General features: G+C 36.2%; 4 protein-coding genes across 8 annotated transcripts; 2 read left to right on the plus strand and 2 right to left on the minus strand.

Moving 5' to 3' along the window:
• Positions 1-3326: 3326 nt before the first annotated feature.
• LOC137396375 (coiled-coil domain-containing protein 9-like) lies at positions 3327-53297 on the plus strand. 5 transcript variants are annotated; one of them, XM_068082627.1, is made up of 17 exons: positions 3327-3449; positions 13215-13314; positions 15125-15245; positions 23144-23318; positions 23878-24176; positions 27867-28055; positions 28794-28969; positions 31576-31631; positions 33579-33647; positions 38689-38816; positions 39217-39292; positions 40594-40992; positions 42951-43051; positions 44668-44776; positions 47869-48202; positions 50321-50419; positions 52739-53297. In XM_068082627.1, exons 2-17 carry the CDS (start codon positions 13232-13234, stop codon positions 52782-52784), a joined length of 2460 nt encoding a protein of 819 aa, XP_067938728.1. In that variant the 5' UTR covers positions 3327-3449; positions 13215-13231; the 3' UTR covers positions 52785-53297. The 5 variants fall into 5 exon arrangements, with proteins under 5 accessions (XP_067938728.1, XP_067938729.1, XP_067938731.1 ...); XM_068082628.1 differs by having other exon boundaries at positions 27867-28031; XM_068082630.1 differs by lacking the exon at positions 50321-50419.
• Positions 53298-56655: 3358 nt separating this feature from the next.
• Positions 56656-67676, plus strand: LOC137397324 (phosphomannomutase 2-like). The gene is made up of 7 exons (XM_068083615.1): positions 56656-56739; positions 57805-57916; positions 61068-61144; positions 63653-63744; positions 65292-65391; positions 65715-65906; positions 67569-67676. The coding sequence occupies exons 1-7, from the start codon at positions 56656-56658 to the stop codon at positions 67674-67676; spliced, it is 765 nt and encodes a 254-aa protein (XP_067939716.1).
• Positions 67677-98933: 31257 nt separating this feature from the next.
• LOC137396493 (uncharacterized) lies at positions 98934-109745 on the minus strand. The gene is made up of 5 exons (XM_068082790.1): positions 109589-109745; positions 108372-108715; positions 102778-103002; positions 101645-101743; positions 98934-99746 (listed from the first exon to the last, which is right to left on the minus strand). Exons 2-5 carry the CDS (start codon positions 108690-108692, stop codon positions 99645-99647), a joined length of 747 nt encoding a protein of 248 aa, XP_067938891.1. The 5' UTR covers positions 108693-108715; positions 109589-109745; the 3' UTR covers positions 98934-99644.
• A 3365-nt stretch (positions 109746-113110) lies between these two features.
• Positions 113111-122203, minus strand: LOC137396251 (phosphoserine aminotransferase-like). The gene is made up of 9 exons (XM_068082437.1): positions 122080-122203; positions 120993-121053; positions 119177-119246; positions 118465-118670; positions 117575-117750; positions 116817-116986; positions 115984-116112; positions 115244-115381; positions 113111-113634 (listed from the first exon to the last, which is right to left on the minus strand). Exons 1-9 carry the CDS (start codon positions 122197-122199, stop codon positions 113520-113522), a joined length of 1185 nt encoding a protein of 394 aa, XP_067938538.1. The 5' UTR covers positions 122200-122203; the 3' UTR covers positions 113111-113519.
• Between the last annotated feature and the right edge of the window lie 6866 nt (positions 122204-129069).

Below are 129069 nucleotides of genomic sequence, written 5' to 3' on the forward strand. Positions count from 1 at the left end.
TTTGCAGAAGATTAAGTTTTATCAAACACCCGCTTGGCCATGTCCCATCGAAAGCGTAAAAGCCTCCGAATGAACTTAAAATAAAATCCGCAAAATTGATCTTTGTTAAAACACTCAAAAGAAAAAGATGTCTTTTTTCTGAGCGTTTTAACTGCGGTCATGTTTTGCCTATTTTAATTTAAAAACGTCTTGTCAGTCACATCACTTAAAACAAAACAAATCTCAAAAAATTACAAGTTATTGAAGAGGTGTCAGTGGTGGATCTAAACCTTTCCAGAGCCATGCTGCTTGTGTAGTACTGCGAGTGTCAGTGTGTCTTATTTTCTTTCAACACCCGGTGCTCACTGCATTGATTGATGTCCCCAGCAAACGATAATGCTACTAATGCGTGTGCATTGACATCAAATTCCTATCATTATAAATCATTCTTAATGGGAAAATAATCATAATTAATTGCAGAATAATAACGTAATAAATTTTGTCTGTCAAATTATTTTGTTGGTTTATATTTTAACGATGCTATAGTGGTCGTTAAAAACCTTAAAATAAATGTCGTTATAAAATTCCATTATACAGTATCAATGAACAAAGCTATTTAGTTTCGCTTTTTCGCTCGTTTGTTATGATAGTTTAGTTTCGCACATGAAACTTTGGCGAGAGGATGACACCGCGAAAACGCGAAAGTTAGATACCGCGAATACATAAGTGTCCTAGGGTATATATAAGCTTTCTGAAGCTACAAACTTGATGAAATCAGACCTATGACTGTTTGAAACAGCTCAGTAGTGATTAACTAACAGCTAAGTACTCTTTATATTATCTATTATGTTATATGTATATATATATATATATAAAATATCAGCTGAATTCCCGGCGTTGCACAGATAATAAAACAATTACCGAATGAATTTGAGCAATTTGCAACCTGGTAAGCCAATGGCTACATTTAGTGTAACAGTATCAGAACAAAAGTTGCCCGATTAATAACAACCATGGTTTTAAGAAAACAATTTTTCTGGTAGTTTTAATAGAAAAAATTATTAATATATTAGAGTAGCCTAAACTGCGAAAGCTATTATAGTTAGTGAAGCTACTTTTTTGATTGAAAGTATAGGAATAAAAATAATTTTAACGCTTCCAACAGCATACTCATTGCTCCAATGGCCCGTGATTATGTTTGGTCTAGATTACGACTGGGTGTAGACAGTCAAAAAATGAAGGAGAAAACAGATGTGCATAACTTTACAATGCTGCTGAAATATGCTGTGGCAAATAAAAATAGTGTGATGGATTTGAAAAGCCCAGCTGTCCTGTGAAAAGCCAACTTGCATGGAAAGCCCATGGATTATTACACAAAAATTGCTATAGAAGCGACAGTGCTAAAAGGCGTGGCAGGTGGGGAGGGGACAAAGAGCAAGAAGCTGAACTACAAAGCCAAGAACAACAAGGCGAAGGATTACGTTCCAAATCACCGTTTGAAACAATATGGTAACATTAATTAATCTCTGTGCAGCTTTGGACATATATACATCTTTGACATTCTTTTATTTACAAGTGTAACTGTTTGGGTACTTATTGTAAACTCATTTCAGCATTACAGTTGATTGTATTGAATTGTACTTGAATGTTTTCTGCCTTTTCATGCTTATCGAGCTTGAACAATAAAAGCCATACTGATCAATCAAATGCATTGCTCGCAACAATTACAGATTTGCACGGGATTAGCCCATCTTTTCTCATAGGTTAATGACTGGCAAATGAGTTTCGATTATAGTAAATGCCAATCTATGCGGATCTCCAATGAATCTACATTAGCTTGCAAATACTATATAAATCAAATTTGTCTTGAATCTGTTTGGAGTTTTACACACTTGGGCGTTGTGATCAGTTCAAACCTTACACCAGACCTTCACATTAACCATATTTGTGCTAAAGCCATAAACAAAATCTGTTGTCTATTTTACTATTTGTCGTCTCATTGTTGAATATAGCTCAGTAGTGTGGTCGCCATCCATTCAAAAGCATATAAAACAACTTGAAACGATAAACCATAAAGCACAGTGCTGGGCATTCCGCAAAAGAAAGTATGATAAAATCACTGATCAAATGGATATGGATGACTGGCCTTCTCTTGAATGGCGTCGCAGAGTTACTGACGTAACAGTAAGGGGAAAAATTCTAAGTAAATCTGTTTCAGTGGATACTGAATTTTCTGTGCAGCATTGCGAGGCATACCCGTCTACTCGTGTAGGTGGAATTCAATCCCACATAAATACAGAGACTAAGAGAAACTTCTTCTTTCATCGAACTGCACGCTTATAACATTTTGTCTTGTTTTACAGTCTTTAACCATTTGTATACTAGTCATCAACACCATCTGGCAATCTAAAGTTTTGAAAAAAACTATTGACCCCAATCTCTAGTTCTATAGGATATCACAATAAGGCTTCTGCACAGGAGCTGATGTGATTAGTGAGAAGAAGAGAGCTATTTTTTATTCAGTATATTACATCTTGCACGCAGAACCCACTTGGACGTGCAGAACCCACTTAAAAGTGGCTTGTCAGCGCTGACTTCCAAACAGTAGAATAACGTATTGCAGGAGTGATCCACATTTCTACACGGAGATTTATAAGCAAACGTGGAAAGCAAATAGTAAAACAACAAAACTACTGTTTGCATAACGCGTCAATCTGTTGGTAATCGCCCTTATGAGGCGCGACTACATGAATGTTTTAATAATTTATATATATGAACAATCTTTATTATGGTAATCAATAGTGATATTTTACAATATGTTTTCCACAAGGTACTACAGCAAGCAAACTAACTAAAAAGCAGTGTACAACAAAAAAATTAAAAAAACCGCAAAGAAACTATAGTCTAAACTAAAGAACAAGTGAATAGTCTAGCTAATATAATAATGTTGGAACTGAATGCATAAAATATGCAAAACGCAGTCTTAATTGTTCTTCTACAAGTCAACGATTATATCCATTATCTGTGGACTTTTCAAGTTTGAATCAATGTTACGCAGACCAAATACTTCCATGGAGTTATCATAATAACTTGAGAGTACAAATACGCGTTGATCTTTGGGCAATAATAACAATAGGGTAACAGCAAACGATATTCGCTAAACTGGGCAAAGGCTCAACGAAGCTATTTGCGCCCAATCATAATTAATGAATGTACTTGCAATAAAATTATCCAATCCATCGAGTGCGTCAACTACCGAAGGACAAACCGAGGTCATACAAAAAAGTTTGAGCTGTGGAGCGAAGACCCGATCGGCTTGCAAAATTACTACATAGTGACATCTTCATCGTTTCAAGACCGAGCTATACACTTATTTATGTCGCGGTCTGTTTTTTAAATGTTTTCCCTCTTACAAAGTAATAGAAAAAGCCTTGTCAAAGAGCTACTTGCGGCTATCACGAAACAGTAATGTATGCCAAATTACAGTATATTTTTGAATAGAACTTATAGGAAAATAAAGTCATGCACCGAGCAGCAGACTAGGTGGTAAATAATCGGAAAACTTGTTTTTCACTAGTGATGGTTCTTCATTATTTAGCTCACGTTCAGTGCAATATATTTCTGTATTGCGCTAGAATTGTATTGCAATAGTATTGTAGAACTAGTATTTCTATTCTGAGCTTCTCCGCCGAGAGACTTCTTGACTTTGTAGTAACACAAAAATTACTTTTTTGTTACGGATGTAGTGTTAAACTTTGAAGTCGCATAAGCTTGTCTATAGATTGTAATACGGTAGTTGCTGAAGAGTCGCTATTTATGTTGCTACAGTCATTTTTCTTCAGCATTAATTAATATTGCTCTAGTCAAAATACATCGACAGAGTTGTTTACTTCTTATTCAGCGTATAAAGACCAACTAAAATTTTTGTTCCAGAACTATTGAACAAATGTGATTTTGCTTGCCACAAAATGTACAACAATTATTAGAGTATGAAAAATATGTTTTTCTAAAATGGATGTGTGAAATTGCATTCTCAAAGTGAAGTAATGAGCGCTCAAGATTGGGAGACAGTTAACTAGGATACTGATCTCTACTAACATAATGCACAGAGGATGATGTGAAATCCCTAATGTTCTGATCTATTATTTTTGGAAATCAGTCAGGCATAGATGGGCTTCAATTTTTCTCATGCTAAATTAAATGTATATATAATTCTAATAAAGGTATAATCACAACCCCTTATAAGTTCTATCAGAGTTGGTTCTGCCTGAACAGGGGTCTACTAAATTAGACTGAAGACTGGCTAAATTGGATCATAAGTTGGCCCGATAGAGTTGGACCGAAGACTGACTTGGCTGAATCGGACCAAAAGTTGGCCTGTTGAAGTTGGACCGACAGCTGGCCCATCAGTTTCGGTAGAGTGTGACGGAAGGTTGCCCTAGCTGAATTTTTTCTGTAGTGGTGATGTTCACTCTAGTACACCGATAGCTCGTCCATACAATACTCAGGCTAATTCAGACATATGAACGTATCCCCTGATTAGTCTAGATTCAGACAAACTTTGTTTTAAATGAATTCTAAAGTTGAATAGCAATAAAGTCACAGCAAAAAGAGACTGCCCAAAATGTGCAATAAAAGAACTTTATATACAGACACATTCAATAAAACAAAAAATGATTAGGTAAATGTAATATAGGTTAAATCTATTGGCTATGATTAGCCCATGCACAGAATGATTCACAAATCACATTTTGGGATGTTACAGTAATTAGAAGGATCAGCAACAGTTATATTGAATTTTACGCCTGCTTCACAAGGGATACCTCTAATACAATTGCCTATTCCCTCTAAATCCAATGCATCTTGCGGAAACTTTTCATTTGGCAACCGTGGTGCTGTACTGCATCGAGTGCTGTTACAAAATATGTAGCCTTTTGGAATCAAAGAGGCAGTGTTCAGTTCCCATCACATGAGACCTTGAAGGACCGCATGCCATGGGAGCATTCCAAGACTACAGCCTGCCAAACCGAGGCCTCTTTTTGTCACAGTAGGTTTCTGTAAAAGTTTCACCAAAGGTCTCCAAGCAATCTCACCAGAGACATCCCCCTGCCATTTCCATCCCCCTTGCTGGGCTCAGGAGCACCATCACAGATGCTTGCCATCTTCGCGGCGACCTCGGTGGCAGCTTACAAAGAGGCAGACCTAGGAATGAGTCAGCTGTAGCTTCTGATGCTGTGCAGCCAAAGGTTCCATGAGAGATCTTAGACCAGTCTGTATAACCAAGTCGGCATTCTCTCCATTGGCCCTTTTCAGGACCAACAGTTTGTTCAAGTATCTGGTTTTGGCTATTGTTGTTTACTTCATCGCAACAACAGAGTTTTAAATAAATACTATATTTGATAAACTCATTAGCTTCTGATGAAATGCCATGCTTGAGTTCGAAGTTGCAATATCGAAGTTTAAATTGCTTTTCAAGTTTAAGCTGTATCCGAATAGCTGTATATCAACGTCAGTATTAGTCAATTTTGTTTACCACCTGTTTTGATTTCATAGGTTTTGTTTTGATTTCTACATCACAGAACTGCTAACATTAATGTGATCTGCTTATTCAATGGACTCACCTTTAGGTTAACAACTATAGCTATCACAGCCACAAAAGTATAAATCATGTTCAGTTGGTTGACATATTAAAAACTTTGTAGAGCCTGAAACCATCCCTACCTTATATACAGGTATTTGTTCCTCAAAATGCAAATAAGTTTTAGTCAAATATGTTAATGTCTTAATTGTTTATTAAGCTTCTTTTACATACATATTTTATTTAATAGCGGGTGTCTATTATTATCATATTCACTATATTGTGATCCGCAGCTGAAGCCGTGACCATCACCTGGACGTTTTAGTATCTTTTAAAAGCAACATACTGTTGGTTTAAAACCAGTTTTCTTATTTTTCAGTTTTGTTATTTATTTTTGTTACTTTGCAATTGGAACATCAACTAGCGAATTGAACTATTTTGTTAGAAATAAGCGGAATTATTTTATTACTTTTAAAAATTTTAAGAGCAATAGTGAAAGGATTTAAATAATGGGACCAAACTCTCCTTTTTATATTGCCGTTTCAAGTGCTTTTATTTTAAACCATATCAATTAATATTGTTTTGCTCATTACACATCAGCCTGCAAGAAATATCAGATTTCTTGCAAGCTGCCTGTTATCTCTTACCAATAAATAGACTAAATACACTTTCACATTTCAGTGTGTTTTTCTCTTACATTTCCTCGCTTATGCTGATACTGCTATCAGTCAAAAGGGGGATACAGCGAAAATTCACCCATGATCTATATGGACTTAAGCAATAGACGGCTGCTGTCTGTAAAAGTTATAATATTCCATGTTGAAATTGAGGACTTAACTCACTTAATTTATGGCGCTGCTGCTCACCATTATACACCGGCATATTCTTGAACACTAGCGCAATCACAAACACTATCCGCATGTATTATATAAAAATAAGTCAGGTTGGCCAAGTATGTACAAAGGCCATTCAATAAATAAGGTCAATTTATTTATATAAAAAGAGTTCAATTTTAAGAGGAAGCCTAATTTTGTTGACAGGTTTATATAGTCCCTACTGATGACTTGCAACACATTTTCATTGAGATGCGGTCATATCCTCAGTTTTTTTGAGGTTTTCAAAAATAGTCCAACAAAACACATGCTCCAGAATTGTACAGAAATCAGTGTCAGTTATCTAGATATCAGTTAACTAGTACCTCAGTAGTAAAGGTGTGTGTGTGTGTGTCATCGTAAAAAAACAAGAAAATTGTAAGCTTTAACTTGTAATAGAACTCCTTTTACAAACTAATTTGCTTTATGTATTGAGTGACCCTCTTAGTATTTCTGTTTTTATTCTTTTACTTCAGTTGAAAGTTTCACAACTTCATTTGACAGTTTTGTGCAAGCGGTGACCAAAAAGCCAATATACTAATGTGATGACACAATAGTTTTTCAAGCTCAAAGTCGGAGCAGCAATGATCAATATTTCAACTCTGCTGTATGCTATTAAAAGTTTATTATCAGTCTCGATTTTGTATGTTCTGGTACACTTTGAATACTTTTTTTTAGTAAATCTGACCCAATCACATTGAATAGTGCTATTTCGTTGGGGTATTGAACAATATAAATACTTACTATCATTCTAGCCAATTACAAAGACAAACAATGAAAAAACTCTAATTACTATAAGTATAGGCTCTCAATTTCAACAAATCGTAGAAAGGCACAAACAACGACTGTTAAATACTACCTTTTTCAAGGTCACATCGTTTTCTTTGCTACAAAAAACCTTAATTTATTAATTTGTAATAATTGGTTTTATCAAGTTTTTTAATGTTACACCACCAATAAAACACAACAAAAAGGTCCTTGACATTTGAAGAGGTATTTAAAAGGAACCCCTGTCAAAGCTCTACAAGCGTGTTGACTCATCAAGTACCATGCCACCATCTTATTAGTTCTACCTGCAAGAAATTTTTTACAAGTACATAAATTATAAGTGTTAGTGTTGACTGCTCTTGTTGTAAAGAAAGGATGTTGTGTAAAAGTATTAGAAGCATCAAGTTGAAATTTAACATTAAGGGTAACAAAACTGTCAGTCTTCATATATATAAGACATTCTTTAATAACTCATGTTCAGACTACCAGTAGTTCTAATTAACACATGGTATTTCCAACTATAGTAGATCCTTCTACAACTTAAATAATCCTTTCCGAGAGCGCTTACGTTATAGGGATTCTATGTCATATGAGCAGTAAAATACATGTAAACGGCGTGATGTTCCAAGACCTTAACAAACTCACCATTTTGGCCCTTCAAAAATAAAAACTAAACTTGGCTTTTTAATTTATTGACTACAGTAACTGTGATATATTGGTCTGTATCGACCTTTGTCTTTTATTATTACTTTCATTTTGTTTAGGGTCTATAGTTGCAGTAATTTTACGTTAAATTGAGGAGACCGTCAATGTCACACCTTCAATGTCAATTTAAATCGATTTTTTTCTACACATAATTTATGCTGCGAAAAATTGTATATGCTTGACATAACATAAAACAAAAAAGTGTCGTTACCATAAAAAGATCGGTGTCCGTGCGTCAGACCATCAGGCCGAGACCATTGCTAGAGTTTAGAATAATACATTGCTGTTGTCAAGACTTCACCTCAAGGTCATATAGCTTGGATACCGACACTCTAACACCCGCACCAATCAACCACCTTTAAGCATTTCTACATAATTGTGCTGTTAATTATTCTCATTTGCTTTATCAGCACTCCTGGCGATCTCTCTTTATGGATTAGACTGCCAGGGTACTAGTACATATAATAGAGATGTACACCATTACATCATTTTTTTAGCTAGTGTGGCTAGAGAGAAAATGATATTTTTAAGGCTAACTGATATTCTCAATACCCAAATCGAATTTGAGGCCTTAGACTGACTTGACGCTTTACATTATATGACATTTTTTTACGTTATATGGTTCAAAAACTTTACATAAATTCTATACGTTGGAAGTTTACATTGAAATCTACGTTAAAATTTATGTAAAAGAATGTTTACATTATAGGAGCATTTACTGCACGTTGGTATTTTCCTTTTGAAATTTATATGACTTTGAAGTGAGTCATTCTTAAACTTAGACAGAAGGCTATCTTCAAATGGCTTGTGATCATTAACCTTTTCAGCCGCCATTCTCAATCATCCTTGAAACGACCTTTTATTCGCAATTAACAATAACAGGTTGCCACATTTAATTCAAGCAGGTAAACTAATCAATTCTTCCAAAGGAAAGTAAATTGAAATCCTAAAAGTTCATGATAATTTCTTGCAGGATTTATCCTTTATGCCCATCTTAAACACCATCCAGTTTTTAACCTTTACATAACTTGAAAATTGCACTATTGCATAGACATCTTTTATTCAATAAACCAACCCTCGTTGGTCTAGGTTATTGCTATCATATACTGTTAGCAGTATACTAGGGCAAACAACCGTGTGCTATCACCCAGAATGCAACACCGAAATGCCACAATGTTTTCTGCAAGGCAAATGTGTTTGGATAAACTTAACAATACAATTTATTAAAGTAGTGACACCTAGAGTTCTTGAAACTTGAAGCAGAACTGACTTCATGTTTTGACAAAATGATTCTTGTGTCAGTCTGTCTGATGGTGTGGCTGACTATAAATCAAATTAAAATTGATTATGCCCTTTTGTTGCTGCCTTTACAATTACTTTATCTACTTATCTACACGTATACAACAACTATTTGGCTGAATTTATTATTTAGTGTAAATAGCAGAACTTAACCTTAAATTTCACATTATTTAAGCAGGTTTGATAGAAGCAAAAAATTTAAATGTTGCTAGCGAGTTCAGTGGTTTGCGAAATAAGTTGGACCCCCTTCGTTGAAAAACTACAATTTTCATTTACAACATTGTTATGCATTGTGAATTTAGTCAATAGCTTACATGAAGTCATATACACGAATAGGCCCTATGACAAAAATAAGCAAATAAAAATGTATGTGGTGTGATCATATCTTTACAAATTGTTTTCTTCAACCATTAAAAATGAAATGTTCAGAATTTAGCCTACACAATCATTTGAAAGCATAATTTAAAAACTGTTCGGTTTACATATTTGAAATCAGAACAAAGTGAGGATTAATTAATTATATAATTTATTGCTATTGAATAATTTCACAATGAGTAACAAGTAAATGAGAATTTTATTTTTCAACTTTAGTGGTCCAGATTATTTTGCATTGCTGTACTGGCTTTAAAATTATGTTTTAGCTAGCAAATAGTCAGCGGTACGAGATGCCATGCTTTCAGTCACATTTATCTGAGTTGTTACCAGCTCTACTGTAACGTTGACAAAATAATTTTTATAAGCCATTACCAAGAAAGATAATCATATGTTTATAATTAACATTCAACTGAAGATCTCTTTCGATCGAGCCTATTTACTTCATCAGACGTAAAATATGATCCAAGACCATTAGAACATCAAATGGTTAAAAAAAATTTCCTACTTACGGTGGATAACTATTGCAATTGCAATATTTTCGTTGAAATGTCTCAATAAAAATTGAAAACGTTCTTCACATTGTGACTCATCTAATCCGATATTTCTTTGTCAAAACATTTTCACAACTTTTCAAGGTAGTCCCACTGTCAAACTCGGCAAGAAATGCTGATTCTTTTGCATAGTTTGAGCCAAGTTTAGATGAACGGTAAGCCAGAAACTTCGAAAATACATTCAAAAAAAACAAAAAAGTCTCTTTCTTTGTTCTCAACAAACATCCATAAAAAGATTTTTTACAACCTAGCGAACCAATCTAAGAAAAAGGCTGTCTACATTGGTCTCTATAGTATTTTGAAGCTTGCAAGCACAAACATGTCATTGGTTTGGTGAAGAAGTCATTTTGCCGGTAATAAATTTATAAAAGTTGTAAATTCTTTAACAATTTGCAGGTCAATAAATTAAGTTCAATAAGAATGTATCCATAATGCATATTGCCTGTGTTTATAGTAACATATTCTTGAACAGAACTCTACAAGGTCTACGACTATAAAGCACTGTGTTGTGATAATAGTGGTTTGCTCATAGCATAATATTTAGCTGGCAGTCAATTATAATGATCGACCCTTGTCTTTGACCTGCCCTACTGCTCATACACAACCGTCTCGAAATATATTAATTATCTATTACTCTAAAAGTGTAATTGTATGTCTCACTTAAAAATACATAAACTTATTGCTGTCACACACCCTTTAAAATCCTAATTTATACTGCTGAGTTTATGCTGAGATAAAGCTTTGGGGATTTGATAATTTTTCATCAGATATACACTGTTGTTTTATTTGTTTCATGGAATGAATGGTCCATTGATAAATTTCAATCAGCATCTAGTGATATTTTACATGAAATTATCTTTGTTTAGCTTAACAAACGTCATTTCTGTAGGTATTTTCACAGTTCAAGGGTGTGACAACCAAGTAGATGTGTTTTAGGTAATTAGGTCATTGAGTTAACTTATTTCATCGCGGCCTTTGTATCACCTCAGTGGCTACCCACACAGGAAACTAGTTACTTGATAAAATAAGCGAGCCGCATCTTTGAAATGAATATGTTCGAATATATGGAGATACCAACTGCATCCTTAAGCAAACCATGTATAGTCAACATTATCTAGTCATTATTAGTATCCATTTGTAGAAGAAAATTTACAGGTCACATTTGTCTAGTTGATTCAAGTACAAAACAAATGGTTTTTTGAGTTGACCAAAATAGTGAATGTAAAAGAACGTCGATTTCTTTGAAATCAATTAACCCACTGATCCTGGCAAAGGGTTAATAAAGCCATTCTTGCATCTGGTTGGCGGTTTGTGGCGTGGACTCACCTGTTTTCACTTAGAAGCGCGGAGCATAAAATTTTTTGAGTAGTTCGTAATATTTGGTCTATTGGAATTGAGTCGAGCTATGCAAAAGTACCTATCAATAAAGCTCTGATTACACTTCATAAATCCATCTATCAGACAAGATTTCAGCACAGGTGGCAATGAGACTATGATGTATTCAAAATGTTCTTTAAATCATGTTTTGCATTACCTTCAACAATATTATTTTATTTTATAATTTTTACATCTCAGCAAAAGGTTTTTATTAAAAGCATCCATTCATGTCGCGGCCACTCACATAGTTTCAGCTCATAAAATAGAACCAATTAGTCTACTGCAGTAAAATCAAACAAAGCTATCATAGTTTGTACAGCACACATTCATGGCTCTCTTTCCTGTGTATGGCAGTTTCCACACTGACACAACCACACTGACTCAACTGCCACTTAAACATCTTGTTATCAATAAAACAAATGTAATAAATATATGTTATTCATAGATATGTTGTTCTAACGTGTATCTACTGAAAGCTGTCAATTGAGAGATAGATTGAAAGTATAAAATTAGCATATTAGTGGCTTAGCACAAGTACGCTAAGCCAACAGTTCGAAGCTTTGTTTTTGGCAAATAAAGATTGATCAATCAATTTTCCTCACTTTTTGCAAGTGAGAAGTGAACAGAAATTGTAGTCGTAAATCTTATTCACTAGCTAAAACTGCCAAAGAAAATTTGAAGCCAATTTTATAGCTAGGTAAAACGATAAAAAAGTTATGAAACGATGATTGGTGAAAGCAAAAAGTTATAACTTTATTAATTACCTAGTAAATGTATTCATGAGTACTGAAATTATTACCTTTAGTACATATATACGTACAGGAGACACAAAGTTAACGATAGATTTACTTCCATTCTCCTATCTTCCTCTGCAGCATAACGCTGTTGACGCTTGTCAGCTCTAACCATACGCTGTCTGCCCCAAACTTTAACCATTTGATGCTCAGAAAACTCTGAGCCATTTTCGATAAAACTGGAAGCATTGTTAAAATTCTGTTGGTCGTCAATAAAACAAGTCGACACACTAAGTGGGATTTAGTAATTAAGTAAATTTCCTAATGACGAGAATCTTTGATATCACGGACAATGCATTTTACTAGCCATAAGATTTATTATGACCTATATAAAAGTTTCATGCTTTGTTGATTCACTTTCATCAAAGCATGAAACTAATGATCCTCGTTAGTCAATCATCATGCATGTTTCATATGCATGATGATTGACTAACGAGAATATAGTATCTTTATTGTTCATAAACTATTATATACGCTCACTATACATGTCATGAATAAAGCACCGAATCTGAGCATTTCAAAAAATGATGTCATTCAAACGCTTATCTTATATCTCTAGAGAGGGTTAGTTTACAAAAACAAAAATGACATCAAATTGTAGCTGATGTTTTAGCCTTATGTCGGTCTTAATTTCATTTGAATGACTTCGATGGTGCAATCATATCTTTAAATTATGCGTTCTTATTTTTAACATTGAAATATTTTATGCTTTGTGCATGCATGCATATCGTCTCATCTAAGTGCCTATAAGTGTGGTGGTGCTGAACACCCACATCATCCACTAAATTTATTGCGCGGAATTGATGAATCTTGATTGTAATTCCTACTGTAAATGTCACCAATACAGATTGCCCGGCAAAACTCACTGCTGCACATTAAAACTTCATTCAGACTAACGCTCTTTTTTTTTTTCTAGTGAAAACAAAATAAACTATGGCAGCGCTCACCAAGGAAGAAAAAGACAAACTTGTTGACCAGCGCATGGAAATCATGAAAGAGAAGAATGAGAAACGAAGGTTGGTATTGTTTGTTGATGAGTTGCAATATGGCTCTAGGATATCTTTTCAAGTTTCTTTTGTTTTCAAATGTTTTTGAAATAATGGCTCTTGGGGTCTTGTCATTATTCTGACAATTCATCGATGGCGTTGAGAGGTCTTGTGATGGTTGCGAGGTCTGGCGATGGTTGAGACCTCTCAACCATTGAGGTGACCTCTCAATGGTTGAGAGGTCTTGTGATGGTTGCGAGGTCTGGCGATGGTTGAGACCTCTCAACCATTGAGGTGACCTCTCAATGGTTGAGAGGTCTTGTGATGGTGCGAGGTCTTGCGATGGTTTTGCGAGTTTCTTGGTGGCTTATCAAATTGTGGCAAAAATTTCATGTATTACCACTTTGAATATCTCTTTAGAGATTCTTTATTTACCTGTAGTTGTTAATTTTGAACTGGGTGAACAAGATAAGGTAACTCTTTGTATTCAAGTCAGAACAGATTTACACTATAGACAATGTACTACTTATAGCTAAGCATTCCTATATGTAATATCTTTGCTTGTGTTTCTTCAGCTTTGCACTTTTGTGACTAGCTTTTAGAGTGTTTAAAAAACTCACAATTTGTAAAGCATCAAAACTAAATTACGCAAATATTTAGTAGTCTTTGTTTTTGAAATTCAAATTACTTTTATTACAATATTATGAGCTAAATACTTACTGTTTTATTTACGTAGTAGTTTTATATGAGTCATTTTTTGCTTCCATATTTGGTACTGCTGACAGCCCATGATGTAAATTATTTTTGCATGAAATGATAATTTTATATCACACTAAATACTAGAGAAAATGTAAACAATTTCCTATACAAGTTTGATTGCTTATTGTGAAATTGTTAACACGAGATGAAACACAGAATGAAACTATAGTGTACTATGCAACAATTATATAGGCAGCAGCTATCAGGTGAGGGAGCTTCTAAAATTATGCATGGGAAAGCAACCCTTAGAGTACCAGCGAAAGCACTGCATGTGCTCTTCGAACCCATTCAAAGCATGATAACACAGTGATAATAATGTGAACTTAGGAAATATATTATGTAGGCTTAAAGGGGCTAATTGCTCGGGTAAGGAAAATGGTCGTTCATTACTCTCTCATTTTCAGCTTTTTTTTAATAATGTGTGTGTTTTATTTCATCAATTCATAGAAATATAACATTAAGCAAAAATTAAGATATAATTACAATAATGACTAAATGAAAAAAATAAATGAAAGCCTAATTCCTACATATTAAGGTATGATGAGGGCCACATGCCCAGTGGCACTCTAGCTGGTTGAGGTGCTGGGCCCACAGAACTTGGCATATGAATAGAAATATTTGGCATATTTCATCGTAATTTGTAGGCTGGTCTTGATTAATCTAGGCTTTGAAGGTGGCTCCTGACAGTTCTTTTAAATTTTGAGATTCTTCGTAAGTCTATTAGAGGGTTGTTTCATTCCAACGGAACTCTGTATTCAACTGTTTTTGAAGCAGTATAAAATATTGGTAATGGTGGGTTAGGTTTTCAAACATCTAGTATTATGGCGAGAATCTTTTTTTACTTTATGGTCATTTGAATAAAATTTTGAATGCGCCATCAAGAAAATTCGCTTCTGGTAAAGTTTATCAATTGGCAACACAACAAGCTGAACAGACAACAGCGACTGAGATGAAGTCAGCGGTGTACTATCAAATATTGTGCGCATGTTACCATATGATGTACCAGCTGCATGTACCTGCATGTTATGACGTACCAACTGCGTGTACTTGAATTCTTAGAAATGATCGCTGATGATTATAGACAAAGACAAAAGGAGATAGAGGATGAGCAGAGGGCAATGGGAGATGCTGCCGCTCCCCCCACTTATATTTATGAACCTTCAGGCTGGAGGGAGCCTGAGCCACAGCAGGCTGAGGATGTGGTAAGTGGTCGGTTTATTGCGCTTACAATTATCTTCTTTATTTTACAGAGATTGTTTGTCCCCAAATGCTGTAATCCGTAACATAAACCTACGTAACTATTGTTTTTTTGGCTTAGCTTAATATTGTCCAATTGTAAGTGATTGTATGGAGGGAGGAGTTACCCGAAAACCTCTATGTGAACGCCATGGCGCTCTATTTTTCAAGCCTTCTTCTATGGTGACGGTCAATTGTAGGTGGCGTTCAGATAGAGACTGGCGATGTATTTTTCAAATAGCTCATCAGAATTTTGGTAAAATAAATTTAGCCCATTTACGGGTGAAGCGAATGTCGCCTATATTTTGCACTCTCCTTCAGGTAGAGCGACATTAACCCTTTTCGATGCAATAAATTTGCTAACTTACTTTAACTTTTCGTAGATGTTTAAATAGATATGCATTGAGAATCTGAGGAATATCTCTACTAGTTGGTATCTATTGCTTGCAATTAACCTGCGATGATATTATAACCTTTGTCCTGCTGTGCAATCTGTTCGAGCTTTCAATTTTTGTATTGCATTCTAAATTTGAAGGCATATTTTTATTTTATAACTTTATTTAACAATTTTGCATAAAAGCTCATTGTATTCATTGATATGTTTGCTATAGTTTGCAGCAAAAACTGGATTTTTGTGTGAAATAGAAGAGGATTTATGAGTGTCGATCCATTGTAAGCCGAGTTGAGTAACTGTAAGGATGCTATCAAATAATATGCTATAAATCTGCAAATTTATAAGTTATCCCACGACCAAACACGAGCGAAGCGATTGTTTGGCTTTATGATAAATGCATATGTGCACACAACTCACGAAAATTATTCATGAACGGCCGTCCCAAATCCTTGTGCCCAAATCTCATCAACAAATTTAACCATTTTTTTATGGAGTCGTTTAAGTATAATAATGATACAAAACACATACCTATAAACCTATTTAAATATGTTGTCAAGTCTTTGAAATTTGTAGACAATATCCTAAAGCTAACCCATCTGACCGGATTATACATAAATAGACAGATTAATTTGGCCCAAAATCGCCATTAAAACATGACAAGCCTTATCTAATCAAAATTAAAGCAGGCCAATAAAAAGCTGATAAGGTCATGCAACAGAAAGTAGAACCATTAAGTTGTGCACATTTCACGGGAAAAACGTGCACATTTCACCAGTCTATGGCATTGTTCAATTGCCAAAGGTTTCTGTAATTAACGTAGAAGTACTGAAAAATAATCGTTTCTTTTTTGCCGATTTCAATGTAACTGACATTTGGACTCTTATAATTAGTACTTTGGTATTCTAACTGATGTCCAAAGCAGTGAAAGTAAAGGAATTGACGATGATATTTTTCTAACGATTCTTATATGATTATTACAATATTTAATTATAAAAATAATTATTTGATTTTATGAGATTATTATAAGATTTAATTATAAGAATAATCATTCGAATTTATAAGATGGAAGTATATAGTGACCGGTGGTGTGCAATATGTGACTGTTATTATTTTTCTAAAGATTTTGTTGATGATACTACGGCTGTGCCCAATATCGCGGTACTGCCAAGCCGTTTTTAATATCTGAAAAATTAAGTTATAGGCCTGCACTTTCTTATAGATATACAGCTATTTCTATGACAACCAACTAAAGTATGTTTAGATTTTTAACTTCAGCATAATTTTTTGCATTTAAATACAAAAATCTAGATAAATATCACAACTTCTTGATATTAGTTGCTATGATGTGTTGAAATGTAAACAAATTGTGCTTTGGTTTTCGTTTCTCAAACTTTAACACCAGTTTTCTCAGAACTATGTTTTCACACTAATAGTAAACAAGCATTCAGTTTATTAACAATAAAATCTGCTGTAATTAAGCTGGAATCAATTTTTTTGCAGAATAACTGAGAATGTTTTCCTTCTGCTAGTGTAGATAACTCTAAATCTCACACACCCGGTTTCTGTGATCATGACCCATTTCTTCACTTTGGTTACAGATCGCTGTCAAAACCATTCTGCATTCAACACAACCAACTTTCAAACTGTGTATATTACACAGCAGCTTACCATTTTACTTCTAATATTGCATTTCTCCTATTGCAGAGGAGAGATATAAACATAATCTTTTCCTTTCATTATTGCTGTTTGTTGTACATAATAACACCCAGTACATTGCAGCTACCATTGCAGTTATCCTATTGCACTGCGGTGCCATTTGACTGCTAATATTGCATTTCTCAACCAGCAGTACCCTTTCATTTTTCCAATATCACTTTGGTCGTGTATGACAGGAGAATTTCTCGTATAATAATAATCTATCAAATGCTACAAATATATATATATATATAATATAAGACAGATAGCGCAGTTGGTAAGGTATCGGGACCGTGATCATTAGGTCCTAGGTTCAAACCCCAACAACTGCACTTTTCTGGTGGTCCTTGGACAAGACCCTTGCTTGTATAACATCTACAACCTCTATGATGAGTGCAATAACCAAAGCCATGCCGGCTCGGACGTCGCCCGGTCAAACAAGGTCCATGCTGCCTGTAGCTGAACCAGGACCTGTAGCTGAAGGCAGTGAAAAATGGGCTACTGGTTCAAAACGGATGAAATGGACTCGGGCTGATAACACGGACCTCATGCAGTGCTACTTTATGAGTGAACCTCAAAAGTGGGGCTAAATGGGAAGGATGCGTCAACTGTGGATAAACGTGCGCCCTGAATTGCCGCTAAGCAACTTGTAGCTCAGAGGAATAACATAATCAAGCGGCATCTCATATCGGAACTTGAGGTAGATGAAATTAGGAAACAGTTCACCCAAGTAACCTCAACCAACGAGGAGTGTATATCAACACACACTGTCACGCATACACGATCATGTGTTGACTCACGGGTTGAAGAAGACATGCACTTGGACCTTGACCCAAGGGTGAGAGAGCTTGCGGAAAATATCATCAACAAGATGTCAGCTGCTAATGATTATGGAAGCAGGGTACCACTACGAAGAGTTAGCAAGGCCATACCTAAGAAGCTGTTAGAAGACATTAACTTGGCACTGGAGTCAATCTCAACTGAATCAATCAGTGAGACTAATGCCTTAATCTACAGTACAGCAGCCATCATCTTGGAGGAGATGGATATTAAGCCTCTGCCAACAAGGCTTCAAGCCATTCCATCTTGGCAGCTGAGGCTACAAAATAAGATCAAGGACTTGCGCAAGAAAGTTAGTAGGCTCAGTGAGAGATCTAACTACAGTTTGGAGCGTTCAAAAAGGGAAGCCACAATAGAAGCTCTAGAATCTGCCAAACAGCAGCTAGTAGCACTCTCGGCACAACTGAAGCGGTACACCAAAGAGCGGGACAACAAGAGAATGAACAAACTGTTCATCAATAATCCATCTAGAGTGTATTCCCAGTTCAAAGGTGAACTGCAGAGGCCAATGTCTGAGCCTCCCCGATCTAGCACTTCAAAGTTCTGGAAGGATATCTGGGAGAAAGAGACTACTCATAACACCACTGCAAATTGGCTGAAGAGGCTTAAAGAGAGCCATCAACACACTGTGGCTCAGCAAGGACTCACCATCAGCAAAGAGGACATCAAGTGCAGAGTGCAGCGTATGAAGAACTGGGCAGCACCTGGCCATGACATGATTCAAGCATTCTGGTTAAAGAAATTGACATCACTTCACACTAGAATGGCTAAGCAGATGGAATGCCTAATAGAACAAGGTGACCATCCAGAATGGCTGACCAAAGGACGAACTGTACTTCTGATAAAAGATCCAAAGCAGGGGCCGATTCCCAAAAACTATCGACCAATAACGTGCTTGCCTACCACTTGGAAACTGCTCTCAGGAATAGTTGCAGACAAACTGGAAGAACACATGAGGCACTAAATGACCAGTGCTCAGAAAGGAAGTGGGCGCAACACCCGAGGAGCTAAACATCAGTTACTGGCGGATCGGACGGTCTGTCAAGACAGCAGGAGAAAGCAAACCAATCTTGCCATGGCTTGGATTGACTACAAAAAGGCCTATGACTCAATTCCCCATAGTTGGATACTTGAGTGTTTCAGTATGTACAACGTTCACCCTGCTCTTGTGGCATTCATCAAGATGTCAATGACCAAATGGAAGACGGAACTGGAGGCTAATGGCAAAAAGCTGGCGAGTGTACAAATTAAGCGCGGCATCTATCAAGGTGACTCCTTATCACCGCTGCTCTTCTGCATATGCCTAAACCCTCTAAGCAATATGCTGGAGGAGACTCAATATGGGTACCAGTTTAAGAGTGGCACCAAGATAAACCACCTCTTCTACATGGATGACATCAAGCTGTACGCTAACAAAAAAAGGGACATTGATTCGCTAATACACCTCACTCAGGTATACAGCAAGGACATCGGAATGACCTTCGGTATTGAGAAATGTGGAAGGCTAATTCTTAAGAAAGGTCATTCTATGCTCACAGATGGCCTGAGAATGCCAAATGGTACCATCAAAGATATAGAAGAAGGGTACAAGTACTTGGGGATTATGCAAAGCAACATCAACCACGAAGCCGAGGTACGTCACAAAGCCATTACCGAATATAAGAAACGCCTTCGGCAGGTCCTACGGAGCCAGCTCAATGCCAAAAACCAAGTCATGGCAATAAATACCTACGCACTGCCAGTAATAAGATATTCAGCAGGCATAATAAAGTGGACTGAGGAAGCCATCAAAGAAACAGATATAGCAACTCGTAAACTGCTGACCATGCATGGAGCACTCCACCCAAAATCTGTGGTAGGGGACTCAAAAGTGTACAGCAGACAGTGAAAGAGGAGGAGCAAAGCATCAAAGCATATGCAGCCTCCATGGCCATCTCAGATAAGTTGCTAGCTGAATTTCAATCGGCTGCTCTTACAACGGACCTACGCCCTGATGATGAGGAAATTGACTGGCACACGAAACCTCTTCATGGTGCTTACCACCAACAAATATCTAAGGTTGGCGATCTTCACCAGACATATATGTGGCTGAACAAAGGAAACCTAACGGCCAATACAGAGTCGCTAATCATGGCAGCCCAGGAGCAAGTGCTCCCAACAAGGCAACTCCAAACGAAAATCTATCACACTAGAGACGATCCTAGATGCAGACTGTGCAAAGATGCACCTGAGACCATCCAACACATCATCAGTGGATGCAAGCAGCTAGCAGGGAAGGCATACACTGAGCGACATAATCATGTCGCAGGTGTTGTGTATAGAAGTCTATGTGATGAGTATGGCCTTAATAAACCACAACACTGGTGGGAAGCTTCTGGTAAGGTCAATGAAAATGACCGCGCTAAGATCCTCTGGGACTTCTACATCCAAACTGACAAGCATGTCCTAGCAAACCAACCAGATATAGTGGTGGTAGACAAGGAGAACAAGAGGACTACTACAATAGATATAGCAGTACCCAATGACTACAATATAGCCAGCAAAGAAAAAGAAAAGGTAGAGAAATATCTCCCTCTTGGAGAAGAGATTGAAAAATGCTGGAATGTAAGAACAACTGTAATCCCAGTAGTCATTGGGGCACTGGGTGCAATAACACCGGCGCATAAAATGTGGCTTGCCCAAATACCAACAACAATCAACTCAGGTGAGTTGCAGAAAAGTGCGCTATTGGGAACAGCTAAGATCTTGAGGCGAGTACTCAAACTCCCAGGTCTCTGGTAGGAGACCCGAGTTAAAGCAGAATTTACCACCCATACGGGGTATCCGGGGTGAGGAAACAATTTTTTTTATTTTATATATTCGATAACAAGTGACATAAATGAACCATACTTATATAATACATGCAAAAACAAAAATTAGCATTTTTGAAACAAAAATATTTGCAACGTTTGCTCGGCAAGTTGTTCTGATTGTTGCTTTTGATGAAACAAATATTTTCTTTCGGTTTTCCAATACCTTCTACAATATCTTTTGGCCTCAACTCCTCTCCGCATAGCTGAACTAGTTGATATTAGCATCCAAACAACTTTTTAGCAGAGCAAAACTTTTTCGCGTTGCATTTTACGTGTACCAAAAGTTTGGCTCGCTAAGCACAACTTAAAACGTAAAACTAATCGTTCATCATATACCATCATAAATGTAAACCGTTTTTCACATACATGTACATCAAAGTATTAAGACCACTTTAAGCAAACGAGGAACTATTCTTAGCCTGATACATAGACTAGTTATTTTTATGGTGCTTTCAAAGTTTTAACAAAAAAACCAAAAAGCTTTGGAGTTGGAAAACGGACTTCAATACAAACAGAAACAATGAAATAATTAATTGTTATTGACGTAAAGGAGTAATTACTAAAATGATTTCGAAGACAATTAATTGTTGATTTAATCGAGTCATTATTAGCACGATTTTTTGGACACTTTTCGACTGATCACCTTTTATTATGGGTTCGTAAAGTTCAAAGAATGTCAAAGAGGCGGTCAAGTGGATGTTGTGTTCAATTAGAGGATTTATGGCAACTATAGTTACACTTCTGTCACGACCATCTCAGCATATGAATTTTTCAACATAATGGACAGAGTTAGATTTTGGAAAATGTTTGGATTTGCAACCAAATTAATTTTCAATATACAACATGCTAAGTTTCTCGCAAAATCAGTCTTATGAAGGAAATGCTGATGAAACAAAAGTAAATTTAATGTTATACTTTGATGTTTTATTGTAATTTATGAGGAACCATGATAAATTAAGTTGTTCATCATAATTACAAATTATTAATAGCATGATGACCTCAACAAGACCATGCTGTAACGTAAAAATGATCAAAGAGCATCGCCTTTCTTTTCAACATGGCGCTAGTCAACCTAACTTCACTGAGGGCGTTCAACCTAAAGTTGAACGCTAGGCTTTAGTCAACCTACAGCATTATTTGCCTTTTCATATGGCTCACTCAGTGGTGTGAACCAATCTGGTGTACACTCCGACGTACACGCTGACGTACACTTCGACGTACACTTCGTCGTACACTCCGGCGTACACTCTGCTTCAGCAGAAAGTATTTAACTGTAGTAATAAATTGTCTTGGGAGTCAGCCTCCAGTTGGTCTAGTGCGCTTTCATTGTGTTTCTTTGCTTCCAATGTGTTCGGAGTTGCTTTCACCTTGAATCCTTGAAACGATAAAATCTGAAAGCATCTGATGCCATTTTGCTTCGCTAAAATAGCGCGAGAGCATTCACCGTGAATGTATTTCAACATCGCAGAAATGTTCACCGCTGATGGCTCTAAATTGATAATACTTAGCTCAACTCTCCCCAATGGAGGTAAAAAAATCTGCACACTTCAACCCGGAACTACCCGGGTCTCTGCTGCAAAAACTGCTACTGGTCTACTGCTACTCACTACTGTTTCGGCTTAACTTTTTGTCATTACATTAATATTTACTTGCCAAGGATGGGTTGCTCATACGAGGATGATGAAATAATTAATTTTCAGTGCAACTAGTTGACTGCGCGTGAATTGAAAAGTGACCAAGACCTGAAAGTGAATCTGCATCAAGAAGTTTTGTTTTGAGAGATATATCTATGAATCTTGGAAAGATTCATAGAGCAGCTTTTAGGGACGCTATGAATCTTGGAAAGATTCATAGATTCAAAGATTCATAGAGAATCTTGAGTCTTTCACCAGGCCTCTATGAATCTTGGAAAAATTCATAGAGATCCTAAGTTGCTGGAAAGTTGCTTTCATAGAGCAACTTCGAATCATTGAGATGATAGGGTGCGAATTCATTGAAGTTTAAATGCTTCAAATAGGATCAGGCAACTCCGGTCCTATTCGAAGCATGGAAACACAGTGTTTATGTTGCCATATTGTTGTAGCCACACTCTGGGAATACACGATCAGCCCAATGGCCTGGTGAAAAACCTCAAGGGAAAGAGCATGACAGGAGCAACAGTAGAGGCCACATGAGAGGTGGTAGAGGTGGAAGGGGTGGGCGACGTGATGCCCATAATCAGTTTAGTCCACCAGCTAATTCACACCCAATAAACCCTCGTGAGTAAGCAACGAATTGTGTAATTTATTTTATTTTCTGTTTTTGCTTCTATTTTGTTTATACTAGCATTTATATTTAGCATCATATAGTGTCCTAACCCATAACCAGATGGCACTGTAACTAGCACTAACCAGATGTCACTGTAACTAGCACTAACCAGATGGCACTGTAACTAGCACTAACCAGATGTCACTGTAACTAGCAATAATCAGATGGCACTGCAACTAGCAATAATCAGATGGCACTGCAACTAGCAATAACCAGATGGCACTATAACTAGAAATAACCAGATGGCACTATAACTAGCAATAACCAGATGGCACTATGGCTTGCAATAACCAGATGACAATATAACTAACATTAACCAGATGGCACTATAACTAGAAATAACCAGACGTCACTATAACTAGCAATAACCAGATGGCACTGTAACTAGCAATAGCCCGATGACAGTATAACTAGTAATAACCAGATGACAATATAAATAACAATAACCAGATGTCACTATAACTATATACGCATATGGTCAATGTTATCATATATTTAATGCTCTTATAGCTGTCAGCCCAACAAGTGAAAACTGGGATACAGAAGCTAGATCTCCACCTTCTAATATTGAGCAGGGAAAAGCAGAGAGTAAGGAGGCACAGACCACACTGTCTCCTATTACTAGGGGACGAGGTAGAGGAACCCGTATCGGTAGCGGTAGGCTCGGTGGACGAGGCGGCCATGGAGATCATGGAGAGGCAGTAAACAGGAAAGAGATGGCTGGAAGGGGAAGCCAAGGGAGAGGTGCTGATGTGAGCTATGAGTCAACTCGCAAACAGAACTATGCTGCTTACGAAGATGAATTACAGGTAACCATAGACGTAGACAGCCGCTTTGTTCAATAGATGCTTTAAGGTTAAGTCTTTGGATCCTATTTCTTATCTACTGATGTAGTGTGACAGGTTGCAGTTAAGGTAGGAGATCAATTAGTATGTGGTCCCATGATATTTCTCTATAACTACTAAAATCTACTACTTAAACATTGTAAGGTCGCGGATAGAAGCACAAGCTACATAAAGAGGAAAGGTAACAGAACTGATTTTCTCTTGTAAACAGATTGACACATGTTATTAGTTATATAGGTGCTACGGACAACCTACAGGTGCTACAGGCAACCTACAGGTGCTACAGGCAACCTACAGGTGCTACAGGCAACCTACAGGTGCTACAGGCAACCTACAGGTGCTACAGGCAACCTACAGGTGCTACAGGCAACCTACAGGTGCCTTTAATAATAAAAAGGCGTAGTAGTATGATTGACCATATTTAAATGTTTCACTTTTGCTACATTCCACACAAGCATAACACTTGCACAGTTAAGTCTGGTCATATAAAACTAATCTTCTGGTAAGAGACCACTTGTGGAGAGCTGAAGCTCTTGCGAATTGCTTGGAACTTCTTTTCAACTTCGTGTTTATTTTTGTCTGGATTTTATTTAATTGTGGCTGGAACATTTTGAATTTCGTATCCACTCTTGGGGTAACGATAGATAATCGTGTTATTCTCTTTGGGTGAAGGTGTAAGACCGTCCTTTTCATCACGAAAAAAATCAACAAGCGACTTTTTGATAACCAATGATACTATTTTGAAAACTCTACTCCCTTTGCACAGTTGGCTATAGACTTCATGGCCTTCCATCCATCTCTTGTATTCCTCAGTTGGCTATAGACTTTATGGCCTTCCATCCATCTCTTGTATTTCACAGCTGGCTATAGACTTTATGGCCTTCTATCCATCTCTTGTATTCCTCAGTTGGCTATAGACTTTATGGCCTTCTATCCATCTCTTGTATTCCTCTGTTGGCTATAGACTTTATGGCCTTCCATCCATCTCTTGTATTCCTCGGTTGGCTATAGACTTTATGGCCTTCCATCCCTCTCTTGTATTCCTCGGTTGGCTATAGACTTTATGGTCTTCCATCCATCTCTTGTATTCCTCGGTTGGCTATAGACTTTATGGCCTTCCATCCCTCTCTTGTATTCCTTGGTTGTCTATAGGCTTTATGGCCTTCCATTCATCTCTTGTATTCCTTGGTTGTCTATAGGCTTTATGGCCTTCCATTCATCTCTTGTATTCCTCAGTTGGCTATAGACTTTATGGCCTTCCATCCATCTCTTGTATTTCACAGCTGGCTATAGACTTTATGGCCTTCTATCCATCTCTTGTATTCCTCAGTTGGCTATAGACTTTATGGCCTTCCATCCATCTCTTGTATTCCTCAGTTGGCTATAGACTTTATGGCCTTCCATCCATCTCTTATATTCCTCGGTTGGCTATAGACTTTATGGCCTTCTATCCATCTCTTGTATTCCTCGATTGGCTATAGACTTTATGGCCTTCCATCCCTCTCTTGTATTCCTTGGTTGTCTATAGACTTTATGGCCTTCCATTCATCTCTTGTATTCCTCGGTTGGCTATAGACTTTATGGCCTTCCATCCATCTCTTGTATTCCTCGGTTGGCTATAGACTTTATGGCCTTCCATTCATCTCTTGTATTCCTCAGTTGGCTATAGACTTTATGGCCTTCTATCTATCTCTTGTATTCCTCGGTTGGCTATAGACTTTATGGCCTTTCATCCATCTCTTATATTCCTCGGTTGGCTATAGACTTCATGGCCTTCTATCCATCTCTTGTATTCCTCGGTTGGCTATAGACTTTATGGCCTTCCATCCCTCTCTTGTATTCCTCGGTTGGCTATAGACTTTATGGCCTTCCATTCATCTCTTGTATTCCTCAGTTGGCTATAGACTTTATGGCCTTCCATCCATCTCTTGTATTCCTCGGTTGGCTATAGACTTTATGGCCTTCCATCTCTCTCTTGTATTCCTCGGTTGGCTATAGACTTTATGGCCTTCTATCCATCTCTTGTATTCCTCAGTTGGCTATAGACTTTATGGCCTTCCATCCATCTCTTGTATTCCTCAGTTGGCTATAGACTTTATGGCCTTCCATCCCTCTCTTGTAGTCCTCGGTTGGCTATAGACTTTATGGCCTTCCATCCATCTCTTCTATTTCACAGTTGGCTATAGACTTTATGGCCTTCCATCTCTCTTTTGTATTTCACAGTTGGCTATAGACTTTATGGCCTTCTATCCATCTCTTGTATTCCTCGGTTATCTGTCTCAAATTTATACATTGTCATGTGTCTAGCCAAAGAACATGTGCGTGAGATTTGGAGTTTTTATTTGTAAAAGGTCATTAGTGGGCAACAGCTGAAATGGTCTTTTACTAATGTATCAGTATTTTAAGGCCATAGCAATATCCTGGCCATCAGCGAGCTGTTTTTATGAGCTAAAGTCGGCCAACACAAGGCTGATGAATAACAATGCAGTTATTGCTAAAAAATTTTGCTAGATATGATTCATTGCTTATCTATTCTTGGTGATAAGTCCTTCATAGCATGGCGGTATCTCTTACTGTTTGATCTTTTAAGAATGACTCATTTTCGTGTATGGAAATAACTTATGTTTGCAGGTAGTAATCTGTTATTTTGTTTACGGCACCGTAATAATTCCTACTGTTTCTATTCATATGAGTTTGCTATAAGAAAATTATTTAAGATGGCTTTAATGTAACTCTTTCGCTACGGAAAACCTTAATAGCTGATCACATATATCATTCATTCTGCTGGAAGGCCTTAGTAACGGCTCACCTTAGTACCTATACAAAACATTGATTACGGATCACAGAGTTAACAGACTCTTCCAAAGATTTGCCGATACTTTTTATATACTTTTATATATATATGTATATATATATATATATACATATATATATATATATACATATATATGTATATATATATATATATATACATATATATATATATATATATATGTATATATATATATATATATATTTATATATATATGTATATATATATATATATACATATATATATATATATACATATATATGTATATATATATATATATACATATATATATATATATATATATATATGTATATATATATATATATACTTTTGTTTTGCCGCTACTAGATATTTTTGATACGGTAAATTAATTTTTATATTAGAGAATGAGGGTCTGTATTTTAGTCAAACTGAAAACGATAGCATTTTTCTTTTGCATGTGGTTTCACTAGATAAAAATGTATTAAACATGGCACAATTAAACATTAACAATTTCTCAAATGCATGGATTTCGCCAAATTGGCTTTTGCACAGTTCGCACAAAAGGGGTATGACTAAGCTTTTAGATATAAGTATCCTAGAAGGGAGTCACTGACATAGTACATCATTAGGGGTCATAGGTCACAGCCATAGGTCCTTGCACTCAGTCGACCCGTTTGACTTGTAGCTTCATGCACTCAGGTTTAGTAAAGCAGTCATATCATATCCACAAAAATTTTTTGACAAGCTGAAATGATGTAATCTAATCACGAAGCGATGGTATGTGGTGCCCTTGTGTAATGACCCTGACCTTTCGATTATTGTCGCTTGGCAACTAAGCTAAAGCTCTCACATTATTATAGAGCCATGGAGGGGGCAGGGCGAACACTTTCCTCAATGACGGGTTTAGGGATGATCCTAAAGCTGGAGAAAAGACTAATGCTGAAATAAGAGGGGAAGGTGAAAATCGTATAAACAGACACCCTAGAAATTACGGTGGAGGAGGTCAGGTGGATCTGAAAGACAAGGTGCGCGAGCAAAGACAACAAAGTGTACGTTTGTTGAACAGGTCTTCGTCGAGTCTCTCTGCCTTTTGGTTTTCACTAACAGACAACCATCATGTACACAATTGCATCATTCTTACAGCTTTTTGGTTTGGAAATGCAAAGATCTGAAAGCAAAACCATACCTTTACTTCATCTCAACATATGAATTTTCTGACATGTGGCATACAATTTTAACAATCATTTCACTCCGCATACATTGTCATTTTCGTCAAATGACATTTGAATATTTGCAAAATACTGCAGTTTAGTAAATAAAAGGGTAGAGGCCGGTGGAAATTAAACGAGAAATGTAAAAAATACAAAGATTACAGCATGTATCTCCATTACCACCTTCATCGCTGAACCTGTGTACCACCGAGCATACCCACCCACTTGCCTGGCTCAAAGATAAAATAACAATTAGGGTTTAGTTCTGTATTATTACTTAATAAATTACTGTATTTACAACTTTTAGCATTGAATATATTTTATTTTCTGTAGTTATTTTTAGATATTGTGCTATATAGAATGCATCTGTTTTGATGTAACATGTGTATGTTATTACCCGCAGTGTCTCTTAGAGTTTCTGTAGGCTTTTAGAATTTAAGATAAGCTCAACTGATGTTGGTGTATTTTTGTATTTTTGCATGCAACGGTTTTAGTATGCAAATCATCTCTCGAAACTAGTTTGTATGTGGTGGATTTGCCGTTGTTTACTCTGATCGTAGCGAGGCTGATTTTTAGACACGATTGAGACGTGATTTCAATCCCGAGGTGAACATGACAGGCAAAGAGAGACATGAACATCACAAATGGAAAGAGGAACGGGCGATTTGTGACCAAAAGAGACTGGAGCGTGCGCAGAAAGGCGGGGGCCAGTGGGCACGCCCGTGGGATGACGGGAAAGGCACTTCCAACGAGTGAGTTTAGTTTCTTATTCACTTTTATCACATTTTTGTGACAGAGGGGCAGCACAGATAGGCTGACTTGTAAGAGCTTTGATGTTAGGGCGAAGGAGTCATGCCTTGACATGATGTTCCAAGAAGGATTTCACCAGTGGTATGTTAGGCATTGAGGTTTGTTTTTGATATAAATTTGAAGGATAATTTTTCTTAGGCGTCGAAGAAATATTGCAACGCTGTTTGGTTTCTGGTAACTTTTCAAAAAATTAAAAGTAAGCTTGGCTCTAACAAATTTGACTAGACACGGGCGATGCGAAAGGCTTCCTAGCCAATGCTAAAGTGATGGATCTCATGCTAAATTCATCAGAACATATTATTGTTGGCATCGTTTATGTGCAGCGGGCCCTCAATGGGTTAGGAGCTGTACATATCTAGTAGCCACCGGTTTTTCTGGTTGGGCTATGTGAGTTACTTATGCTAAGCTCACTAGTGAGAATAGCTGTTATTTAAATGTCTGTCCAATCTGTGAGATGCTAGTAGTGGATATGCCATAACATAAACTGTGAGTCTTCAATCATAAGCCACGATCACTGTACAAATACAACTCAGTTTATTTTCAATACAGCTTGTTGATATCATTTTGAGCTATCACTAGAATGAAGCTATCATATCTATTTCTCAATGTTTATTATCTTTCTGCCATTATCATCTGTTTGGATATCTCTCTGTTGGCTCGGTCCGGCTATAGTTGTTAAAATCTCACATCCTGCAGGATATGAACTCACACCGATTGCAACCACCAGTTTGTAATCCAGTTGTGTATCCAAGAGTCCACGAAGGATCTTACGATTCATAGCTCTTACTATATACTCCATACACCCTTTTCCCAATTTCACACCCTAAATGGTGTAATAATTGATACTCTATGAATTATATTAACTCTATGAAACACGATGCTTTTCCTTCCTCGTCGTACTAGGGCTAATTTGTTTTTTGCTAAACGATATCGACAATAATTCCTCTCGAAATTGAAATTTGACCGTTATATCACAGTTAAGCGTCATCCGTTATGGTAAATACTGGTTTGCAAACAGATAAGTGATAAAATTTTAGTTAAAGGTTTACTAAAATGTATGTTAAAACTTCCTTCAAGTATGTGTTTAGTAAGCTAAATTCATATGTTAGATTCAGCATTTATGTTACGTCTGTCTTGAGGGTAAGAACTCCACACATAGTACATTGTAATGTTACATTTTTTTTGGATCATGCCTACAAAATGCACCACAGCTATTGTAGGTACCTATAGTTACCTGTAGTTACCTGTAGTTACCTTTAGCTAAGGTTAACAGATTTTTATCTTACTATTTTTTAATGATGATGATGTTTAACAGGCGGTGATTGCATTAGATAATTAATATGGGTTTCTATACCACCCTATAAACTATATGCCTATACGATATTTTCGCCTCATGATGCCAACACTGAAACTAACTAAAATCATATAATTGTATACCAAATAGTTTTTCATTGTAACCGTAGCAAAACAGGCTATATTTAGCCATTACTTGCTAATGATTTCATATTTACATTTAAACACCTTCACAGTTTTATTTTTCCTCCTAAGTTATTTCAACAAAACACTTTTTCCATGATATGAAGTTTAAAAGTTAGAATGGTAAATGGGGTATATGTTAAGTGAAAATAAAAAATTTTGTATAAAGACTTTTTTATTACTCGGGCAACGCCGGGCATTCAACTAGTATATATATATATTTAAAAATTTGTGTGTCTTGCGGTGTGTCCAGCTATAGCTATTAAAATATTGGAGTGAAGAATCCGTATTGCAGAAGATTTCATCTCGGAACCTCCCATTTACCAGGCAATTAACTTACTCGAGATTGATGGATTCATTTGGCGATATATGTCGCTATGTGGGTGAAAGTGTGCTACCGCTCTCTGTTACGGCACGATGTAGTTTTATGCTTGCTCTCACGACTCTTATTAGTAAGCTTACTCAAATTAGCCATTGGCAATGTGCCAGGCAAGTGGCAGGCAACTACATTACTTTTCACTGTTTATAAGCTGATTTTTACTACCCATGCAATGCTGGACATTCCGCTAGTATATATATATATTTATATGTTTATATATATATAAACATACAATATAGATATATTGTGGAGCATATCAGTATATTGAAGATCTCCCGCTTTATATGCTATCATATCAGTGTGCTATAATAAAATTTAGTTTGGTTTTATATTTTATATTGATTTAGAATAAAACATGTAGAAAAAGAAAACTGCAAAACCTTTAAATGTAGATAATTTAAAAAACAGTTGCTAACTTTGCAAATCATTTGCAATGAACAGCCAGAGCAGGTTAACAAATAAATATAATGGGCTCATCTGCTTCTTAGGCTGAAAACCTACTTTGGTTTCATTAAGTCAATCAGCTAGATGTGATGGATTTGGCTATAGTTATTTGGTCCTATTTGACTGTATGGGATTGTTTTTGGAAGAATAATGACTGCTAGTAATAATAGTAATAATAATGACTACTGCATAGGGTTTCTTCAAACTGCAGGAGTTGTAATTTTATTTTCGGCCATTTTGTACTTTCAGGGCAGAGTTACCAGCTGAGTATGGGATATACAAGGATAGTGAAAGCAAAAGACTCGGTAAGTCCTAATGGAGGACCCATTTTATTTAGTAGAGTTAAGTCACTTCTTGTATTGCGTATCGCTGTCAGTACGCTGTGTTAATGCGAAGTATAGGCAATGTATTGCATGTATATGGAATGGATGTGAAACTCGGGGGGGGGGGGGGGGGGGGTAATCAATAAGGCAAAGCAATGATTGTTGAAGCACTCTCTTGTCATATACTGTTCAATAGCAAATGATATGAATCTTGATGGAAATGAATCCACTGGCTCCTTGCCATATCAATGCTACGGAGTAATTCGCTGTGAAAACCTAAAAGGATATATATTTGTATAAATATTGAGTACAACATAAACATAATACAGGAAGACGCAACTGCTTCGGCTCTTGCGAGCCTGCCTCTGTATATAGGCTCTAGACTCTCCCTTCAGGCGGCGTCGGGTTATTTGTAGTCCGATGCGTGTCTGGGCCAGCTTGGCTTCCGGCCGTTTTGCCTGAGCTAACCCGGCAAGCGGCCAGCTGACTTCCACCGAAATAGTGTTTTTCCTCTTTTCTGTGTTTGAGTGGTCGGCCTTTGCATGGCCTTGGGATTCACATAGTGTACCCTAATGTGTGACTCGTAGAAAGGTTACAGTTGTTTGTGCAATGGTCAGGGTGCAGAGCAGTCGGGTCATGCGCTTCTTCATGCTGCATACACAATTATAGTTTCAAACCTTTGTAAACAGTAAATAGGTATATTCAGTGAATGTTAGAAATATTTTTTGTTGAATTCGTCTGTCGGTCACCCTCCGATTAATAAAGTTTCATATCGAGCACATATAATTGACTGCAGCCTGTAGAAGATGAACCGGTGAATGTGGATGGGGAATATTTTTTTACACATCTAGTCAACAATCGATTTCTTCACGCATACTCCAAAAACCCAAACGCAGCCAGTCTTTTCTTCACTCTGGTGTAAGTGCATCCAGCTAGGCAGTCAGCAATAATACATGTAGATACGCAGTAGATACGCATAGATATAAATAGTAGACCCTCCTGCAACATAAATAATTGGTTCTGATAATGTTTATGTTATAGGTGTTTTACATTATAAGAATAGTAAAATGATGCATGTAAATTGTCTAATCTTTTGTAAGGTTTTCACAAACTCACTCTCTTGGCCCTTCAATTAAGGAAAAACTAGAATTAAATATTTAATTTAATGACTCTACAATAACTGTATTTTTATTAGTTTTTATTGACGTTTTTCACATTTCATCACCTTCACTCGGTTTAGGGTCCATGTTTACAGTAAAATTACAAAAGATTAAGGAGTGCGCACACCTTCGATGTCAATTTACATCAAGTTTTCCCATTTTTCTTCTAGACAGCAATGCCGATCTTTCGAAGAAAAAGTAATACAAACATTTTTTATGTCTAAAATAAAGCAAAATAAAAAGATCTCTTTGCTATAAGAAGTGTAGTGTCCATCTGTCTGTCTATCCCTCCGACAGGTTTCGAGGTTAGGATTAAATATATCTTTGGACGATACTACAACTCATGGCATTCAGCAGTGTATATCGACACTCTTGCACCTGCACCAGTCGATCATCCTCAAGTACATCTAAATAGTTGTGCTGCTAATTATTCTCTAAGCTTTGTCACACCTGATGATCTCATCCCACGCTAGACTAAGAGGATCCTGGTACATGTATATATTGAGTTTGAGATCTTGCACCGACTCGACACTTTATGTTATATGGAATTTTTATGGAGTACAAAGCAAAGATTTTACAGAAATTCTTTTTACGTTTTGTGAAATATATAGGATAGGATATATTATAGGAGGCATACATTATAGGAGTGTCTACTGTAGATACAAATAAGCTATTACCTATATGAAATTAACGTATGCAGGGGTATCTCTGCTTGTCTCTTTTGTGAGCTGTTGGATTAATTCATACAGTGCTGTGCCACCTTTCACAGTTAAAAGGGTCGGCAGCGGCAGATTTGCCGTTGACCCTGGGTCAAGAAGACAAGCTAAATTTCGTTCAGGTATATCCTATGATTCCACGCATTTGTCATGTCGAATGTAATTGATGTGTTCAATGAGTGTTTGTGGATTGGGTGTGTTCCTGAATAAACATTGAGTTAAGGTACGGCCACACGTAACGATTTTTTCCTAGATCTGACTGAAATCATGGACTGAATGAAAAACACAGAATTATTTGGCCGAAATTTACAGAATTGTCAGAGCTATGCATACACATTGAAATTTTTACGAAACGCTTTTAATTGGCTAAACAAATTATTAGCGAGCACGATTCTAGCAGCTTTTACAATTTATATAGTCCAAGACTTGTATTATGACACACAATAAAAGTACAATCACAAATCGACAAATTGTTGATTCTTTATCATTCAGACACTATGGCTACAAATCGTTTCACTTTTAATAATAACAATTTCTTTTTTAGCAGCAAAATTTTCATTGTTGAAAAAGTTGCCTTCTTTAGCGCAATCAAGTCAGTTGCATCGTATTTACTATGACAAATCGCGTTAGTATTTTCTTGCGTGTCGCGTTATGTGCCTTTGGACTATATAAATTGCAAAAGCTGCTAGAATTGTGCTCACTAATAGTTTGTTCAACCAATTAAAAGCGTTTCATCGACGATTTCGGTGTGCATGCATGGCTCAGACAATTCTGTGATGTTAGCCGAATCATTCTGTGTTTTTCATTCATATCGTGGTTTCGGTCAGAATCAACAAAAAAATTGCTACGTGTGGCCGTACCTTTAGTTGGCATCTTTAAACATGTGTAGAGTGCTTTCATTATGTAACGCACAAACTTTGCATGGTTTTCCTTGTTAGCAATATGTTTAAATGCACAAGGTGTTAGTGTGTGTATGTTTGTGTGTATCATGGCAGAATCTGTTTGGGGACATCAATTTACTGGCAGAACTGCGCTCAAATTTGAATGACTAATTTGATTGACATTTAATTGTCAACTTGGTTATGATGACTTCATTTTAGTTTAGAAAGAGTTAAATTCGTAGTAATTTGTGAATAACAGAGGTTACAGGGGTCAAAGGTTATTAGGAAGGGTTGGAGGATCCGTAAATGGAAAGTTGCTGTTAGTTCTACATCTAATTATTCAATCATTGTTTTCTACACATCAAAATTTACATTCAATGCCTTAATACTCTCAAATTAGATACTAGGACAGTCGCCTCATGGTGATTGTGTAAGATGAATGCCAAAAAAGATCAACCATGTTAAAACTATTCTGATTGATAGTTGATCGTGTGACTGACAACTGATAGTTGATCGTGTGACTGACAACTGATGGTTGATCATGTGACTGACAACTGGTGGTTGATCATATGACTGACAACTGATGGTTGATCATGTGACTGACAACTGATGGTTGATCATGTGACTGACAATTGATGATTGATCATGCGACTGACAACTGATGGTTGATCGTGTGACTGACAACTGATGGTTGATCGTATGACTGACAACTGATGGTTGATCATGTGACTGACAACTGATGGTTGATCATGTGACTGACAACTGAGGGTTTCTCATGTGACTGACAACTGATAGCTGATCATGCAACTGATGGCTGATCATGTGACTGACAACTGATGGTTTCTCATGTGACTGACTACTGATGGTTGGTCATGTGACTGGCTACTGATGGTTGGTCATGTGACTGACTACTGATGGTTGGTCATGTGACTGGCTACTGATGGTTGGTCATGTGACTGACTACCGATGGTTGGTCATGTGACTGACTACTGATGGTTGGTCATGTGACTGACTACTGATGGTTGGTCATGTGACTGACTACTGATGGTTGGTCATGTGACTGACTACTGATGGTTGGTCATATGACTGACTACTGATGGTTGGTCATGTGACTGCCAACCGATGGTTGGTCATGTGACTGAATCAAAAGAGCTGGTCATGTGACTGACTCATATATGTCGGTCACCATCATTTCCTAAGCATGTTTTTGTTCATGTAGATATAAAAACGTATTAGTTTTACCTTTTGTATTTACCGTTACCAGCTCTCATATTTTTATGCAACATTCCTATAAATTTACTAGCAAATGAGGTCACTCATCACTCGATTAACCATTAACTATCAATAACCATAATTGGTTATTGATAGTTAATTGAACCTACATATCAAAACCATATCAATATCATAATTTTTCATGCTTGTTCTATTGATAAATGGAGAAAAGTTCCTGAGTATTGATGGGAATGAAGGAGTGCCAATAATTGCTGGTAGAGATCAACTAATCTAGCAACATCTACTGTATGTACATGACTAAATATCAAGCCACCAAGTATAAACATTACAATCTCATAATCATTGGTAACAGGCTTATTGTTGTCTCATATCACTCTTCCTATTATAGGAAGAGTTTATAATAGTTATTATAATAATAGACCTGTGTGTTTTATTGTTTCTTAATACATAGAATGAATTCTCAACCTACCATGGATGTTACTGATTATGAGATTAAAGGTTTATAGTCTCTCTGTTAGTTTAAAACAAAAGTTATTTCACAGCATATTCTCTGAAATATATGTGTATTTCACAGCATATTCTCTGAAATAGATGTGTATTTCACAGCATATCCTCTGAAATAGATGTGTATTTCACAGCATATTCTCTGAAATAGATGTGTATTTCACAGCATATCCTCTGAAATAGATGTGTATTTCACAGCATATTCTCTGAAATAGATGTGTATTTCACAGCATATCCTCTGAAATAGATGTGTATTTCACAGCATATCCATCGGTGTAGTATTTGTCAGTTTCTAATTATCTGTGTTTTAAACTTTTATACTGCATCATGTTTCACTTTGATTATTTTAGAAGCTGTGTGAGAACGTTTGTTATAGCGTTTTCATCCTTTTAAAATGTTTGTCATAAGAGTTGTTCTTCCTTCAAAGAATTATTTTTTAGTGGAATTTCCCATGGAGATGATCATACGCAGTCAATTTCTGGCTAACTTTAGTGTGACCAAAGCAGGTTCCTGCAGTAATGAGTTTTATCTTGTAGTTAATCTATTCCTGTTGTTTGACGTTATTGACTTACAATGTCAATGATACTTTTAGTTGTTTAGTTAATAAGAAATAATTAACACTGCTTCATTTCAATTAAAAATTTTATTAAAATAAAGTAGAACTATAGTAGTAGAATGCCATAGTAGAACTTGCATTATTCAGTGTTTGAAATAAACCAGGTTGTGAGAGATTGCTCTCACAGTTTTTCTATTTAAACGTATTTGCATTTTGAAATTCAAGTTGTTCGAATCTATTTTAACAATGGTAAATTTGGACAAATAAACACTTTTAGAATAGTGTTTATTTGAACAATTAAACACTACTCCAAAAGTGTTTATTGGTTCAAATTTACGCTTCCAAAATTCAGGTGAGACTTTTAAAACTCGATAGTAAAACACAAAATATCTCAATCATGTTCGATATGTGGACCAGAGACTATATTTGGAATGAGGGCATTTGTAGTGCCTAGCAGCAAAGGACCAATCATAGAAGTAGAGAAATATAGTCTAGGTATCAGAATACGTGTGTGACTAACCTGTCTCATCTTTGTATAATTGAGCAATTTAAGCTTTACCACCTGGTTACTTTACGTAAAAATCACATATAAATTATAGACTTATGTTACTTACTTTTTAGCTTTTTTAACTGCGGCATAGTTTGTAATTGCAACATCATGTCTATCGTTTTAGCGATACCAGAGAGTTAATTGGACCGGTTTGATTCTGTTTCTTCTCTTGTCTTTCTCTGTTACCTGTTTGATCTGTTACGAGTCGAGTCGTGATAATATAACCATCGCTAACTTATGAGAAAGTAACTCTTATGGTTGTTAACTTTGTTTTTGTGTGTAGGCTCGATTACTCTTCTGCACATTCTGATGAAGTTTTGTTTAGACGATGCTATGCCTAAAATTATCACTAACACGTTCTAAATGATGTAAATGTTTAATTCGGTGTTTCTAGTTTTGAGATGAGTTTTTGGTTACCTTTTTGGTTCTTTTTGAATACACTATCAATCTTTGGCAGCATTGTCTTGCTTTCACAGCTGCTGACTTTCATAATGGGGAATTTTCCTAAAATGCTTAAAGATATGAGATTCATTTTGTTGAATATTTTGTTACTGTGTTCTGTTCATTCAAACAATATTTTTTATCTTAATATTATAACCTGAATATGATAACATGAATTTGATGACCTAATATCTAATATTATATAACATAATTTCTCATTTTCATTCTTATTTATGTTATATTTATTGTCTTTATTAGTTTTATACGTGTCATTATAGATATAAAAGATTATAGAATATAAGAAGATAGAATATACAATTATGAACTATTCTTCTTGGAATGAAAGTGCATCTTTTATTTTTCTTCAACTTTTTTTCAATGCAAACCTGTATGTTGAACATTCATGACACATATAATAAATTATGGTAACCTTTATGGTATAAAGTTTTCAATTGTTTCTGTGTTGACACAGGATAAGAATTAACATCTCTATTTAAATGCTAAAATGGTTCAAGTACAAATTGCTTAAATGTGGCGATCAAATTGTTGCTTTTCAATAGTGCTAGTATGTCTCACTGAAGGGCTGTTTGAGCTTAGTTTAATTGGATGGTGGCTCTACAGGTTACCTCTATGATAGTTGGAATCTTTTGGTGCTAGTGGGTGTAGTTAGCCGTTTGTAGTGCATTGCATGTTGGGTGTTTATCGTCCCAGTTTCTCTCTCTGTTTTTGCTGACATAGAATGGTTTTCTCATCCAGGTGGTGTCATTTGCTTTTATATTGTTGAGGCATGCATTGTGACAAAACTTCCATTTTGACCTCTAACACTTCTGTGACAACATGTTTATCTTTTATACTGAAACTTGTTTGAATCTGTCTGCTCTTTTTCACTGTAACATAATCCGTAAGTATTGATTGATGTTGTTGTGCGTTAAAAAGTTTTATTCATTCATGTTTTTGTTATGGAATAGCTTTTCACTGAGCAATTTAACAATTGTTAGGTTCAGTAGAATCACCAGCCATGAGAGGGGTTACTAAGGGAGGCTCTTCAAGGGTAAAAAGTATCGGACGAGGTCGGGCTAAAAATCTCAAATCTCATCAAGGAGACTCTGGGGAATCTCATCGTGAGGTAACTCTATGGCAGATTGCCTTAATGCCTTGATATTAGTACTGTATGTCCAGCATATAATTCTGAAGTATACTTGTATTTAGAAATGCTAGTAGGAACTACAATATACATGTATATAGAGATGTTAGTAGGAACTATAATATACAGGTATATAGAGATATTAGTGGTAACTACAGTATACAGGTATATAGAGATGTTAGTAGGAGGTAATTTTATGGCAGATTGCAAACCTCGATGATTAGGTGGTTCTTTGTATTAGCTCAATGCTACTTACCTGTAATTTTAAAATGGATATCATCTAAGTCTTTTGTTCCTATTATAACATTTGCATATCAAATTTGTTTTACGCAGCTCAAGAAAAACATTTACTTTCATAAATATCTGTTTTTCTCTTTTGTAGGTAAAGCGCATGGACTCGGATGTCAAGGTCACAATACACTCAGGAACAGACACTTCGCAAGCCTCCAATTCTTCAGGTGAATTTTCATTTGTATAGAGATCTACCTTCAATTATTGCATGATTTTTGATGTTTGCCATTCATGCACAGGTCGCTATTCATGCACAGGCTGTAGAAAAGCTTATTTTAAAACTTTTCTAATGGTTCATTTGTAATTTACATTAATTTAGTTGTTGTGATTACAAAACTTCCATCTAAAAATTGATTAAATTCTTCCATGACATGGCATGTAAGTGGACGACCTTGTATATAGCCCAAATGTTTAATTAAAGCTCATGGGTTTTTACCTGTTGGCTTGCTTCGTCGATATACTTCTAAGTGTTTGCATAGGATGTGATTTTATATTTTGTTTGTTTTGTCTCTCTATTTTGTCATTGATTTCTTACCCAGGCATCTTATTCCGCCATTGACTTTTTGGCTGCTAATTTTCCATCTGTCAGCACCTGATTCTTGCATTTTATCTGCGTAATAGTTGTCAATTTTGCTTGACATACATTCATCACTCAAGTGCTTCTATCAAATGTCAATCTTTGTCGCCTATCAACTACCTTTATCAATCCACTTTTCTTAACTGTTAGCCATTGCTTTCAGTAATTTCTGGTATTGGATTACTTGTGTGATTGGCTCTTTTCTGTCACCTGCTCATTCTATGGTCTGCTCTCTTTTGTCACCTGCTCACTTGTGTGGTCTGCACTCTTCTGTCACCTGCTCACTTGGGTAGTCTGCTTTCTTCTGTCACCTGCTCACTAGTGTGATCTGCTCTTTTCTGTCACCTGCTCATTCTTTGGTCTGCTCTCTTTTGTCACCTGCTCACTTGTGTGGTCTGCTCTCTTTTGTCACCTGCTCACTTGTGTGGTCTGCTCTCTTCTGTCACCTGCTCACGTGTGTGTTCTGCACTCTTTTGTCACCTGCTCACTTCTGTGGCATTTTATTTTCTGTCATTTGCTCCCTTTGTTCACCTGCTCATTTGTATGGTCTGCTTTTTTGTGGTCTGCTTTTTCGGTCGCATATGTACCTGTATCTACCTTTGTCACCTTTCAATTGTATAATCGACTTGATTCTATCGCCTCTGTACTTGTGGCATCTGTTGTTTTTTTCATGGCATGTCTGTTTGAGTTTGGTTTCTACTAAGCTCTATCTGTACTACTTTTAACCTAGGTACATTCTAGTTATTTGCCATTTGCTATTTCTAACACTTCCTTTTACTTAGCCGCTATTTTGGAGTGGTTAGGCTGTCAATGGGTATATATGGTTAGCCTCGTTGTTAAGAGGGGTATATGCCGAATTGTCAATACGTAAAATTTGTACTAACATTTTAGCCATAACATCACCTCACCCCAATTCTCATCCACCTTCTCCTAACCAAAAATACCAACAGAGTTCTAACAAACCCTCCCAGTCTCCTCACAGTCGGGCCGCAAATCAACGTCCACATCACTATAATGCATCTAGTCATGATGGAGAACAACGTAGAGACACATATAACAGACAGATAAGTAGTGGTAAAAGGGGTGGAGAAAGAAGGGGTGGTGAGGTCAGGGGTGGAGCTAAAGGAGATGGAGAGCGAAAAGATGAGCCCAGACCAAGTGAACGTCGGGCTCAAAGTTCATATGCTGGCAGCAGTGAGGCTCAACCAGGAGGTCGTAGTGATAAAGGGAACAGGAAAAGTGGTGGAGGGATTAACCAGTCGAGCAACAAGAATACTCGTGTGTCTTCAGGTGAATGGTAGTGGTTTCAGGTGAATGGTGGCGGCTTCAGGTGAATGGTGGTGGTTTCAGGTGAATGGTGGTGGTTTCAGGTGAATGGTGGTGGTTTCAGGAGATTGGTGGTGGTTTCAGGTAAATGGTCGCGTTTTCAGACGCGTGATATGAAAGCGATTGCCTGTACAGTCAAACCTTAACATTCACAGAATATTTCAAGCTCGTCGTATGAATGGAATATAACTACTCCAATAATTAGATTCAGTAATATGAGTTAACATGCCTTTTCTTGGTCGTACTGCAAAAATTTAGTGTCAGTTTTAATTATTTCTTTGGACTACCAAATTTCAGTCTTTCAATCATGATTATGAAAGCAAACTGGCATATTGTTGTTGAGCAGACATTTTTATAAAGAGCAATCAACTACATATTTTTATAAGTGGTCTATTAGTGGTGTGCCTGTCATCTGGTCAAATGGCTGGCTGCTCCAGGAACATTCCAGATTTCTTTTTACATGACAGGCGCTAATCTGGCTTACCATGATGATAATAATCTCTTCAAGTTCTGCTTTCACATAAAAATGGAATAGAAATAACAAAAATAATTAGTCCAGTGTATTGCATCATTTCGATGTTCTAAGTTAAAGAGGTAGAAGATAGCTTTTTGTTGGTTACGAAGTATTTTGTGGAATATTTGCATACGGAGAGCTCTACGCATGTTTAATGACAATAAGCCCTGTTTTCTCGATTAGTTTTTAGAACTATGTGTAAACTGTTTGATTTTACATAACTGAGGCATAGAGAGCAAACTGTGAGGTCAGACAAATGCTTTCTATTTTCTGTTGGCTATGGAACATAACTACAATTTGTAGTTCACGCAAAGTTACCTCCCTCTATTTGATATTTGGTAAATCTTTTTTATTTTGCTGTTGAAATGTCTGATTTTATATTAACTAAAAGCACTCAACTGCCCCGTATTCTTTATTTAAAACAATTGCTATATGTAATTTATCAACCAGTTTAACTTCTATTATTGGAATTGTTTGATTATTTTGTTAATATGAAGTTTACCTCAGCTACCGAGTCAAATTGAGAGTTAACAAAAATCTTTGAAAGGTTTTGAGTCTGACATTCCACGAAGAATAGTGGACATCTGTTTATGAATTAGAGTCGTCTTCTTATTTTGTGCTTTTATGACCAATTTATGTCCGCAGTTTAAGGTTATATTAAACATACCGAATGTACTTATGCTGGTAATGGTGAACTCATCTGCAGCGTAGTCAATGGGTATTGTGAATTATTTATCTTTTTGGTTCAATTTTAGATCGTACAAAGGTCAGTTATTTTTAAAAGATTTTCTTTGTATCCTGTAATGAGCTTGTCTCTCTTGTATACTACAAACGCCATGATATTGGGACCTGAGTGGTTTAATGCTACTCATTTTAGTTTAGTGAGCAATCTGAAATAGTTATTATGTCTAGAGTTTCTTAGATTTAAAACTATGGCACGAATTGAAGATGCCAGCAATTTTCAATAATATCTGTCATTAGAATTAGTAAATTTAAATACTCAAGCTAATCGTCAATACAACTGTTTCTTTATTATATTGGGAAAATTTTGTTTTACACGTCAGCTATCATTTATGGTGTCTGGTAAGTGGAAAGATAATGCCGGACTTTGGTTAGCAAATTTAATGTGTTAACTGAGACGTCTGATTTTAATTTATATTCATTTACAGTAAACCAGAGGACATGTGTTTGAAAGTTTGTAGTCTCCAGTTCTTTACTTTTAACATTTTGTGACAGATTCCCAGCAGTATGCATCATTGGTTTTTCCACATTTTCTATATGGATTGCACTCTTTCATACATGTAGATGCATACAAACTCTAGTTTATCATAGAACAACCATAAAGCTGATAATGTATGTATCCAGATCTCATCCCAGTGTTGTAGTAACCTTATGTGTCATTTGACAGGGGTCTCTCCCAAACCTCAACAGCATAATCAATCTAGCCCAAATACCAAGTCTACACAGGCTAAGGCAACCTCAGCTAAACATACAGGAAAAGTTGAACAGGTAAGCTTAGTGTTGTTACTGTATTTGTAAGGTAGTTTATTAATAATATGTCATGATGGTGCTGCTCCTCATTGAGGGTTTGCAATACATGTTATGCATACCAGACCTGCGATGTACATCGAACCAGTCATGTACACCGGACTTGCAACATACACCATATGTGTCACATAAACCAGACCTGTCACATAAACCGAACCTGTCACATAAACCAGACCTACATAGACCAGACCTGCCACATAAACCAGAAAACCAGACATGCCACATAAACCAGACCTGCCACATAAACCAGACCTGCCTCATAAACCAGGCCTGCCACATAAACCAGACCTGCCACATAAACCAGACTTCCCACACTTACATTAAATATGCGCGGCTTCACTAGCCGGCATGCTGCACATACAGGAGACTTGCCATGTTTACGTCTATTCATACCAGACTTAACCAAGCTTATGCCAATCCTACAATATTTTGATCAGACCTACCCATTTAGACCTGACCAACCACACTTGGACCAGACCTACCATATTTAGACCACATGTACCTTACAATCCCTCAAAAATCGAGTATACTATCTACTTAGCTGATTGCAAAAAGTGGCTGTGCGTGCTTTTAAGAGCAGTTTTACATAAACAATGGCTGCGTGATCTTGGCTGGACATGTCGGAGTCTAGCGGCAAGGGAGCCTTGACGATTGGCGGAGCGACATGCTCAGTTGCAGAGAGCAATTTGTGTTTGTATGCCATTCCTGTCACCATCAGAGGCCTTTTGAGAATTGAACACCTGACCTGTTGTTTACAATCACTAGACTACTAGGTGTCTGTTTAATTATCAAGATGCTAAATGAAAGTTTTAAATTATCGAGTATATCATAATCGTAGTCTAAGTAGCCACACTTATCAATAAAAGTTAGTACAGATGTAGATGTTGACAACTCATTGACGTTAGTTTTGAAGTTTCTACAAGCCCATATTGTTCACTCTAAAAGTGCGCAGTTTTGTTTTATGATCTGCTATTGCAAAGTTGGGAAGCTTTATAGTTGATGGTTTCAATCATATTTAGCTATTTAACCTTGACCTAGCTTAGGGTCATGTCAACTCTGAGGAAAAAAACTTAGTAACCTTGTAATTATTTCTTGACAAACAATTGTTTTGGAATTGCTTGCTGGCCATTTGAGACATCGGCTTAGGTCATATCTATCAGGAGTTGAAAATATATTAACTGTCTATAAACCAACTAAATACAAAAGTTTTAGTTGGTTTTTAACAGGCCTAGGCTGGTGTATTTCTCTGTTAATTTGTGAGAAAACACATATTTTTCCTTTTATCTCAGATATGTCCTGTTTTGTTATGCTAGTGAATTATTTTCATTGGTTTGATTGCTTTTTTCTGTACTGTGAAGCCATCTTAGCTGTATCTTAGCTGTACCGGCCTAAATCACTCACAAGCGATTAGACACCACTACTTTGACAGGAAGTTGTTATGAACGTATTCTTCAAGAAATGGCACTTAGTTATTTAAATGTTAGTTTGAATTGTTAGATGCGTCAAGGTCAAGGAGTATGGCATGGTATGAAAAAACAAGCTATTTGTCATCTTCATGCCATATATGGTATTATCAGGTTGATTGGAAAACCAAGGATGACAGTGAGGAACAGGAGGTAATCATAACAGATGAAGATGACGAGGATGGCTGGGTGGATATAGACACTGATGAAGACTTTACTGAGGGTAGGTCCATTACTCCTGCTTATCTATTTGCGTTCCTATTGAGGTTTCTAAGTCTATTGGATATTTTACAGGTCTATGTCCTTATTGGTTCAATAGACGCCCCTGCAACATAAATCATCCCTTCCTAGAGCAATCACGTTATAGGGCTCTTACATTGCATGAAGCATAAAATGAAGGTTAATTGTCTAATTCATTCCAAGATCTTCCCAAACTTACCTCTTTGACACTTCAAAAGGAAAAACCAAATTTAACTTCTTAATTTAGTGCATGTAAATTAACTGGGGTTTTATTGGTTCGTGTCGACAACTTTTCTCTTTTTTTTATCATTTTCATTTGTTTCAGGGTCTTTGATTACGGCAGTTTTATGTTTAAAGTAGGGGAAGTGTATGTCTTCGATGTCAATTATTTTTCTCCACAGCCAGGTTAATGCTGCAAAAAAAAAGAAAAAATATTATATGTCTAACATAAAAGGAAACATGTCTTTACTAATAAGAGTGCTGTCTGTCCATTCATATGTTTGAAACCAGGTTTAGAGATTGGGAAAATAGTTTCGCTTTTGACGAGACTCGTGACTTCCAGTTTGGTTGACCGACTCTGTAACACCGGCGTCGATTGATCACTTTGTTGTATTACAGAATAATTGTGCAACTGCTTATTCTCTGTGCTTTATCGTCACGCCTGACGATCTCTCATGGCATACTAGACTGCCTGGGTATGAGCAATGATATACAGCCCCCCAAGGATAGCCGACGGCTCTCATATGGGCAGGTTTAATGATGGAGCTCTATTGGGATAAACCCGAACACGGCACCCGAACAAACAAATATGCTGAATAAAGCCCCTTGTAAATTTACAAATATTATGAACTATAGTGGTTATTTTACTTATCTGGTGAATTCACTTTGTTGTCAAATAAATATAGTATCCCAATATTGTCACCATTATGATCAGTCAGTTGCCATTCGCAAGCATTCGTGATATTAATAGTCGCTATCGTAAAATAGCTCAAATTCGGTTTTGTATTTAGATTTTGAGTATGAAAACTACACTGCACAGCTTTGCCTGCTGTCCCATCTTATTGGCCAGGTAAAACAATGCGAAAACGATGAAAGACTTTGGCATTTTATATTAGGGGTGGCAAGATATTAATCAAAAACTAGGAAAAAAAGCCGTTGTTCGGGTAAATTATATTCAACTTTAAGCATATACTACAACCTTTACAAATTTTAAAATTACTAAAAGTAGGTAATGTGAAATGTCTTATTTTGTATGGATGTATTATTTTGGTTAGGTATCACCCCTTTATTGTAGAAATTCAAGGTTTGCTATTGTGAACCGTGGGTCTACTGACTGAATGAGCTAATGAAACGATAACAGCGAGTCGTGTTTTTCAAAACCTAACAAGGCAATGCGATCGCCCCGCGAGAGCTGTGTTAGCTCCGAAACCCAGGCTAGCATAATCCTAACAGAGCTCCATCATTAAACCCCGCCCATATGACAGCCGTCGGCTATCCTTGGGGGGCTGTATATCATTGGTATGAGCATATATAATAGAGATGTCCCTGCACAATGCTTTAAATACTGTCTCTGGCACTCTAGTTATTCAAATTATATTGGAGAACTTGCATTAGCACTTACATTGTATGGAACTTCTTACGTAATAGGATGCACAAGTTTTACATAAATTCTTTTCGTCATGTGGAATTTCCGTTATAGGAGGTCACGTTATAGAAGCGTCTACTGTATGTCTAAATTTTATGATAGGTAGTAGTAGTAACTAGGCTTTTGTATGCTTTCAGTGTTTTCTAGTGGACCAAAGGAAAGGCATAGGGTATAGCTCTCTGGTTTGGCGGTCAACCATCCACTCACATTCAGTAAACGCTAGCTTTGGTTTTCTGTTCTCTGGCTCTCTGCGTTCATCGTTATCTCTATGTCCAGAGCTTTGCTGTTTCTACGTTATTCATACTGTCCGTATTATTCATACTATGATAATCTTTAATGACTGCCTTGTTATTCAATGAGTTCAAACGATTTTTCTGTTAGTATTTAGTATACAGTAGATGCTCCTATAATGTATACAAATATATCCCTGTATTCCTATAAATCTCATGCAATATCAAGAATTTATGTAAATATTTTGCTTAGAAAAAAATTCCATATACCGGTAACACATCTCGTGGTTAACCTTGAAAATATTGCTTTCCCTTTTGTAACTTTTAAGATAGAAAACGGCGTATAGCATTATATATGTTATATATACTAGTACCTTGACAGTTTATTTTGCTGTGAGAAATCGTCAAAGATAAAGTAAAGAATCGTCAAATCGTGTCGATAAAGAGCAGATAACAGGTAAAGTAGCTGCACAATTAGTGTGTGTTAGAAAGTCGGTCTACCGATCTGAATGTCACGAGTTGGACTATCGTCAAAAGCTCTCTTTTATCATATCCTTGACCCTTTTCGATGGATAGGCGGACAGACAGATAGACATCGCTTTTATGGTTAAGTTATATTTTTGTTTTACTTTATTTTAGACATATAAAACATTTTTAGTGTTTTCATTTTTGAAAAGTGGACCTTGCTTATAAAATAATAAAAAGTCAAGTTATATTGGCATTCAAAGTGTGTGTTCTTTTTACCTCATTGTAAAATTACTGTAATCATGAACCCTAGACCACGTGAAAGAGGGAAGAAAAAGGATAAAGGTTGTCGACACAAACCAATAATACTACAGTTACGGTAGAGTTTTTAAACTAAAATGGTAAGACTGGTATTTTTACTTGTTGAAGGAGCATAGTGGTAGGTTTGGAAAGATCTTGGAACGGATTTACATGTATTTTACTGTGCATAGAACGTAAAATCCCTATATTGTGAGCGTACCTGGAATGGATTGTTTACGTTGTAGGAGCGTTTACTGTATTGGACACTTGAGTAAAAACTCCGTATGCTGATTTTTATTTATTCACTTAGTAACTGAAATTGGAATTTTACTGCTCCATATATATGTTTTACACCCGAATATTTTGCAAATTTTTTGGTGCTTTCTTGGGATCTGATAAACTGTATGTTTACGCTCCACACTCCTTGTAATGTAGAAGAGGAGGAGGAGGAAACTCCCCGGCCTTCTAAAGAGCCGACGCCTGCCAGAAGCAATCTCTCTAAAGAAAGTACTCCAGTACCTCATAGCACATCACAAAACCCTGCATCCATTGCCACACCACCCGCTGCAAACGCAAATGCGCCAGTCACAGATACCGTGACACCCATGACACCTGAAAAAGGTGTCAGCGCAGCAGTGTCAGATTTAGCGTTACCTGCCACCACAGGTACTACTGAGGATGGAAAAGCGACGGATACCCTTACAACAACAGGATGTGCTAAAGAAGAGACGAAGGCACCTGTTAAAGCTAAATTACACATTGATATAAGGTAATATATAATCTTAAATTAGCTTGTCACTTTAGTATGGCCTCTAATCTCTCTAGTCGGACATTGGGATGTGCACCCACCTTGCTGCCAGTATTGGAAGCTTCAATGCAGCATAGTAACATTTTGACAGCTTTTCAGGCTCAGTACTCATGTCTCTCGGGTGTTCATGAAAAAGCATTGCTGATTGAATGCGGCGGGTGAACAATTGTTTACACCTATTAATATCCTTAAATTTGAAGTTGTCCTCTCTAACTATATGTGATACGCATGTAATTCTTCAATTAAAGAATTCTTTGCAGACAAATTTTATAAAAACATTCTGAGCATTCACTGAACACATCTATCATATAGTAAGCGTACACCCATGATCAATTTATAATTATTTTAACTTTGAGCCGCTTTTAACTCATTCGCAACAGTAAACTTTCGCACTAATGGTAAACATGCATTCAGTTTATTGGCCATAAAATCTGCTGTAATTAAGCTGGAATGAAATTTTTTTTGAAAAATAACTGAGAGGTTTCTGCTTCGCGAGTAAACTCACTTTTTATCGCTGTTAGACTATTAACATGAGTTATCTTTGCCTATGAAATTCACCCATTCCAAGAATAGTCGTTTTTAAGTTATAAACTATAATTTTTTTATTGATTAAAAAGATAAAATAAGAAAATTGAAAAACCAATATTTTGTCTCAATAGCATCTTCTGCAATATAATCAAAAGTATGTTAACATTAACCTAAACCGTAAAACATCATCGTTGTTAGGCAACTGACAGGAGTTATCCTGTCTTTGAACTTTATTCATTACAAATATTGCTATTTTTAAGTTTCAAACGAAGGTTTTTGGTTGGTTAGATAGAATAAACCCTGGCTAATAAAAAAAACTTTGTTTCAATAATATCTGCTGCAATAGTTATAATCACAAGTACTAAACCTCGGTAGACATTAACCTAAACTGTAAAACATACAGCAAAAGGTGTAGTTTAAAAGTGTCTTTAGCTCATCATATCACTACTAAATGAAGCACTTCAATAAGTACTAATTCGCTGCAAGACTTGAAACTTACCAATTGAGAACGAAAAAGTTTTTATCACTCCTGAGACCATTTGTACATTACATCACAACCATCGCGAGTATACTAACACATTTTAGTTGTTGCTAGGCAACCAAAGTATGTTATCCTGCCTTTGAATTTTACCCATTCCAAGTATTGTTATTTCTAAGTTACGAAAGAAAGTTTTTGACTAGTTGGGTAAAATAAATTCTGGCTAATCAGATGAAAAACAAAAAATTGTTTCAATAATATCTGCAATAGTTGTAATCAAAAGTGCTAAACCTAGGTAGACATCAACCTAAACCGTAAAACATCATGGCGACTTCAAACTGGGTTGATTGTGATGAATTTTCAGTTGACTCTGGAGCTGAATATGCAGAGTCAGAAGAGGTAAGATAGTGAAGGACTGCGTAAATCAAATTCAATTAAGTTTTTTTTAAATGTTTTTAAATCATTAATAACATTTAATTCCGCTGCTTTGAATTGTTATGTTCTAATAAAAATGTAAGTTTTAGGGAGTGAGTCTCAGGTATCTGGGGTAACTCCATGGAAATTAGTGGGTTGCGAATGAGTTAATATTGCACTGAGAGTTATGTACTCATCCCCAAGAAAGACTAGCTAGGCCTGTTATCACATACCACACCGAAACTACTGCCAAAATCATATGTGTAACCCATATAAGTAGTCCATAAACATAGGAAATATCAAAGCACCAGTTTTGTTAACTTGAGTTGTCGGTTCAAGTCTGCAGTGGCTCATTCAGCAGAATAGTTAGACACACCATTTAGATAATAAATATTTAGATAGTTTTAAGCCTGTGTTAATACGCAAATCATGTGGTTTCACACATTAGTTGTCAATGCTACCTGCAGTGATCTTTCGTATCAGAACTTTTTGACTGTAATGTCTGTTCTAGTATTGTTACTCTGTATGTGTGGGAGAAAAAGGGGCTGGGAGAGGGAGACTGCAAGTTGGGTGTGAACAGGGGAAGGGCGGAAAAAAGGGGTGTTGGATTTATAAATATTTCATCGGAGGCTAGACAATTACTATTTATATTGGTAAAGGGACCCGGTTGATGAAGAGGAGGAAGTAGCCGATTTTCTCAAAACACCGGAGGGTGGACCACAAAAAATAGATTGGGCTGCCGAGATGGAAGCAGAAAGGTTTGTCTTTAGTTTATTTTCCTAGACAGACTTGCTCGTAACATCCCAGAATGTTTTTGAGTTTCCTTAGACTTGTTTATGTTCCTTAGACTTGTTTAGTTTCCTTAGACTTGTCTTTGTTTATGTTAAGGTTAGTTCACACTATATCGCCATATGTCGGTGTGATACCGTGCAATACTGTGGTGATAGTCGATAATAACCATGTTCACACTATCACAAACCCATCCGTGTTTACATCAGGAAATACTCTGTGACGTTGTGTTCTCATTTTTCTTTTTAAATTTTCGTGAAAAAACCTCTTTGTTTTCGCATGTTGGAATCAAATACTAGTCCCGCAGCAACGGTCATGAACGGAAATAAATAAATCACGCTATCGACGACCACGAATTACTATCGCCAAAATGGTTCACATTTGAAAGGCCGTCCGTCGATGTTCGGCGATATATCGGGAAAGTTTGACAGCTGCAATTGCAGAGTTTTTATTGATGTTATCAACTTGGACATGTTATCATGCTATTAACTTAGACACATTAACATGTTATTAGCTTGGACATGTTATTAAGTTGGACATGTTAGCATGTTATTAACTTGGACATGTTATTGAGTTGGACATGTTAACATGTTATTAACTTGGACATGTTATTAAGTTGAACATGTTAACATGTTATAAAGTTGTAAATTTCAATGAATGTTAGAGTTGAGTATAGTCATACTTCAACATACAAGCTTAGTGCGTTCTGGGATTTAGGTCGTATGTCAATGAAATACAGTGAAACTCGGATAACTCGAACTTCAAGGGACCGAGTAAAAGTGTTCGAATTATCAGAGCGTTCAAGTTATCAGAGCACTGTCACAAGTCCATGTATTTACTTATTTATTAGTAGATACATGTACATATACAATCTATAATATAAATCAAAAGCACAAATGGCTTGTTTCAAATTAAATGCTTCTAATGTAAAGTTTAAAACGTTTTTACCAAAAAGTATAGAGATTTTTCTATCACTTGAGATTGGTTCGTTGTTTGAGGTGATGTTATTGTCAGGACGTCTTTTTAGATTGACATTGGCAAAACTTGATCGTTGTTGAAATGCTCAAAAGAAAAGCCATCTTTTTCTTTTGAGCGTTTTACCTACGATTAATTTTGCCAATTTTTCTTGAAGTTTATGCAAAGATTACCTCACTTTACCTCGCTTCCAAAGGGCGATCGCTAAGCGGATGTTTGGTATAAATCAAATTTCACCAAACCTTTAGAAAAGTCGTTGACAAAAATATTTTGCCGATGGTGGTAATAACGACGCTTATGAATTACGAAAAGTTGAGGCTTACCACTATGGCTTGGAATAAAGTGATTTTCTAAAGCGATAGCAACCGTTTCCGTAGCCGTTGGGCAAAAAACAGTTCGAATCAACAGTGTTGAGTTCGAGTTATATAGAGCCATTTATCATTGCGTGGGAGTGGACCAAGCAAATCCATTCGAGTTAACCATGTGTTCGAGCTATCCGTGGGCGAGTTATCCACGTTTCACTGTATTTCCTATATAAGTTAATTAAGTACGAGTTAGTTCATTTCCATACTATGAACAACCACCTTAAAACAGGATATTATGATAGAAAAACGTGTTTATAATTGTTATCATTCAGTACCAAGGCTCACAAAGTAAAACAAATACCTATTTAGTGGTTATGATCTGTTATAAAATATAACATAATGTACAGTACTGTATGAAGTTCTTACCTTCGTGACAGACGTAGTGGCTAACGCTGGTACGAGAGAGACTTGACAGCAATGTGTGTGGTACATTAAATTTTTTGTGACGCTTAGTATCGAAACATAAACTTTTAAATTCACCTTATATATAATTCACCTTTCTGAATTAAGTTGGACGCTAGTTTGACTCGTACACACTACATAGCAGTATGCCGGTGTTAATCCCACAATACTTTGGTGATCATCTGTGATAACAATGTTCACACTATCACAAACCCATCTGCGTATACATTCGTGAATAGTCCGCCACATAGCGTTCTCATTGTACGAAAAATACAGGTCACGCAATCTACAACCAATCACCATCGCCGAAACGGTACACATTGCGCAGACGGTCGTGGATACACTGCGAAATATCGATAAAGATTGACAGCTGCAATTTTTCCCAACGTATCTGCGTTGTCTTGATGATGCAATCGATCTACAGTAAACAAGGTTAATGAATAATTGCGGAGAGGACAACTCCGCCACACTGCAATACAGTGCGTACCAGCCCTAAGTTTGAGACTGGAAGTTTCACAGATGTAATATGTAGAATGTATTTTGTAGCCCAGCATCCACTCCAAATCCTGGTCAAGATAAAGTCGCTCCCTAACGCTTCACCATTGACTTTCCTTAGTCATGGACTATGAGAGAATTCAGATGAGTCATTTATGTGTAGAGCCTATTATTTCTTTTATTTATTACTGTTTATACAAACAAATGATATGTTTTACAATTTCCTATAATTTTACATGAAATGAAATAATTTTACATGAAATGAAATTAGCATTTGTATATTCATTACTTATATAGTTTTTAGCTGTTTTTAATCTTGATAGTCTGTTCTGAAAAGGATGTTGCTAATTATGCTAGTTAATGAATAAAGTTGAACAAACCTCATTTGGTAATAATATTGCATATATAATATATGTATATTATATAATTTATGTATTATATAATATATGCAATAATATGTATGTTATATATTATATATATGTTATATAATATGTGCAATATATTATATGATATATATTATTTAAATATTATATAATATATGTTATGCAGTATATAATACACGTATATTGTTTTGGTATATGTAGATTTCCTGTATTTGATTACAGGGCCGAGAAAACCAAAAAACTTTGAATTTGATAATAAAATTTTAAAACTAACCAATCATTGCATAAAGTCCCGATTCTCTACAGGTGATTCATACAGCAAAAAGGGCAATAATGGCAATAATTGTATCAACAAGTAAAAAAACTATCGAATCACAGTAATGCATGAAACTTACATATGGGGATGTATTATGGTACTGGCAGTTAATGAGATCAGTGAACTAGTAAAATATCCAGGGAGTTCTTTAAAGTTAGTTTATAATGCCACTTTGTTCCTCATGCTACTTTCACTTCAATCTCAGCTTCTTGCAACATATGACAGCATTCTTCAATTATAAAGCTTTCTTAAATACAATATCTCATGATAAAGCTTTAGGTAACTCCTAATATATTAGAAGTAAGAGCGGACAACTTCTAGTACATATAATATTATTTTTAGTACTGCAATAAGCTTTTAGGCTTAAAGGCAGTTAGGCCTGACTGCCTTTAAGCAGTGAGGCTTAAAAGCAGTTACGGATCATAAGATAATAGTAAATGGTGGCCAACCAGTAGACACCTGAAGCTAAATCTCCTAAACTGAGCCGTACTTCCTCTCTTCCACAACCTAGTTCCGCTCTAAATTGCTTTTTTTTGCCAAGTTGTTTGATGTATTCCTGAAGATATTGATATGAAGTTGTGTACTGTTTGTGACACAGTTTCATTTGCAGTGTAATCGTACATTGAAACATGCTACAAGTGAAGTGAAATAAACAATAGTGGAAAAGTAATAAAGTATGTCATGCGGATGTCTTTTGTGAAATAAGGTTCTCTGGCAAAATCTTGCTTACAAAAATCCAATTAGTTTATGCAAGAATATTCTTGAACACTCATGGAATATTATATGTTTATGATTTTTCCAATTAAATTTCCAGAATATTTGGACTATTGTGTGATCAAAAAATCCTTACAGTTGTCGGTCTAATAAACCATCAAAGATGTCATATGAATTTGGCTCATGGCAGATGTCACTTGACTAGCAACTACAGTAGGACCTCTCCGATATCTCCTGCAAAAGGGAAACTAAACAACTTTAGATATATTATAAGGTATCCTAGTACATATCATATATACTTTAGGTATATATATATTAGTATAGGAGATACGTGTAAATAATTGTAAAGGAAAACTGGCTGAAGTTATCCTCATAATGTTCGTAAGTTGCTGTTTAAAGTGAGCATTGTGGAAGGCATGATAAGACAATTCTAAGCTAAAAAAGTTGAACTAGCACACATGGCGTTGGTCTGTTGTGTCATGTGAGTCACTACATCTGAGTCACTACATCTGAGAGGCCAAATGTTATTACAGGATTTCATCACTTCATTAGTTAGCATATATCCTTTGGAATTGTCTTCCTACAACATAAATAGCGAGTCACAACTGAACACCGGGGAAAAATGCGATGTTAGTTTAATTTGTGAGAAGACGGCTTTTTACTCAGAAAGTTTAATGATAATATGTGAGCAACAGTTGATTGGCCAATGAAGCTATTATTTTATGAGTTGTTCAGAACAAACTACTTGCTGGCAGTAGTTACACTGTAGGTCTACCTCTCTTGTGAAGTGGCTGTGTTGGCTTATGCGTATTTTCATTGTTACCAAACCCAGTAGATGCGCCTACAATGTAAATGATATGTTTCGAGAACATTTACATTATAGGGATTTCATGCTATACGGACAGTAAAATACATTTAAATTGCCTAAGCAGTTTTAAGATTATCCCAAACTCATCCCTTTGGTCCTTTAGGTATACTAAACTAAATAAATTTTAAATTTAATGACTGTACAGTAACTGTGTTATTATTGGTTTGTATTCACAACTTTTCTTTTCTCTTTTACGTGGTTTAGAGTCCGTGGTTACAGGGATTTTAAGTTAAATTACATGTCAATGTAAATCCATTTTTTCTAGACAGCAAGGTCTATTCTGCGACGAAAAAATAATAAAAATAGTTTGTCTAAAATAAAGTAAAACATAAATGTATCTTCATTATAATAAAAGAGGTGTCTGTCTGTCCGTCCACCTGTCCGTTGCCATGGTTAGGATAATAGATAGTTTTCAATGAGACTCCAACTGATGACATACAGCTCTGCACCAATCTACCAGTCTTTAGGTATTTCTGAATAATTGTGTGTGTACTTATTCTCTTAACTTTACACTTATACCTGATGATCTCTCACGACATTCTAGACTGCCAGGGTACTAGTATATATAATAGAGACACCCCTATACGTCGCTTGCTCCCCTAATGCGCCAAGAAAAAAACAATATTTTAAGGCTAACTATGCTAGCCTCAAAATATGACAGCTTTATTCTGCAAAATTTAGCTGTTTTGTTGCATTAAAATGTGTGTTGTAGTAGCCATTATAAACATGGCGACTTGTATTTGAGTTGAAAATGTCTGCAAGTATTTTCTCACTGGAGCAGCTTCTTTGTAATTATGATATTTTACAAGTACTATCAATACTAGTGCACTGGTAGTCTAGTGTGCTGTGAGAGGTCGTTATGTGTAATAGCTATGTACACAGTTATTCTTAGATGTGGAAGGTAGTTGAGTGGTACTGGTGGTAGCGTGTCTGTTTGGTGATCTGAGTATTCAGGTTTGATTCCCGTGTGGTGCAACCTTTTGTCCCATCACTCTTAATATGTCTTCAGACAGACATGGCTCTTGTTATATAGACTACTGTCAGTAGTACGCTTGCCATTCCTGTGCATTATGAGAGGTCATTATGAGTAATCAGTACGTGAGTAACCATCCCATGATGAGGCAAACTGGTCGAATGGTGTTGTGGTAGTACACTTGCCTTTGAAGCGGATATCCCGGGTTTGATTCTCATGCTAGACAATCTTTTTTCCTAAAGCTTTTAGCGTAGCTTCACAAGAATGGACGGACAGGCATACGCTGCTCTTATTATAGTAAAGTTTTATGGCCATGAGTTAAATACGAATTCATTCAATTCATTCAATTTTTAAGTAAAGAATGAATCTGTATCACGTGAATTTGGCCTGAGCAAGCGCTGCTATAAAGTATTTATTACTGTTTTAGTATGTTCAATGCTTTGCTGTCTCTATCTTGTGAATGAAAAGATTTGATGTGAGTAATTTACACCAGACTCTCAAAGTTGTGTTTTTCCCATCATTACTAAGAATATTATAGCTAGTTCTTATTCATGAAGAGAAAGTTTGAGGCATTCGAATGGTATCTAGTGTATTTGCCATTTACAATGGGGCAACAATGGAAGGTCATTCCAGTAGCTGTAGCAAATTGCTAAGGAGAAAAGGAATTCCAATGATGGACTTTTATTAACCATTGGATTTGAGGCCTGCGTAACTATGGGAGAATTGGACGCGACAGGCCGAGATCCACTTGTATTTTATCTCTTTGATGTCGATGGAACCCTGACGGAAGTTAGAAAGGTATGTTCTGGTGGGGCATTATTGGTTGCTCTTTTATATTAATTAGTCGCTGACATACATTTTCTTGTACTCTATCTCTAGTGCTGCAGTTTTAGTACTCAAGTGTTTGTAAGCACTCATTGCTATCTTTATCACTCTGTAACTATTACTCCATCACTAGTACTCCATCACTAGTACTCCATCACTAGTACTCTATCACTAGTACTCTATCACTAGTACTCTATAAGTAGTACTCTATAACTAGTACTCTATCACTAGTACTCTATAACTAGTACTCTATCACTAGTACTCTATCACTAGTACTCAATCACTAGTACTCTATCACTAGTACTCCATCACTAGTACTTTATAACTAGTACTCTATAACTAGTACTCCATCACTAGTACTTTATAACTAGTACTCTATAACTAGTACTCTATCACTAGTACTCTATCACTAGTACTCTATCACTAGTACTCTATCACTTGTACTCTATCACTAGTACTCTATCACTAGTGCTCTATCACTCTTATGGTAATACACTATCTCTACTTGTTATAGTGTATCTCTGTTGCAACCTGTGATACTCCATGTAATACTGTGTTTCTGTTGCAACCTGTGGTACTCCGTGTAATGCTGTATATCTGTTGCAACCTGTGGTACTCCGTGTAATACTGTATATCTGTTGCAACCTGTGGTACTTTATGGCTCCAGTCCTTCATCATTACCCATTTAGCTTATCCATGTTCATATATGAATCTGCAGCATGACATTGCATTGCTATTGTAATAGTGATGAAAAATTTTCGACTGGAGCAAATGCGTGAAAGTTATGCTTTTGTACAAAAACTCTTATGGTAACCTTTTCTTGTTTCCATTGTACAGGTCCTGACTAACAAGATAATTAATGCAGATCATAGTTGATGCGTGCCGCCATATAATTCCAGTGCTCTTCATTGTTTTATTTCATCGTTTGATCATAGTCGGCGTGTAATTTCAGCATTATTCACAAATCTATACATATGAAAAAAATGTTAAAGATCGTTTTACTTTTGAGTTACTCTCACAACCATGATGTTTCTGCAGACGATTTCTCGGGAGATGCTAGACTTCATGCAAGAAATCAGGAAAAAAGTTTATTCTGGAATCGTCTCAGGTTCGGACCTAGAAAATGTGAACCAACAACTTCGAGGGAACGGTACGTTGATTCATTCTTCTGAGCTTTGGTACAAAATCAATTGCCTAAAATGCTACTCTCACTCGCATGATTTATAATATGTAGCGGCCCTGTGATTGTATCCTTGACCTTTGGCTTGTGCTTAACTTTAGCTTTGAAGTAGCAAAAATGTGTATAATGAGGTTGCATCGTATGCACCATTATGCTGTTTGAGGAAAGAATTTTTTATTTTTGTCAGTACATACGGGAGAGTCTAGACAAGTTCCATCCTAGACATTGGAGAGCAGTGCTCCCGAGCTTATTAGGGACACTTCTGGGTTCACTATGCGAGCCCTTCAAAAGTTTAATGAGAAATACCTTAGTTTTGCCTTATTAGGTCACAGAATACCTGAGTAGGGTCTATTAACTGTTGACAAGTTGCTGTTGTATCAGCTAAAGCTGTAGCCTGAGATCTTTATATAAAAGTTTTGGGACTATGATAACAGAATGCTTGCTGTACAATAAACGCATTTGGCATATGCTAGAAGCGGTTTATTTGGTTTTTTGAAAATCAACTATAGAGTAATTCTTGTGTTAGTTACATCGCTGAAAGCAATATGTAGAAGACAACTCCAAGTTTATGGATGGGTAACCGACTAAAATCATGCTTATACTATACCCCTATTTTATGATAGAGGTTTTCTCAATATTTTGTCACATGTAGGGTAAGGACAAAGACCCAAACACGCCCGTATCAAAGGAAATGCGTAATCATGAATAGAGTATGTTATAATCGATAGATAGGTTTCAACTTTATTATCAGGGGTCAATTTCGCTTAAAACAAATTAGACTCGAATGAGACAAAAAATACCATAAAATAGTAGAGTAAATTATGTGTATTGAAAGAAAAAGCTTTTGTTGTATAACTCTGTTCTATGATGTGGATTAGCAAGATGTTGGTGTCTGGTATGTGTAGGGGTTTTCTTGGGAAGTACGGTGGAGTGCAAAATATATTGGATCCTTTTTATTGGAAAACAAAAATTCTCAATTACAACATTGTTCCTCATTGTGAATTTAGTCAATAGTCATAGATTATACATTAAATCAATTTTTATTGATTATCTATTAATATACACACTTTAAAATAATATATTAATATAGTAATCGTTTATAAATACTACTTTAGATATAGCTTTACTCCTAAGTTTAGCAGCCAGTCAATCACTTGCAGACATGAGACAAAAGTGATAAGGATTTGTTTTAATAGATTGACTCTCTCGGAGTAATCATGTCGACACTATTTGTAGTAAGGTCACAAAGTCATTGACTCTGCTCCAGTTTGGCAGGCCATAAATAAACTCAAAATTTTCTATGGCATTTTATTATCAGTTTATCATTTGCCATATTATTTATGGTATACACATTATTTATGATCTAGCTCTGAAATATATCACTAATGATCTATTTTTGTTGCAAAAAAGAGCATTCTGACTAATTGCAAATCTACATCATATTCCTGCACATATTATTCCAAAGAATAATCTTTCTAAATCTTTGCATCTTCTTACTCTACCTATGCTAAATATTTATTTTACTTCAATTAAAGGTTTCAAAGTTTTCCATGGTTTGTGTCCACATTTTTTACATGACATTTACAGGTTCTCAACACATTTCAACTTACATGATATGAACAAATTGCATACAGTCACTACCAAATATTTTGAAAATATTATTGCTAGCCTCTTTAACAATCTTCCACTTAATATCCTTGCTCTTAGCAGAGAAAGATATTTTAAACAATATATGTCAAACTATTTATTTGATTTTAGTTGCTAAATGTTGCCCTTTTTTTGGTTTTACGATTCATGTATGACATAATTTGGAAAAAGTTTCTGTTGGAAATTATTACCAATAAAATAACATATGTAAAATATCTGTTAAAATAGTATTCCAGGTGGGCAGTGAATCAAAGCAAATATCTACCTAGTTAATACGTAGATGTCTTCCCATCTCAATCATTCTAATCTTTTTTCACATGAGCTAGGACTGGATTTTAAAATTCTATAGTTAACAACCTGCGTTGTACAGTATTTTAAACTTTTCACTATTTACAAGCACTAGTATGCTGCAGTTACATGAGAGATTATCAGGTGTAATAACTATGTGTACAATTATTCTTTGATGCAGTAAGGGCATCGAGTGGTGTAGGTATTAGTGTGCAAAAGGGAATAAGGCAAGCAAGGTAATCTCCTTTTTCTACTCGCTTTGGCCAGACAGTCACAGCTCTTATTATAGTAAAGATTGTTCAGACCTGTGTATCTCTTCTACATGAATCTCAGTATGCCTTTTGGCTCTAGTTACAACAACAGTTGCTACTTTAGTAACTAAATTCTAGTAATGAAAAATCCACTTCATAGAGGTTTTGATCTCAGAACCTTTTGGTATGAAAACCAACCATCTCAACCACTACACTACAATCGTTCAACTGACCTAAGTGATGAGTGATTGTCATGACATTCGTTACATCGGTTAAAATACGCTTAAAGCACTTGGGTTCAGTAACTAGGACAGTTGATAATTACTGTAACAATTATTACCGGTAAGCTGGTTTAAAACACGGCTATCGTTTGAGTAGATTTAGACTATCAGCTTACGAGGTGAGTTACTCAAATTCATTGAGTAATTATTTTATTGCAACGTTGGGCATTCAGTAGTTTTGAATGATTTTTAGCATGTTGGATGCTACAGTTGGCTAAAGGTAAAATACACAACTACTTACTGGAGTGTGGTATTCAACTATAACAGAGCAAAGAGAAAAAATACTCATTGTTGTAGTTTCGATCCACTAGTCTAGGGGCTAGAAAAATATAGTTTCTGCAAAAATTAGTTACATAATGAAATCAATGAATTTCATACTGATATTTATTGTGGTTCAATATCTGCTGATGCAGTTTTGTTTCTCACTGCGGATTAGATACTAAACTAAACCCTAAAGCTTGTTCCATGTACTAATAATAGCAATTGCAAACATTTGGAGTTGTCTTATAACTTTACACATGTAAGATAACTCCCATCTTCTGTTCACGGTTCTGTTATTGCATACATCTTTCACTAATTTTAATAGTTTTTAAATACCATCATTATTTTATTTGCGTGAGCTAGAAGGTTTATCTATGGTATATTATCTTGCAGCTGTTGATAAGTTTGACTATGTTTTCTCGGAGAATGGCTTATGTTATCACAGAAATGGTAAACCTGCTCTGAAAACCGTAAGTACAACATCCCTGAACATATGTTTGTACTTAGGACTGTTAGTTTGTATACTTACCCAGATACGACATTAAGTTTTAATGCGCACTTCTCTCCCATGAACTTTCTCTTGTCGGTTGTTGCCCAGGGGATTTATTCTTTTGTGTTAACCTAGCATGTCAAGGTAGTTGCGATGGTACTGTTCAATATTTGTGGCACTTTGGAACAGTAGAAATAAACGGTTGCACTCAGCAACTCATCTCTTCTTCAAAACTAAATAAAACAGTGATCAAGCGGAGAGTGGTAAACAGAAATGATCTGCAGTTATCTCCTCTTGCAACTACATTCAATACCAATTAGCTATCTGGTGAGATGCTTTATTTTGTTTGCCATTTCATATATTGTAACTTATGTATGAAATGGTAAATGTCGCATATTTTCCTTCACTTTGCACTTAGTTATCTCTCTATGCCTCCCATTGTGACCAATGAAATTATCCATCATGAGTAATATACAAAAACTAGTGGAAAATAATTTCTTGTTTTAATTTTTTTTTTTAAACTGGTTGATACATTTTCTACTAAATGAAAAAGTCCAGTTTATTTTTAGTAAAGTATACATGCACAAATTTCTGTTGTTATTCAATTGTTTTAGAAAACCAGCAGTAGCTAGTATTGCAGTAGCTTAGCCAGTGCAGCAGCAACTTCACCCTTCCATTCAATAGTATTGTGGTTTTTAAACTTACAAGCACGTTGTGCAATTTTTTTGTTTAGCAAAAGATCTAACCAGAAATGCTGGGTTAGGTGGAATTAGGTTACCCGGAGTCCCATTAGATTGCATTTGATCGGCTGTCCCATTTCTGCCCACCAATACTGCAGAATATCAAACCTTGTCTGTCAGCAACACACTGCGCACTTTGCATTCAGTAATAAACTATGTGAAGAGTTGCACCGACATTATAATAGAGATGCCCCGAGTCTAAATTCATCAGCCAATTCAGATACTGATCCGATATACCGCTTCTTATTGAAAAATAATCTGATTCAGATATTTTTTGTTGCATAGATAATTGTTTATTTTATTATAGGAAATATTAATGTTAACGTATTTATTCGTTTGTAGCCTGTTTATTTATTTATGAAAAAAGATATATATATATATATATATATATATATTAGCTGTACCACTCGACGTTGCCTGTGTAATAGAAGAGTATTTGGACAAAAAATTGATTTGTATTTAATATATAACAACATTTGCCATTCTAACTTTCAAACTACATAGCATGAGAAAAAAACTAAAGGTTTTAAACCTTTGTCAAACAACTGCACCTTTCAAGCTAGTAGCCTGGCATATTGCCAATGGAAAATTCCACAAAGCTAGTTAATAAGGTTGGGCTTCCAATGACGGTAAGCCATGACTTTGAGTCTGCATTGTTGTCCAGCTCAGGTGTTCTAATAATAGCTATAGCCGAAAAACCAACAGACAGATATACGACATACAGACGGACTTTGAGAAATATATATATATATTCACATACTGACATTCCATGCATGGAGTAACAAAACATTCAATGTTTCTTGTAATTTGTTATTAATAATGGTAATTACTGTTAGTGGTACGCTCTCTGTGATAATGGAGTCTCTCTTTTATTGCTGTACAAGTTATTTGCTGCGCCTATAACTTGTACAGGCGCAGCAAATATATTGTATTTGCTGCGCCTGTACAAGTTTAGAGCAAATCTAAGTTTCTTTTAATTACTGTTAGTGATTCAATTCTCTCAGTTAGAAGTCGTTTTCTTCTATCACTATCAATGTAGCCAGTCGTACTGAAGAGGTTCTCACTTGCCGCAGATGATGGAGGACAGGCTAAATACCGATAAGCCACTGGGGTTATTTTGTATGATACAAATGATGCATTGTATCGCCAGTATCAAGAGAGAGGTAGTTAACTTTATGCATTGTCTGCTCCAAATACTTTTGTCACGCTAGTAAATAGAAATATTACACAGCATTCTTGTTTTCCTTCTTTGTTACTTTGTTCGTGATTAGCTGCAATAAATCCTATTGCTGCAATTGGAAATTACCACACTTTGTGATCACGTCCTGACTAAAGCAAAAAGGTTCCTCAGCTGTGTTGATGTTGATCAGGCTATAGACATGAAATAAATAGTGTGGTAGGCCTGGAATTCATTAAGTAAGAGTAAGGAACTTGCAGCTGATGATCTTTATTAGTGTAGCAGGCTAAAATACTGTTTTCTGCTAAATAGTTGATCTGTAAAAAGTATCTGAAGTTTCAGATTTTTTAAGAAAAGATCGGCCGATATCGATTCAGATACTTGCCACCCATATCGGCACCGATACCGATTCTGATACCAAAATCGGGACAGCTCTATATTATAACGCATTCTGAAACTATTAAGTCGAAAGCATACAACTCCGAGTACATTCTCTAGTGTGGCACGAGTTATGGGCTCGCATTACTTATGTGTTGCTGTTTTTTATTAAACACTTTTTTGATTGTTTTAGAACATTTGCAGCTATTTAGGAGAGGAAAAACTGCAGGAAGTGTTGGACTTCTGTCTAAAGTACCTCTCAGAGCTTAAACTACCAATCAAAAGGTGTGTTTGTTAACAGTGCTAAAAGATCATTGACTGGCGGTTCCAAGTTAAAGTGGTGTAGTGCGTTATGGTTTGATTAGCTTAGGGGCTAGCAGGATGCTTGCTGATTGGTAGATGTGTGAGTGAAAATTCATTCAAGCAGGTAGTACATGAATATCGCACTTTATATATATATATGTGTCATTTATGTCATATAATATATATACTGTACACATAGGTTAATAAATTTATAATGCTATAAAGTGACTAACCAGTATGTTTGCTATTGTAGGTGTTACATTTTTTATCATTCAAGTTATTTTTAGCTAAGACCTTTGTCATTGTTCTTTATCAAATGCTGAGGTAGTGATTATCAGAAGAAAGAGGTAGTCGTTGACACTGAAGCCTGTGTCTAGGATAATTCAGGGAGGTGTATTCCCTTTAGATCCTACCTCAGAGACAACTCAGCTGGCTCGTTTCGCTGTGGTTGTTGCACTTCTGGTTTATGTAGGATAACAAAAAGCTAGTCAATTGATGTGTAATACGTTTTCAGCATGATTCCAAAGTTTTAAGTTTTTTAGACAATTAGATTTTAAGATTTCGCCTTGAGAAATTTCAGATGGAGAAAGAAAAAATGGCTACAGACAGAGCATCAGTTTCTATTAACTCACTGATTGAAATTCTTGGTACTGAAAGGTCAAAAAATGATGAAGTTGTTCATACGGACCAGGGGACCTGAATGTATAAATACCTATAGAAGGCTGAACAGCGTTAACACAGTGTTAAACTACTCTAGTGTCTGTTTTACCAACATTTTTTTGCATTGTTTGAATATAGGTTTTGGGCCGCCACCAAATTATTTGATTGTACCAGCTGCCCTCCTGACTCATTTCCCAAGCCATAGCTTTTTGCTAGCTATACAGATAAGCATAGACTTATAATCACATCTGTATACAAATATTTTTATAATGGACGTAAAATTATTAATTAAAAATGTATCTGGTGTACTTTGGTGTAAGTTGTGTCATGGATTTTTGCTTCCCTAAACTTAATCAATGCTTTACTCGGCTGAATTAAGACATTTTTTTGGTTTTCCTTGGCTTTTACGTATAAATCAAGCTTTTACATTTTACTCTGAATTACAGGTAGTTTTCTGTAGTGCGTTTGTTTTAAGGTAATATATAATTATTTGAAGTATTAATCTTTTGTATGTTTTGCGAAAAAATTAAACAAGATACAACCATGCAGATTGCAATATTTGCACCAAAATTTAACGATTTCGACATAGGCCAAAAATATCCAAATGATTAATTCTACATGTTTCTGCTTTTAAGCTTGTCATCTTGCTTATCATTGCTGATTGTCAGAGAATCCTAGCCTATTGTCCATCTCTTGCCAGTTTCTCACACCCCAGAACACTGTACACATACTAAAGGCTTTTGAATTTTCACGGAGATAAAAATGGTATATTTTACTTTTGTCAATATGTCAGCAAACTTTGATAAGCTGTCATTATCATAGAAGTCTTTTGTATGTTTTTATTTTATTCAGTAAAACAAACTTTTTAGAGGCCAATTTATAGAGCTGAGAAGTGGGTTGATCAACATCTGCCCAATGGGGAGGAATTGTACCAATGATGAAAGGGAGATATTCATATCCTATGATAAGGTACATCGGTTTCTGAGGCAAATTTACTTGTTATTCTCACTCCCTGTGAGAGTGACATTTCCTACCTTTTAGTGAATTTTAGTCTTCATTCATTGAATGGGTAATAATCGCATCATTAGTATTTATGAAAGACAAAATTAGGAATTTCTTCTCATTCGTACTGTTAGGAAAAGGGCAGATAACTCTTTGTATTGCAAAGTCATTTTATTGTTGTCTAAGTCAATGCTCATCCGAGCCCACAATTTTTTTAAGCTGTTCCTATGGAATGTTTAGTGGGAATGTAGAAAGTTTCCTTATCTATATATCAGCTGTCTGTTTAACAGGAACATCATGTTAGAGAAAACTTTATCGCAGAGCTGAGCCAGAAATTTAATGATGTCGGACTGGTCTACAGCAGGGGTGGACAAATCAGCTTTGACATCTATCCAAGGGGCTGGAACAAGCGCTACTGCCTTGATCACATAGACGCTGACGGATTTGAAGATATCCATTTTTTTGGAGACAGATGCGAACCGGTCAGTTTGCCAATATTTTATGAAATGAGTTATCAATCAAATGATTTTTGTTTTTGTTTTGGATTGCAGTATAAATGGTGAAGTTTTGTAAATTTTATTCAAGTATTGTTACCATTTTTGATAGAAAAAACAACTACATATTTATTAAAATATTCTATGGGTAAACAACTTGCTTTCAATTTAGGTCACTCAACCAACAGCATTTTTCAAAAATACACTTTTAGACTCAGAACCTTGGAGCTTATCTCTATAGATTTCACACATCCGGTAAAACTTACATGTAGGATAATTTTCACCACAAATTGTAAAAGTTTTACTCGCTAAAAATTCTAAGAAAAAAATTCAAACTGTTTACCCGCAAAAACACAAAATCTTCATCAATTTTTTAATCCCAAAAAGCAGTTTTAATCTTCCTTGTAGCAATAAGTCAAAGCTGCCTCTTGATTGGAAGATTTCAAGCTGTTGTATTTAAGAGAATGAGCCATTTAATGCAAGACATTTGCTGATCAGATAATAAAAATAAGCAAATAGAATGCTTCATAAATTTGAAAAGGAATTTGAAAATTTTAGTTTTCTCTAAATAATTGTTTACTTCAGCCTCCATCACATCAAGGTACTTCTTTTACACCGGTCCATCTCACTTTAGGATTTCAACTGCATTTGAGGTCAAATGCCCAGTGACTCGTCTCTGTCAGGGTTTGGTTGTAATTTCCTACACGAGCTTATATGGCTCTTCTGATTGGCTTTTGCTGTGCCACACTTCTTTACAGCCTCCAGATTGGCTCATTCTGAGACAGAGGTCTGTAACAATGTTACAGACTTCTGTCTATTTTACCTGTTGCCTTTTTCTTTTTCTACATCTCAGGTGTCTTACTCTGCCATGTACAGTATTTCATATACAGCGATCTCTCCCTACTTAAGGGTTTAGCTTTAATAATTTGCGGCATAAAAAAGATCATTAAAAATTAAAAAGCATACATAAAATTAAACAAAACTATAATATATAAATGTCTTTTATATTCTGTTCCGGCGAGCATCATCGTGATAACAGTCGCTGTTTCCTGCTACGTTTTAGGAAGTATAAAAGTAGAAGGCTTTTGTCACACCCTTCTTCACGCCTCTTAAAGGTAAACTGAACTTGCACAAAATTTAAGGAAATTTATCAGCAAGTATTGGTATTTTTGATAGTTTGTGATTGTTTTTGATGTTTGAGGTGATCTGACTGCCAGAAAGTTTAAAACTTAAAATCTGCAAAACCTGATCGTGATTAAAATGCTCAGAAAAAACTACATTTAATGTACCTGAGAAAGGGAGGAAAATGCTTGCGATTAGCAAAGTGACTTTATCAGAAATGAGTTATTTATTTATTTATGTTGGGATCTTCACTTTTCACGGAGCGCTCTGATCCTCACGGTCCCTATTAACTGTGAGCATTGAGAGATCACTGTCCACCCCTTCAGTTTCAAGTAGAAAGGCAAAAGATGTCGAGCTATGTGCTAAATACATATAGATATTAGCCCGCTTTAAAAATCATCCCGTAAGCTAATTTTTATCGGTGTAGAATGGAGTTGTCTAACCTTTGATATTAGTCGACTATGTAAATGAGACCTGGAGACACTTTGGTCTGATCTAATACTAAAGCATAGCCTTAATTCTTTGCAGGGTGGAACAGATTACGATATATATAAGGACCCCCGAGTTACAGGACATAAAGTGACTGGGCCGGATGACCTAAAAAGGAAGCTACAGGAGTTAATCATGAAGGACTGATGAAAGGGGAGTTGTCATACCTTTCTACCTGCCCTTTTTGCGTAACCTACTGGGATATGTCTGTCTGTTAGCCTGCGCTTGTCCTCTCATAATAAATACATAGTCTCTTGTACATTGACTTCCCGAAAGGACTGTCTCTTCCTTGGTTGTCTTTCCTCACTTTTCATCGTATTTCAATGCTATAGTTGGCAATATTATTACATTGCCACAGATAGCACTGTTATCGCACTGCCACAAATAGCACTGTTATTGCGCTGTCACAGATAGCACTGTTATTGCACTGCCACAGATAGCACTATTATTGCACTGCCACAGATGACAATGTTATTGAACTGCCACAAATAACACTATTATTGCATTGCCACAGATATCACTGTTATTGCTTTGCCACAGGTAGTACTGTTGTTGCACTGCCACAAATAGCACTGTTATTGCACTGCTACAGATATCACTGTTATTGCACTTCCACAGATAGTGCTGTTATTGCACTGCCACAGATAGCACTGTTATTGCACTGCCACAGATAGCACTGGTATTGCACTGCCACAGATAGCACTGTTATTGCAATGCCACAAATAGCACTGTTGTTTTGTATATTTTTTCTGTCACTCCACTTTCGTGGCAGGATTTGCTCTTTGACTTCCCTTTCTCAACTCTTGTCTCACAATCTAACCTATAATTTACACGGTTTTCAGATTTTTGGCCAGTCACTTAGTGATGTAAATCTCTTTGGAATAGCATCCAAAAGTAGTTTGCTCTCATCATATATGGAGAAATTTGATGTCTAACCCGTTCTGCAATAAGCTATTCAAAATTCATCCATCACACAAGTTGAAAATAATTTGTATTTTCAATGCATTATTTGAAAACCAAATAAGGAGAAATATCTTTCAAACTCACAGATTTATTAAAAAACTAAGAAGCATTGTATAAAGCAACTTTATGGCAATTCTGGTTTAAGGCTCTGACCACTGATATCTAGAGAGGTTTATGGCTCTGGTCACTGATCTCTAGAGAGGTTTATGGCTCTGGCCACTTATATCTAGAGAGGTTTATGGCCCTGGTCACTGATATCGAGAGAAGTTTATGGCTCTGGTCACTGATATCTAGAGAAGTTTATGGCTCTGGTCATTGATATCTAGAGAAGTTTATGGCTCTGGTCATTGATATCTAGAGAGGTTTATGGCTCTAGTCACCGGTATCTAGTGTTAATGCTTGACTACTACACACATAAGTCGGATAAGCTGATATTCAGTTTATTTTTTCCCGGTTTCTAAGGAATCATCTCCAGGGGAAGTTTGGTTCATATCTGTAATATATGGGTAAGTGATATGACATCTATATATTGAATATATATGTCTATAGTTATCATAGACATATTAACTATACATTAATTAACTATACTAAAGTATAGTTAATAGGTCTATGATAGTTATTTATAGTATTGTTGATTTTAGTTTGCTAAAAAAGCCTGACAAATAAAGTTTTGCAACACGTTTGCGCTTCACAATCTCAAGTATAGTTACCATTGTGAATATATTTTATAGTAAATCTATTTTGGTATATTATCTCAAAATTATTTGGCAACCAACCTGTTCAAGGTTTTTAAATGAGAAATTGTATTCAGACAAAAGGAGACAACTCCGCTGAAACAAACATCTTACCAAATCTCAACTGTTTAACCAGCCCCATGATGCCGCCAACCAAAGCTGTCAGGCCAGCTGTGCTGACAACTCCAACAGTTACAGCCGCTGTTTTTTTGCCGGGAGGTTTTGTACTCTCTGTAATACAAAAGTGAATCTGCAGCATTTATGAGTATGTTTGTTGCTTTCTGCTCATGGCTGTAAAATATTGTTTACCATTTCTTATAACACTGCAATAGCAAATAATAATTATTAAAACACTTCCAACAATTAAATTATGTTGAGTTCTATAAATATAGCTATATTATATTATATTAACTATATTATATTACCTATATTATATTAACTATATTATATTGACTATATTATATTAACTGTATTATATTATCTATATTATATTAACTATATTATATTGACTATACTATATTGATTATATTATATTAATTATATTATATTAACTGTATTATATTGACTATATTATATTAACTATATTATATTAACTACATTATATTAACTGTATTATATTAACTATTTTATATTAAAATCAAGAAATAGTACTTTCAGAATCTAGTTATCCGGTGCATTTCTAATAGGTTAACTTTGCACAACAGTAAAATATTTGAAGCTATTTTCAAAAATAAACTAAAATCATCAAGCAGAGCAGGCGTTAAGGAATCGATAAAATTAAAATAAGAACGTTAATTCAACCTTCATGAGAATTAAAGTGCACTTTTAACAACTAAATAGTTGAACTTCTCACTGCTTATAATAACTATAGAGACACCATTTTTAAACAAAAGGCAATTTATCTGTTGTATACGTCTTTTCATCTACATCTGGTTTATGGCAAAGTTTTTAACTTTTGGATTTTTGTGGCCGATTGCAGAGAGCGAAAGGAGAGAGGACACAGAAGCGTCCGACACCAGAATCAAGTCGAGCCACGACTCTGCTGATGGTGTGGCCCTAACTAGAACTTTCGGCTGGCAGAGAGTCAGCTACTCAGTCAGCTCTACCACCAAGGAGCGGAGGTTCACCAAGCCAGAAGCATTTACTAATAGCCTGCAGAAGCCAGAGCACCTGGAAGTCTCACACAGTGCAGTTACGTATATGTTTATTGCATATATAACTCTACTATTATTTATACTAGCTGTACTACCCGGCGTTGCTCGGGTAATAAGAAAGTCTTTGGTCAGAAAATTGATGTGTATTCAACACGTAACAACATTTGCCATTTTCATGTTCAAACTACATATCATGAGAAAAGTGTTAGGTGAAATAATTTATTAGAAAATAAAAACAACTGTTAAGGTTTTCAAACTTTGTCAAACAACATTTAAACTCATATTTCCTCATATCGTGAGGAATATGTTCCGTGCAGGTCAAATAAATTAAAAAACGTAAAACGACTATAAAAAAGTTTTGTAGTCGTTTTATGTTAATATATATTCTCATAGCCTCAAGTGATCTGGTTCTTAGGGAACAATTAGAGGAATACAGTCAGGTCCTTTACAGGCTTTCCAAACATTATGTTAAAATTAGTATTATACGTTACTTCTCACTTACTTTGGAAACTAACCTGGAATCTGTTACTGTTGTTAAAAGTGAACTATTAAAAATACATTAATTAAATATATTTAAAAAATTGAATAGATACTATTAATGCCTGATGTCACTATTGTTAATAAACTAACATTAGTAAACCCATTTGTACATCAATAGTTTATTAATTATTAAAAATCTTTTCAGTGTTTTTAATACTTTATTAATTATAAGCTCTTTTTAGACAAAAGTTTTTCGTTATTTTTTTTTAAAAAGGGCAACAGTCAATCAAATCAAATAAATGGTTTGATATTTTGCATTTCTCTGTTAGGTGAACAAATATTAGGAAGGATTGTTAATGTTTGTATGTATAACTTTTTATTGGCATTGGTGATTCTCAACACAATACTGTTTTTTCGTGACATGCCAAAATAAAAATGAAAAGACAGAATTCAGGAATTATTAAGTGGATTAGACAAACTTGTTTTAAAAGTAATTAATCTAATAATATGGGGGACTTGAGATCGTTTATTGTAGGTTGTAGTAACAGAAAGTTCATAAACTGAAAAATACGATGTAGCTGTAGTATGTTGGTGTCACAGAATAAACATGTTGTTTGTCATTTGTGTGGAAGGATAAATCTAAATATTCGGGGCATAGTTTATGCAGAATTTTGAAACCTGTAACATAAATTCAGAAATGAGCAAGTTTTGGAAATTGCAATATATTCAGAGATTTTGAGATGTGATTGGTGGAAGTGTGGTAAACGGGAATTTGTAAGTACACAAGTCTTAGTATAAGTTTTTGTAAAAGGAATAAGTATGTTATTTATGTTACATTTGATAATATATGTCAATTTTTTACTGTTTAGAATTAATAACTATTTATTACTAACAAAAGTTTATTTATCAATATTCATGTTGAATTATTATTTACACTATACATTAATAATAAACCAATCATTATTACAAATAAATTTGTTGAGATTCTATATTTAAATATCTATTCCATAATTAATAATTTATTATCAACTTGTGTTTACCTCCAAATATTCACATTTATTGTTTTTAGGTCTATCTATTATTTACCTAAAAACGTTTATTTAGTTGTTACGTATGACTTGTTTGTGCTTATTAATTTTGGCTTATATGGGAGAGTTATTGTCAGTAAGAGGCAATTATTATTTATTGATAATTATTACTAAAATTTATTAAAATTAATACTAAAATCAAGGCTGAGCTTCTTCATAATCAATAACAAGATATAACAGTGAAGTGCATTTGGTCGCTGCCGATATTTGCTGCCAAGGTGATGGAGCCACAACTTTATGCTTTATAATGTGTCCAGTCTATTTTGTTCATCACTATAAGGCGATACCGGGCTGAATTCTATAGCTCTCGATAAAAAAGTTAAAAGTTGTCCTCTCAGTTTCTAAAAATCTTTTGGTAACAACTCACTAAAAATACAAATGAAAACGTATTTGATAGAAAACTTCTTTTGCATGATGCGATATTAGCAACTGACTGTGTGCATCATTTGTTTTTCACTGCATTTGCTGGTTTAAATATGCCCATTGACCAAGTGATTCAAGCTTCTGAACTTCTATTAAACATGGACCAGCTCAGGTCAAGGTTGATCGTAAGACACGCCTACTTTCCACTGCTAAAGACGTATAAACTTACATCGCATCTAGGCTTCTCCAAGAACCAGCATACGGTTCCACATTAAACTGAGCTAGTAACATAACATGCAGTATTTACTAAGCTTCCATAGAGAGATAGTGTAGTGACACCTGGGGGTGTCAGTACTGAAGTACTACTCTGGGCTGACAAGCAGATCATGTTTCTATAGGGTGCTATAGTAGAGCAATGGTTAGGTGGTGAATTATTATCAAAGAACGGTGCGCCTTTTGCAATTCTCCAGTAGGAAAGTTATATTCATTATTTTCCTTCTGAAGTGCCTATTCATTCATTCTTTTTTTTCTAATTCTTTTCTAGACATTCTCATCAATCAATCTGAATCAATTTAAATTTCTATCATTCTATTACTCACTATTACTGTGAAATATACTTACATCTCTCCATAAACACAGGACATAGACACAGGAGTTAATATGTGGATTATGATGATGGATTTGAGGGTGGTTATGGACGTATGTAAGCATATTTCAGAGTAATAGTGGGTAGGAGAATGATAGAAATTTAAGATGATTCAGAATGATCTATTGATGAGAATGTCTAGAAAAAATTAGACAGAAATGAATGAGTAGGCACTTCAGAAGAGAAATAAAGAATATAATTTTTTCACTGGGAAATCGCAAATGGTGCACCGGTCTTCAATAAATTATGTCAGCTGTGTCATTAAGAGGTCAAGGACAAAACAGATAAATTAGAGCATTTCAGCGACAACAGATGCTGCATATGAACCAACAGGAAAGCAAGACCTATATGTGCAAGTGTAACGCCGTTGACCAATAAAGCAGTTTTCTTGGCACAAAGATGGCGCATGACACGAGTGTTTCGCATCCAAACAGTGGGACTGAATCATGACAGAGTGAGAGTAACACGGCTGCTTCCGTGATGTTATTGCAGCAGCATATGAGGGGTGTGTTACTACTCCATCGCTAAATAGATTGCTAATGTAAGTCCGAGAGTCTCTGTGATGTGTATGAATTATCGTGAAAGTACACTGCTATCTCATATCTGCTTCTCTTAAGAATACCATTTCAAGTTTAGCTAAAGCAATCTTTTCGCCTGATACAGTGTTGATATCAAAAGTAGTAAACAAGTTTTAAAAACACAATTAAGTTAGGCAACAACCAGTTTTGACTGTAATTACCATCTGATGTCACAGCAAAATTTTCTTCTTGACCATCTGAATCCATTCGATTTGGTCGATGTGGAAGGGTGAATTGCTTCTTTTCTACAACAAAACTAGCAGAGTAAAGCATACAAAGGCTTATTTTCAACGTGGGACATTATGTGAATGTCCAATGCTTCCCTTTGATTACAATAATACAAAAGCTGGCTTGCTTGGAAAGCCAGAAGACTGACTGATCGCACACGCTATATGTACAGCAGTGTTCGGTGTTGGGAGTGAAGCCAAGTGAAGGATAACAGAGCATGTGAACTGTGCTACCGATTTGCTGTGAATTCGCTTTTTGCTAACAAGAAACCTCCCCTTCAGCGTGTGGTGGTCTGGGTAGACAGAGCCACCGTGTAGCAGTGGTAGCTGCTAAACATTCATTGGCTTGCTCAAATGTGTTGGCACTAGACTGTCATATTAGTGTGCGGTTGGTTGTAGCTATTGTGCTATGGGTGTGTAACGCTGTGACGGCAAAGGTTGGTGGCAAAGGGGAGATTGGTGCTGCCAATGTTGCAGTTTGGTGCTGCATAACAAACCTTTGTTGTTTTGCTCACATTCTCAAATAAAATCATGATCAGCGAATTGAGCTGTAGTATGATAGTGAATATACTATAGATATGGTATAATAGTTATGATTGCTGAGGTGACATGCTGAGTAGGGTTGGTGCAACTCAGTGCATATGACCAGAAGCATTTTTAAAAAAACCTCCATTGTAGAGTAAAAGGTCTTTTTAATTCTCTGTTTGTTGCAGTTTGATTTCAGTATTAAATTATTAGTTTTATGAGAAGTAATGGCCTTAGAGCACACACTGTTTTACTACTCAGATTAGTAGTTAGTTCATAACTACTAGTGGAGCAACCGCAATAATACTAGTTTCCAGAATCTATAGTAGGCAAGATGTTTGACGAAATAAACTTCTACAGTCCTACTGTACAACTTGGGATCAAAACGAAAATATTACTTACACAAATATTAAATAAGTGTTATTTAGAAAACAAGAATTTTGCAATTTTTTTTCAATAATTTAGTTCTACATAATTTTAAAAGAAATAATTATATTTTGTGGTTTTGTTTTATAGCAGCTAAAAGTAGAGTAAGACTTTGTTTTTATTAAAGAATCTGAAAGGTTTATTTTTTAATAAATATTACACCATATAAATTTTGACTCTTGATATAAATATTTGCAAAAAAGGTTCTTCCTGTCTTTTCGCTTTAAAAATTGCTGGCATAATCTTACAACAAAGAATAAGAAAATGTTAAAGTTCTTACGTTTTGATGGCACTGTAACACGTATTTAACTCAATGTTGAGTAGAAAATTCACTGCTACTTATGGCTTTCGGGTGAAAAGTTTTCAAGGCTGACTTAACAATGCTCCCTGACAAACATAGGCTGTGTAATATCCTAGACATTGGAATCGTCTTCCCTATTGCTGGGTTTTGTAAACAAGTTAATTGTCATAGATATGACAGGATTCAAGCCTCGTTTTGAATTGAAAGTCAGCACATTAGGCTGTCTTGTTATGTAAGCTTTCTTTTGAATTGCCGCTGCTGAGCTGTACAGTCGTGTACTTATAATCTGATTATTGTGTGAATACATCTGACACTTATATAATTACAACGATGTTATAATGGCGACGAAGAAGGGATCCAGACTGTTTGTGGCAACCATCTCACTCTAAAAGCTAAGTAGATTGGTCTTTATCTTTAGGGTATTTTCTTTTCTTCCTTCATTGCTGATTAAAGTTGGGTTCAGAATGGATAGCAAGGGGCCAGGCAATTTCTCTCCAGACGGCGATGCTTCAATAGTTTCCACGAATTGGAGATCATGAGTTGAAGAATTTGAGGCCTTTTCTGACTCGAAGGGAATTTTTAATTTGGATGGGGAAGGGAACATCAATATGAGGGCTCAGAGAAAGGCGCTCTTGTTGTACCATGCTGGGGCCAGGGTTAGGGAAATTCATGGCACGTTGGCAGCTACTAATAGAGACGATTACAACAGGTTTAGGCAACATTTAGACGAATATTTTACGGTGGCTCCTAACGAGACTTTTCAGCGTCATGTGTTTCGTAAGATGGTGCAATTGGAAAATGAGACAGTGAGCCAATACTGTGCGCGATTAAGGAAGGCGGTTGGTAATGGATGCAATTACCACAATGTGAATGATCAAATTAGGGATCAAATCGTAGAATATTGTATATCGGATGTGCTAAGGAAGCGCTTGATGGAAGAAGGAAACGCTTTAACTCTCGAACGCACACTGGTTTTGGCTAGTACACACGAGTCAGTAGAAAGTCGATTCCGGGAGATGAGTAGCAGACCGCTGTTGAACAGGGTTAGTGATAATAGGCCAGGCACCAATAGGAGTAGTAATGGTTTTCGTGGCAGCAGGACAGGCTTAGATAGGGGTAGTAGGGTTGCTAACGAATTTCGAGGTAAAGCCCGATGCAATGGATGTGGTAGGGAAAATTCACATGCTGTGTGCCCGGCCAAGGGCAGACAATGTTTCAAGTGCAAAGATTACAATCATTTTAAATCTGTGTGTAGGGGTAAGCATGTAAATTATGTAGAACAGAATGACGAGGATTCTAGCGATAGGCCTGATGCTGGTAATGTTAGTCAGAACCCTGATAGGTTTGCTTTCACATTAAATTCTATCAACAAAGTAGGACTTCACCGAGCAGATGTGCAAGTAGGAGGTGTAGATGTAAAATTTATTTTGGATTCAGGGGCGGATTGCAATGTCATAGATAAACCTACGTGGGAAACGCTTAAAAAAGGTGGTATTGTAGTTGAAAAGTCAGAGCGCTCTGGTCCGAAAATTTATTCATATACATCACAGAAACCGCTATCAGTGATAGGGCAATTTTGGGCAGAGGTACATTGTTCTGGTAATGGTAAGATGGCCAAAAATACCAAGTTTTTGGTGATTGACAGCGTGGCTGAGGCTCTATTGGGGATAGAAACATGTACGGAGTTGGGGCTGATCAGTATTTCTACGAATCTTGTCATTGAGGAGGGGGCGGCCTGGAAAAGTAAGTTTCCAAAATTGTTTTCAGGAGGTATAGGAAAAGTCGATGGTGAGATAACACTTTCTATTGATCATACAGTAGTGCCTGTGGCTCAACCATATCGTAGGGTGCCGTTTTCTGTTCGCGAAAAATTAGAAAAGCACTTGGATGAGTTATGCTCTTTAGACATCATTGAACCAGTAGAGGGGCCTACAACATGGAGTAGCGGGGTGGTTATTGTGCCAAAGGCTGATGGCAGCATTAGGTTGTGTGTAGATATGAGGCAGGCCAACAGAGCCATAATCAGACATCACTACCCTGTGCCCACGGTGAATGAGCTATTGCTAGACATGAACGGGTCCAAGGTTTTCTCGAAAATTGACATGAAAATGGGGTTTCATCAATTCGTTTTAAACAAAAAGTCTAGGGATATTACAACATTTACCACCCATGCTGGTCAATACCGTTACAAACGGCTTAGCTTTGGTATTTGCGCTGCCCCTGAAATATACCAAAGGAAAGTGGCCGACATAATTACAGAGATTCCAGGGGTAGTGAACTTAGCTGATGATATAGTAGTACATGCAGGTAACATGGCAGAGCATAATGAATGCTTAGAATTGACACTTGAGCGACTAGAAAAGGCAGGGCTAACTGTAAATGAAGACAAGTTTGTTTTTGGGGCCGAGCAGATCACTTTTGTAGGACATAGAATCTCTAGCCAGGGGGTTGATCTAGGCTCAGACAAGGTTGAGGCCATATCAGGAGCATCAGTACCAAAAACTGTAGGGGAATTAAAAAGTTTTCTAGGGTTAGTGAGCTATTGTTCAAGGTTTATTCCTGATTTCTCATCTAGAACAGAATTGTTGCGAAGCATGACCATCGGCAAGCAGTCTGCAATGCAACTGGAGTTTGGGGGGCAGGAATTAAAGGCTTTTCAGGATTTGAACTGTGCGTTAGCTCATACAAGGACACTGGCATTTTCTGACTTGGATTCCGATACTTTGCTATACACAGATGCAAGTCCCGTGGGCTTAGGGTGTGTGCTCGTTCAAGTACAGGGAGGGGTTGATAGGGTCATCTGCTATGCTTCGAGAGCGTTGACTCAAGTTGAGAAACGATACTGTCAGACAGAAAAAGAAGCTTTGGCCATAGTCTGGGCATGCGAAAGGCTCCACCATTATTTGTTTGGGGTTAAATTCACTCTCATGACAGATCACCAGCCATTGGAGGTGATCTATGCCAATCACAAAAAGAAATCTCCCTCTGCTCGAATAGAGAGGTGGGTCTTGCGTCTCCAGAGTTATGATTTTTGCGCGAAATACATAAAAGGGTCATTGAACATTGCAGACTGCTTATCTAGAATGGTGACGGGTCAATATGGATCTCCAGTGGAGTCTGTAGAAGACACTGAGCTTTTTGTTAGGCAGGTAGTTGTGGACGATTTGTTAGGTTTTGAGGCAATAACGGCTAAACAGGTTGAGAGAATATCTGACAGAGATGGGGAATTGGGTTATGTAAGGCGTTCAATAGCTGAAGGTTCATTTGACAATGCACCAAAAGACATAGCAAAACAATTTAGACCCGTTATTGATGAGCTGTGTGCTATTGGCCAAATAGTGTTGAGGGGAAACAGGATAGTTGTACCGGTGGAGTTGAGACATAAAATGATTGAGCTGGGACACGAAGGACATCTTGGTATTGTGGGTACTAAGCGTAACTTGAGAACGAGGGTCTGGTGGCCGGGTATGGATGCAGAAATAGAATGTTATGTGAAGCGGTGCAAGGGTTGTCAATTAGTAGGTCAGGCACAGGAAAGAGACCCAGTTAGAGTCACTGAGTTGCCAAATGGGCCCTGGGAAGACTTAGCGTGCGACTTATTGGGTCCACTAGAGAATGGTAGATATATATTTGTCGTGGTAGACTACTATAGCAGGTATTATGAGTGTGTATTCATGCAGTCTATTGTTAGCGGCAAAATCATAGAAGCTTTGGTTGAGATTTTTGACAAGCATGGACTGCCTTTGAGCTTAAAATCAGATAATGGACCTCAGTTTATTTCTCGGGAGTTTGCTGGATACATAGAAAGTATGGGCATTAGGCATGATTTAGTGACACCGCGATGGCCCGAGTCTAATGGGGAGGTAGAGCGTCAGAATCGTTCTTTGATGAAGAGAGTTAGGATTGCCATAGCTGAGGGTAGGAGCGTACCAGGGGAGTTAAGGAAATACCTGTTGGCTTACAGAAACACTCCACATTCGATCACTGGTAAATCTCCGTCAGAAATGCTTTTTGGGCGAAAATTACGGGTAAAGGTCCCTCAGGTGCAAGATATCTTTGGGGAGTCGGAGGAACGGGATCGTGTTGCAGAAGTAAAAAATCAGATGGTTGTCAAACGTAATCAGAACAAGTCGGGGCACGACTTTGAAGTGGGCGATTTAGTGCTGTTGAAAAGGGATACTCAGTCAAAATGCCAGACACCATTCCATCATGATCCATATAAAGTGTGAGAAATATGCGGTCCCATGTTGACGTTAGAGTCGGTAGATCGCAAAATAGTGAAACGAAATGTAACATATGTTAGACGTTTTCACTCCCCGGAAACTAATTTATCTGTTGTAGATGAAGCTGGAAATAGTGGAGGAACCACCCTATCACCAGCCCGAAATTGCGACTATGACTGCCGACCAACAAGACCACAGACCGACACTGCTTGTTGGGATTCAGTACGAGAGGAGCTGGACACACCAGTTCGACCGGATACGCTCGCAAGAGAACTACCCGCTAGTCCAATCACCCCGATGAGTGGACGAGACAGTGCGCTTGAGAGTGAATCCTCAGCAAGGCCAATAAGAGACAGAAGACCACCGGCATATCTAAACAAATACATAACATGAACTAAGCCGTCAACGCATACATTAGCTATAAAGGGAGCAAACCCTAGCCTGAGTCACTCGAGATAATGGTACAGACATCCCGAGTGCTTGTAAGGGAAAGCACACCCGCTCTATTATGGGGCATGCCTGGAACAGAGACTAATGTAAATGGCTAAAATGCAATAATTTCATAATTATATATATATGTATTTGTGAGTTTGACAATATTTCTTATTACTGACTGTAGCTAAATCTTATACGTAAAGAAGAGGTGTAATATCCTAGACATTGGAATCGCCTTCCCTATTGCTGGGTTTTGTAAACAAGTTAATTGTCATAGATATGACAGGATTCAAGCCTCGTTTTGAATTGAAAGTCAGCACATTAGGCTGCCTTGTTATGTAAGCTTTCTTTTGAATTGCCGCTGCTGAGCTGTACAGTCGTGTACTTATAATCTGATTATTGTGTGAATACATCTGACACTTATATAATTACAATGATGTTATAGGCTGCATTCACAGATCAATTTTCCACAAGCAAACTAAGTATGCTCTAAACTTTTTAGCCTGAGAGTATTACGGCTGTATTGGGTAGATGCTAGAAACCCCTTCCCATCCTTTTAATGAAACAAACGAGTTTTAGCACTGAAATCTTTCAGATCTAGTCTTCCAATTCTGTGTGGCGGTAAAGCAAAAACAATTCTCTCTCTTCACCATGTCTAAGATCTATAGTGTGAGAACCGACTTCATCCGTGAGGTTTTTTTCGAAAACAAAAATGTGTTCGCAACATTCTTAGCCCAAATTCACTGACCTCAGTCTATGGTGAACAGAGTGATGTTTCATTTTAGTCTTATAAACATTTATTGCGCTCTCATTTTCTGTTTCCCAAATAGATGTACTTGTATTGAAAATAACACCCTGGAAGTTTTGTGCGCCTTGAGAGATCATCATATGTAATAGCTGTGTGCACAATCATTCTCGATATGCAAATATGGCCAGGGATGCAGATGGTAGCGCACTTCACTTGAAATCTTAACATCTGAGTTTGATTCTCGTATGTGTGCAATTTTTTCCTAAAGCTCTTAGCATGGCTTCAGACGAACGGACAAACAGACACGACTCCTTTTATGGTAAAGATTGTTGGTTTCCTTAGGAAAATGGCACTCATATCAATCAAATGAAATCATACCAAAGACCCACACACAGTACATGATACCATGACTCACACAAGACCACAATAATGCTAATGATTTAACATAGATGGAAATTTGCCAAATTTTCTGCTATTTAGTGGTTTCACGATTGCTAATCTTACTTTGAAAACTTACCTGCAGTGGCTGGTCTAGTTTGTTGGGAGTAGCTGGACCGTGTGGTAGCTACACCTACTGACGTATGCATGGTCTTGTCAGATGCGGTTGTTGCTGCTGGCGAGTTACGGATACTTGGTGTGAAGGGATGGTGAAGGTTTTGTGTTGTATGACTTCCCACAGTTGTTTTAGCAACGGTTGAAGTCATCTGGCCATACCCGCTTGTTATCCAATAGAAGAACCCAAAAGCATGTCTGTTTCGCTGAGTTATCTGCTCACTGTGAGTTGTTGTCTCTTGACTGATGCTCCTTTCGTTGGAAGTTACTGGTGCTGCTAGCAAAGTAGTGCCTTTTGCAAACGCAGAAGTGGGTGAAATTCTTGTAGGTGCAATTCTAGGCAGACCTTGTGTAGTTTGAACCTTGATCGTTGATACGTGCATTTCCTCCAACTTGCTGGTCAGTTGGCAGCTACCTAAAGAAGAATTCATCAAGACAGATAGCTAGCCACACTTTATAACAAATTTTTATGTAAACCAAAAGTTGTGTAAATCTAAAAGTAAATGAAAAAGATCTTAGACCAGATTCATTTAACTTTGAAGTTTGGGCCGGGGATAGTTTGGGAGTTGTTTTTTCACCAGCTCCTTCACCCGAGTAAACGCGGTTTCGCATTTTCGTTTTATTTTTCCATACTTCCGCTTTATGTAGAATTAAAAAATTTTGATCACTTTGTTGATCAAAATTTACGTTTTACATACACTTTGATCAATAGTGATCAAAATTTGGTTTGGATCATGTTTTACCTAAATCAAATCATTCGGTTACGTTTTCAGTATAATTTGAAAGTTTCAAGCTGAATGGACTATTATTTCTTGTGATATCGCCAAAAAACCCATGGACACTAAGAAATAAAAAATGGCAAATGACAGAGCATCATTATTTAATGACACACTGATTAGAATCCTTAGTAATGAAAGCTCTACTTTAGAAAAAGTTAGAAAATGGACACAGCTAGAAAGCATCTCATCAGCAACAAGAGATTTACACTAAATCTATTAGTTTTCTATTCATAACAAATATACACACTCTACCAGACTCAGTGTACATAACAAATATACACACTCTATCAGACTCAGTGTACATAACAAACATACACACTCTATCAGACTCAGTGTACATAACAAGCATACACACTCTATCAGACTCGGTGTACTGCAATCATTGTTTTTTCAGTTGGCTCTAAACATCGCTTCTTAAGAAATGTGAAAACAAAATTATTTAGTATATTTTAATTCTGTCATTTTTGGTTGAGTTTTACAAGTTTAGTACTTCAAAATGATATTCAGTTTAAAAGGAATTGTGCTACTTGTGGAAAATTGGTACTATGGTATAGGATCTGCTTGTGCATACAAGATTAGGTTTGAAGTGTTAAATAGCTAAACTCTATTTTTCATTTTTTGTGCACACCGATAGCCATTACTATTTATTTTTGTCCTATCCTTCCATTTTAGGCATAGTTAGAAAATATTAAATCTCTCCTGTTATATGTTACGATAAAGTTATTCTACGAGTTAAATTTGGTCAAATTAATCACAGATCTGTATAAAATACACAACAATAAAACAAGTTACTGTCAGTCTGAAAACAGATTGCGAAACTTCTGTAAAATTACGAACAAGACTAAAACAGATCAGAGATGTAAAGAATGAACAGAGAAGATGAATGGAAATAAAGACAAGTTTTTTTCAAAGTGAAAGCCTCTCTGATTCTGGATGCTGCCCTTTTAACAGACCTGGGGTCATGCGCTAGAAAGCATACGAAAGAAAACCGCTTGTTAAAAGAAATACATTCGAACCTCGGTGCTCAAGCGATTTAGAACTCGAATGATTCAGAGCTCGAACGAGAAATTCAAAAAGTAATTTGCTTCAGAATTTGCACATACATTCGCAATTCAAACAGTCAATCATTCGCATCTGCTCGACAGCATCAGTTTGAGTCAGCTTGTGAACGAGAAAAGACCTCCATTTTTTGCAAAAAACTGCATCAAAATTGTACTAAAAAGAATTCACCGGTTGTTTATGGGTGGTCTGAAGGCAGGATTGCCAATCAAACCTTGAAGAGCAGTAAGTGTGCTGTGAAACAAGGTTCTGAAAGGTTGTTAAGCAATTAGGGAAGGTAGTTAGAGATGCGGGTTTAAAAATGCTGCCGGAGGAGAAGAAGGCATGGAAGAGAAGAAGGCAGGGAGGAGAAGAAGGCAAGCGGCTCAGATCATAATACGACTTACAAGTTCTTTGAGTGAAAACAGGTTGAATCAATAAAGACAGACGCAATCATTTAGGAGGTTATTGGTGAGAAGAACATTGTATCCAAGCACTGGCTGACATGAAAATAACGGAAAAACAAACAGAGCAGATAGATAAAAATAACACAAGTCGCTTTCTATGGCAGCACTTCCCTACTTGTTTTCGTCGCCGAACTCCGGGACTCTGCAATCTCGTATCCCCTTGTTTAAAATGAAACGAAAAAGGCTCAGAAGCATAATGAAAAACAGATATATTTGAAATATATGAAAACAATATGCACTTGTGAAGTTAATATAGGAAGAATTTAACGTTTTCACACGGTAGCAACATATAAAAAATGACTCAATTTATCATATTTAATAGTTTCCCGGTCTCTTCGCAATTATCAAATTAAAATGTGGTTCTTGCGAGTGAGTGGAATGTGTAGATCATTTTTAGGATTGATGGCAAAACTATATTTATTTTCAATAAACGGAAGAAATAAAAATCCAGATTCACATAGGCAAGTTGCTACAAATAAAACAGGAAATTTTAATGAGTTTGTTAGCCAATTCACGATTGTTGTTTGCCGCTCCCCAATGAAAGTTGTCAGCATTAAACATCATACCATTTTGTACAATTCTTACTATTCACAGGAAATATTTTAGCAGTTAAACACTTGAATCTTGGCAGTCGTTAACTTGTTTTTCACAGACCATGTTCAGACTTTTCCGGAACTATAATCTCCATGCAAAAGTGGCATAAAACAGATTTTCTATTTTAAAATCTTCATTATTCACTAGTTAATTTAATGAAGGTTATTAATTGGTAATTTTATTTTGTGGCTCATAGAGTTACTCTATTATTATTTTGCGAGATAGTTCATAGAGGTACTCACTTGTTACTTTTACTTATTAGCTTACAAAGCTATTTGCTCCTTATAATTGCTCAATAGAATTAACTCACTCAACTGTCTTTTCGCCCTTTTTCTGATACCTCACAAAAATACTCACACAATACTTTTGCTCTACAACTCATAGAGTTACCCCTTTGCTACCTTTGCTTTATAAACCATAAAATTAGACCTTTTGCTCTATTTCCACATAGAGGTTTGCTTTGCATATCTGGTTCCAAAAACCATAGAGTTACTCTTTTGCTACTTGAACTCTAAAACTTAAAGAGCTACCCTACTGCTATGTTTGTTCTAGAATCCATAGAGCCGCTCTGTTGCACACTTTACAGTTCTTTAACTCATAGAGTTACTCCTTTGCTCTTTTTGCTATGTAACTCATAGAGTTACTCTTACGCTGCTTTTAATGCAGAACCCGAAAAGCTACTCCACTGATATGTTTGCTCTATAATCCATAGAGCTATTCCTCTGCTTTTTTTGCTTTTTGCTTAGTAGTTAAACTGTTACCGCTATTCCAAGAATGAACATAGAGTTACTCACTTGTAAAAATGTTGCAAGTTGGCTCTTTCTGACAGAGTGCTATAGCATTAGCTGTGTTATCGGAACACTTGTATTTCGATATTCTTCCGTTGTATCTCAACTTGGCAAAGCATTGAGTAGACGAAAACCTATGTTTTAGCATTTGAACAGTGGAGTTGTCTATTAGCCACCGGAGGTCGTTATAGCCATCTCTCTCTACTCCTAGCCATCCGGAGGTGTAAGGAGCCACTGCAAGAAACATGGAGATAGGAGGTTGATTATCACAACTGTGGCTGATCAAGAACTCAAGCAATTATTTGAAATGGAAACCTAGACACTAATCCCCCTCTTCTTACGGTTATCATTCTCATGGTAAAACAAGCAACTAGGTAACGGGCTTATTTCACTACAAGGGCATGCCGTTTTTATCATATCTTTCGCTCTGACCATATACTGTATATCCTTTTAACGATTGCACATGATACATTATCAATTAATACAGAGCACTTATGGGTTACGAAGCCACTGTTATAAGATTTTTTTTTGTGTTGCTATATGGAACATGGTGTTTTCACCCTCGTCATGCAAGGACGAAATTGTTTAGCTTTTTCTGCCATATAATATCAACAAAAATTTCTCTCTAAATTAAAGTGTGGCAATCGGTGTACTGATTAAATAGAAATAAGAAAAAGGCCGATATACTATTCGCCGAAATCCCTCGCACAACGCCTGAAACAAATATGATGCTCGCTATGTCAGTTTAGCATTATTCGTTATAAGTTGCAGTGAAAACGAAACCAAAAACAGAGAAGTGATATAATGTAAACCTGTGGCTAACATAGGCTGGACACACAATTCACGAAGCAACCATGTAGAGTATAATCATGTAATCTCGGGCCTAGTGAATTAATGTTTCCACTGATAATATAGCTGCAGCCCTAGCGAAATCAGCACACTTGTGTTTTGAAGGGTTACATGGTGCTGCCATGATTCATGTATTTGGGTTGGCTGTCTATTTTCCTGTTAACTGTTTATTTGACCTGGTGGATTATTAATTGGTAGGCTGCCTGAACTGGTCATCATTGCGCAATGCACTAACTTTCAGCGATGAAAATGTAGTAACAATCTTGTCACCTATAGTAAAAGCAACAGCGAAATTTGAATCAGCAAAGTCCTATTTCTTACCAATTGCAACCATTATTTTAATGATTTATTAGCTCTAATTTTATACATAGCAGTAGTTGTTTATATATTTACAAGATTGCCACTGTATAAAAGCGACATATTGTTTCAAGACAACAGTGTGGCACAAACAACCAAAAGGTGCACGCAAAGGTATGAGGGACTTGTTCGACTGTACCTCTTACGTAGATTATAGTATTAACTAGTTTTGTGACGGAGAGTACAAGGTGCTTTTCATTTTTATATAGCCAGTATGTATTAATCAACTGCAAGTTTTTAGTTTCAGCACAATGGCTATATTTTTATACATTTCAATGGTTTTTACATCTATTTATTGTTGTGCCAATACTGGATTTATACCTCAATATATTACTACGTGTAATTTGCTGCCTACCGCCTGTCAATGAGTCAGCTGCGAACCTCGTACTGTATGACTACTTATCAATGCTACTTCTACCAATGCTTTTTGTCATAACTGCCTAAAGAGTGATGTAAAACTTTTACATATTATATAACTGCTGTAAACTTTAACTGAATGACGAAATGTTGTCCATTGATACTTTTTTATAATATGTATAATTCTATTGTGGTTTTTACGTTGTAAACTTGGGCCAATAAAGTTTGCATCAGCCACTGACCACTCTCATGTCTATACAGAACTTAGCTACAGATAATGTAAAACCTTTAGCAACATAGTCTAAACTAGGGATGGCATTTATGGTTTGGAAAAGTGTTATTGACTATCGTTGGAGTTGTCCTACCGATAGCGATAGCTATCGCATTGTCAATGAGCAGACAGAGTTCACCGATAGTTATCGCGTGACTTGGCAGCTGATAAAACTATCGTATTGTCGTGTTTAAAAATATCGAGGATTGTGGGAAGGAGTAGGAAAAAGAAAAGCTGCAGAAAGAAATCTGCAGAAAAAACAACAAAAACTACAGGGAAACTCTGATAACTCAAACTTCACGGGACTGAACAAAAGTGTTCGAGTTACAGAGCGTTCAAGTTATCAGAGCGCTGTCACAAGTCCATGTATTTATTAGTAGATAAATGTACATATACAAACTATAATATAAATCAAATGCATAGATGGCTTGTTGCAAATTCAAAGGCTTCTAGTGTAAAGTTTAAAAAAAATGTTGTCAGAAAGTATAGAGACTTTTCTATCACTTGAGATTGGTTTGTTGTTTTAGGTGATGTTATTGCCAGGACGTTCTCAGATAAAAATTGGCTAAACTTGAACGACGTTGAAATGCTCAGAAGAAAAGACATATTTTTCTTTTGAGCGTCATAATCAAGATCAAGTTTGCCGATTGTTCGTGAAGTTTATTCGAAAATTAGCTCACTTTTCGTTGCTTTCAGAGGGCCATTGCTAAGCGGATAGTTGGTAAAATTTGACTTTTGCAAACCTTTAGAAAAGTCATTAACAAAAATATTTTGTCGATGATGGTAATAACGGCGTCTAAGAATCACTAAAAGTTGACGTTTATCTCTATGGCTTGGAATAAAGTGATATTCTAAAGCATTAACAACCGTTGCGGTAGCCGTTGGGCAAAAACTGTTCGAGTTAATCATGTGTTCAAGCTATCCAAAGGCGAGTTATCCGAGTTTGTATCTGCAAACTATCGGGTTATATTCTTTTTTATTATTCAATAACAATACATAAGTTTCGGATGTTTCGATAGGCTGAAAATAAGCAACATATTCATATCGAGAAGACAACTACCAACTATCGCAATTGTTTCGATAGGCTAAAAATAAGCAACATATTCATATCGAGAAGACAACTACCGACTATCGCAATCGACTATCGCACTATCGTGCAACCCTAGTCTAGACATACTATTCTGGAGGTAATTACAAGTCTACTAGCACAAGCTTTATTTATTTGTTCTGTAACAAATAGTAAAGCCAAATTTAATGTTTTGCGTATGAACAAGTATGTAAGTGTAACCATACACTTTTAATAACACCAACCCAGACAGCGTGGCTGAGATGTATTGTGTTTAAATTTAGTTTGGTAATGAGTTTTAGTAAATATTTATTTAGCTAGAGTCATTTTTCAATCAGCTTTGTAATTATTTTAATCCTGATTTAATACTGCTAACTCGTCAAGTTATATAATAAACTAAATGAGGTGGAAATTCTTTTAAAACACAGTTAGCGCAGTTTGTACAAAGAGAATTTTAGCTTAGCTGTCTGCACCACAAAGTTGTAGGCAGCTTATTTGTTCAAGTTTGCTAAAACTGTTTAAAACAATCGGAATTGACCAACAATAGCATAGCATAGCTATAAAGTATTCTTTTAGTCACTTTTGATTTAATTTTATTTCAAAATTATTTTACCTGCCAATTTAGGGTCATCAGACATCTTTGTTTGAAATCAAACAATAATATCTGACAAGCGACACTAAAAAGATTTGCAGAGAAAAGAATCAACTTTTCAGATAAGTTTTAATCTAAACAGTTATTCTATTTATTACTATTATTATTATTATTTATTACTATTATTGTAGAGTTCTTTTGTAGCTTTAAATTTCATTTTATCTTATTCGTGTTCAGTCATGCATAGGATAATATAAAACAACATTGGAGAACTAACTAATTATATATATATACATATGTATAATATATAATATATATTGTACATGATATCATATAGTAGAGTATAATATAATTTATGTAATAATATATTATAATATAATGTATATGTATAAATGTATAAACACTATATGCATTAAATACATTAAATATTTGTACATTATATGCGTCAACACAACTAGTACATGGTGGAGTTACATTGTATGGAAGAAATATATTATTAAATTCTCTTGCCTTAGCAACAGATGAAACCAGCTAACAAAGATAAAAGTGACTTTAGGAAGAGCAGTCAAAGCAGAACAACCAACAAACACATAATGTCAGTTCTTGCTCATCATGCGCACTAACTAGTGGCAGATTTGTTGAAACAACCTCTCACATTCCAAAACTCAATTCAGGCAGCAGATGAAGTCTGTTCATTTGGCTCTTATATAAGTATACTTTTATGTTCGGTTGCTTGTAGGTTTTATTTCTATTAAACAGCCGATATAGAATGCCACTGCATATTATATATTCTATATACTCACTGTTCAGCATCTCCTGTAGTCTATCTTGTTCTGCCTGCGATTCCACTTTTGCAAGGCTTGCTCCGAGTGCAACACATGCCTCCTTTGCCTCTTGGTAAGTCAGTGTTTGATCCACACTCCTGGAAAAGGCTTTGAGAATTAGCTTAATTTAAATCACATATTACATAAATCACAATCAGCATATTTGGTTTCTGGCTGTTCAGGCAGAAAGCAGAGTGTGAGAAACTGGCACCAGCTCTGTTTATGACAAGCGTAGCTGCAATCAAACAACTCTAGATGCTGCCTAGTGGAACACGGTAATAGTTATTGCCATAAAAACCTTCATTTTTATAATGTTGGCAGCTGATGGTGTACCATTTCTTTAATAACCTTTTAATAACATCAACTGTGCTGTACGACTAAGCTAAAGATCTCATTTTTGCTTTTAACTGCTGCATGCTCCTACAAAATGCATTTAATGTTTAGTGATTATACCAAAGCTTCCCATAGCAATTTGATTGTTTATTACCGTGCGAGTGAACAATTGTCCAGTACCGAGGGCGGGTGGACAATTGTCCAGTACCGAAGGCGGGTGGACAATTGTCCAGTACCGAAGGCGGGTGAACAATTGTCCAGTACCGAGGGTGGGTGGACAATTGTCCAGTACCGAGGGCGGGTAGACAATTGTCCAGTACCGAGGGCGGGTGGACAATTGTCCAGTACCGAAGGCGGGCGGACAATTGTCCAGTACCGAGGGCGGGTGGACAATTGTCCAGTACCGAAGGCGGGTGAACAATTGTTTACTTTGTTGCACAAACAATGGCTCTGTGATCATGGTCGGACACTGGCAAGTGTCCGACCATGATCACCAGTCAGACACGAGTGGCAAGTGAACCTCATCGACTGGAGACATGCCCAGCCGCAGAGAGCAATTTAAGGTTGGATGTTATTACTGTAACTACCAATGACATTTTTTGGGAATTCAACCCTGACCTGGTGTTTGTAGGTCAAACATTCTAGATACATACAAATAATCATACGAAGATATAATTATCATCAAGTTTTGCCGAGTACAAGTTTTTCAACTGTTTTAGGCTGAGTTAGGGGTAAAAACCGGCAAAGAAATATTTAACCATTTTATTTTTTATGTTGTTTTGCAGTGTTAAGTGACTTAGAGTATATACAAACAAGCTTAAATCCTACAGTTTTTTAAAGGGGACAAGAAAGTTTGTATTAAAAATGTCATGCCTGCAATTTACTATATGGAAAAAAGAACATGGCGGTGAAGCAAACATGGTGGAGAATTAAAAATTGAAAAAAGTCAACTCCTGGCTTTGTCAATTGTCAACTGACGCTGAGCTGTCAATGGCTTGTGTTGAAGAGTGGCAGCTAAACTAAGAATACACAACTGTGAAATTTTCCCGAGTTCATCTAGGTTATATTAATAACTTTAGGCTCTGCAGGCTCATATAAGCATTAAAAGTACTTTTCGAACTATAAACCGCACCCCTATATAAGCCGCATCTGCTTTATTTTCCAAAACCCGATAATAAAACAATACATAGGTCGCACCTTTTGTGTAGGTCGCAGAACTTATGACGATGCTTTTTATTGCAGTGGCAACTTTTTTCTGGTTAATACGGAATGGTGCCTAACGGCACTGCTCCGCATTAACCGAGGCTTTTTAACTCAGTGCCTAACGGAACAGTACCATTAGGCATTGTTTCGTTTTTCTTTCACCACTAGAGGCGCACTAACCGGAGATTCCGGTTAATGCATCCTAGCAGTCAAAGACAAACCACAGAATAGCCGCACCCTTATATAAGCCGCATGGCTCAAAACATCAGAAAAGAGTAGCGGCTAATAGTTCGACAAGTACGGTAGAAGGAACAAAAACCTTCCCTAATATAATTTAGCCCACAAGCGAAAGGTGGCTTTAGTGAATTTTATAAAATGCAATGCTACCAAAGAAGCACAAATGGCTCCAAGATGGCTGCTTGGACCTCCGGTGATATTACTCTCTCCAACTTTGTTCTGTCTAGTGGGATGATGACCAAATTTCCACCTTTATCAAAATATCAATCAAAGTAATTTTTAACAGAAACTAATGACATTTGTTATTTATTATATTAAAGATATTATTTATTTGAACATAGACTAATTACAAACGGCAGCCTTTTGAGCAGCGAATTTAATGGTGTTTTTTGTGTATACGTAGTATATACCAGAGCCATTTACAAAGGGAGTTATGTCACTGGGCATGGAAAAGGCATGTAAAGGCATTACGTGGAACCCATTTATGTTTCTTTTCTTTAAAGTGCTTTAGGTTTTTCTAGAAGTCTTTGCAAAAATTACATTTTGATATTTTTTTTAAATTACGACAATTGTTCTTATTAGCCAACTAAAGATATTGTCAGAAAATATCAAATAAAACTTCATATCAGCAGTTGCACTTCTTATTCTTTATTTTTTATTTAACATCATTATCTCTTAAAAATAAGGGATGTACTTTCTTTGAATTTATGTGATAATATTTTGAACATTTGAAAGTTTTAAAGTTTGCTACCTCGTAATTTTGACTCAAAAAGTTCTAAACTAACCGAGTAAATAAATCTATTCTCTAGGTTATTTTTGGGCTAGTCTTTGCATATAAAATGTTCTCATAATTTACATAATGCCGTTTATCTATGATATATTTAATGGTCCTATGTTTTTTGCCCTCAAAAAATTACTTTTGTAGTCCTTAAGAGTTGTCATATCATGTAAACTTTCAAACTTTCTATGAATCATTAGTCATCACATTGTTGGTTATAATTACTATTAAATTTGTGATGAATAAATATAGTGACAATTGGACAAACAAGGTTTGCTACCAGTACATGTGGTCTAGGTGTTTCTTACGGTGCCTCCACTCTTCAAGTACAACACTAATAAATTCAATAAAGATTTTGAGACAGAGTAATTAGTTGGTACAAAATAAATTAGTAATAGCTTACTAAACCAATGAGATATGACATCAGTACTTATGAGCTTATAACCAAGTTTAGCTTTTTCGAGCTCTGCTCGCTTTTTCTGGCCTTTCCTAGCTTTTTCTACATTTTTATAATTCTCTTTAGTGTTCTCTCATATTAATGTCTGAGTTATCTCTGAAAGTTCAACAAAATTCATAGAGCCTACTGCAGGATATAACATTTCATTTTTGCTTGCTATGACCCAAACAGGTATTATGTCATCATCCTTATCTTCTATCTTCTTTATCTATTATAAATATTTTTTATAATTATAATTACTATATTTTATTTTATCAGACATAAATCACAGTTAATTTATGAGTTTTTTGTTTCAAGTACTATCGAGCCGCTCAGAGATCGTACGCCTCAAACCAACTAGTAAAGATGGTTATGCATGATTTCAGTACAGTAACTGTCACAGTATTTTCGCATAACCATAAAACTCCTTTTCAAAGTTTATTTGTTTTGAGATATTTTTTAATATTGCAATGATTTATTAAATCCTTGCTGTAACAAAAGTAGTGTCTATCTGTCTGTCCATCTGCCCAAATTAAGCCATGGTTGTATGTTAGGAAAAAAGATTTTATTGTACAGGACTTGAACCTGCTACACTGGGCTTCACCATTTGCACCATTTATTCACCTTCCATATTTTAGAATTATTGTGCACATACTTATAATCTGTGCTTTGTTAGCACACATGACAATCTCTCACAGCACAGCTGACAGCCAGGGTTCTAGTATCAACAAAAATCTAGCCCACCTTGACAGCTACCGTTGTATTACTACATCTAATGAGTCCTTCGACTTAGTCTCAAAAAATGGTCTTGCACAAGTCTAGTCGATTCTATCAAAAACTATCAGTATTTTTTATTATTTGCAAATGTTTTTGATGTTTGAAGTGATCTGACTGCCAGGATGTTTTAAGATTAATATGACAAACTTGATCATGGTTAAAGCGCTCTGATGAAAAATACGTGCGAAATGACATCACTAGTTGATATCAGCTATTGGGCTCAAATGGTTATGAAGATGTCATCACTAGTTGATATCGGCTAATGGGTTCAAATGGTAATGAAGTTGGAAAGTCTGAAAGTGACTGTTGGAATAGAGATGCGGAACGCTGTAACTTAAACACAATAGCTGATAGCAATTAGTGATGTCATTTAGCACATATTTTTCTTCTGAGCAATTCCATTGTGATCCAGTTTTGTCAATTTTAATCTTGAAACATCCTGGCAGTCAGATTACCTCTCGCATCAAAACAATTGAAAATGATGAAAAATTACTAAAACTTTCTAAAAAAATCTACTAAACTTTTGTATGTGTTCATCTTTAAGAAATAGTTTTAGAGATCCATCTAAAGCAGCAAGTAGTTTGACGGCACCTGTTGACAGTATTCAAGACACCTGTTGTTAGTCAACTAATATTAAACTTTCCCTCAGCAAAAGCTGATTCATAAAAGGCTGCCAGATTTGAGCTCTGCCAGTCGTCTGAAAAACACTTACCGGTAGCAAGCACCTCCCCCGAGTTGCCAGTTCAACTCGCACACTGTCTGACTCAGGGCTCCAACAGCCAACAAAACTAACAGCAGCTCTCGGATGCCTTCAACAACAACAGTTACCATGTTTGTTTGTGGCATCAATTCATAGATGTGATATGACTAACTATTGTAGCCTGATGAAAGGTCATGATCAGGGAGCTGAAAAGATGCTGCTTTCATATATTATATTGTGGATGTTTTAGAGGCATTTAAGTTCAAGGAACATAGGCTTACCTTGAACCTAGTGACAGAGAATACACCAACAAACAAATTTACTGAGCGATTCCCCATTATTGGATGCCATATGCATAATACAAAGTGCATAGCTCTTTGCATATTTTTGTTATTTTTTATATTTTTTTAATATATTTTATGTATGTTATGTACCTGCTATTGTATATATCTTTGTTTTTGAATCTTGGTAATAATCTTTTTAAAATGTAGGCGAGCGTGAAGTTTACCAACTTAAGTTTTGACTGTAGAACATACATGTATATCTAAAAATTCTAAACCAGTTGACATTGAGCAACACTTTCCGTGGTTGTTTGTAATTACCATTACATTGGTCATTATATAATAGAGCAATGATTGGTCAATCATCAGCCAACCATTTTACTTTATATTTGACTAAATGCTCCCACGCCTTCTCTACAACGCTGACAAATTCAAAAACAATTTTGAGACAAAGTGAAGATAAAATTGATAAAGAATTACACTGTGATTAGTTAAATGAACCAGTGAGGTATGGTAATTCTTCTCAAGAGTTTATATCCACAAGTAATTCGGAAACAGTTCTGTTGTTCATCTAAAGGAGCACATAATTTGAAGGTAACCATTGACATTATTCAAAACTGCCACGTGTAACTGACAAGCAAGCTCAAGATTATTAAATTGTATTGTTTGAATAGGCTTCTAGCTTTGCTATGATATCACAAATGATTTTGAGTAAGGGGGGTGGCTCAAAAGGTTAGTTTTCCCACGACCAAACATTGGTCTGGGAGATTGGTTTGGGAGATTTATGATAAAGGCACATGTGCCCACAACTCCCGAAAAATTATCCGTTAACGGCTGTCACCAAACCCTTGTAACGAAATCCTATCAACCAATTTAACTATTTTTCAGTAAAGTCATTTAAGTATAATAATGATACAAAACACATATAAACCTATTTAAATATGTTACCAAGCCTTTGAAAGGTTACCGCAAATTCCTAAAACTAACCCATCTGATCGGATTACACATAAATAGACAGATTTATTTGGCCGAAAATCGTTATTAAAACTTGCTAAGCCTCACTTTTATTAAAGTTAAGACCGGAAATTAAAACGCCGAGTGACAGAGAATAGAACGATTAAGTCATGCGCATTTCACGAAAAAAATAATGTGCACATTTCACTGGTCTATAGCATTGTCAAATTGGCGAAGGTTTCTGTAACCAATGTAGGAGTACTGAAATCGTTTCATTTTTGCCAATTTTAAAGTAGCTGAGTACTTTGGCATTTTAACTGATGTCCAACGCAGTGTAAGTAAAGGAAATGACAATCATATTTTTTCTAACGGTTCTTATGAGATTATTACAATAATTAATCATAAGTTTTGATGACTACAGAACAATGACTACGTAGTACAGATTTTTAAAAAATCTATATAAATATCACAACCTCGTGATATTGTTAGCTATGACATTTTGAAATTTAAACAAAATTGTGCATTTGTTTTATATTATTACTATATTAATAATATTGATTATTCTAATAATATCAGTGCATTTTACTTCTAATATTGGCCAATATTGCATTTCTCCTATTGCAGGGGGAGAGATATAAACATATAATCTTTTCCTTTCACTATTACTATTTGTTGTATATAATAAGACCCACACCCAGTACATTACAGCTATCATTGCAGTTATCCTATTGCACTGCAGTGCCATTTGACTGCTAATATTGCATTTCTCAACCATCAGTACCCTTTCTTTTTTCCAATATCACTTTGGTGGTGGGCTGTATGACAGTGGAATTTTTAGTTTTTACTGATTGATGGTTATGTTAGCACTTTGTTACCTGATATGCACAGTTATGATCAACCAGCGTCTAAATACCCTTAATGCTGAGAAGCTAAATGTGTTTTAAGATATTTGCTGTTTAAAATATTCAAATCGTATCTCAAATCTGCCTGACCACCCATCACATTCCTACTTCTCCAAAAAGCCGCAACACCTTATACCAGACACCAACATCTTGCCAATCCGCATCATAGAACAGAGTTATAGAAAAACAGCTTTTTCTTTCAGTACACATATTTTACTTTTTTATGTCTAATCGTCCAATTGGTTCTGGACGGTCTTGACCAGTGCAAATAAAGTTGATACCTATTTATTTATAATAAGTACATCAAACAACTATAACAACGTTGCAGTCAACAAAACTGTCAGCTCCTTCAGTGAACTTCACTATCTGGTCCACAAATGAAAGAGAGCTACTTAACAACGCGCTGGTAAACTCCTATAACATAAGTACTACATGAAAAATATATATCATATAATATATACGGTATATTATATAATGTGCTATTGCTATAAATTTATCACCCTAGTACTTGAAACGCTTTCTATAAACTAATAAAATAAATATTTGCCATTGTATCGAAAGATGTATTCTACAGTATATTATTAATTTTTTAAATTTATAATTGTATAATTTTTTGTTGTTGCATCTTTGGTACTTTTTTTGGTGGCACCATCTGTAAAACATTTTTTCTACATTGTTTATTGTGCAATTATCATTATGAAAAGCCCTTTGCGCTGTCATATTGTAAGATTAGCTTTTTTACCACTTGGGAGGCCCGCAGCCTAAATAGGAGTGTGACTGGTTGAGTGAATGCTTGTTTATAACAGTTTAGATGTTTTCTCATCGATATTTTATTGTTTCAGAATGATTGTTTAGCCAATGAGTGAGGTAATAGCCTTTAGTTGAATGAGCGACTATCATTAGCTCTATAAATATAGTTACTATGATTGCTGTGACATTTGCTGTGATCACAACTTGATTGATTGGCTATAATTAACCTGAGAGCATTAATTTAGTTTTACAAAAAGCTACATGCATTATACCATTCAATTATATTATCAGAGACACTCAGTACAAATGCAGGATTATACATACAAAGTATAAAAGTTGCTAAACTCCGTTAATAAAATTATTCTCTTAGCGAAAGTGATGCTTCCTACGCTTAACATCAATTAAATTCTACTAACCTTTGCTTTTTACTAGTTCTACTAGCCTGGCAGTCTGTGCTGTGAGAGGTCATCAGGTGTGCTCGTAAAGCATAGAGAACTACTATAGATCTACACAATTAATGTAAAGTGAAGGAATCAAATCAAAGCGATTATCATAGGTGAGAGGGTGTCAGTCTATAAAGCTGAATGATGCAAGTTCAAATCCTGTACACTGCAAATCTTTTTCTCCACCTCTAACCATAGCGACATACTTCGCCTTTATCATAATAAGGATTATTTACTGTTGCTTGCTGTTCAGCCTGCCTTGTATGTTTGCTGGTAACTAAATAGCTGCCTAACAGCAAATAATAAATCTTGTGGCCTTGTAATAATGGTCTGTTTTTTTTAGTTGCAATGATGAATTAGCCATGTTCACGGCAATGACGTGTTGATGACTCCCAGAGTAGTTGAGGGATAGTTACTTTTATGACACTGGAAAGTAGTTACTCCAGTGACAGCAGAGTGCTAGCTACTATTTTAATAGTGAAGTGTTAGTTATTCTTATAGCATAGGGATGTTAGCTGGTTGCATTAAAGTTGAGTGTTAGTTATTCTCATGACAGTGGCGTGTTAGTCACTCTCACGACATTAGCATGTGAGTTACTCTTAAGGCTGCCATATTTCTTACTAAAATGAAAATTAAATTTTCCAAGTATTGGTTGAAGCTCTTGCATTTTTTATTTATTGGTCTCTCAGTCTTTGCTGCCTCAAGGGTTGCTTAGCTTATCTCATTGCTTTTTTATTACCGGCGTGCTAGGCAATTTTTGACCAATCAGAAATTGAAATAAATGCTGTAAATTTGTTTTGCTCATAAGAATATACTGGTTTTAGTTGAAAATAATTTAGTCAGTTTTTTTACAAAAAAGTAGATGTATGCATAGAATCAGGTGACAGCTGAATGTGTGACAGCTTTGCAGATGGTAAGTTTGATCAATAGCTCCACCCTAACTTTTGAAAAATACTTTACGAGAATCTGACTAACAAGCATTACCTAGCGACTGTTTAGCTCAATACACCTGCATTTAATCTCACAACAAGTGAATTCTATCACAAAACGATATCCTCTTGTTTATAGTCCACTTCAGTCACACAGTGATTTTTCCTAACCACATTTTTTCTAGTTCTTTTTAGTAAGATATATATCATTTTGTCAAATAATATCTGGTATTTTTTTAACTTTTTTACAAGCAAAAAAGTTTGTTCACAAAAATGTTTTGTGTATAATTAGTAGCATAAAACTTACCTGTCGAAAGCATTTTGTAATCTCAAAGATGCGTGCAAACCTGAGTGCTGACGATGAACAAACAGCTGACCAGTACCCTGTGGAGCGATGATATGAAGTGCTTGTAACTGTCGCGTGTCACTATAAACAAGGAGTAGAAGAGATCAGGAGAGGTCACATTACGTAATCAGTAATACGAGGAAGCTGCTGCTTACACCTGTATTAATTACTCTGGTACCTGGTCTGATATCTTTTACAAATTATAACAAACTTCTGGTGAATTGCTGATTTGTTGATAAACTACAGCTCGCCTTTGTTTTGTCAGCCTCTAATATAGTAACGCAGAAGTCAGCGTAAACTTGTGTGCGTCATAATATATTCCATGATAATATAACATAGATGACTAGCTAAATTTAGCCTGAGACTGTTGAAAATATTTTAAAATAGCATCACTGAATGTTGTTGCCAAGAGTTCTCTATGTAATTTGAGCTATGATGAGATCATAGTCCTATTAACTATACCTAATATATATATATATATATATATATATATATATAATATATATAATATATATATATATATATTATATATATAATATATATATATTATATATATAATACATATTATATATATGATATATTGTATAATATAAATTATTATATAATATAATAGTATACCGGTAGTTATTAGGTCTATGAATGAGATATAGTATAATTGCTCTGTGAAATATCAAGCTTGTTTAATAGAGCAAATTTGGTTATGTAACCCTGTTATGTAACCCTGTTATGTAACCCTGCTTATGCTTGCTGAAGATGCAACCTTATAACGAAGATGATGGCAAGAAACAACAGTAGCTTCCATCGTTAGACACAAAGTTGTAACTGTTTGTAAATTATATTTTATTTACATTTAAAAAGCTGACCATTGTAGAATAAAGCTGTAAAACCAGTAGCAGCGCATAACTTCAAATATTGACAGTTGTATATAACGTATATTATAACAAAATTAGAAATATAGCGTGATGAAGTGATGACACAGTTTATAATTACAAATGAAAAGCTAGAAGTAAAGCTATATTACAAATGATAAAGTAACATTATTCATCAAGATGGTTTGAGATGACAACTAATTTTATTGTACTCTGAACTGGCCAAAGATCCACTAGCAAATGACGCTCAGAAGTTATGTTAGATATAATATAATAACATTTGATGGATTAATCATATTCTTTTACCGTGCTTTACTATTTTATTTAAAACATGTTAAAGTAAAATGATATTATAATTTAATCAGGAATTGAAATATGGCAATGCAGCAATATTTCAAAGAATGCCGGCATTTTCAAGTTGTAATTGTCTTTCCATGAACCATGAGGTGTGGTTTGTCAAAGAGTTGTCAGTTATGTACCTGTCTAGCACTCGGGTCTCCTATATTTATTATCAAAAAATATAATGGTTAGTCTTTCTGCACATTTTCACTGGATGTTATGTTTTAAATTTTTTACTCTATAAATGGTCGACATAAAGGGTTTTTATTATTTCCTTGCTTTTTGTAAGTATTACACCTATTTGTTTACTAAGAAGAAGCACGAAACTATCTTTGAATATTTAATATCACATATCCCATATGACAGATTATAGCGGTTCTCTTGTTGGGTTGAATGAATGCTTCTGTTAATGGTTAAGATATTGGTAGAGGTGACAGCTCCGGCGACCCTGTTAGCCACATGATGTTGAAGTATAGGTCAAGGGCATACGCAAGCATTGAGAGTGAATTGAACGCCTACAAAAGATAAATCAGAAGTGATTGACAATGCAAATATAACTTTTCTCCTGCTTTTGTGACTTTGAAGAGCTGCTGGAGTTTTGCTCCTACAAGTTTTTACAAAATACACTGGCTGATAGAGAACTTCTATTAACCTATTGACGGTAGTGATTTACTAGGTTTCCATATAGTGATAACGTAGCAACACACCCCCATATGGGCTGCCATGCCAGCATAGAAACAGCCGTGTCGTTGACATAAATGGTTTATGTCAACGACAGTGAATCTCTGTCGTGATTCAGTGTTGCTGTTTGGAAGCGAAACACCCATGTGATGCCCCATCTTTGTGTCATTCAAACGGCCTTAGGCGACCAACGGCATCGCATTTGTGCATACACATAGATCTTGCTTTCTTGTTGCTTTATACAAAGATACAACTTTGACATAAGGCATAGCACATGATCTGCTAGTCTGCCCCGAGTAGCGCTTCAGTACTGGCACACTCAGGTGTCACTACACTATCTCTCTATGGAAACTTAGCATATAAGCTCTGACAGAGTATACTAGCAGATACAATATTTCAATAGGCCTGTTAATGGTAGTAATAGAGAGTTATCTACTTCTATGTTTAGCCAAGCTTGTGGTTGGCGCTGAGGGAGACCAAGGTCTCCCTCAGCGCCAACCTCCCTTATTTATTGTCAGACTAAAAGTTAGTTTGACAATAAATAATTTAGAATGAGTACTTTTATAGCTAGCGACCTAATCACATTCATCTATGCCAATAAAGCTGTATATGTCAGCCTTACATACGGCAGCAGGGTGCATGTGATCTATGAGGCTGTATGAATGGTTAAATATGAACATCAGATGATGTATGTGTGATGTATTTGAAGGTCAAGCAACAGCCTAGAAGATTTTTTAAAGCGAGGATGGAATTGAATATTTGTGGTGATTCGGGGTTTTCCATTGTACATATATAAATATATATATTTGTTTCTGCACAACATAGAAGTACTCAGCAGTATATATTTGTATCTGCACAACATACAAGTACTCAGCAGTATATATTTGTATCTGCACAACATAGAAGTGCTCAGCAGTATATATTTGTATCTGTACAACATAGAAGTACTCAGCAGTATATATTTGTATCTGCACAACATACAAGTACTCAGCAGTATATATTTGTATCTGCGCAACATAGAAGTACTCAGCAGGGTATATGTGTATCTGTATAACATAGAAGTACTCGGCAGGGTATATGTGTATCTGTACAACATAGAAGTACTCATCAGTACAGCACTCAATGTTTTGTACCTTTTTCTACATCAGGTCTTAAATTTGATTTTGGTTAGAGCTCTAGACATTTTTAGCCTTTAATCTTAATTTTTAGCATTCATGGTTACACTTTTCTCCACTTGTGTTGATGAACTGCAAATATTCATGGTTAAAATTTTCTCCACTTGTGTTGATGAACAACAAATATTTTTATGACAATAACCATGAAATTCTAAAAAGTGAATTTTGCACCTATATTTTCTTGCTGAAATTTGGCTGAAGTTATAATAGTCAACAAACGGAAAATCAAATGAACACTACTTTTGGGTTCAGCACCTTATTTTATTTTGGAACAAGTCTAAGAAGCAGAAATCGCAACAACGTATGACTCACAGAACATGAATATCTTATTACTGTGAGTAATAGCCTGTCTTCCGCGCCATGACAAATTACGATTAAATTTATGTAGGCCTGTATTATCATACGGTAGAAAACAGGTTAATTTGCTTGTACATCTACAATTAGTTTGGTGAGTATACAATTTTCTATTAATAGGCATTTCATTGCCTGACTGCCTTCTACACAAACATCGTACATGTAATAGTTTTAGGTGAATATTAAGAGAGCAGACAACTCACTAAGTAACTGGTAACAGCTGGTCCATGCCATTCCTTGATACTCAGTCTAATAGGAACAATGAAGATGAGAATCAGCACCACTAGATTGCAGGCAAGCATCTAAAACATGTAGGAGAGTAAAACACATGGTATAACCTATACTCCTAGTATCTAGGCCATGGAGAGGTATCTCTGAGGGACTTGCTCGTCTTACCTAAAGCCATGATTTGCGGTTTATATTATCATATTCATGGAGTTATGCACACTGCTGTCATAAATCTATGTTTAATGTTTCATAGATTTATGTACATACTAATAAAATATTTATCTGCCCTTGTGTCATAGATGTATGATGAGTGGCTTCATAGATTACCTATTCATCAGCATGCCATAAATTAATTTACATATTGTTATAGGCTTATTCATAGAGTTAGGAACATTTAACATAAACGTTGCAAAAAACTGGTCACACTACTATATCTGGGAAGCCTAGGCTTTTATTTTATTGCGATCCTTCCGTAAATCAATATAGAAAACTGGCTATCGAGATGACCGGAAATTATCTACAAAATGTTTCAAGTGATTTAGCTTTGAATTGCTTTTGAATCGCACAGAAAAATCTTCAAGAAACCTCTTATTTTAGCAGCCACATAATCCTTCAAACAGCATAGCCTGAGAAACTGTTTATTGCGAAATGTGTTACTTATAACAATAAGAAAACAAATAAAACCCTTCAATAGTTTAATAGCTTACAGCTGTCTTTGCGTGGCTAGCTGTTGCCAAGTCTTTGTTTCCTGTTGTTTCATACGCAGAAACAACAACCTTGATATAAGGGATCACACAATCATTGTGATACTACAGCCCTCTATGAATACATGATCTGCTTGTTGGCCCAGTGTTGCGCTTCAAACCCGGCTGTTGTTACACAATCACTGTATAAAACTTACTACTAATTCCCGATGAGTATCTCTTTATCAGTTACATCATGGGATTAAAACTAAAGAATGCTCTACTGTGTTTATAATAGTTTTAATTATTTTTTGCATCAAAGGTTTTTAAGTTGAGGCAAACTTTCAGGGTTTATGTAACGATGGTTCAGACAGCTAAAAAGGGCTGTTCCAAGTAGCCATAGAAAGGTAAGTGGAAATACGTACCACAAATGGCAGAGGACTGAAATACTTGTAGACGGGTCTGTTCAGACCGATCAGGTAGATGATGAAGAAAGTCAGCTCCACGATCAAGCCTATCGCTGCGACAGCGAGTGCGAACTGGAGGGTAGGAAGTCTCTCCCAGATGGTGGCAAATTTTGGCTCCTTTGGTACTTTAGAGAGACCAGATACAGGGATGGCGCTGCTCACCAACATCGCTACGAAGCAGATCTGCAACGGAAGTGTTTTGAATGGTTATTGGTGCTGCCTTGAGTGATGACTTAGTATTTTCAGAAACTCAGGCATCCATGCACCCGGTAACCCCATCAGGGACGCTTGTGATATTTTTGTTTATTCTAAGGTGTATGTATGTACGTATGTACGTATGTACGTATGTACGTATGTACGTATGTACGTATGTACGTATGTACGTATGTACGTATGTACGTATGTACGTATGTACGTATGTACGTATGTACGTATGTACGTATGTACGTATGTACGTATGTACGTATGTACGTATGTACGTATGTACGTATGTACGTATGTACGTATGTACGTATGTACGTATGTACGTATGTACGTATGTACGTATGTACGTATGTACGTATGTACGTATGTATGTATGTACGTATGTATAACTTTTATTGGCCTTAGTAATAATCAACAAGAGGTTGTTTTTCGTTATATGCCAAAAATGAAAGTACTGAATTCAGGAATTATTGAGGGAGTTAAACAGGCATGTTTTACAAGTTGATAATCTATATATATATATATATATATATATATATCTCAAAATATGTCTGTGTGTCGTATATTTGTGTGCATTCCGGCTATAGCTATTATTAGAACAGCGGAGCTGGAAAATGCTGAAGTAACGTCATGGAGTACCATCATTAGAAGCAGAGAGTGGAATTTTCCATTGGCAATATGCCAGGCTAAAAGCTTGAAAGTTACAGTTGTTTGACAAAGTTTGAAAATCTTTACAGTTGTTTTTATGTTTCTCTTAATTTATTTCAACTACACAAAACACTTTTCTCATGATATGTAGTTTGAAAGTTAGAATGGGAAATGTTGTTATATATTAAATGCAAATCCATTTTCTGTGCAAAAACTTTTTTATTACCCCGGCAACGCCGGGTAACACAGCTAGTCTAATAGTATTACGGAGAAGTTGGGACGGTGAATTGAAGGTCGTAGTAACAGAAAGTTCATAAACTGAAACCTATGATGGTGGATGTAGTAAGATAAACACTATCAAACTGAGTGTAGCTAAACACGTTTTTTAGATATTTGCTGTGTTAAATACTCAAAAGGTATCTCCAATCTGCCTGACCATCCATCACATTTCAACTTCCACACAAAACTACAACATCGTATACCAGACACTAAAACCTTGCCAATTTACATAGAACAGCGCTATGCATGAAGAGCTTTTTCTTTTAGTACCTATAATCTACTTGACAATTTTTTGTTTTTCGTCTCATGGTCTAATTTGTTCTGAACGGCATTGACCAGTGTAAATAAAGTTGATATCTATCTAACGCATTGCTTGCTTTTGCCTTTATGCAGTAGTAGCTGTCTCGCCTTTTGTTTTACAATCAGTGGCGAAAGGATAGCCAGTCAAATAATCAGTAAGTGAACCTCATTTTAAAAACATCTCAAGATGGTGAGTCTCAATGCTGCCATCATGGCTTCTTTTATTCTTCTTAAAGCCATAACTGTTAAAGATTATGCCAAAAAATTTTTAGGCGGATTCCAAAGCGGAGACATTTCATCAAAATAATGGAATGTGTCAAATTATCATTAATTATCCAGTCATATATCCTGAATATACATCTCTTACTGTATGTTTGCCTGTAAGACAGGTGGAGTTGGGTGGGTACAGCTGTACGCTGCCCCACCCTTCCACCCTGTTGAGTAATGATTCCATCAATATGTTTAATTAGACGCGGCTGATAGCCCAGTAACAATAAAAACATGTGCACCACGATTACTTTTACGGCGTTTGTACCAGTAAAATGGTGTGGAAGATTATCAAACTTTGACTTGCAATCAGTATTTGGGAAAAACTAAAAATAACAACGGGAAAAAGAAAGATATTTGGCGGAGTCACAAAATCGCAGTGATGTAGTAACAGTTGCATAAACGAACGAAATTGCATAGTGAACGTAAAAACTTATATTTTGTTTGTCAAGTACGTTTCATTACAAACATACTCTTGTATGCTTGTAATGAACTATTTAATTTGCTATAATAGCAAATATTTAACACAATATAGCAATGAAATGCTATATTGCAAAAAGCTGCTTGAAGATGAGTTTGAAGAAAGCAAAGAAGATGCCAAGAAGGTTTCCGATGAAAGAATAACATAAAATACTATTACCATCGCAGTCGACACCATAAAACATAATACTTTGAGGAACTTATAAGGTAAGATTTTATTTGTTACTTTTTAGGCTTTCTATTGTGTATACTTCCAAGTTGGTTTTCTAAACTATTCTTCAAATTTTTTCCAAAAATTAACTGGTACAACAATAATAAATTGAACAATTGCTGTTAGATAGATTTTATGATTCACTAAAATCGACTGCTTGTGGTCGCAAGTCAACAAATTAAAAAACCAGTACCCCGTGTGCCGTGAGAGACCGTCAGATATGCTGATAGAGCACTGAGTACAAATGCGTGTAAATTTATTAGGAAATGTAGGAATGCTGTTGATTGGTGTAGTTATTAGAGTGCTGACCTATTATGCTAAAAGTTGTGGGTTAAAATCCCGTCTGATGTAATTTTTTGTCCCGACATCAAGCCGTTGCTTTGAACAGACGGACAGACAGACAGACAGACAGACATGACTCTTATTGTAGTAAATATTAGTCTGCAATATGCTTTTCAACCAGAAAGAGTGTCGACCATCTTTACTCTGTGACACTCTGTAAGAACTTCCAATAAACCAACCATTTAAACCACGAAAGGTATGGGAAATATGAAAACCTGTTAAATCGAAAATCTATGGAATACATTGGTATTATATTGGCATTGGCAACATTTCAAGGTCATTAGCTATGATTTGACATTCATATGACCATTTGGATGACGTAAAACTTGGCGATTATGTAAAGAGTTTAAAAACAATTTTTCGAGTAGGCATTATCTTTATAAAAAGATGTGGAAGGTTTATGTATTGCAAAAAATGGTTATAGGACAGATAACTATGTTTCAAGGAGTATTACTCCAGGAATAATTCATAATAATTTAATAGTTCTAATATCAAATTCTATTTTCTGTTGCTTTTACCCATTTCCAAAGTCAGCAAAGGGTATTTATTCTAGATTTTTAATTTTGTTATTATAAATTTTTTTCCTATTAAAAAACAACATGTTCAGAATCTTTTTTTTGAGGTATATAAAGTTGACCAATGTTGCTTTTTTCAAAGTTTTGCTATTCACATCGACTTACGGTACGGCATAGGTAGCATTACAAACACGCAGCCGGCAGCATTTTTCTACCATGTGCAAGTGGCAATTAAAGTGATGCAAATATATTTTCAACTTTACTTTACTGTAGATAGAAATTTGAAAAGGTTATTACTGTACAGTTTTGTCTGATTCTAGTGTCACATTTTTTTTCATGCCAGCTTTATTACACAAGAAGCTAATGTTCAAATATCAAGCAACACCTTTCTATATTTAATAGCTACAGAGCGGATAATACCTATACATCCTTCCGGTGTCAAAAGCAACGGCAAACTCAGGAATAATGAACGTCAGGTACACATCTGCAGTACAAGCAAAGATTTGCAAATCAAATCTAGGTCATCGAGTGTACACAAAGAAAATGAATCATTTCCATATCATGACACATATTTGAATAAATCAGACTTCCTTGACATCTTCCCTTTGTTGTTTCGTCATATCTATTTAGCTGTAACATCACATCTCTGTAGAAATTTAGAGGTGCTATGTCAGGCTATTTTTAGCTTTCCCAATTGCTCTAAACCTAGCCAATCAAAATGCTCTGGATAGGCTTACAGTGACTGAATATTGTCTGATGAAGAAAATAAGTTTAACCTTTTGTACCAAATTCGTTTAAATAATTCAACCCATCAAGGTCGCACCACCGCAAAGAGTTGTTTTGATCCACAAAATTTTTAATATAATATGAGCCGTGTGCATCTGCCTGTCCATCTGTCTGTTCGTCTGTCTAAAGCCACAGTTGGAAGCTAGGAAAAGAGGTTCCATAGTACAGGGTTTGAACCCGCAACAAGGTAGCATTACTGCGGGAATCGGCTCCCCACTGACATTATGGAATAATTGTGCATATGGTTATTACAGCTGACAATCTCTTACGGCACACTCTTGGCGGACTGCCAAGGTACGAGTGTTAATAAAAAACAATAACTATTATATTACAAGATATGACCTAATTATAATGAACTTATTGATGGCTTAGAGTTGATAATCAAGTATTTTTAGGAACCATCACAGTTGTGAATATTTAGATAAAATGCAGGTTCTTTCTGCCGATGTACCGCTACAGTCGTATATTGTTGAATGTATATATGACCGATCACAGAGCAGACTTCTAGCTGGTTCGATGACAGGTTCTAAGGCTACAAGGAGTGAGAGAATACTAGCAAGGGTCTTTGACGTTTAAAGTTTGGCAAAATATAGCAGTAGACAGAACATAGGTACAACTTCCTGTGAGTTCTTGTTACAGATAGAGCTCTTGGGTGTAAACTGGCAGTAATAATAGATCATTGGGATAATTAGGGAGAGAAATATTCATAACTGGAAAGCAATCGTTTGTATTTTTTTGTCGAGTAGATGACAAGATAGTAAATTGAGCAAAGTTCTAAGAGACATTAAAGGTGACAGCTACATAATTTTTTAGGCAGCATGCGCTGAGGAACTATTCACCGTGAGATCTATTACTTGCAGCAATAGTGACCAAGTAAAAGTAAAAGTTCATCAGTATGGAGGTTTACTGCTGCATGTAACTGTTCAGAAGGCAAGATAGATAAAGGTGGAACCACTCAGTTGTGCCATTGAGAGGAAATACATTTTAGTGTCGACTTTAAAATGTTTCTTATAAGTTCAATGACAGCCAATCTAACCCTAACCAGCTAACCCTTTTGTAAATATTTGTGTAAACCCAAGTTTCTTTAGGCAGCTGTGAATTGATTTCAGAAAGGGACTGATGAAAGGTCAATCTTAAACTAGACTGCACCTTGAAGCAAATATTCTATGATTTTACTTCCATAAGTCATTGATATGTGTATGTAATTGTATGCATAACTATTTATGGTTTGAGAAGATCTTAAAGGGTTGTGACAGTTATTACAACCTTCCCAAGGAACACAGGCCATGATGAGCAGAGGGCATCATTACAACTATCAACGACCCGTCTAGTAGTGATTGCTAACCCAAAATTGCTTTGCTCACAGACCTCAAGCAAAGGAAACTACAAAATTTTCGTGAATTCATTTCAGTATAAGACACACCTTTGAAAAAAATTACTGTTTATAAAGTTAAAAATACTATGTGGTAGTTGTCTTCTTTTTGGCTTGGACTGCAGTTTAGGCTATTCAGTACACTCACCAGTTTGAGAATTTTAAGGACGCACTGCCAAGACACTAGGTATTTGACATTTAGGCCTATAGATGCATCTTCAGCCTCCTCAGCCTTAGATTTAGTGTCATGTCCATTCTCCACAGAGCCTGAGGACCTTTGTGTGCTGTTGCGAGGCGCGGATGATGACTTAGACGTATTCACTGAATCTTTAGCCGAATTTCGGTTTGCTGGCACCTTTGGAGTCTCTGCAGAGACCGGTTGTTTTCTTCCTTTATCTGTGGAGACTTTAGGGGGCATTGTGTCTTGTAGCTCAAAACCATTCAAGTCTTTTCGTCCTTCGTTGCTCATTGCAGCTTTGAGAATCAAAGGACCTGAAGCAAAGGCTACATATGAACTTTCTACATCTTAAATGCTTACTGATTGTTAAACAGACAGATAAGCAGATGAAAAGGAGGTCATGAGAATGCAGAATGTGCAATATAATATATTGTAGGAGCATATTATGCTCCTACAACGTAAATAATCTGTTTCAGGAACGCTTTTGTTGTAGCGATTTTACGTTATATGAATACAAGTAAAAAACATGTAAATTACCTAATCCGTTCTAAGATGGTCCCAAACTCATCCCTTGGCCTTTCAAATAGGAAAAACTAAACAAATTTTTAATTTAATGACCAAACAGCAACTAGTATTATTGGTTGGTATCCACAATTTTATTTTTTCAAATATCATTTTCACTTCGTTTAGGGCCCATACTTACGGTAACTTTACTTACGGTAACTTTACATTAAGTTTTCTCTCCCAAGTGCTGCCAGAAAAAAGGGAATATTTTTAAGGCTAACCATGGGATTTTTTTTATTTAAATCAAATTTGAAAATTGCCGCATCGACTTGCCGCTTTACTTTGTATGGAACTTGTAACTTAGTACGAAGCAAAAACTTTACATAAATGCTTCACATTATGTGGAATTTATGTAAAAGGTTTACATTATATGAGTATCTACCGTATATAGTATATGGGTAGGTAAATGGCATAAAGCAAACGAATAGATAAAGAGTAAGCCCTAAACGAAAAAGAAAATAGTTTAGCAAATGAGTGGACAATTCCTGAAAATGCTCTAGAAAGGCGTTGCAAATAGATTGACAAAAATTAGCTGCTGAAAAAGATTTTGACAAAAATTTGAGCGGTTAAAACCCTGATACATACTCCAATTCATTCAATTCATACTATTGACAAACTCTTACCTTCAAATACTGTCACAGGTTTGGAGTACTTGCAGCAACTAGTTTTGACACCTCTCAGCCCTCAGCGAGTCATGTAACGAATGCTTCGACAGGGTACCACCTCAACATATTCTAGCAAATAATTAATTTGCTTATCTGCATTTTCGTTTGCAGATAATACTGCTTCTCCTTCCAAGATCTGTATATATTACCATGAACTAAGGCGTTTTCTCTATTCCGTTGCCTAGCAACCTCTAGTGCATGACTAAGGTATAGACGGCAGGATGTCCCTACCAGGTAAACATAGACATCTGCTATTGCGGTAATTTGTGTTTTATTTTACAACAGAAAAGTCATCCATCTTGGAGAATATGCAAATTATATTAAGTGCTCTTATGAATAAATTAGTATAAAAAGGTAAAATAAAACTTAAATTGGAAATGCGCGGTGGATCTTTCATCACAGCTGAAGATTTTTAAATCCGCGTAAATTTCAATGACGAAGCATTCCAACGATGTTTTTGTTAAAAATATACAAAAATACACTTATAAGCAGCCAAACCGTTGGGGTCAAAACTTTTAATTTCAATTAGGTCTTATCACAATATCAGAGAGAAGCAAAGAAATCATTATTGTTATGCTGCTATCTTCTTTGGTTGCCAAGCAACCGTATCTACAAGATGGTGGCTAGTAACTAATGAAGTTATCTGATGGCTCTGTATCTTTAATGTTGGTGATGAGCATCACTCAAGCTGTTGTCGGAAGCCTCTCACTAATGCTTGGAAACCAGTTTTATAACCGTCAGCTCAAAACATTGATTGCGCCTGATCCCTGTATAAATATATATACTCTATTTGTGCCCGTATACTTTTTGTATACATGTGTGTGCTCATGTTTGTGCATGCACCAAGTATATATTATTTAAATGTGCATATGGATATGTACATGAGCGTTTGTGAATATATATGCTTATGTATATATGTATATATGTGTATAAGTATGCGAGCATGTGTACAGGTGTATATGAGTATATAAGCATGTATATTGAATTTGTGTACATATACATATGTGTATGTGCATCTACATGTATGTGTATTCACGTTTTTTATGTATGCATATATAGTGCTTTAGTGAACAGGTCACAAATATTTCACAAACAAATCAACATCACAAACCAAGAAGCTTCAAATTAAGAATCATCTTTTCTTTTATTCAAGTGGGAAAAGAGCGGACAACTAAATCTGTCAGTTTTTCTCTTAGAGCTTCACATGTCGGAAACGGAGAAAATGTTCCAAAAGTTATTTGGTTTGAGCATGCAGTATTTTCTATGTTCAAATTTTCTTTTAAATATGAATACTTTCGAATCAATTAGGAGCCAAAGTTGTTTTGATACAAAGGATGAGATTGTATAGGTACACTGAAGCAATATATAACTACATATGATTGCTCATATGAACAGCTTAACTTTTTACCAAAAAGAACACTATCTAGCCAAAAGCATTGACTGAACTGTTTTTCTGAAGCCAGTCTGTAGAATGCCATGACCTACTTATTATGTCATATACTGTAGATGTACACGTGACACTTCCGGTATCCTAAATGTGTCGCTTGCTAAAGTAAACCCTTTTTTTCTCTCCTGCAATCAGTCGAGAGACCAAGACTGTCCAAGGTTGTGGCTTACGTATGATAGCAGATCTTTAGTCAGCTCGATTATAAGCAGTCATCTGTCATGAGTTTGTATTTATCTGCCTCCATTTTAAATGCCTCTTCGCCGCATCTCTATAGCAAAGTTTAGGCCTGCCTTGATTTCACTCCCCATCACATATTTGCGAGTATAATAGTTGACGTGGAAGTCAGTCTCATTCCATTTTGTGCACGTGGGTCCACCATCTCAGACTCTTTTCAATAAGAATTTTAGGCATTAATGATAGGCCTGCCCATTTTAAAGGTTGACTTGCAACAAAATTCACATTGCAGTTTTTTGATATCAAAAGATTCACCATGTCTTACTCTGTTGCGTTGTAAGTGCAAAATATGTGGGAATGTGATTACAAGCTCTTAAAAGCTCAAAAACAAGCAGTTGATCGCAGCCACACGAAACCGCCGTAGTTTGGATTCTCTTTCCAAAACGGCTCAAATATGACGTAGTTGTGGTAGATGGTTTCTGTTTACACTTTCATGCAACCTTATTCGTCGAACTATTTTCACAAATATACGTCACGCATTCAATAAAACCATGTCTATTGTTCTTACGCATCTGTTTTATCGTCATTGCAATGCTGTCACTTTTAGCACTGATATCTTATAACTTACCGTAAAAGTTCATTTAATTTTTTAACCTTATCTCGAAGGAGCACATATCATTGTCTGATAATCATGACGAGCCTGTTGGTCACCTGTGATAATCGAAAAGTGCTGCAAAAATTATTTGCGAAGTATTGGGTCACATGATCAGATTACGACTTGACGATTAGTTCAAGCCGAAACAAAACTGTAAAGTAGTGAGCATCTATATTTGATATGGGGTCTTCGGTAAAACCCGAAGTGTTTGTCATAAACTAGTGCTACGATAAGTTTATATTGAGCTTTATATTGGCCTTTCAATTCATGTGAGAACATACATGACAAGACAATATCCAAACTGTCATGTCTATGTCAGAGAAATAAACGGATTTCAATCTACGGCGGCTTTTCGTTTTTGAGCTTTTAAGAGCTTGTAATCACATTTCTACATCTTTTGAACCTACAACACAACAGAGTAAGACATGGTGAATCTTTTGATACCAAATAACTGTAGTGTGAATTTTGTTGCAAGTCAACCTTTAAGATTTCTATGTTTGTGGTCTTTTTCTGTCCCTTGATGTTCATAATGTCCCTCAAGTGTCTCTTTATGTAGTTGTTTTACTTGAGTTTGATCATCTATTCCATAGAGCTGCGTATGACTGTTTAATTGATTTCTGGCTTTCATTGGACCAGAGCCACTATCTCAACATGAAGGAACAAGAACAGATCAAGACATGTTACCATTCCCATCCTGTTTCAGTGCCTGGCCGATGAATAGGCTAATCCTAGGCCAGGATTCGCACAGAATAAGAGTCTTCTGCAAGTAATGGATGTTTTAGTAAACCATTTACTATAATTTAGGTAACTAGGTGAGTAATGCACCTCACTTTTATCATTTTTCCAGTTGATCACACAAAAATGTGTTATCACCGTAACCAAATTTATATGTAAAATATTTACAAACAGTATGGATTCCACCAGGGTGGCAGAACCTGTGGTCTTAGGACTGTCTCAAGTGAAACTTCAATCATACCATATATGATCACATGCGATTTATCAAAATGCGTGATATTTTTCAGTGAATTTCCCTTTTGAAGATCAGCAGCATTATGCGTTCGACAGACAAGAATGCTGCCATGGTAACATGATATACGATTACAGTCACTTATTCAGAGTTGTCATGTTCTCTCCATGTGGCAAGTATTTTTACATAGCCTCTGTTCATATTGAATAGATGAGGATATCATCAATAACACTTGAATAATTGTGCAATATTGTTTTATTATAAGATTTAAATAGTAAATATTAAAATGGTACAACAAAACATTAACTATACAACTTTGTCACAGGTCTCATAACACAGACTAAAAATAAGCTATAGAACGTTGAACTAAACCAAGGTTAATTAATACTTCTCGTAATGATAATATAAATCATAATATAAAAACAATTAAAAGTGGAAAATGTGGTCTGATTTCTAAACATGCACAAAAATTGAGGGCAATTCAAGCATTGAATCAGGTGAGATTTCTAAGGTTTTCATACTACAACCTGAATGCTTCTACTGAAAATGCACTGATAAAATGCTCAAAAATTGCCATTATGGTTTGATGAATGACTTCCAGGTTCTGATTCGCCAACTGCTATGACCTCTTGACCTCTATTCCTGATTAACATTCGGTTGCACCGAATCTTCGCTGAAAATCCCTCATGAAGTCTGCTAACTTGAGAGTGTGTTCTACAGGCACGGCATTGTATAGCGAGGCACGAATTCCCCCAATCGACCTAAAACAATAAAACTATATATATATAACTTTATAAAACAATAAACTGAGTTTTTAACACACAATTTAAAATCTGGTAGTTTTCACAAAATTATCGTATGGGCTTCTTACGGCTATCAACATGAGTAAGAAAGAGAATTAACAGACGACATTAATGTTTGTACATCAATGACAATCGCATTTCTATTTAGTGAAATGTGTGACACTGACTGGTCAATCACCATGGTTACAAGACAAGCACCTTTTACTAAGCCCCATCCATTTTACACTAGCAGGTTTCAACAATTATCTTCTCCCACTAGACTTAAAACACCATTTACGTATGTTCTGATCTTACTACGCTCTGTTTGTAAGCCACTAGTATTGTTCCAACGTTTTTCTGAAAAGTTTACTTGGAACAAAATTCAAATTACAGTTATTTGGTATCAAAAAGTTCACCATGTCTTACTCTGCTGTGTTGTATGTGCAACATATGTGAAAATGTGCTTACAAGCTCTTAAAATATTAAAAAACAAACAGTTAATCGCAGCCATCACGAAAATGCCGCAGTTTGGAATCAGTTTATTTCTCTGACGTTATCAATCCATTTGGTTATTATTTTGACACATGATATTTTAACGTGAATTGAAAGGCTCAATATGAAACGTCTCGTAGGACTAGTTTATGACAAACACTTCAGGTTCTACCGGAAAGCCTGTATCAAATAAAGATGCTAGCTACTCTACAGTTTTGTTTCAGCCTGGTCTCATCATAATCTGATCACGTGACCCATACTTCCTACCAAATGGCGCGAACAATTTCTGCAGCATTATTCGACAATCACAGGCGACCAACAGGGTCCTCATGTTTATCAGAGGATGATATGCACTGCTTCGAGCTAAGGTTGAAAGATTGAACAAATTTTTACGGTACGTTTTGAGATATTAGTGCTTAAAGTGACAGCAATACAGTGATGTAGTAGGCCTACAGAGGGAGGATACGTGGGTTGCGAGGAAGCAGTCACTGTAATAGCATCTCCATATAATATGGCTTACAATTATCACTAGAGCCAATTTCTGAGTCAGTCATGTCTTCTGTACACCTTTCAAGGTATGATATTTGCTGTTTCCGGCACAATACATTATATAGGCGCATACAACAGTGGATTATGTTGAGAAAACGACTGCTTTTATATTTTTAAAGCAACTACAAATAGATTTTGCAAAGAAACTAAATATCTTTGCTATAATAAGATCCATGTCTGTCTGTCCAAAGCCACAGTTGGTTAAAAGACTGCAAGGTGAGGGGTTTGAACACTGAACTTTCAGTATGGTAGATCAACCCACTAACAACTGCACCCATCAACCAATAAATGGCGTTGCAAAATAATCGTATGTACACTTATTACACCCGGCCGTCTCTCCTGGCATGCTAAACTGACAGGGTACGGAGTCTTTATAAAAACAACACAACAATTTTACTGTTATCAATCTTGGCCGGTAGCGATTAATATTGCTTGTATTGAGGGACTGGACACTGGAGGAGACGCACGCACCATCCTTCCTTTATAAAGCACCATCAAGTATATAATGCTATATCGACACCCTTTCCCCTCCTGCTTATCAACTCACCTGTGTCCTTTCAACTGAATCATGTGCAGGTTTGCAGCTTCTTCTAGAAACTTCTTTTCAAGCGCCTCATCGCCATTTGCACCTCCGATCCTGAACGTCACATTAACCCTGCTTCTGTGAGCTTTGTCGATCGTGCAACTGAAAGACAATACAGATTCAGTAATTGAAAGCGTATTTATCACTGTGATGGCAAGCAATAAATGCTCATCAGCATTACTGCAGACTTTAGAAGAAAAAGACCTGAATTGCAGATGTCTGCAGAAATGCATCATTGGCAAACTTATGCATCACCATCAACCCTCCAACTCTTCATGACAAATAAGAAAATTCATCAACAGAAATGCATGTAGGTCCCTGTTTATAATTTTTTGTTTATCTATTTTAAAATGAAAATCAAAAATTTGAAAACTGATACTATGCTATGAATTCTGGGTAAAAAGAAAACTAGCATGGTTAATATTTTTGGCAAAACAATAACTCAATATCTTAATTTATTGTAGTACGATTTAGGGTTGATCTGTTAACTCTGATCCCTGATCAAAGTTTTGAATAGGTACCAAGTCTGGTTGTTATGGAAGCTTTCTGGCAGAATGTACAATATATGCGAGTCATTATACAGGTTTCTGGATTGAAAGAGCTACAAACGTACTGACAAAACTAAGCAACAAGAATCTGAGTAATCCATTTTTAATATGTATGAGAGAATGTAGAATTACAAGCCAATGATGTTGAAAACTCACTGGTAGAAATCTCTCGAGCTGTCAACAATCTCATACAGTAGTGAGGATTTGAGATCTGATTTCTCTCCCATGGCAGCAACCCCGCCGTGTGAGGCCAACCACTCGAATACAAGTCCACACATGTAGATGCTACAAGCACAACCATAGGCCCTTGTAGTTTCACTGACAATCTCACTGTATTTAGTAACCACTAGCAGTCTCAAATACTATAGAAATCATAGGTTATAAATACTACTATCAATGAGTTAGGTTTAAACTAAAGACTTGACCATAGCAGTTACTGGTCATACATGAACTGTGTATGGTATAATTGGAGTTGTCTGCGAAATACATTTTTGAGAGAATAACTCCCAATTTGGGACATACGGCTCATTCACTACAAGGTTAACGAACAGTAACTGCAAGTTAACAATCTTTACTATACTGAGAGCTGTAACCATCTGAGGCCCCCTAAAAGCATTTGAAGAAACAATTGCACCAAACGGGAATCGAACCCAGTCAGCCAACTTTCAACATCTGAAAACAATTGTGCAACCCCTTATTACGCATGACGATCTCGCATGTGCTGCCAGCGCATTAATAATTATAAAATGATCAAATTAATTGGTCAGCACTAACATAAACAGCGTCATGTGCAATAATGTTAACTCGCTGTAGTCAATCAACTGATTGGGAGGTTTTTCTATACGCTTGTTAAACTGATTACGTGTATAAAAGCCTAGTGATGACAAACAAGAAGTACGGCTGCAGCTAAAGACATCAAAGTTCAATACCATATGTGTCATGCAATAGAATACCACACCGCGGAATGGCTGATGCCACTGTATTGTTACCTGTAACAGGGAGGTGTGTTGAATAGCGAGTTATTTGACGCAATTGTTTTGTAGTCGAGGACTGCGGGTGTACTGGGCATAGCCCGACCTATGAGGTCTTCCCTGATGATTACAATTGTCACACCTGCTGGACCAACATTCTTCTGTGCACCAAAGTATATGAGTCCGTACTGCAAACACAGATTCACTTGTTGAAAAGCTGCAACTTCCTATCTTTTTGCTAAGTAGTTGATGAAACCGCACTGGATATGTATAAGAAATTGTCTTCTCATGCACATTTCGATGACTCCCATAGTTTATCAAAAGCTCTGGTGCTATTTTTCAGTAAACTTCAAAATAAAATCGGTTTATCGCTGTATTGAATGAAACTAAATTGTGTTGAATTCATCTTTACTAGAATAATAGCTGTGTTCATCTATCTGAAGCCATATTGAGAGCAGTGGGAAAAAATTGCCTCGCAATCTTGGTTTCGCAAGATCTTCGAGACAGTCTTCGAGGTTCTGCATGCAATATTATTCGTTTTGCAGCCAAGCACACTACCGGTCAACCAGCGTAAAGAATAATTCGAGAATAATTGTACGTATAGTTATTACACCTGATGATATCTCACAGCGCGCGAGACTGCAAGGTACTGGTGTTACCAAATGAACTGCCTTCTTTTGAAATAACAATGAATTAGGAATTTTGCAAATGAAATGACAGGTCAAAAAGCTAAGAGATAAATGCGGGTCAAAGAGAAACAAAGGCTACAGACTCACCTTTGAAACATCGATCTCTCTAGTTAGGATATTTGAGGACATGTCAGCCACAATGGGTATATCACTGTTTGTTCTTGGAATGTCATGAAACTCCACTCCGTGTATTGTCTCATTTGAACAAAAGTAGATGTATGAAGCCTGATCATCTAGATTCCATGTATTGCTGTGAGGAACCCCTGCAATATCCATTACGTACCATCCTTTGCAGTAACAACTGAAGCTAATCTAAGCTAGTAAGTAGTTCTGGTGGCTTCCTAAAGGCTACGGTACCCCGATGGTAATCTCATACAGCAAAACACTTGCGGCGCGAGACTCAGCAGCTTATGTTCACATACAGCTGAGTTGCTGATGACTGCATAAAAAATGGCCACTCAGCATGCCTTTTCGAAAGTGCTGACCTGTACAGTGCATTTCGAGAAGGGTTTGTCTGCGACTTCTTGTACAAGTTGAACAGCGCTGCACTCTTTCGACCGGCAACCACCGGTGGTACTCGGCGCGTAGGTTCCCATTTCCCGATAATCCTGCGATCCTGTCGCCAGTGCTTGCAGTGTTTATGGGAACCAGGCTTGAGTCATGCCTTAATAAAATACCTCCATATCTATTTTTGCCAAATCTCCAGAGGTACTTAGGTGCAATTCGACCAGTTTAGTAAACATAAAGAGCTTGCTCAAGTTATATCCATCAATAGCACATTGTCAGGTCATGAAAACCTCGAACAAACTTGCTTTAGGTTATGTTTGGTTTCAAGAAATGGATATTGTTGATTCAACTTAGCATTGTGGAAAACTTCCTTCAAAGTTAAATGGACCAACTGACAGCTGACCGACATTAAATATTTGTAATGCAAATAATGGAAAACGACACCTTTTCAAAGCTTTCCATAGACCTACCTTGAAACCTCTTACTGTGGGGTAGCACATAGTTGACTTTTCCATATTTTTCTGCCTCTTTGGCAGCTTTCTGAGACCAAGTACCAGTGACAAAATAGTCAGCCGTATGCCCTGGCTTCAACCTCATCAAGTTCATGGCGACGGCAGCAAACTGTCCAGTACCACCTCCTTGCATAAATAGCACCTTGTAGTTTGGAGGTATGCTCCTGAAATTGGAGAATATTGGAATTGTCTTTTCTAGATCACTAGTTGATAACAAGAGGGTCTTGGAGGGTAGTTAAGAAGATGATACAATTAATATTGATTATTAGCAACTAAATTGAGTCTCGACTTATTGAGCAGTTTGCACTAACGATAGCTCATGTTTTCACTTTTGGTGTTAATTAGAGTTACTTTCTATCGCCCTAATCCTTAGGGTACATGTACATTGACTGGATGGACAGCTGTCATTCACCAAGTTTATTTCACATCAACTGAACATTATCACTTCTCTAGGTAGTGATGTAACAGTTTTGCATCACCACCTAAAGATGTTAGATATCGATATATTTAGTGTTATGCTGGCTCACAGGTGAATCAATTACATATTGATCAAAAAATCAATATGTAATCAATATTAATCGATATCGAATTGATAATTTTTGATAAAATTTACTACAACTTGGCTCAAGTTTATCTCTAAGTTGAGCTGATATCACAGCTATCTACTTACATCAGGTCTATGAGATTGGATATGGCTCGGTTTACGATTTCTCCAAATTCTGCAGATCTATGACTCATCTCTAAAATATGCAAACTGACAATTTCATTTGATATGCAAGTACAAGTACAGGAACTTAGTGAATTGCAAGTACAGGGAGTCTTCGGCTTACGACATTGATCGGTGGTGAGACTCGAATTTCAAGGTAAGTCGAAAAATCCTGAATCAATTACTCTCCACTCTTATTAATCTCTAGTTTCATCTCCATGATGGTGAACTTTCTTGCCTTTGATGCGTTATCATTACAAGAATCTGCCTTGACCTTTGGAGTCATAATGAAGGTCAAAAAATTGAAGAAAAACTCTAAAAGGCGACAGAGTGAGAATGGACAGAAACAACAAAAATGGTGTAACACAGAACCTGAGTAAAGCACCGATGCCGTCTTCCTCCACCACAAACAACAAAATACAGTGAAACTCGGCTAACTCGACCTTCACGGGACCGATAAAAAGTGTTCGAGTTATCAGAGTGTTCAAGTTATGAGAACGCTGTCACGAGTGCATGTATTTATCAGTACATATAAAAACTATATATAAATCAAAAGCATCGATTGCTCATTGCAAGTTAAGGAATGTAATGTTTTAACAATTTAATGTAATGTTTTAACAATTTTTACCAGAAAGTATAAATATTTTCCCATTACTTGAGATTTGTTTGTTTGTTTTAGGTGATGTGACTTGCCAAGACGTTTTTAGATTAAAATAGGCAAAACTTGATCGCGGTTGAAACGCTCAGTAAAAAAAGACATTTTTCTTCTGAGCGTTTTAACAAAAACTAATTTGGCCGATTTTTCTTTAAGTTTATCCGACGGTTACCTCGTTTCTCCCTGCTTTCGAAGGGCTATCCCCAAGCGGATGTTTGGTAAAATTTAATTTTTGCAAACCTTTACAAGAGTCGTTAACGAAAATATTTTGCCGATAGCGGTAATAATGACACCTAAGAACTACTAAAAGTTGATGTTTATCTTTGTCTTAGAATAAAGTGATATTCCAAAGCGATAACGGTAGCCGTTGGACAAAAAACTGTTCGAGTTAACAAAGTTAAGGTCGAGTTATCTAAAGCAATTTATCATTGCGTGGGAACGAACCAAACAAATCCGTTCGAGTTAACCATGTGTTCAAGCTATCCGAGTTTCACTGTATATTCATCCGCCGCGCGCTGGATACTAGGCTATTGTTTGCGTTACTATTTTCATGAGCGACGCTAAGACAGAACTACGCTAAATATCATAGATATTTTATAGGTGCATCCATAACCTCTAAAAAGCTTGAAACGAGATCATTGTAGCCCGATGACTCTCTTTATGTAGATATGACAGAAGCAGAGCCAACATAAGTTTTCCAGAGCCATGATAGAATTTAAAAGGAAAGTAAACGTAGAAATGCTTTCAGTCTTAACGAGGTGAGGTTTTGCTTTAACACACCAATAAGCATTTTTGATGGTACGACTATAAAACCAGCATGTTGCCGGATGTCACATTTTTATAATGTCGCCCATCTGTTAATGCCTTTCGTATTGCCTTATGTAAAGGCATACATCTGCATATGAAGCAACTGGAAATACGACACCATTGGTCGCTAGCTGCTTCATGACACAGAGACGGCGCATCACATGGGTAATTCGCTTTCCAACAGTGACATCGAATCACAACAGAATGAGGTAGACACGGCTGTTTCCAAAATTACATGGCCTTATGGGGGTGTGTCGCTACGCTATCACTGCACAGAAACTGAATAATTTAAGAAAAAGACCAAGGCAGCTAGCTTACCCATAACACCTACTCCTGTTCCATTATAGTTGAGCATTTCAGATTGAGCTTTTTGCAGAACCTAGCCAAAAGAAAACGATTTACATCAGGAAGTTGTTATTATAATCATGATTGAAAGAGGCAGAAGGTTTGGTTCATTATGAGTTGTTTAACTAGCCTAGGAGTGGTTAGCTTTTACAGTCACTAGTTAATCAATGGCAAGCCAGCCACGTGCATAGAGTAGCAATGGAAAATTCCCACTTATCCTAGTCACTCGAGGCATTAACAGCAATATGTTTAATTACCCAGAAGAAAAATACTGACACCTCATTGGCTAATGTTAACCACAATAGAGCGGTTTATTCTTGTAGAGTCGGGCGAAAAAAGCTGATGCAAGACGGAATAGCAGAGTCATGATCCAAAAGTGATGGAAGTATCTAGCATTCTAGCTAATGCATTCGGAATGCGTTTGATTAGGTAGCAAAACAAGTTCAATCATAATTTTCAAAACAAGATAGGAAGGGATAACAATGTATTATTTAGCAAGTAGGCCATATTACATGTATTTCCATTTTGCACGCAATGATCTTAAGGTCCTTTATGATGATGATATGACAAATAAAAGATGGAAAACCAGATATTATTTACAAGAACTTAGAACTTCTCAAATGAATTGAATTAACGCTGAGAAAGCTTCACAAATCTACCAAGTATGAAAATATTACTCAACTTTAAAGAAAGTGTCCCCTATAAACAATTTAAAGTTGTGATGGCTTCAAGGTTACAAATAAGTTTGAAGCAAATATATTGAACTTTCAACAGCAACAAAACAATTTTCAAGACTTCACATTACAGTAATGTGTTTGCCCTAAGTTGTCCTCACAGCATAAACACGAAACTATCTTCATAATAGCAAAATATATCTAGCACACAATCAATTACGCCACGATTCAATGTGGTTTTCTTCACACGAAGATGACTTAGACACGAACCAAACTTTCCCAACTACACCCTAAAAACGGTTTGCTATACGTAAAATGAGGAACTGATTTATGTATCATTTTTATACTTGAGTCTTCTGATAGTTGTAACGTGTTACTTTTCTCACCTCTAATGGCAGGGCGCTTGGGCCAGGAGCAAAGTTAAGCTTTCTTCCATGATTGGTGTGAGACATGATTTCTCTGTGTGTAGGATTTGCTAAGCGATAGTGAAATACTTCCTCTCTCATTGGCGTCTTGTGATGAATAAGCCGGTTACATGGCAAGGATAGTATATAAGCATGTGCTTCGAGCGTGCACGATAAATTCTGAGACATGATTGGCTACCAGCGCAAGTCGCCTATTCCATATAGGTATCCAGTTGGTTAGGCGGTGGCATTGAATAACGGTAGAACTTAAGAAACTCAGGTTACAAAATATTTGCCTTTTATTCACGGTGCGCATGCACTCAATGGCTTTGGTGAAACCTGGTAACGCTGAACCACAGAGCTAAGTGTGGAAATTTCCGTTAGAACTTTCTACTGTCTAGTAATAAGCAAATGATTTATGGTAATATAGTTTATATGTGTACTACTTATTCTTCCTATTCTAAAATAGGCATGCACCTTTTCAAATTAGTTAATGTCTATACAGGATGTTCAATTAAACTGTATGTATTTTCTCACGGATCCAAAGCCTAATTTCTCAACAATTTTGGAATGCTTTATTACAGAAATGTAGATTGCAGAAGCCAGTGAAAAATTGATACCTGATGTTTCAAATAAATTTTAAAGGTACTTTTGGATTCCTTAGAATGATACACATGGCAGCATGGCGAAGAAAGCTGTCACGCGATGGCTTGCACCATAGGAACTAGCTCAGTTCCGTGCATTTCTGTAAACATGGAGGTATCCTCTACATGCGACTTTCAGCAATATGCAAAAGACAGTTATTATTTGATGACAAGCTAATGAAACATTTTAGCTTGCAATAATCACTTTTGTTACAAATCAAATGTTCGGCTATCATAGCCTAAAGATCATTAAAATATTTATGAAGATCTCAAGCCAAGTCTTTTGCTGTTAGGTCACAACGACTGCACTTAACCAACTCAGCAATCGTGCACCAGCATGCACCACAAACAAAAAAACACTATCGTATTGTTTGTAAAATTGTGCAATATTTTACACAAAATTCTTTTGTAAATTGCGCAGAGGTACGCGAGTTAGAATTCGATCCTATCTCATATACTCAGATCTGTACTCTGTTAAACACAGAGAACCTAATTCAACCCTGAATGAGACATAAGAACGACTTGAATCTTTTAGCGATGTAACGATTTATTTGAAAGAAATTTGGCAACAGCTGACCTGGTTTTAGAGTGCCAGAGTTAGGAGGGTCTACATGGAACTAAATGTGGCAAAGCAGCAATGCACCTAAGAAAGTTTGAAGTATGTCTAATAAAAAACACTGACAACTACTCTCAATGCACATTTCTGATGCACACCTATTCGAAGAGGTCAGACACGCCACACTTGAATTGTGAGCAATGCCTTACTGCTTAGTATTGATTGGGACAGCAGAATACTTTCCTTTGTGTTACAACGAGAAGGTTGGGAATTTTCCTATGGCATGATACTCCATGGCCCCATTGTCCAGCCTTCTTGAATAGACATCAATCCAATGAAATCGTTTTATAAAGGATTATGCATTGGCCCCGGGTCACTGATTACAATCTCACGATTGCTCTAGGGCTCAGAGGAATACGTCAATGTAGCACGCCTTCCAATCGTGGGGAATTTTCCTAATAAGGCTCAGCCAGCGACTAATATATTTTTTCCACATACCAAATTTGGTATTTGAGAAAATCTACAGAAAGAAAATATAAACTGCTCGATTTAAAGTACTTTATGTCGTTAGAACTGTATGTAACATTGCACACAGTGGAGTTGCCTACTCAACAACAGTGAGTTCGTTCCGGAAAAGCTGTATATGCAGGGCAAAACGTTTTCTGCTCGATCTCTTGATGCTATCGACAAGTTCGGGAGCTATTTTCTCATCTGAAATTACCCGACCCACTTCTACAATATCACCCACATGTGACAGTTATCACATGTGGGTGATATTTATAACGTTGCCCTCTACTGGTTTGAGATGATTGGCTAGCGAATTGACCAATTGAAGATCACAATTCCTTTGGTCAGTTACTACGGTAGGCCTACTGTTCCATTAGGCACTAGATTAAAAAGTGTCGGTTAATACGAAACAGTGCTGTTAAGCACTGTTCTGTTTTAACCAGGAAAGTTGCTGCCGAGTTAAAAAGCCTATACAAAGGTGCGGCCTATGTATTGTTTTATTATCGTTTTTTGGAAAATAACGCAGATGCGGCTTATATAGGCGTGCGGTTTATAGCCTGAAAAGTATGGTAAATCTGCTCTTACTTCCAACTTGTCAAAGATCACTTTATAAATATGCATTGGGAAGGCGAGAAACATCTCTACCAATTGATATCTATTGCTTGCAATTGACATGCAATGATATTATAACCTGTCTCCTGCTTTGCAACTTTTGGAGCTGTCAATTTTTATTTTATTTTAAATTTGAAGGCGTATTTTGATTTTAAATGATATTAAACAATTTTGCATAAATGCACATCGCACTCAATGATATGTTTGCTACAGTTTGCAGCCAAAACTGGCGCTTTATGTACAATAGAAGAGGAGTTACAAGCATCGATCCATTGTAAGTCATATTAAAGGTTGACTTTGCAACAAAATTTACATTACAGTTATTTGGTCTCAAAAGATTCACTATGTCTTACTCTGCTGTGTTGTAGGTACCAAATATGTGGAAAAATGATTACAAGCTCTTAAAAGCTTAAAAACGAACAGTTAATAGCTGCCATCACGAAACCGCCGTAGATTGAAATCAATTTATTTCTCTGACATAGTCATGACATTTGGTTGTTGTTTTGTCACCACGTGATGTTCTCACGTAAATGGAAAGGCCAATAAGAGGCTCAATATTAAACTTATCGTAGCACTAGTTTATGACAAACACTTTGGGTTCTACTGACAGAAGACCCCATACCAAATATAGATGCTCCCTACTTTACAGTTTTGTTTCGACTTGGTCTAATCGTCTAGTCGTAAACTAGTAGCCTAATCATTTTCCGACCATCACAGGTGACCAACAGGCTCTTCATGTTTATCAGAGGATGATATGCACTCCGTCGGGCTAAGGTTAAAATATAAACGATTTTTTTAGTAGGGATTGAGATATCAGTGCTCAAAGTGACAAAGTTACATTGATGATAAAATAGACGCATAAGGACAATAGACATGGTTTTATTATATGAGTGAAGTATATTTGTGAAAATATTTCGAGGATTGAGGTTGAATGAAATTGTAAACAGAAACCATCTCGTACAACTGCATCCCATTTGAGCCGTTTTGGAAAGGGATTCCGATCTACGGCGTTTTCGTGATGGCTGCGATTAACTGTTCGTTTTTGAGCTTTTAAGAACTTGTAATCACATTTCCATATATATTGCACCTACAGCACAAGAGAGTAAGACATGGTGAATCTTTTGATACCAAATAACTGTAATGTAAATTTTGCTGCAAGTCAACCTTTAAGGTAAGATGGTAGGGTATGAATTCATTAGTGGTGGGCAACTCCAAACTCATACGAAGTATGAAAACAGTGAATATAAAAATATTCATTATTGACAGGGCTAAATGAGGAGTTATTCTCTCCACGTAATTGATGAAGTATGAGCAATATAGTAATCATTCTATTGATTAGAAGAAAACTTCAAATAAAAGTACTTTTATAGATGAACTTACACAACGTCATGGTAGATTTTTATCAAAGAAGTATCAGCATGTTTCTATGATTTGCGGAATATGAAAGCAGTCTTCTATTTTGGTCTACAGGCATTAAGTTTTCTTTAAAGGTTGACTTGCAACAAAATTCACATTACAGTTATTTGGTATCAAAAGATTCACCATGTTTTACTCTGTTGTGTTGTAGGTGCCAAATATGTGGAAATGTGATTACAAGCTCTTAAAAGCTCAAAATGAAAAGCCGCCATAGATTGGAATCTGTTTATTTCTCTGACGTATTCATTACATTTGATTATTGTCTTGTCACATGATGCTCTCACGTGAATTGAAAGGCCAATGAAAAGCTCAATATAAAACTTATCGTAGCACTATTTATGACAAACACTTCGGGTTTTACCGAAGACCCCATATCAAATATAGATGCTCGCTACTTTACAGTTTTGTTTCGGCCTGGTCTAATCGGCAAATCGTAATCTGATCATGTGACCCAATACTTCGCAAATAATTTTTGCAGCACTTTTCGATTATCACAGGCATAGACCTAGTAACTATACTAGACTGGGCAATGCGAAGCCACAGTGTCCTACATAAATAGCCACATTCTTCACGACGTAACGTCAACGCTTTGTTCACTTGCAGCTGGTCAGGCAAGTGAGTCATCATTGTTTACATTGAAAGAATGACAGAGGACAGCTTTGTTGCTACATGTAATTTGACATAACTACTAAAGTACACAAGATATTGGTTTAAAATTTTAGATGCAAAGCTTATACACTATGCATTTCCTGCCCTGCAAATTTGTAAACATAAAGTTGAATATTTCACATGTAAAGTGCGAGTAAAAATGTATATTGATCTATTAAAAAAATATTGCAAAATTATCAATGTTGCTCAATGCTATGTATGGCGCCTTACAGTGCCTCGCCTTGCGTGTTCACAACCCGAGTTGTACAACTCAAGTTGCCGTGTTGTACAACTCGGCCTGGGTTTTTGATGAACTCGAGTTGTGTTACGCAAAACTAACACGGGTTCGTAAAGAAAGCAAAGTGAGTAATTGGGGTGTCTCATTTACAGAAATTTAATAATAATTTAAATATGTATACATATTTAAATTATATATATTGGCGAGATTTGCGCATATTCATTTCTATAAATATAAAGAGACAAAAACAATTGTAGAATGTAAAAAGCAAACTAAAAACAATCTATATGAGAACCGAGCAGCGAAGTTTTTTTCCCAAACAGGTTTACATACGGCAGTAAAATTTTGGCTCATGATTGGCTTTAGTAATTGAGTTTTATTAATCAAAACCTACATCATTACATTGAAAGTCAATAGTTATAATTAGAGAGGAACACAAAATTCCAAAATTTTATTCAAAATGGCTTAAATTAATGAGTTTTAAGTGAGCGCCTCTTACGTTTTAACAGCACTTTCTGAATGATAACATCAGTTTTGCTACGTTATTTAGAATTTTGTGTTCCTTTCTAATTATAACTATTGATTTCTAATGTAATGATGTAAGTTTTGGTTACTAAAACTCAATTACTAAAGCCAATCATGAGCCAAAGTTTTACTGCCGTATGTAAACCTGTTTGGGAAAAAGAAATTCGCAGCCAGCCGGGCAACTTCTTTTTCAAATGAAAAAAGAGTCATCTCTCTAGAATCTGACAAGAAACTGAATGAACACCGAAAATGAACATAGAAATTATTTCAACGACGTTTAATGATGCACCAAAATAAATTCCATATATAGAACATATAGCTAGAGAAAATAAAATGATGAGATGTTCTCAAGCCGAGTTGTTGAACTCGAGTTGCTGTTGAAAGAACTCGGCTTGGGTTTTGATAAACTCGAGTTGTGCAACTCGAGTTGTGCAACTCGAGTTGTACAACTCGAGTTGTACAACTCGAGTTGCAAACTCGGCACAGTATAATTCTAATAATTCGCTATTAGTTTTAGTTTTACAGTACATACATAGTTTAATTTCTATTAGCTAACGGGTGCCTATTGATATACCATTGTTAATATAACCAGATCTACGGTTATGCTACCGTAATACCAGTATATTGCACCTTACTTTTGAAAAGTCGCGTTGCCTGTTCACAACTCGAGTTGTACAACTCGAGTTGTGAACACGCAAGGCGAGGCACTGTAAGGCGCCATAGCTATGGGCTAACATGTCAGATAGCTAGGTGTACAAACTGATTTCAAATGCATACACACTAGTAAATGGTACACTGATCGCAGTCTGCCATGAACATAAATGTTAGGTCTTAGGTGTTATGCAAACAGCTCAGAAAAATCGTAGAAAACAAACGACAAATAGTGTAGACACTTTTCTAGACATATTGTGACAGGCTACACATGACTAAAGACAATCAGTCGGCTGAGCTTTGATCTAAGATTACTCTTGTTAGCTGCTACCTTTGTAGCCTCATGGTGAATTCTAATTCTGACATATCTGGATGTGCTAGTTTTAACTAATGCTGCGCTGTGACTTGAGCATGGAAATTCCTGATGCAAATTGTTTTGTAAAACCAATAAAAGAGTCTTCGTGACTACCAGCGTGTGTATGTCTGCAGTGATTCCTTGTAAGTCGACACACTGCCGTATGATCTGTTCTTAGCCTAGACATATCTTTGTGATGACAGGATGAGGTGTAAACAGACCACCTCTACCTTTTACACTGATTAGTGTCGCATCATCCCTGGTGCGTAAACCTGGACAGGAGGCTATAAAGCTGGTGCAGCCATTGCAGTTGAGTTTTAAGCTCTGTACCACATGACCTGCTAAATAAATATCATATGCTAATATTATTATAAAAAGTATATGTATCAACCGTAAAATAAATTTAACTACATCTCACTGATTTGCTGCAGTATTATTTCAAGCCACTCTGCTACCTGTATATCTGTTCTATACACTAACAATAAGTGAAAGTAGCTAATACCAAAATACATGTACATACCTAAATCACGTACCACAATATGGGCAGTCATGCAGTTTAGCACATGCAGCAAGGCTGCAATGTATGCCAGATCTCTTGTTTTGTAAAAAACTTGGAGGAATTGGTTGTATTTACCTACTGATGTACTCCACTATGTCCGAGACAGATTTTGACAGATCAATTTCCACCAGTTCGCTTGATTCCAAATAATCATGGAAGTCATCTTCACTTTCTACATGAATTTTTCTTCGTTTAGATGAGAGAAGTAGGGAGCAGGAGCCATCTGAGCTATCACAATCAAGACAGTTAGCACTCGTGCTA

Source organism: Watersipora subatra, chromosome 5 (genome assembly GCF_963576615.1).
Source record: "Watersipora subatra chromosome 5, tzWatSuba1.1, whole genome shotgun sequence".
Taxonomy (NCBI): domain Eukaryota; kingdom Metazoa; phylum Bryozoa; class Gymnolaemata; order Cheilostomatida; family Watersiporidae; genus Watersipora; species Watersipora subatra.

Excerpts from the sequence above, each read along its gene's own strand:
- LOC137396375 (XM_068082627.1), top strand. The coding sequence starts at position 13,232 with ATGGCAGCGCTCACCAAGGAAGAAAAAGACAAACTTGTTGACCAGCGC. Across the intron at positions 28,970-31,575 it reads GGGAAAGGCACTTCCAACGA|GGCAGAGTTACCAGCTGAGT; the intron begins GTGAGTTTAGTT and ends TTGTACTTTCAG. Across the intron at positions 31,632-33,578 it reads TAGTGAAAGCAAAAGACTCG|TTAAAAGGGTCGGCAGCGGC; the intron begins GTAAGTCCTAAT and ends CACCTTTCACAG.
- LOC137397324 (XM_068083615.1), top strand. The coding sequence starts at position 56,656 with ATGGGAGAATTGGACGCGACAGGCCGAGATCCACTTGTATTTTATCTC. Across the intron at positions 61,145-63,652 it reads GTAAACCTGCTCTGAAAACC|AACATTTGCAGCTATTTAGG; the intron begins GTAAGTACAACA and ends TGATTGTTTTAG. Across the intron at positions 63,745-65,291 it reads CTTAAACTACCAATCAAAAG|AGGCCAATTTATAGAGCTGA; the intron begins GTGTGTTTGTTA and ends CAAACTTTTTAG.
- LOC137396493 (XM_068082790.1), bottom strand. The coding sequence starts at position 108,692 with ATGAGCAACGAAGGACGAAAAGACTTGAATGGTTTTGAGCTACAAGAC. Across the intron at positions 101,744-102,777 it reads TCAGTCCTCTGCCATTTGTG|ATGCTTGCCTGCAATCTAGT; the intron begins GTACGTATTTCC and ends TACATGTTTTAG. Across the intron at positions 99,747-101,644 it reads CAGCTGTTACCAGTTACTTA|GCGTTCAATTCACTCTCAAT; the intron begins GTGAGTTGTCTG and ends TATCTTTTGTAG.
- LOC137396251 (XM_068082437.1), bottom strand. The coding sequence starts at position 122,199 with ATGAGAGAGGAAGTATTTCACTATCGCTTAGCAAATCCTACACACAGA. Across the intron at positions 121,054-122,079 it reads CAAGCGCCCTGCCATTAGAG|GTTCTGCAAAAAGCTCAATC; the intron begins GTGAGAAAAGTA and ends TCTTTTGGCTAG. Across the intron at positions 116,987-117,574 it reads GAGAGATCGATGTTTCAAAG|TACGGACTCATATACTTTGG; the intron begins GTGAGTCTGTAG and ends CTGTGTTTGCAG.